Below are 139,736 nucleotides of genomic sequence, written 5' to 3'. Positions count from 1 at the left end.
CCACCCCCCATGTCTATTGCAGACTGGCTTCCAGTGAAGCTTGGCTGATGTGTCAGAATGATAGTTCCTGACAAAAATTTTGCTCCATGGCTTTGGTGAATTTCTATATATAATTGATCATCAGGCATAACGATAGGATAAGGTAAGGTAAGGTAAAGTAAGATAGATAAAATGATAAAAGGAGAGGAGAGGAGAGGAGAGACGAGAGGAGAGGAGAGGAGAGAATAAAATAGGGAAGAGAGGAGAGGAGGAGAAGGAGAGGAGAGGAGAGGAGAAAGAATAGAATAGAATAGAATAGAATAGAATAGAATAGAATAGAATAGAATAGAATAGAATAGAATAGAATAGAGAAGAGAAGAAGAGAAGAGAAAAGAAGAGAAAAAAGATGAGAGGAGGAGGGAAGGAGAGGAGACTAGAGGAGAGGAAAGGAGAGAGAATAGAATAGGGAAGAGAGGAGAGGAGGAGAAGGAGAGGAGAGGAGAAAATTAGAATAGAATAGAATAGAGAAGAGAAGAGAAGAGAGAAGAGAAAAAAGGTGAGAGGAGGAGGGAAGGAGAGGAGAGTGTAGAGGAGAGGAAAGGAGAGAGAATAGAATAGGGAAGAGAGGAGAGGAGGAGAAGGAGAGGAGAGGAGAAAATTAGAATAGAATAGAATAGAATAGAGAAGAGAAGAGAAGAGAAGAGAGAAGAGAAAAAAGGTGAGAGGAGGAGGGAAGGAGAGGAGAGTGTAGAGGAGAGGAAAGGAGAGAGAATAGATTAGGGAAGAGAGGAGAGGAGAGGGGAGAGAGGAGGGGAGAAGGGAGGGGAGGGAGAGAATAGAATAGAATAGAACAGGGAAGAGAAGAGAAGAAAGGTGAGAGGAGAGGAAAGGAAAGGAGAGAGAATAGAATAGGGAAGAGAGGAGAGGAGAGTGGAGTGGAGAGTGGATTGTCATTTTTTACAGTGAAGACACCAGCCCACATTAAAAATGAAATTATGTTGCCTGCTCTCAAAAGAAAGTATATATCTATCCATAGCCATACATAACACACTATATATTGTACATACAGTGGTGGGTTTCAATATTTTTTACTACCGGTTCTGTGAGTGTGGCTTGGTGGACATGGCATGGCTCGGTGGGTGTGGCAGGAGAAGGTTACTGCAAAATCCCCATTTCCTCCTGATTAGCTGGGAATTGGGAGGCAGAGAATAGATGGGGGCAGATGGGGGCCAGTCAGAATTTTTACTACTAGTTCTCCGAATTACTCAAACTTTCTGCTACCAGTTCTCCAGAACTGGTCAGAACCATACACACACATATACATATACATATACACATACATACATACATCACTGTCCATTTTGAATACATAGTGGAAAGAGGAAACGAGAGTTCACAAGATTCATGCTATAAGAAAACTGTGACTGAATCTAGTTGTTCTGCTTTGGATACCACGAATCTTCCTCCCAGAAGATAACAAGAAAAACAGGTCGTGAAGAGGATGAGTAGCCTCTGAGACAATCCTGCGGACCCTGCTCAAGCAAGCATCACTTATATGCCATGTCCTGGATAGAAGGGAGTGAACTTCCAATAATCTTTTCTGCCATCCTCACCACTCTCTACTCAGCCTTCCTGTCTGAAACAGTAAAGCTCTTCGGGGCATAGGGCCAACGAATAGGAGGGCCACCGACCCCCATTATCTGTACTCACCCCACTAGATTTCACAGGGATGGCCTGCTCTGGGTCTCTTCCATCTAACAATGTCATCAAGGGCCTCCTCAACGGATGATGGAAGTTTAATAATAAATAAATAAAATCTTCTTGGGTCCAGAAGTGGTGATTACACAGGAGCAGCTGGAGATCCAGAAGTGGTGATTACACTCCAGCCCCTGGAGATCCAGATGGCCCTGACTCTCTTAGTCTTGTAAGATGTTTGGGCCAGGAAGTCAGGCAGCTGGTTAATATTATTTATTTTATACGGAGAGATTGTTGTTTCCACTACGGATGTTGTGGTTTGGATTGTGAAATGCTTGTTTTAATCTTGTGTACCATCCAGAGTTCACAATATCAATTTAATTTTGGGTCAACCTTTGGGTCAACCTTCAACAAACTTGCCTTCCATAGAAATGAGGGATCACAATTCTCAACTGGTAGTCCAGCTGAACACCATGGGAGTTGTAGTACATCAAGCCCCGCTAGAGGCAGGTTGGGGGATGCTGTTTTAAATGCAAATGGTGAGCCCCATGTTGTAGTTTAGAAGAGGTTAAGAAAAGAAGAGCTGGGTAAATAAAAAATTGTGATCTTGTCGAGATGATTGTATTTTACTTCATTAAGCCAAGAGGGCTGTTTGCATCTTTTCTGTGCTAGCCTTTATTAAACCAGAGATTTGGCTTTGATGGGAATTGATTGCATTTCTTTATTTTAAATCACAGTTTAGATGCCACTGACTTTTTAAAAATGCAATATATCACCTCCCTCCCAAACTTGATTAACATGAAATTCTCTTAGAGGTTTGTTCCACAAGTTTTTCACTTGAATGAAACAATGTTTTTGGCTTAAGGCTCTGTGAAAAAACTAAAAAACAAACAAACATGGAAAAGTAAGAAGAGAGGAGGGGAAAAAGAGGGATATAGTGCAATGGGGGAAAAAAAGAAAAAAGGCACCAACTTTCGATTCTTTTTGGCACAGTCAAAGGTAACAACATTACAACTACAACTTTTTGCTTTTACACAACAATATGTATAAGCCATTTCTATAATAATAAGCCTGTCTAGTTTACAAAAGCAGAATCAAAGTTTCATATATTTTTTTCTCATTGCAAACACAAAATCCGGGAGCAATTTCAAGCTAGAGACAAAATTAAATATAATCTCTTATTTGGACCAAAGAAACATTTTAACCATCTCAACTTCTCCTTGCTGTGGGGTATAATACATCATTCATTGTCATATTTTCAAATCTAGTCCATAACATTTCACCAACTTTAAGATATTGTTCAGCATTACTTAAAAAAAATGGCATACCTGCATATACATACATACTCATTTTATACCTACAAAACTAACTTAAAGTTTTCTAACACTACATATATCATTTTTTTAAAAAAAATCCATCCTAATTAATTAAACCATATTTAAGTCTCTCTCCACCTTATCTTCATGGAATAGAGTTTTTCTTCTGAGGAGAATCAATAAAATCTCATTTCCTAAAGACGTTCTCTTCAAAAAAAAAATTTTTTAAATGTAAACCTATCCATTGTGTGTCCATGGCACTAGACTTAATGATCATCTAAGAATAAACTTATGATCATCTAAGAATAAATCCTAAAAATGGATGCGGTGGCTCAGTGACACTGAGCTTGTCGATTGAAAGATTGGCAGTTCAGCGGTTAGAATCTCTAGTGCCACGTAAAGGGGTGAGCTCCCGTTACTTGTCCCAGCTTCTGCCAACCTAGCAGTTCGAAAGCATGTAAAAAATGCAAGTAGAAAAATAGGGACCACCTTTGGTGGGAAGGTCACAGCATTCCATGTGCTTTTGGCATTGAGTCATGTCGGCCGGATGACCACGGAGTCGTCTTCGGACAGCGCTGGCTCTTTGGTTTTGAAACGGAGATGAGCACCGCCCCTTAGAGTTAGGAAGGACTAGCATGTATGTGCGAGGGGAACCTTTACCTTAAGAATAAACTGAACTATTAATAGAAGCAGCTAGAAGCCATTGAGAGGGTTCCCCATCTCTGAATGTCTAATTTCCTTCTGCACCTCCACCCCCAATGACCCATTTGCGTTCGCTAACATTGAGGGTTAGAGGGTTTCAAGAAAATTGCAAAATTTGTCCAGGGTGGTATAAAAACTCCTGTTTTGGACAGGAGGTTGGACTAGAAGACTTCTGAGGTCCCTTCCAGAGCTATGGTTCTGTGATGAAGACATTTGGAAAAATATGAAAACTTACATAATTTTAGCAATCTTTGGTTTTTTTTAAAAAAAAACCCTTAGTCTAACACAACTGTCTGGCTAAAGAAGCAGGGAAAGGAAAGGAAAGAGAAGTTAATAGAGCAGGAAAACCCTGGCATTAAAAACAAAACATAGCCATTCATTGTAGAAAAATCCACCCTTTGCTTTTCTTGAATGCTGGTCTTTTCTCAATATATCCAACAATGTCTTAGGAAACTTCGACCCCATTCTGTTTAGCCATTTAGATTCATTTGAATGTTCCTTCTACCTTTATTACATTTCTTTGTAGGATTAAACAGTGAAGTGGTTTACCTTTAGAAGTTGTGGGTGCTCCATCATTGGAGGTTTTCAAAACCAGACTGGACAGCCATTTGTTCAGATTGGTACAAGGCAGGGGTATCCAACCTGGTAATTTTAAAACCTGTGGACTTCAACTCCCAGAATTCCCTAGCCAGTACTGGCTGAGGAATTCTGGGAGTTGAAGTCCACAAGTCATAAAGTTGTCAACGTTGGAGACCCCTGCTCTAGAGCAGACCAAGGCTCTCTAAGGAGAAGAAATGAGAAGAGATCGTTTCTTAGTTGCTGCAAGGAACTGTAAATAGAGCTTTGCAATGTTTTATGAATATCCATTTTGTCTTGATTCATCCGCAGAGAATTAGGCATCAGGAAACTAAATTACTGATGAATTCTGAACTCTTCCTCTTTTAAAAATAGGATTCTTACCAAGTCAGGCAGAAGAAGTGTGTATTTATTTCAGAGGGATGTTTCTTAATGTGAAATACAATGCAGATTAGAGCGATGTGAAAGGGAGAAATTGATATATAAAACATTTATGCTCTTTTAATAGTGACCTAACTTAACAGCTGGCTTGGTTTGGATTGGTTTGCAGAATATCTTACGGTAATTTGGTCACTAAAGCAAACATTTGGGGGTTTGCATGATAACAAGTAAGGCCTCCATCAAATCAAGCTTGGTTCCTAGTGTTTTCATGGACATGTTTGTGGAGTTTTTCCTGGCAACTGGGTGGAAGACATTGGTCAATGCCACCTCCTAGGATGCCTTTGGACTTTCTAGTTTGGCCTATAGCTCTGGAGTGTCCGGTAGTCTCCCATCGGTGTGCAAACAAAAAATTCAATCCTGCCTAGTATCTGAATTCAGCCAAGGTCAACTAGATGCCACCACAAGATACAGAACCACAAACTAGCCCAAAGTGCTGCATTTATATTACACACAAGCCATCCAAAACTAATCAAGATTAAAGGAACCATCCTTGGCATGGTGAATGCAGCCATGGGGTCTTAAATTAACTTGCTAACAATATTTTGTGAAAAGCGGCTAGAAGCCTCCCATGCCTCTACTAAATACTCCTATAGTCCCATCTGGCTATTTCTCCACCAGCTTCTATTCTGAGCTTTGCTAGCTCCCAAACTATTTTCTTCTCTTCTTCATTTGGTTTTCTATTAATCAGTGGTGCTAGAAAGACTGAGGGTTAGGGTCAGGGTTATGCAGCAAAAGGCTACCTGGTTGTTATTTCATAAGAAATAAATGGATCTCCTTTTCCTCTTTTCCAACACTGGTTTCTCCTGGATGAGCAGGCAGAATCAGTTACACCTTTCCTTTCTTTCCCTTTCCCCTTCCCCTTCCCCTTCCAACAAGGAGTAACGGATGGAGACTGAACAAGGAGGGATTCAACCTGGAGATAAGGAGGAACTTTCTGACAGTGAGAACCAACAACCCATGGAACAGAAGTTGCCTTCAGAAGTTGTGGGAGCTTCATCACTGAAGGTTTTCAAGAAGAGACTGCACTGCCATCTGTCAGAAATGGTTTGGGGTCTCCTGCTTGGATGGGGGGTTGGACTAGATGACCTACAAGGTCCCTTCCAACTCTGTTAATCTGTCTGTCATATTTTAGTATCAGTCTTACCTGGGAAAAGAATATTGCCTTTTGGTTTCACAGTCTAGGGGAAAAAATACAAGCCATTATAATGAATTCACTAATAAACAAACACTGGAATTTTGGTTTGGGTGGCTTCTAAGCTTCTGCATATTATTAGCCCTAAATATTGCCAATTTCACTCACAATAGCTCGTGTAATGATCTATGTGGGGAAGCTGTGGATGTCCCGTCTTTGAAAGCTTTCTGAAAAGGCTGGACAGAAACCTCCCAGGGATGATTTTACTCTAATTGCAAATGGTTAGATGTGATGATCCTTGGGGTGCCCTCCAATTCCACGATTCTTTCATTTTGGTCAGGCTCCAAACCGGGTGATTCTTCCAAGCTTTATTATTTTCACACCTGTGGACAAAATGCATTCTGTGAACTATTAGGGGTTTTCCTCATCTTGTTATTCTCACATACGGACCGAGTGGCCTTTTACTTTTCTGGAATGTTCCTCTCCTTCTGGCGAATGAACCTTCTCGCTTTCCATTGCAATTTTAATGCTGTTTCAGCCCCCTTTCCATAACATTGTTTTATCTGCATTTTCACTTCCTTTCTTCAATTTGCTTCACTTCTTTTATTAGACAAGAAACTTAAAAAACAAATCTGGAGCATTGTAGTTACATATGCTGACGACAGGAAGAATGCTTTATACATAAAAATGGAAAACTATTCTAACCTCCACCTCCACAAAGGAAAAACAAATGGAAATACTGATGGAGCTGACAGAGATGCCCAAATTAACTGCTTGAATCAAAGACAATAATACATCTAGTTTTATTTCTACTTAGAAACCACTTGAGACTTTGTGTTCAGAAAAAAATAACAGAATATCAGAGTTGGAAGGGACTTTGTAGGTCATCTAGTCTAACCCCCCTCCCAAGCTGGAGACCTACATCAGTGATGGCTAACCTTTGTGCCGTCGCGTGCCAAAAGCGGGGGGAGCACGCGGGGGGTTGTGCGCGCATTTGCCCACACCCATAATTCAGTGTGCCCCACCCCCCAAGCATGCATGTGCAACCCCATGTATGACCCCTGCTTTTGGCATGTGATGGCCCGGTGGGCCCGGTAGGCCTGTTTTTTGCCTTCTCCAGGCTCCAGAGGCTTTTTTGGAGATTGGGGAGGGCAAAAACAGCCTTCCTCCCCTCAAGGTCCTCTAGAGGCCACACACGCCCTCTTTCCTGACTTCCGGTGGGACCAGAAGGTTTGTTTTTTGCCTACCCCAGGCTCCAGAGGCTTCCGGTCCCACCAGAAGTTGGGAAACTGGCCATTTATTGCCTCCAGAGGGCCTCTGGCGGATGAGGAAGGCTGTTTTCACCCTCCCCAGGCTCCTAGAAAGCCTCAGGAGCCTGGGGAGGGTGAAAACAGCCTTCCACACCAACCCAGAGGCCCTCCAGAGGCTGGAAATGACCCATTTCCTTACTTCCAGTGAGACTGGAAGGCTCATTTTTCACTCTCCCCGGGCTCCTGAGGCTTTCTAGGAGCCTGGGGAAGGCAAAAACGCCCTTCCCTACCCCACAGAGGCCCTCTGGAAGCCAGAAACAGCTCATTTCCTGACTTCTAGTGGGCCCAGAAGGCCCCAAAATAAGGCAGCTGGCATGCACATGCGCACTGGAGCTGAGCTAGGGCAATGCTCGCATGCCCACAGATATGGCTCCGCATGCCACCTGTGGCACATGTGCCATAGGTTTGCTATCACAGCCCTACACCATTTCTCACAAATGGCAGTCCAGTCTCTTCTTGAAAGCTTCCAGTGATGAAGCTCCCACAACTTATGAAGGCAACTTCTGTTCCACTGGTTGATAGTTCTCACTGTCAGGAAATTTCTCCTTATTTCTAGGTTGAATCCCTCCTTGATCAGTTTCCATCCATTATTCATCCAGTTCTTTTGTCAACAATATGGAAGTCCACGTTTGGTCTTCCTCTTGGACATGTTTGGTACGGAGGGGAGCAGGCTTCTTAGTCTAGGTCAGTGTTTCTCAACCTTGGCAATTTGAAGATGTCTGGACTTCAACTCCCAGAATTCCCCAGCAAGCCACCATGTTGGCTAGGGAATTCTGGGAGTTGAAGTTCACCACATCTTCAAACAGGACTAAGCTACAACATTGTGATTTCCTAGTGACCTCCATCCAACCAGGCAACCAGGCTCTATGGCATTTGACATTTGATTGGACATCCATTTCTCTGGAATGATATGAGGGGTCCTGCCTTGGGCAGGGGGTTGGACTAGAAAACCTCCAAGATCCCATCCAGCCCTAGGAGTCTATGCTCCTATCCCTCAAATCAACTTCGTGGAAGAGATCGTTCCTTTTGTGTAGGAAGATGCTGACTTGGTTTCATAAAGCAGCCTTCCCCTCTCTGGTTTTTTTCCCCTCCAATAATCCTACTTTGACTTACAAGATTTTACATTCTTCAGAGAGATGCTCTTGGCAACCAGAGTAAATACAGTTTATGAGTTTATCTCAGAGAAATATCCCTTTTTTGCTTTTAACTTGGCAGAAGACAAATTGCAGCATAATTATTTAATAGAGCCAAGCCAGAAGCTTCCTGGAGTGCTCAGGCTGAGTCTTTCTTGCAAATAAAGAGATTTATTTGTTAGGCTGTAATTCGGCCGGTGCTTCTGGAGCAAAATGAAGGGAACTTAATGTTTCTACCTTCCTTTTTTAAAAATACTCTCATAATCACATGGTTTATTTCTGAAAGTTGTTCATTCATTTATTAGCATTTCATCTTAGCTTTCCCCAAGAGAACACAGAACACAAAATAATAAAGTTGGAGGGAAACTTTGGAGGTCTTCTAGTCCAACCACCTGCTTGACCAGGAGTCCTTGTTCTATTCTGGGCAAATGCCTCTCCAATCTCTTTTTGAAAGCCTCCAATGTTGGAATGCCCACAACTTCTGGAGGCCAGCTGTTCCACTGGTTAATTGTCCTCACTGTCAGGAAATTCCTCCTTAGTTCTAAGTTGCTTCTCTCCTTGATTAGTTTCCACCCATTGCTTCTTGTCCTGCCTTCAGGTACTTTGGAGAATAGTTTGACTCCCTCTTCTTTGGGGCAGCCCCTCAGATATTGGAAGATTGCTATCCTGTCTCCGCTGGTCCTTCTCTTCACTAGACAAGCCAGGCCCAGTTCCTGCAACCATTCTTCATATGTTATGTAATGCTAGGTCCGTCATGAATAAGGCCCCCCTCATATTCGATCTTATTCAAGAGGGGGGAGCGGACCTAATGGGCATCACGGAGACCTGGCTGGGCACGGAGGGGGGGGTTCCCCTCACTGAGATGTGCCCACCGGGTTTCCGTGCGTTTCATCAGCCGAGGGCCCAGGGTAGGGGTGGGGGGGTAGCGGTTGTCATTAACGAGAGTCTCGATCCGAGGGAGGTTGCTGTCCCGCAGATAGCCGGTTGTGAAACCCTCTTCGTGAGGTGGGGCCGGGGGGTGCAGGTGGGCTTGCTGATCACGTACTTGGCTCCTTGCTACGTGACGGCAGCCCTGCCCGAGCTGCTGGAGATGATAGCCGGGACGGCGGTTGAGACCCCCAGACTTATGGTCATGGGGGATTTCAACCTGCCGTCAGCGGGCGATTCGTCAATGGTAGCCCGGGAGTTCATGGCTTCCATGACGGCCTTGGACCTGACCCAGGTAGTTGCGGTCCCCACCCACGTCGGGGGTAACACACTGGACCTGATTTTCATCTCGGGACAGTGGCTAAATGATCTGGAGATAGGGGAATTAATATCTCAACCCTTGTCATGGTCAGATCATTTACTCCTTCAGCTTGACTTTCGGACCGCTACACCTCACTGCAGGGAGACGGAACCGGTTCGATGGTTCCGTCCCAGGCGCCTGATGGACCCCGAGAGGTTTCTGACGGAGCTTGGGCCATTTCCGAGGGAGTTAGCCCACGGCTCGGCTGAGGAACTGGCGGCCGCCTGGGATGAGGCGGCTGCTGGCGCCTTAGACCGCGTCGTGCCTTTGCGGCTTCTGACCCGGCGACGAACTCGACCAGCTCCTTGGTACAACGAGGAGCTGAGAGAGATGAAGCGCCGGAAAAGAAGCCTAGAGAGCGCCTGGAGGTCCAGCCGCTCCGAACCTGACCGAACACTAGTAAGGTCATATATTCAGACCTACCTAGTGGCGATCAGGGTGGCGAAACATAACTATTTCTCCACACTCATCACATCGGCAGATAATCGCCCAGCCACCCTGTTTAGGGTGACCCGCTCCCTGCTCACACAGGGGGCTCGGGAGGACCCCTTACAGGGTCGCGCTGAGGATTTTGTTCAATATCTGTCTGATAAAATCACTCAGATTCGGGACGGCTTGGACATTGATTGGATAGATTCAGGTGGGATGACGGGGACAGGTCTTGAGAATGTTATCTGGGCTGAGTTCGATCCTGTGACTCCTGAGGACATGGACAGGTTGTTGGGCAGGTTGAACTCCACCACATGTTTATTGGACCCGTGTCCCTCCTGGATGGTGCTGGCCACCCGGGAGGTTACACGAGGCTGGCTCCAGGAAGTTACCAACGCTTCTTTGTTGGAGGGTGTCTTCCCCGCTGCTTTGAAAGAGGCGGTGGTGAGGCCCCTCCTCAAGAAGCCCTCCCTGGACCCGGCTGTTTTAGCGAACTATCGTCCAGTCTCCAACCTTCGCTTTTTAGCGAAGGTTGTTGAGAGTGTGGTGGCAAATCAGCTTCCTCAACACCTGGAGGAAACTGTCTATCTGGACCCGTTCCAGTCCGGCTTCAGACCCGGTTATAGCACCGAGACGGCTTTGGTCGCATTGGTGGATGACCTCTGGAGAGCCCGGGACAGGGGTTGTTCCTCTGTCCTGGTTCTATTAGATCTCTCGGCGGCTTTTGATACCATCGACCATGGTATCCTGCTGCGACGGTTGGGGGGATTGGGAGTGGGAGGCACCGTGTATCGGTGGTTCTCCTCCTATCTCTCTGACCGGTCGCAGACGGTGTTGGCAGGGGGGCAGAGGTCGACCCCAAGGCGCCTCACTTGTGGGGTGCCTCAGGGGTCTGTCCTCTCGTCTCTCCTGTTCAACATCTATATGAAGCCGCTGGGTGAGGTTATCCGTGGTTTCGGGGTGGACTATCATCTGTACGCTGATGACACCCAGCTGTACATTTCCACCCCGAACCACCCAATGAAGCCGTTGAGGTGATGGGCCGGTGTCTTGAGGCCGTACGGGTCTGGATGGGGAGGAACAGACTCAACCCATCCAAGACAGAGTGGCTGTGGGTGCCGGCTTCCCGGTACAGTCAGCTTACACCATCGCTGACTGTGGGGGAGGAAGTACTGACCCCCAGGGAGGGAGTGCGCAACTTAGGCGTTCTCCTGGACGACCGGCTGTCCTTAGAGGATCATTTGACAGCCGTCGCCAGGGGAGCTTTTTATCAGGTCCATCTGATTCGCCAGTTGCGCCCCTTCCTTGACCGGGACGCCTTACGCACGGTCACTCACGCCCTCGTCACTTCCCGCCTGGACTATTGCAATGCTCTCTACATGGGGCTCCCCTTGAAGAGCACCCGGAGGCTCCAGTTAGTCCAGAATGCGGCCGCGCGGGTGATAGAGGGAGCACCGCGTTGCTCCCATATAACACCTATCCTGCGCGGCCTGCACTGGCTACCGGTAGTCTTCCGGGTGCAATTCAAGGTTTTGGTTACCATCTTTAAAGCGCTCCATGGCTTAGGACCGGGATACCTTCGAGACCGCCTTCTGCCACCGATTACCTCCCAATGACCTGTGCGCTCCCACAGAGTGGCCCTCCTCAGGGTGCCGTCGACCAAACAATGCAGGTTGGCGACCCCCAGGGGGAGGGCCTTCTCTGTGGCGGCACCAGCCCTGTGGAATGAGCTTCCTCCTGGATTACGACAACTCCCTGACCTCCGGACCTTCAGACGTGAACTGAAGACTCTATTATTTCAGCGTGCGGGACTAGCCTAAGAACAAAATGTTTTAACCAAATTTTAATGGGTGTTTTATTGGTTCTTATTGTTTTAGTGATCAGGCTTTGATAATATTTAGTTTTAACCTGGGTTTTAAATGTTTATTTATTATATTGTTTTATATTGTTTTAATATGCCTGTGAACTGCCCTGAGTCCTATGGGAGATGGTGCGGTATATAAGTTTAATAAATAAATAAATAAATAAATATGTTTTAGTCTCCTGACCCCTAATCATCTTTCTTGCTCTTCTCTGCACTCTTTCCAGAGTCTCAACATCTTTTTTCTATTGTGGTGACCAGAATTGGATTGCATTGCTTTGTTGATTCATTCAGTTTAGATAGCTGCCCCTATCACATATTAGACTCACAAATTTAAAACACAAACAATTCAAAGATGACCAAAATCATATAACAAAACCCATTAAAAACTACAAAAGTTATGAAAACCATCAAAACAACATGTGAGACTGCAGTCTCATAGTCATTTAGCTGGCTCTATCCCACCACTATCAGATGTCCAGACAAGATAGCAGCGTCAAATCTTCAGGCCTTTCCTAAAAATTGAAAGTGTCAATCTAATGATGCTGAGAGGGGCATATGCGATGCTCCATACTCTCATTGTTCTCCTCAACAATAACCCTACGAAGAAACTGGGTTAAGAAAAAATCCTGTAGGGAATTTCCATAGTTGACATGAAACTCAAAACTGGATAATCTCCAGGGAGTTTCTGTGCTTTTAGACTTTTTGCTCTTTACCACCACTACTCTAGCCTGTCTCTTGGGTTGAGAGGGGAGGACTGGCCTCCAAGGAGCTTCTGAGGCGGAAGGGTAGGGGACCTAGAACCTGAGTTTCCTTGCTCCTTAATTCAGGACCTCTGCTACTGCACTTTACAGGTTCTAGGTTCAGAGAGTGGATACTGCATCCAGTTTTGGTCACCACACTATAAAAAAAAAATGTTGAGACTCTAATAAAGTGCAGAGAAGAGCAACCAAGGTGATTAGGGGACTGGAAACTAAAACATATGATGAATGGTTGCAGGAACTGGGTATGTCTAGTCTAGTGAAGAGAAGGACCAGAAGAGACATGACAGCAGTCTTCCAATATTTGAAGGGCTGCCACAGAGAGGAGGGGGTCAAGCTATTTTCCAAAGCACCTGAAGGCCAGACAAGGAATAATGGATGGAAACTGATCAAGGAAAGATTCAACCTAGCAATAAGGAGAAATTTTCTGACAGTGAGAGCAATCAACCAATGGAACAGTTTGTCTTCAGAAATTGTGGGAGCTTCATTGCTAGAAGCTTTCAAGAAGAGACTGGTCTACCATCTGTCATAAATGGTGTAGGGTCTCCTGCTTAGGCGGTGGGTTGGACTAGATGACCTGCAAGGTGCCTTCCAACTCTGTTAATCTGAGTGGAATTATAGGAGAAGGAGTGGCAGAACTTGGAAGTGGACTCAAAAGAGGGATAAGACTCGAATCGCTACGTAGCCACAAACCATATCCAACCTCCCTTGAATTCCATTGACCCTTATCTAACCCCAAGAAGTTCGAGCCATTAGTTGAGAAAATTCCTGTACATAGGCACGAGTAGCAATAAATCAATTAAATTGGACCTTCATGTGTGGACCTGATATTTTGTGCCTGATAGGGACTGGCCCAAAGACATTCTGAGAGCTTCCATGAACAAATATGGACAAAAAGATAGACCTTCCTTCTCCTAGTTCACCATCTTCATCTACTATATCACTCTCCTTCTCATTCTGTGGATTGTTTTCACCTGACACCCATTCTCTTACTTGCTTACATGTAAAACATAGGCAATGTAGACCATGTAGACCATGGACAATGTAGATCAGGGGTGTCCAATAATGTAGATCAGGGGTGTAGACAATGCAGACCAGGGGTGTCTAACCTTGGCAACTTTAAGACCTTTGGACCTCAACTCCCAGAATTCTGGGAGTTGAAATCCACAGGTCTTAAATTTGCCAAGGTTGGATACCCATGATGTAGACCTTAAACACTCAAACTAGTTATTATGATAACATTTTTCCTGAAGCATAACCCAGATGCATCAGTGCTAAACTTCAAGATTGATGGCCTTAAATCAGTTGATTTATTCTATCCCAGTAGTAATATCCCAAGTTGGCTCTTAAGATAGCCTTTCTTGTAAAGAAGGACTACAAAGACGGTTTCAACCAGAAACTCCAGAACTACAATCCATCAAGAGTTTTAACATTATAGTTTTGTCTTCAACAGTGACATAACTATACCTTAACACAGGAATATCAGTAAAATTGTTGTATGAATGGACATGGTTGTTAAGATAAGTATCAACTGCTGCATCTTCTCAATCTTCTTCTCCTCCCTTCCGGCCCCATCTAACAAATGTAGGAAGAGATGCAAAGATAAACAGTCACTTCTAGCCCAAGTCACCCTGTCTCTGGGTTTTGCAGGAGGGACTGGACCAATGTCCTCCAGAGAGCCCCCATGACTGAGAGAGAACTTGAATCTGAATCTCTCTGGTGTCAGAGTAGCTTTGTAACCAACACACAGGGATAACTCTGTGATATTAGCAACACGTCCCCATTGTCCTGTGAAATGCTAAATGGCCTATCTCACTCAGTGTAATTCCATTCTTTCATCCCAGTGGCTGACTCTAACAAAGATTTAACTGAACTTCCACACACTTTCTCTCCTGCTGCTCTTCAAGGACCCCATCTGAAATCTTCTCTAAGAGCTCCAGCAGATACAAATGTCAGGGTTCTGAGTAATGCACCCATTGAAAGCACAACTTTGAGGCAGGTAGATTCCTCAAAGGATATGTTTATTGGATACATCATATCGGCACAGCCAGTGGAAACCAACTCTGACATTTTCCATGGTTTTCACCTAATTAAAAGAATCAAACTCCCCTCTCCCAGGTGTCACAGGTCACATTCTCCAGTGAAGATGGAAGGCAGGTGCTTCTCCTCTTTCAATGGCCACCTGTTTCAATGACCTTGGTTCCCACACAGTGGTGGGATTCAGCCGGTTCAGGCCAGTTCGGGCAAACCAGTAGTTAAATAGCTGCCTGGCCCTACCCCTTCCTGCCCCGCCCCTTGCAGGAATCCCCACATGCCCCATTTTCGCTCCCAGGAGGCTTCAGAGGTCTCCTAGGCCCAAAACAGGGCACAGGGGGGCACATCCTTCCTGTGGCCCATTTTTGCTGCTAGGGGGTTACAGGAGGTCAAGTGCTGTCTGTTACACCACCTGGCCACGCCCACCAAGCCACGCCCACAGAACCAGTAGTAAAAAAATATGAATCCCACCACTTTTCCCACAGGAAAGCATTTTGTTTTGAATGGAACCAGGCTACCTATTCCCCCCTTCCCTTCCCCAATCTCAGGCTCAGTGGCAACTATGAGGCAGCACAAGATGGCTTCAGCCAGGTTTGCTATTATAGAATCATAGGGCTGGAAGGAACTTTGAAGATCTTCTAGTCCAACCCTCTGCCCAAGGCTGGAAAACCAGGTATAGGGTCAGAGGCAGCTCTCTGAACCGGCGGTGGGGGTAGCGGCCATTAAAATAACCGCTCTGAAGCTAGGGTAACCGGACTAAGATTTATGCAGGAGCAATGTTTGAATGGAGTATTGTTACCGGGTGAATGATTGGCCAACTCACAGGTAAAAATGTTTAAAAAAAAAAAAGCTTAAAAGAAGGTCCTGGCATGAAACTAAGCAGCTAATTTGGGACTTGGGAATTTTAATTGGAGGAAGAAGAACAAAGAAGAAGTTAAAGGACTAAAGCCCAAAAAAGAAAAAAAAAACCTTTCTACCTGGATTTAAAATTGGAATTGGAGAAATTAAATGGAATTTGGAGAAATTAAAAACAATAAAAGGAAAAGAAATTGAAGAGAAAGTATTTTCTATGTGGATTTAAACATGCTACTTTGTTATCTTGGGATTTGTGGATTGGAGAGAGACAGCTGCTGGTGGAAAGAAAGCACTACAAGGATTGCTTTGAAAATTGAAGGATTAGCAAGGACTTCAACTACCATGAGAAATTTTAAGGAGCATTTGTTAATTTTTAAACAGTTGGGTCTTTGAAAGGAGGTGAAAAAGAACAAAGCCTAAATTGGAATGGACTAGATAAATATTTGAAATGGATATTATTCGGAAATAATAAAAAGAGAGACTACATGGACTTGGATCTTAATTAAACATAAAGTAATAATAATTTTATTTTGAATTGACAATATGGAGCACTGGGAGCATGAGGAACTAATGTGGGGGAAAATGTGGATGAAGCATTTAAGGGTAATAAAGAAGCAGAAGCCTGATTATAATACACAAAAAAGGAAAAAGAGAATAAAAATGAGAAGCAAGAATACAATGTTGAAGGGAAAATAAATGAAGATAAAAAGATAGATAATTACACTGGGATTGACAGTAACAAAAAAAAATGAATATGGGAGAATATCCCTAAAAAAAGAAGGGAAGAGAAGGAAATGGGAGAATTATGAGGGTAACAGTCTTACAAGCTAGAGAAAGGATCCAGGGGAAAAGATACAATAAATACAAAAGGAGAAGAAAAAGATAAGAGAATGGGATAAAAATATTAAGTAGTGGAATTTTGGAGAGGCCAAAAGAAAATGGTTAAAAGGGGAAGAATAATGGAGAGAAGGAAGGGAAATAAAGCATTTATTAGTTGATTTAAGGGAATCATGTTAATAGTAGAAATGATATGTAAGAAGCAAACAAGATGAAGTATATTGCTAATTGTAAAATGGATCAGCAGATGTAATATGAAATGTAATTTGGCTTAACTATGGAAATAACTGAAATTAAGATACAAAATTGAAATGTTAATAAATGATGAAATAAAATAATTAATTGATATTAGAATAAGAAATTTGTCAGCCTCCACTCGCTACAAGTTTATTTGTTACATCTTTATTGCTTTATACAGTCTGCTGATTTAGGCTTTTCTTACCTAGCTTGCTATGGCTGTCATGGTAACAGGGGGAGGGGGGAAAACAGTGCTGGAAGAGAAATGAAACTTTAAAATGAAGAGGCTTCTTTGGATGTGCTCAGCAGTTGGAAGGTGGGCTGGTAACAGTCAAGGTTAATGGGCCGAGCATGCCAGAGGGATGAAACCATCTGAAGATCACCCCACGTGCCACCTACGGGGACATCGATTGGACAAGACTGACTGGACTAAAGGGAGGAGGGCTTGAGGCATATTTCTTATATGTGTATTCCACGCCAAATACCTCAGAGCTTGCTTTCATTTTGTTTGTTTTCAGTTCATACTCAGTAAAAGTACCTCTCTCTAACAACAATGGAGTTGGGGTTTTCCTTTCTTGAGTATAGAAAGGAGGCATGCCTGACATTAAGCAAGCTCTGAGTCTTCAGCCATCCCGGAAACACACCGTGGGGGCTGAGAAAAGAATGTCTGACCAAGGCAGTGACCAGGAAGATATGGGAGCTGCTGGATCCTCTCTCCCTCAGACACAACCCAGCTGGTCTGTGAGGTTGCCCTGAAAGGAGTGGAAGTCATCGAGTTTGCTCTCCCAAAACAAGGGGAGCTGGGAACTCCGACCGGCACCAATGACAGCGAATCTGAAACTGATTCTGACGAGGACCTCCTGATAAGTCCGAGAGGGAGACCCCTGACCATCCTAGTGGAATTACAAGTCCCTTCTACCGGGGCCCATGGGAAGATGCTAGCCCTTCTGGATTCGGGGTGCACAAGGTGTGTCATCAGCCCCGTGATCGTGGAAAAGATGGGCCTAAGACTAAGATCATTGAACAGACCCATCGCATTCTGCCAGTTAGATGGGTTGGTAGTGGGGGTGGGGTCCCACCCATTTCGTAACCGAACCAATAGAGATGAGCATGGGCAATCACCAAGAGACCATGAGCTTTGTTGTGGCCCAGACATGGAACAACTCCTCCTGTTTGGTCCGCCATGGCTCTGGAAATGGAACCCGCTAATAAATAGGAGGACGGGCGTCCTGTGCATTCGCCCTAAACAGCGCAGGATAGAGAGGGAGACCCCTGACTGTGTGGCCAAACCGCTGAGCGAAGTGGCTGCAGCTGTGATGGAGCACCTGGCAGGAGAGGAAAGAATTCCTAAAGAATACTGGGACCTTCAGGAAGTGTTTAGTGAAAAGGCTTCTGACATGCTGCCTCCCCATAGGCCTACAGACTGTAGCATAGAAATCCTTCCAGGGATAAAGCTTCCAAAGCCAAAAATCTACCCATGACCCCCAGGGAGCTGGAGGAGCTATGGAACTTTATTGACAAAAACCTAAAATACAACCAGCTAGACCACGAGTAGCCACCCCTGTGATGTTTAGAGAGAAGGATGGGTCGTTTCACCTGGTGGTGGACTATAAAAATCTGAATGCCATATGTGTGGAGAATGTTTACCCGTTACCACTCATGAAAGACATGTTAGCACATCTGTCCAAAGGGAAGATTTTTACAAAATTGGACTTGCAGGATGCTTACTGTAGAGCACGTATTAAGGAAGGGGACGAATGGAAAACTGCTTTCAACTGTCCCCTGGGTTGTTTCCAGTTCTGAGTGCTCCCTTTCGAATTGCAAGGGCCCCCCCACAGTTTTCATGCAGCTGATCAATGAAGTACTCCATGAGCACCTGTTCAAAGGGGTGTCTACCTTGATGACATTCTCATTTACACGGAGACCGTGAAACTAGTGACAGTGGTCCTCAAAAAACTTAAGGCCGCTGAACTGTATGCTAAGTTGTCCAAATGTGATTTCCACCAGACCAAGATTGACTATTTGTGGTATCGCATATCGCCAGAAAGATTAGAAATGGATCGAGAGAAAGTACAGGCGGTACTGGAATGGGCACCTCCGCGTACCAGCAAACAGCTACAGAGTTTCCTGGGTTTTGCTAATTTCTACTGACAATTCATCCCATCGTTCGCAAAAATTGCCTTGCCAATTACAAACCTCCTGAAAACAAAGGGGGAGATGAAGCCAAAGCCATCCCCGCCTCTCGAATGGACTATGGAATGTCAGGCCACTTTTGAAAAGCTGAAACATTTCTTTGCTGCTGAACCGGTTTTTAAACACCCGGACATGGAGGCCCCAGTTGTTGTTCCAGCAGATGCCAATGTGTTGCCATCTGAGCAGTCCTGCTTCAAGCAAACGCCGAAGGGAAGCTGCAACCCTGTGCATATATCTCCCAGAAATTGTCAGACACCAAAAGATCATGGGCCATCTGGGAGAAGGAGGCATTTGCTGTTCCCTGGGCACTCTTAATGTGGAAACAGTTTCTGGAAGGGGCCAAGCACCTGTTTGAGGTGTGGACTGATTACAAAAATTTAGAAGCTTTAAAAACATCTAGAAAACTGTCACCAAAGCAAAACCCGCTGTGCCCAATACTTTAACCATTTTAATTTCTCGTTATGCTACCTCCTGGGAGGAAAGAATTTTTTGGTGGATGCTCTTTCAAGATTACCTCAATACAATAGTGCTCGGATGGAGGTGATTCGTCCCATTGTTCCTGCGAATCAGCTGGCGGCCCCAGCGGTCACCCGAAGCCAAGAAAAAACAAACGCGCCCACACCTGGCGATTTGACTGAACTATTAAAAGAAGCACTAAAAACTGAAAATAAGGAAAATAAGAGGTGGAAGGTTAACTAAGTTAAAAGGTTTCAATGTAAAAATGGAATAAGATGAAATATATTGTTAATGATCAAAAAATGTGATGGGGATATCGAGAAACATATTTAATAAATGGAGAAAAATCGGGGTTGCTCGGATACCATTTTGGAAAATATTGAACTGAAAATGAATACAAGAATGGAGAGAGAATAGAAGAAGGGAGGGAAGGGAAAGAGAGGAGAGGAAGAAGGATTGTTGTAAAATAAGGGAGATGGAATGGTAGAAGAGCAACCCCGAGTATACTCAAATTTATTAGGTTGAAGAACAAACTAATATATAAATTAAAAGAGAATATATCTGATTAACAATGGCTAAGATAAGATAATTAACTGAAATAATGTTAAGAAATTAGGATTCGAGGGTGGATGGTGATGCTGTTTATATAATAAGTATACAGTAGAAATATTAAGACAAGATAGAAAAGTAGGGAAAAAGAATATTTTGGCAGAAATTGAAACTATGTAAAGTGTATTTGGATATGATAAGTTGTATAAAATATGATTTGGTCAATACTCTGTTCATAGAATACGTCTGTGAAAGAAAAAAATCAATAAAACTTGATTCAAAAAAGAAGAAGAAGAAAAGAAAACCAGATATACCATCTTTCTGGTGCCTTGGAAAATAGGATGATCTCTGTTCTTCGTTGTAGCCCACCAAACAGCAGTGTTACAATATTTGAGGGGCTACAAATAAGAGGGTTTTCCAAAGCAAGACAAGAAGCCATGGATGGAAACTAATCAAGGAGGGAAGAGAACTTAGAACCAAGGAGAAATCTCTTAACAGTGAGAACAATTAACGAGTGGAACAACTTGCCTCCAGAAGTTACGGGTGCTCCATCACTGGAGGCTTTTCAGAGACTCAACACCCTGGAATGATATAGGGTCTCCTGCCTGAACAGGAGGTTGGACCAGAAGACTTCCAAGGTCCCTTCCAACTCCGTTATTTTGTTATCCAACTGATGAAATGGTTGTCCAGTCTATTCTTGAAATCCTTCAGCGATGAAGCGCCCACAACTTCAGGAGGCAATCTATTCCATTGATCAATTGTTCTCACTCTCAGGAAATTTCTCCTTAGTTCCAAATTGGGTCTGTTTCCATCTATTGCTCAGCAAAATTATCTGAGAGGTCCCAGTTTGGTTTCACTTCTTCAAAGTGGTGAAATGCCATCCATAGGTAAGGCGAATGTCCTTCTTTGGAAAGAGGAAGTATGCTTTTTGTGAGTTTTCTGTGAAATGATGGCAGGAATATTAGAGTGTTCTTGGGAATCTGGGGAGAGGCGAGGCTGTCTTTGGAGGTATATATTAACCTTGCAACTCCATTTCTCTAGTCATTCTACCCTAGAAGGGAGAAAAACAGCTACCGAAGATCTTCTCCAGATATATTTGCTTTTCACCCATCATGGCTAATCTGAAGCTTGCTCTTCTGGTCATCCTGATCTTGGCTTTCTATTATCAACCTATAGCAGGTAAGTAATGTATCTGTTTATAAGTTTGTTGCAAAATATGTACTTTTTGTAGAATTTTTTGCTTACCTATTGAATTGCAGGGATGGCACCAGGGAATCACAAGGAATCAAAGCCGCTCTTTGAGGTTTATAAACTCCTAAAGGATCCCTGTTTGCGAAAGCAGGATAGTTACTTTTATGCTGGCCTTTGACTATAATGATGGTTTGATTTGAGGGTGTTTTACATGGGTGCAGAAAACCAATTAAAAGCAGAATAAACCCTAGCTTTTCTTTGTTTTTTTCCTCCATTTTTGTCAGTAACGTGGCAAGTGACACTTTTCAATTGTTGAATGGCACATTAAAGCATTTTTTTTTGTTTTTGTTTTGCTTGAAGATATTCCACTTCTTATCCAAGGAGCTTCTTCAGTTCTGAAGAACTAGACTACCTGCAATGAATTAAGCTATTCCTTAGATGTGAATTGTCTTTGATTCCTGATGTCTTGATAAATTCTACCAGTTCTATGGCAGTGATTTTTCAATCTCTTCCCTTGATCTTTAGGGAGATGTCTCAGCTGTCCAGAAGAATGCTGCTACACTTTTAGAAAAGGAAGACCTCTGTCTTTAAGCAAAATATCATTTTACAGAAGAACAACTAACGGTTGCAGATTGAATGCTGTGGTGTGAGTAACCCCAAATTTCCCCCCCCTTTTTTTTTATTAAAGTTCAGCTGAGTAGCATTCATGTTGAGGACCAGGATTCTGACTCTCATTTAAGTGAATCAAATGTTGCAAATATTCTGATGTGAAGGCTGAGCAGAGCAAAACATTAATTGAACACTGCACGAACAGCGTAATGTCAATTTGACAGGTGGGTTAGGAATTAAATAGTGCTGGATTACAACTTGGGAAAACATGAATTCCAGGTCTCCTTCAGGCACAGAAACTGGCTGGGTGATTTCCTCTTAGGCCTGGACTGGAAATGAGAAAACATCCATTCACCAACCTATTTTGTGTCAGGGTGAGAGATTTCAGTCCATAACTTTCAAAGAACAGGTCTTCATCCCCTGGTATATTGATTAGTGAAAAGGAAGAGAAGGAGAAGGAGAAGAGAAGGAGGAGAAGAGAAGGAGAAGGAGAGGAAAGGAGAGAAGGAGAGGTAGAAGGAAGAGAAAGTGGTCATGGTTTCACCAGGATCCTTCTGAGAATCACGAGGGGAGTGGAAACGGCACAAACCTATATTTTATTTTATTTATTTATTGTAATTTATTAAACAGAAACGAAAACAGGAATAAAATAAAAATACAATGACAGGGACGATAGGCACATTATAGGCACATATGCACGCCCTCTCTATGGACTTCTTAAGTTGGAAGTAAGGTTCATGGAAGTCAATTTATGACTAAAACTGTGAAAATTTGTAGCTGAAACAACTGAATCAGGGAGGGCACTCCAGATTTTGGCAACTCTATTACAAAACCATATTTTTTACAGTCAAGTTTAGAACAATTTACATTGAGTTTAAAGCGGTTGCGCGCAGACGTATTATTGCGATTAAAACAGAAAAAGTCATTTACAGGTAAAACATTACTATATATAATGTTGTATGCAATACCTAGGCCTGACCGCAAGTGACGCAGTTCCAAGTTATCCAGACCAAGAATTTCGAGCCTAGTAGCATAGGGAATGCTATTGTGTACAGAAGAGCTTCTGAACCCGCTCAATTGTACTGATATGTACACCCAACAGGTCACAAGTTGTCCAGTGGCTGATTAAAAGCAATCAGGCATCAGCAGGGTGAACTGAGAAAAAAATATATTGTATAATTATGACACGCCTCGGCCTATTTTGTATCCACATTGTGATGTCACATCTGTGCCAGAAAAGAGCCAGCGCTTGGGTTGCAATCAGTTTTGATGGAGATGTCCGATCTTGTCCAATGTCCTGCCCCTTCATTTATTTAGTGGGGGGCAGAGATGTGCTCTCTCCAAACAGCCTTTGGGACTTCTGAGTTCTCACTGAAACCCATCACTGGAATGTTCAGGGTTGAAATCATTTTCTCTTCTCTCTTTTTCCTCTAGGCTTGGGATGAAGAACGGCAAAAAATTATGCGTTAAAGCTGATGATCGTTGGGTGAAAAATGTGATTGCTAAGCTCCCCAAGAATTGACTGACTGGGAGGGTATGAAACCTCCTGCCTTGGACTAGAACAGAGGTCTCCAACCTTGGCAACTTTAAGCCTGGGGGGACTTCAATTTCTAGAATTCCCCAGCCAGCAAAACTGGCTGGGGAATTCTGGGAGTTAAAGTCCTCCAGGCTTAAAGTTGTCAAGGTTGGAGACCCCTGGACTAGAAGATCTCTGAGGTCCCTTCCAGCCCTATGATTCTATGTTCTATGGAATGGAAAACTTATCTCGTATGAAGGAAAAGGCCATCTCTTCTCTACTTCACTGTTTTTTATCTATTGGACTGGTTCTTTGGGCATGCCAAAGTTAAGCTAGGCTGAAAAGAGGTTTGCTTTGCGGCGTCCATCCAAAGGTCTCCGGGAACCATGGTTCGCTGAACTGCTAAAAAACAGTTTCATCCTTGCTTGCCCCTAAGCCTTGCAAAATGCCCAGGCAGACTACAGCAGGAGTTGTGCAGGATTAGCCAACTTCATCTAGAGTCTGGGATTTTGCAAAAGTGGGATCCCCAAGAATGAGTGAAGGTGCAAAAATGAATGAAAGAATGAATGAATGAAATTCATAGACAAAATGCTCCAACTGTAACTATTAAGAGTGCAACTCCTATTAGAATCCCTCTTTATCACTCTTGCTGGCTTCACTGAAGGAACTGTTCCTCCCAAAGTTGTCCTTGTTTAGCAATTGCCATATTTAGTGACCATTCACTGTTACGACGGTGATGAAAATCCTCACAATTATGATCTTTACAGGTCTGTAAATTAAAACTGATCTCTCCTTGATCAATTTCCATCCATTATTCCTTGTCTGGCCTTCAATTTTCCTGTTGCATTTTGGTTTTGAACTTCCTCATATGTATTGCTTGTGTAATCTTCAGAACAATGTAATTTACTTTTTGTTCTTTATTTTAAGGGAGAACAATGAAATATAAGCTATTTGAAAATAAAAGTTTGGCAGCTCTTTCATTTCTCTGTGGTTCAACTCCTTTGAATGCAGGAAGTCCTCCCCGCTCCCACTCACTCAATGGGGAATCACTTGCAGAATTCACAGGTCAGTTAAGAAAGAAAAGGAAATCTGGAGTCAAAATCTTACTTCTGTCCCTCAAAAACAAACTACGTTTGCAAACATTATTTGTCATAATAAACCATAAGCGCAAAGCTTCCTGTATTTTGTGAAGCCAGTGCTTTCTAGGAAAATCTTGCCCTCTTCTGGGTTCACACCGATCTAAGCCATGATTTGCTTAATAGTGGCTTCTTGAGTAAACTAGTTGGCTGTGTTCATGCAACAAGAAGACAAACCCCATCAACTCACAGGACAGAAAGTGGAACACCATCAGTTTATCATTACATGAAAATAGGATTCAAACAAAATGCTAAGCCTTCATATGGTTTCCTTGGATTGGTTTAGTCTGTTACCTGAACCCAATTGCTGTGTTTTATGAGCCATGATTTAATGGGCCACGTGAATCCAGATATTATCATGGCAGTGGTGCCTTTCAAAAGAACCATCCAGAACTCTGCTCAACAGTGAGCAGCTATACAAATCTTTTAACTAAATAAATAAACTGAACAAAGAAAGACCTTGAAACTGTCAAGTGGAGGCTTGGCGGGAGGGGTGGGCATTCTTCACTCAGCAGTTGGTTAACCTCCCAGCACTGATGGTGTTACCTAGTTTGGGTAATGACATGTCTGCAAGAAAACAAGCAAGCTCAGAGAGCACCAAGGTCCCTCCTCCCATTTCAACTCTGAGCTACAAATATGCTCCTTTATTTGAAAAAATTACTGTATACAGAATGACCCACCTAACTTTCTATTGTTTTCCGTGGTCTGTTCAATACCTTTCAATGGGGCAAGAAAGATTTTGAAAAAGCATTCCATTGCTTCCAGTGGAGTCCAAATGTGTCAGGAGCGGATGGGGTGGAAATGATTATAACAAGAAGATTGCTTTGACGGCAGAGGCAGAACAGCCCTTCTCTACTTGCAGTGATGCCCCCACCCACGTGGGTCAAAAAAAAACACCACTACATGACAGCCCCAAATAATAGCAGTAACGGAGTTGGAAGGGACATTATATGACTATGACTGAAGCTCTCCCCACAACCCTCTTTTGTGTTCATCCTAAATTATATTTTGGAAAGGGAGGCTTTCATGGCATGGCTGATCTTGACTTTTTTTGACCCTGCCTCTCTGTAGACACTCAAACCATCATCCATAGAACTGTTAGTTGGGCTATTAGGGCTAATATTATTAGGGCCAATATTCCTCTTGTGAACTTTATGCCCAACCTCTTAGTTCACTCACACATCACTGAGGCCTGAAATGAAAGGCTGAGACTCCAGCAGGACTTTAAAAGAGCTGTGACCCATGCAGACCTCACAGCTGCCTTGGCCCAACATGCTGGGGTAGTTTTGTTTTTAGCTAGGCTTGACATTTGGGGCAAAGAAAGAGGAACCATGCTGAGGAAGAGGAAGGAAGACATCTTCCTTATTCAGCATCTGCCCTACTTCCATCAGGCAAAGTCAAGAACTATGACTTCGTTGAACTTCTTCTACTCCAGCCCCCTGCTCAAGGCAGGAGTCCTTATACCATCCTGGACAAATGATTGTCCGATCTCTTCTTATTTATTTATTTATTTATTTATTAAATTTGTATACCGCCCTTCTCCCGAAGGACTCAGGGCGGTTCACAGCCAAGTAAAATAGACAATACAATATAAATACAATTAAAATACAATTAGAAAACTTATTAAAATTGGCCACAATTAAAATTTGAGACTAAAACCCATTAAAATACCTATAAACTTAAAAACTAACCCAGGCCAGCGCAGATAAATAAGTAAGTTTTAAGCTCGCGGCGAAAGGTTCGGAGGTCCGGAAGTTGACGAAGTCCTGGGGGGAGTTCGTTCCAGAGGGCGGGAGCCCCCACAGAGAAGGCCCTTCCCCTGGGTGTCGCCAGACGACACTGTCGCTACCGACGGCACCCTGAGGAGTCCCTCTGTGAGAGCGCACGGTCGGTGAGAGGTATTCGGTAGCAGCAGGCGGTCCCGTAAGTAACCCGGCCCTATGCCATGGAGCGCTTTAAAGACGTTCACCAACACCTTGAAGCGCACCCGGAAGGCCACAGGCAGCCAGTGCAGCCTGCGCAGGATAGGTGTCACTCGGGAGCCACGAGGGCTCCTCTATCACCCGCGCAGCTGCATTCTGACTAACTGTAGCCTCCGGATGCCCCTCAAGGGAGCCCCATGTAGAGAGCATTGCAGTAATCCAGACGAGACGTCACAAGGGCGTGAGTGACTGTGCACAAGGCATCCCGGTCTAGAAAGGGGCGCAACTGGCGCACCAGGCGAACCTGGTGGAAAGCTCTCCTGGAGACGGCCGTCAGGTGATCTTCAAAAGACAGCCGTTCATCCAGGAGAACGCCCAAATTGCGCACCCTCTCCATCGGGGCCAATGACTCGCTCCCGACAGTCAGCCGCGGACTCAGCTGACTGTACCGGGATGCCGGCATCCACAGCCACTCCGTCTTGGAGGGATTGAGCTTGAGCCTGTTTCTCCCCATCCAGACCCGTCGGCTTCCAAACACCGGGACAGCACTTGATAGCTTCATTGGGGTGGCCCGGTGTGAAAAGTACAGCTGGGTGTCATCAGCGTACAGCTGGTACCTCACACCGTAACCACTGATGATCTCACCCAGCGGCTTCATATAGATGTTGAACAGAAGGCGAGAGAATCGACCCTCGGCACCCCACAAGTGAGGCGCGGGGGGGTCGACCTCTGCCCCCCCGTCAACACCGTCTGCGACCGGTCGGAGAGATAGGAGGAGAACCACCGATAAACGGTGCCTCCCACTCCCAATCCCCAACCGGCGCAGCAAGATACCATGGTCGATGGTATCAAAAGCCGCTGAGAGGTCTAATAGGACCAGGGCAGAGGAATAACCCTGTCCCTGGCCCTCCAGAGATCATCCACCTGCGACCAAAGCCGTCTCAGTGCTGTAACCGGGCCGGAAGCCGGACTGGAACAGGTCCAGATAGACAGTTTCCTCCAGGTGCAGGGGAACTGATATGCCACCATACTCTCTACAACCTTCGCCGGCGGGTTGGAGACCGACGATAATTACCTAAAACAGCGGGTCAGGAAGGCTTCTTGAGGAGGGCCTCACCACCGCCTCTTTCAAGGCGGCCGGAAAGACTCCTCCAACAAGGAAGCACTTGTAATCCCTGGAGCCAGCCTCGTGTCACCTCCTGAGTGGCCAGCACCAGCCAGGAGGGGCACGGGTCCAATAAACACGTGGTGGCATTCAATCTACCCAGCAACCTGTCCATGTCCTCGGAGTCACAGGGTCAAACTCATCCCACACAACATCACCAAGACCGCCTCAGATACCCCGTCTGAACCGCCACAATTTTGGTCCACACCGTCCCTAAGCTGAACGATTTTATCGTATAGATAACCGTTAAACTCCTCAGCACGTCCCCGCAACGGGTCATCCCGCTCCCCCTGGTGAAGGAGGGAGCGGGTCACCCGAAACAGGGCAGCTGGGCGGGTATCTGCCGGCGCAATGGGGGGGGGGGGGGAGGAACGCCTCGCTTCCCTCCGTGCCCCTAGGGAGGGCCTCGTGTAGGATCCAACTAGTGTCCGATCAACCTCTGAGCGGCTGGACCTCCAGGAACTCTCTAGGCGTCTTCTCCGGCGTTTCATCCCCTCAGCTCCTCGGAGAACCAAGGAGCCGGTTGGGATCTGCGCCGGGTCAGAGGCGCAAAGGCACGACACGGTCTAAAGCCCCAGCCGCAGCCCGTTCCCAGGCTGCAGCTAGTTCCTCTGCCGTGCCGTGAGCCAGACCCTCAGGAAGTGGCCCAAGCTCCGTCCGAAACCTCTCTGGGTCCATCAGGCGCCTGGGACGGTACCACCGTAATGGTTCCGTCTCCCTGCGGTGTTGGGTAGCGGTCAGAAAGTCCAGGCGAAGGAGAGAGTGATCTGACCATGACAAAGGTTCAATGACTATTTCCTTTAAGTCCAGATCTCTCAACCACTGACCAGAGACAAAAATCAGGTCCAGTGTGCCTCCCCCGATGTGAGTGGGGCCATCCACTACTTGAGTCAGGTCCAAGGCCGTCATGGAGGCCAGGAACTCCCGAGCTACCGTCGATGACGAGCCGGCAGATGGCAAGTTAAAGTCCCCCATGACTAAAAGTCTGGGGGTCTCCACTGCCACCCCGGCTAGCACCTCCAGGAGCTCGGACAGGGCAGCTGTCACGCAGCAAGGAGCCAGGTACGCGACCAGCAAGCCCATCTGACATCTATGACCCCACCTCTTGAAAACCTCCAATGATAGAGCATTCACAACTTCTAAAGGCAACCCATTCCACTGATTAATTTTTCCATCAGGAATTTTTTTCACAATTCTAGATTTATTTATTCATTTATTTTATTTATTTGTCACAACAGTATATATAAGTATAAGCATGAAATATCTATACTATATAAATCATATATATAATCATAAGTATGTAATAACTATATAAAATTGGATACTATCGAAGGGAACATTAGGACAGGAACGGTAGGCACACTTGTGCTCTTATGCACGCCCCTTACAGACCTCTTAGGAATGGGGGGAGGTCAATAGTAGACAGTTTTTGGTTAAAGCTTTGGGGATTTTGGGAAGAGACCACAGAGTCAGGTAGTGCATTCCAGGCATTAACAACTCTGTTGCTGAAGTTATATTTTCTGCAATCAAGATTGGAGTGGTTCACATTAAGCTTAAATCTATTGTGTGCTCGTGTATTGTTGTGATTGAAGCTGAAGTAGTCTTCAACTGGAAGGACGTTGTAACAGCTTGTGATCAGTTTCGGCTGTGATTGTATCCCGGCCATAAAGATAATGATGGAAACGCTGGCAGGCAAATACAATACTTAAGCATTCCTTTTCAATTTGAGCATAATTCAACTCGGCAGAAGAGAGCGTTCTGGATGCATATGCGATCGGCTGATCTTCTTGCAATAGGCAACATCCTAGGCCATTTTTGCTCAAATCACTTTGGACGGTAACAGTCTTTGTAATATTGTAATATTTTAACACTGGAGCAATAGTGGCCAAGCGTTTTATCTCCTCTCCTGCCTGCTCATGCTTGGGGAGCCAATGCCAAACTGCATCTTTGTCCAGAAGATGGCTGACACACCTCCAATAACTGCGGCAGAAGTTTTGCTAAATAGGTAACAAAGTTTTGCTAAATAGGTAACAAATCCGATAAATCTCTGCACTGATTTAACATCAGCGGGTGGTGGCATCTCCACAATGGCTCTAACCTTATCTGGATCAGGTTTTAAACTTCGTGAGGACAAAATATGCCCATGGAAGCGGACTTCGTGCATCTTAAATTGCAGCTTCTTTGCACTGAGCCTTAACCTCACCCGCCTACACCGATCTAATAGTGCTATTAGCTTCTCATCATAATCATGCTCAGCTTCTTTGTCTGTTTCACCACAGCCAACTATAAGAATGTCATCAGCTAGTCTCCAAACTCTACCCTGAACTTATTCCAATTGCTGCCGCAGTCTCCACTCACCCTCATGGCCTCTGGCAGAGGTATACTGTTAGCAGCCGCCATGCTTCCACTGCTTAGCTTCTGGGAGTATGCTTCAAATGTATCAGGAAGACATGAATTCAGACTTCTGACACCATGTTTCAAGTAGTTTAGTCATAAGCAAGACGCACAATAAACCATCAATACAGGTATATATCTACATATGACAGGAACCGAAAATACTTCACAGGAGCAGCTGAAGGAAACTCCTTGAGAGGTAGGGATTACATCTAAAACTAATCCTGCCAAGACTGCAGACATAACCACTGCTTCCTTCCAGATTGGGGTTAAACAACTAGTGGATGGAAGGAGTGATGTGAAGAAGAAATTCTCTGCAATTTCTTCTTCACATCAGTCCTTAATAGCTAATCAAGGTATATGGGAAAGACCTTGGGAAATCAAGGCTAAAAGACCTTGGCTTTGTGTCGGAATGGTCAAAAATTTGGCAACTCCAAATCTCAACCAACAAATGCTCTATCTTACACATTGGAAAAAAGAATCAGAACACTAAATACAAGCTTGATGGACATGACCTTGTAGATGGCCCTCACTCCGTCAAAGACCTTGGAGTTTTCATATCAAACGATCTAAGTGCCAAAGCCCACTGCAACTACATCACCAAAAAGGCTTTAAGAGTTGTAAACCTAATCTTGCGTAGCTTCTTCTCCAGAAAGATTACACTACTAACCAGAGCATACAAAACATTTGCTAAACCAATTCTCAATTACAATTCGCCCGTCTAGAACCCACACCTCATTTCAGACATTAATACAATTGAGCGTGTCTAGAAATATTTTACAAGAAAAGGGAGACGGAACCAATGCGCTGGTTCCGTCCCAGGCGCCTGAGAGGTTCCTGACGGAGCTTGGGCCGTTTCCCGAGCACCTGGCCCACGACATGACTGAAGAACTAGTTGCGGCCTGGGAACAGGCCGCGGCTGGAGCTTTGGACCGTGTCATGCCTTTGAGGCCTCTGACCCGGCGTCGGTCTCAACCAGCTCCTTGGTTCTCCGAGGAGCTGAGGGAGATGAAACGCCGGAGAAGACGCCTAGAGAGTGTCTGGAGATCCAGCCATTCTGAGGCTGACCGGACACTAGTTAGGTCCTATAGCAGGACCTACCTAGTGGCACTGAGGGATGCGAAACGTTCCTACGTTTCCTCCCTCATTGCGTCAGCAGATAACCGCCTGGCTGCCCTGTTTCGGGTGACCCGCTCTCTCCTCCAACAGGAGGGGCGGGAGGACCCCCTACAAGGGCATGCCGAGGAGTTTAACGGTTATCTATACGATAAAATCGTTCAGCTTCGGGACGGATTGGATCAAAATTGGGTAGATCCAGGCGAGGGTTCCGAGACCCGTCTTGTTGAGGTGGTTTGGGATGATTTTGATCCTGTGACTCCCGAGGACATGGACAGGTTGCTGGGTAGGCTGAACGCCACCACATGTTTACTGGATTCGTGCCCCTCCTGGTTAGTACTGGCTACTCAGGAGGTGACATGAGGCTGGCTCCAGGGGATTGCAAATGCTTCTTTGTGGGAGGGGGTCTTTCCCGCTGCCTTGAAAGAGGCGGTGGTGAGACCCCTCCTCAAGAAGCCTTCCCTGGACCCAGCTGTTTTAGGGAATTACCGGCCAGTCTCCAATCTTCGCTTCACGGCGAAGGTTGTAGAGAGTGTGGTGGCATGTCAGCTACCCCAGTACCTGGATGAAGCTGTCTATCTAGACCCGTTCTAGTCCGGCTTCTGGCCCGAATACAGTACGGAGACAGCTTTGGTCGCACTGGTGGATGATCTCTGGAGGGCCAGGGATAAGGGTTACTCCTCTGCCCTGGTCCTATTAGACCTCTCAGCGGCTTTTGATACCATCGACCATGGTATCCTGCTGCGCCGGTTGGAGGGGTTAGGAGTGGGAGGCACCGTTTATTGGTAGTTCTCCTCCTACCTCTCTGACCGGACGCAGACGGTGTTGACAGTGGGGCAGAGATCGACTCCAAGGTGCCTCATGTGTGGGGTGCCGCAGGGGTCGATTCTCTCACCCCTCCTGTTCAACATCTATATGAAGCCGCTGGGTGAGATCATCAGTGGCTTTGGGGTGAGATACCAACTGTACGCTGGCGACACTCAGCTGTACTTTTCCACCCCGGGCCACCCCAGTGAAGCTGTCGAAGTGCTGTCCCGGTGTTTGGAAGCCGTACGGGTCTGGATGGGGAGGAACAGGCTCAAACTTAAACATTTTAAGAAAATGTTGGATAACCATCTGACTGAGATGCTGTAGGGTTTCCTGCCTGGGCAGGGGGTTGGACTAGAAGGCCTCCAAGGTCCCTTCCAACTCTGATGTTATGTTATGTTATGTTAAACTTAATCCCTCCAAGACGGAGTGGCTGTGGATGCCGGCACCTCGGTACAGTCAGCTGCAGATGCAGCTATTCTATTCTATTCTATTCTATTCTATTCTATTCTATTCTATTCTATTCTATTCTATTCTATTACCAGAGATATGGGGCACGTCTGAAGAAGAGCACCACATGACACCTTGGGGAGATGTGGATTGGACACTCAACCTGGTTCCTTGGGGGGAGGGATTTGGGATTGCTTTCAATATCTAATTTTGCACCTATTGCCTCAGACCTTGCTTTTCTTTTGTTGCATTCAATTCGTACTCAGTAAAAGTACCTTTCTCTATAAACATGGAGTTAGGGTCAGGCATGCCTGACAAGTATCCAGCCAGTAGATGGCAGTATTTACAAGTTTGTAATATACAGTGGTGGGATTCAAGTAATTTAACAACCGGTTCTCTATCCTAATGATTTCTTCCAACAACCAGTTTGCCAAACTGCTCACAAAGTTAACAACCGGTTCTCCCGAAGTGGTGCGAACTGGCTGAATCCCACCACTGGATCTATGGCATAAAATATATGTTCTTTTGTACTAAGTAGAGTTTCCTGTTTCTTGTAACAGTTTCATAGTTAAGCAGTAAAGCACATGGTGACTGTACTCTTTGTTTGCTCAGTGGTACTATATATAAACACAATCTCTAACAGAAAGAATAGCACTAGCACTTAGTCTTATATACCACTTCATAGTGCTTTACAGCCACCTCTAAGCAGTGTACGGAGTCAGCCTATCACACCCAACAATCTGGGTCCTCATTTTACCCACTTCGGAGGATGGAAGGCTGAGTCAACATTGAGCCAGTCAGGATTGAACTGCTGGCAGTGGAAATACTACATTCTAACCACTGCGCCACCACAATCTTTAACAAAACTTCATTTAAAAATTCACACCTTCCTTCCCTTTTCATACCCAATCCACACTCTGGATTTTTTTTAGAGCATAGCACAGCATATCTTCTCCAAAATATCTATTTCTCCCTTGCTTGCTTGTGGCCTACCAGTGGATCTGGCAGCAGATTCGGACAGTGAGGAGGTTGGGGAGGAACATGGGCAAGTCCTGGAGTCTGGGGAAAGCTCAGAGGCAGAGAGGGGGCCAGAGCCATATGCCAGTTATCAGCTACCTTTGGAGTCAGACGTCAGTGAGGAAGACAAACAGCTGGAGCCTGTTCCCAGTATGCGCATGAGCAGAATTGCCAGATGAAGGGAACAGCTAAGGAACAAGGGTCAATTTGGGAGTAAGGCCAGAGGTGGACGACGACTGGCCACTCCCAGAAGGAATAAAAGAGGAGTGAGTGGATTTTGCAAGAGACAATTAGTTCATTACTGCATTCTTGCCAAGTATGGTGGTGTCTGAAAGATATCGGCCTGGCCACTCTCCAAGCCTGATAAAGGTCGGTAATTGTGAACTACCATTTTTTAAACAAGTTTTTATTGATTTTTTAGTTCCCCCACAACACACACATACTGTAAATGATTTATGAACAGAATATTGGCCATATCATATCTTATACAATTCAGTATATTCAAATATAATTTATTTAATTACAGTTTTTGCCAAAATGTTCTTTTTTCATAGTTTTTATTCATTTCCTAATATTTCCTTGCTCATTTTATTAAGTCACATCTTCTTTTGCCCTCAAGTTCTAATTTCTCCATTTTTATTCGTGTTCATTCTCTTTCATTCTTTTTTTTTAATTATTTCAATTTTTATCCTAATATATTCAAATATATTTGGGGTTGCCTTTCTTCCATTTCATCTCTTCCTTTTCACAGCAATCCTTTCTTCTCCTCTCCCTCCTTTCTTCCTCCCTCCTTTCTTCTCTCCTCTCCTACTCCTTCTCTACTTCCCATTCCTTTCTCCCCCTTCTCCCTACTTCCTCCCTATCTAACTTTCTCTCCTACTCTTATTTCCCCTAACTTTCCTCCTCTCCTCTTCCCTTTCTTCTTTCTCTCTCCCTCCTTCTCCTTTTCCATCTCTCTTCTTCTTCTTATCTCTCTTCATTGCTGTATTTATTTTCATATCAATATTTCTGGTGTCCAGACAACCCCGGTTTTCTCATTTATTATGCATTTTTCTCAAACCTCCCCTCCTATATTTTAATTATTAACATTGTCTTCATCTTATTCCATTTATATCATACAATCAATTAATGCAACTTTCCACCTCTTATTTTCTTAAAAGTTTTTGTTCACAATTCAATACTTATTATTTTCTTTCAATAGTGTACATCATTTACTAACATTTCAGTTTTATTCCCTTTTACATCTAAATTTCAATCATTTTCATTTATAAACCATACTATCTTTCACATTTCATCTGCTGGATTTTCCATTCTGTTATATATTTAAAATTTTCCTTACCATCCACTTTAAATCTCTCTCATTCCATGTATTCTCAGACACAAACAGAAAAAGAAAACATATATCTCATTATATCTGCCACATTTAATTTACTTCTCCTTCTCTCTTTTTTTATTTTCCTTCATTCATTTTTTACTACCTTTTTACAATAATCCATATATTTCTTCTAATTTCCATTATTCCAGAAAAAAGGAAAAGAAAGAAAGTTTCTACCACTACTTCAGTTTCTTTTCTACTATTCATTTTTTCCTTCTTTTAACCATTTTCTTTTATTCTCTCCCAGATCTCATCTCTTAATATTTTTCTCCCTTTCTCCCATTCTTTTATCTTCTTCTTTCTCCCTTTTTTGCATCCTCTTTTCCACCTCTCTCTAACTTTTACTCTTTTAATTTTCTCCCTCAATTTTTCTCTATTTCCTCCTCTTTTCTTTGTTCTGTCACTGGTAATCCCAGTGTAATCATCTATTTTTTTTATTCTTTTAATTTCCCTCCTCATTCTTTTCTTCTTTTCTTTTTTCCCTTTCTTTTTTAAAATATCTTTCCTCCTCTCCATTTTTATTCTTTCCTTATCAATCTCAATATGATCATCTGTATTATCCGCACTCATTTCTTTTTCAACATTATAGTTTTGTTGTTCTTGTTCTCTCATAATTTCATCAGAGAGGTGGCATGCATTGAAGAAGAATCTTTGGGTTTTTTTTAATAGGTTTTTAAACAGGGGTTTTTTAAAGAGGGGGAGGGAAGAGACGGGTAGGGGGAGAAACCCATCTGGGAGGGTATGTCCAGTCCCAGCGTCTGCTCACGGCATTATTCTACCTGGTCCGAAGGGGGTGGGGGAGGGGGTGTTCATAGCGTAGAGTGTCGTTCCATCTGTACGGTAAGTGGGAGAGGCAGATATGGTGGAGGCGAGGGGCCGCATCGTTCTCCGGGAGCACGTGTTCGCTATTTAAAAGCGATCACGTGCTCCGGCCCCTCAGTCCTTACTCGTTCCCCGGATGGCCAAGACCCTCAGAGCTTGGGTCTTCAGTTGATGCTATGCAATGCCCGGTCCGTGGTTAATAAAGCTCCCCTGATCTGTGATCTTATTCAGAGGGAGGTCACGGACTTTACGGGCATTACGGAGACCTGGTTGGGCACAGAAGGGGGTGTACCCCTGGTTGAACTGTGCCCTCCAGGTTTCCGAGCATTCCATCAACCGAGGGCCCAAGGTAGGGGTGGAGGGGTGGTGGTTGTGATTAGAGAAAGTCTAGAGCCGAGGGAGTCCACTGTGCCTCAGATAGCCGGTTGTGAATCCCTCCTTGTGAAGTGGGGCCATAGGAATCAGATGGGTTTGTTGATCACGTACCTGGATCCTTGTGTTGTGTCTCGTCCGCTTTCACCGCAGCTGGGGCCTTCTTATCTGCTTCCGAACGCTGAGGAATGTCCTAGTATGCTTCCCGGCCCCAGCCCTGGCTCCATGCCCAGACAGGCTGAGGAGGAAGAAGTACCTCCAGCCCCCAGCTCTGGCTCCATGCCCAGGCAAACGGAGCAACTAGACCCCGACCCCTCCCCCACAGCATGTGAGCCTGAGGAAGGTCAATTACCAACAGCTGCAGACTGGAGTGACCCTCGCTTCAGAAGAATTGATAGGCGGCGGCGACAGAAGGAAGGGAGGGGCAGGCCTGGATAAGTGCTGAGTCATGGAGCCACACCCCATGGCCTATATAAAGGATCTGCTTTCTGGCATTCTCTGAGTCAGGCAAAGTCTAAACATATCTTGCTGAAGTCACTTTCTGATCTCCTGCCTGCCTTGAGAACTTTGCTAGGACTTTGGCAGAGCTGCAGAGGCACGCCTGATTCGGATTTCCTTGACCCGGCCGTCAGCGGAGGAGTGGGACACGACACCTTGCTGCGTGACTACAGCCCTACCTGAGCTGCTGGAGATGCTTGCCAGAGTGGCGGTTGAGATTCCCAGACTTTTGGTCATGGGGGATTTCAACTTGCCATCAGCCGGCTTGTTGTCAATGGCGGTCCAGGAGTTCCAGGCTTCCATGACGGCCTTGGACCTGATTCAAGTAACTGATGGCCCTACACACATTGGGGGAAGCACACTGGACTTGATTTATATCTCTTGACAGTGATTTAATGATCTGGAATTAGGAGATTTAGTGACGGAACCTGTGTCATGGTCAGATCATTTTCTCATTCGCCTGGACTTTCGGACCGCCGCTCACCACCGCAGGGAGATGGAACCAATGCGTTGGTTCCGTCCCAGGTGCCTGATGGACCCTGAGAGATTCCTGACAGAGCTTGGGCCGTTCCCTGAGGATCGGCACGGCTGAAGAACTAGTTGCGGCCTGGGAACAGGCCGTGGCTGGGGCTTTGGACCGTGTCGTGCCTTTGCGGCCTCTGACCCGGCGTAGATCTCAATTGGCTCCTTGGTTTTCTGAGGAGCTGAGAGAGATGAAACGCCGGAGAAGACACCTAGAGAGTACCTGGAGGTCTAGCCGTTCCGAGGCTGATCGGACACTAGTTAGGTCTTTTTCTAAGACCTACCTAGTGGCACTGAGGGAGGTGAAACGTTCTTACATTTCCACCCTCATTGCGTCGGCACCCTGTTTCGGGTGACCCGCTCTCTCCTTCATCAGGAGGGGCGGGATGACCCCTTGCAGGGACGTGCTGAGGAGTTTAACGGTTATCTATACGATAAAATCGTTCAGCTTCGGGATAGTTTAGACCAAAATTGCGATGATCCAAGTGAGATGACGGAGACGCGTCTTGTTGAGGTTGTTTGGGATGAGTTTGATTCTGTGGCTCTCGAGGACGTGGACAGGTTACTGGGGAGGTTACATGCAACTACATGTTTACTGGACTCGTGTCCCTCCTGGTTGGTGCTGGCGACACAGGAGGTGACACGAGGCTGGCTCCAGGGAATTATAAATGCTTCATTGTTGGAAGGGGTTTTCCCCACCGCCTTGCAAGAGGCGGTGGTGAGACCCCTCCTCAAGAAGCCTTCCCTGGACCCAGCTATTTTAGGAAATTATCGTCCAGTCTCCAACCTTCGCTTTGTGGCGAAGGTTGTAGAGAGTGTGATGGCATGGCAGTTTCCCCGGTACCTGGATGAAGCCGTCTATCTAGACCTGTTCCAGTCCGGCTTCCGGTCTGGACATAGTACGGAGACAGCTTTGGTCGCGTTGGTGGATGACCTCTGGAGGGCCAGGGATAGGGGTTGTTCCTCTGCCCTGGTCCTATTAGATCTCTCAGCGGCTTTTGATACCATCGACCATGGTATCTTGCTGCACCGGTTGGAGAGTTTGGGAGTGGGAGGCACCGTTTATTGGTGGTTCTCCTCCTGTCTCTCTGACCGGTCGCAGACGGTGTTGACAGGGGAGCAGAGATCGACTGCGAGGCGCCTTACTTGTGGGGTGCCTCAGGGGTCGATTCTCTCGCCTCTCCTGTTCAACATCTATATGAAGCCACTGGGCGAGGTCATCAGTGGTTTCAGGGTGAGTTATCATCTGTACGCTGATGACACTCAGCTGTACTTTTCCACCCCGGACCACCCCAACGAAGTTGTCGAAGTGCTGTCCCGGTGCCTGGAAGCCGTACGGGTCTGGATGGGGAGAAACAGGCTCAAGCTCAATCCCTCCAAGACGGCTGTAGATGCCGGCACCCCGGTACAGTCAGCTGCAACCGCAGCTGTCTGTTGGGGGTGAGTCATTGGCCCCAATGGAAAGGGTGCGCAACTTGGGTGTTCTCCTGGATAGACGGCTGTCGTTTGAAGATCATTTGGCGGCCGTCTCCAGGAGAGCTTTTTACCAGGTGCGCTTGGTCCACCAGTTGCGCCCCTTCCTTGACCGGGATGCCTTATGCACGGTCACTCATGCTCTTGTCACCTCTCGTTTGGATTATTGCAATGCTCTCTACATGGGGCTCCCCGTGAAGTGCACCGGGAGGCTTCACTAGTTCAGAATGCAGCTGCGCGAGTGATTGAGGGAGTCACACGTTGCTCCCATGTAACACCGCTCCTGCGCAGTCTGCACTGGCTCCCTGTGGTCTTTCGGGTGCGCTTTAAGGTTTTGGTCACCACCTTTAAAGCGCTCCATGGCTTAGGGCCCGGGTACTTACGGGACTGCCTGCTGTTACCTTATGCCTCCCACCGACCCGTACGCTCACACAGAGAGGGTCTTCTCAGGGTGCCGTCCACCAAGCAATGTCGGCTGGCAGCCCCCAGGAGAAGGGCCTTCTCTGTCGGAGCTCCTACTCTTTGGAACGAACTTCCCCCTGATTTGCGCCAATTACCTGACCTTCGGACCTTTCGCCGTGAGCTGAAAACACATTTATTTATTCAAGCGGGACTGGCTTAAATTTTTAATCTTAAATAATTTTAATTGGGGTTACTATTTATAAATTTTAAGGGTTTTAAATTTGATTGTTTTAAATTTTGGCCATTTATGGAATATGCTTGTTTTAAGTCTTTGTTTTAATTGTATATTGTTTTATAATTTGGCTGTACACCGCCCTGAGTCCTTCGGGAGAAGGGCGGTATAAAAATCTAAATAAATAAATAAATAAATAAATAAATAAATAAATAAATAAATAAATAAATAAATAAATAAATAAATAAATAAATAAATAAATAAATTTCATTTTTTATTTTTAAGCCACAGTTCTGCTTGTTTGTTCCCATTAAAGAACTCTCACACCATTTGAAGCATCTCCCATAATTCCTTCCAATTCTCCATGTTTTCGATGTGAGGAGAAAAACTTTTTAGATTTATTTATCTTAATTTATATATAGCCCAAATTCAAGTCCAAAATATTGTCTCTTCCCACCCCCCTTTTTTTTTCTGTTTCCAAATGCAAGCCAATTCAAATGTTTTTTTTATTATTATTATTATTTATTAGATTTTTATACCGCCCTTCTCCCGAAGGACTCAGGGCGGTTCACAGCCATAATAAAACAATGACAATATACAGATAAAAACAAAAATTAAAAAACTCATTATATAATTGGCTGAAATTTAAAACAATATACCGTTAAAACCCCTAAAATTTTATATCAAAATATGAATATTAAAATTAAACTTTAAAATTATAAACATATAAAATTTAAAATTACGAAGCCAGTCCAGCGCGAGTAAACAAATACGTCTTCAGCTCACGGCGGAAGGTCCGAAGGTCAGGCAGTTGACGCAATCCAGGGGGAAGTTCGTTCCAGAGGGTAGGAGCCTGTCGTCCAAATTCCTGTCATCCAAATTTTTCCTGTCGTCCAAATTCTAATCTTGATTTTTCCAGTTCCAGTTTTCCAGATTTTCCAGTTCTTACCACAGCTGTTCAAACAAGACTCCTTTGATGTCCTTTTCCTCTTAGACTAAACAATGCAATGCTGGTTTTTTTTTCTCTTCTTCTCCAGCAATGATTCTCTCCAGTCCACGACTACTGGCAACAAAATGTCACTCGTTAATCACAAAAGCAGTTTCTTTTTCTTCCTCTATTAAATCCTTTTGTTAGTAGAAGATGCTTTCTCTCAACCTTCTTCTCCCTTTAATATTTATATTTTCTTCCAAAACCAAATTTAAATCCAGATGGAACGTTGTTTCTTTTAGGGCTTTTGTCTTGTAAATCCACTTTACTGTTTACTTCCTCTCACTTTAAGTTTCCGCATGCCAATTAGCCGCTAACTTCAAGCCCGAAAATTTTTGAGCTTTAAAAGTTTTTTTTTCTTATTACCTGTGAGTTGGCCAGTCGCTCTCCCGATAACAATACTCTGTTCTGATCTCATCTCCTGCTCAATCTTCTTGTGTGGCTGTCCTGACTTTGGCAGCTTCTGATGGCTGCCTTTCCTGTCGTTGGGTCGAAGGCTGGATGCCAGTGCTGCAGGGAATTTGCAACTTCCCTGTTCACGCTGGCCGGTGCCTTCTTTCTTCGCTGTCCCTCCAGGACAGCTATGGTTCATTGAAAACCCCCAGAATGGCAGGAATTTCGGCATTCACCCCAGACCCCTGGGGCACACCATCCTGTTGTGATGCTGGCCACTCCCACTCCCTGGTAATTGTCAACTATCTTGAAAGACTATGGGAGAGGAAATATTTTGCTGGAGAGGAATTCACTGTAAATTAAATAAAAGGGGTTTATCAGGATGAGGACTCGGCTTCATGCTGCTGGGGAAGCCTAGGTCAGAACATTGCTACAACATTTCCAGGAGAGGGCAGTGCATCCCCAGAAAACAATGGGAGGTGGGTTGATAAACTAGCCCACATCTGCCCAACATTGCCCCCCCTCCCTCAACTAATGCTGATTTTATTCTTCAGAAAGCCCTGATTTGTACCTTATAATGTCTTAACAATTTGGCAAGTTCCTTCTGCAAGAAACCTCTGCTTTTCTACTTTAATGTCAAGGTACTTGACTTCAAATTTCTCTTGGGCTGCTCTAACACAGAAGTCTGTGGTTCTAACCACACAGAACAGCAGCAAACCTGGCTCTTCTATTTCAATCGAGGTGGGAGTGGGGAATCTGCACCCAGCCCCTGAAACCCCCCACCCCCAAAATTATGTTACCCAGCAGTGAAATGCTGGTTTTGGACAGTATAATATTTGAGATGCTCTCTGCCACAGAGAGGAGGATGTCAAGATATTTTCTAAGGCAGCGGTTCTCAACCTGTGGGTCGGGACCCCGTTGCGGGTCGAATGATGATTTGCCAGGGGTCGCCTAAGACCATCGGAAATATGAGAAGTATACTTGCGAGTCGAAGAATCGCGCTCCAATGATTGACTCCACAAGCCAGCTGCAGGCTCTTCAAATCGCTAGCCGAATTCGGCTTCAGGCGCAATGAATTAAAAAAGAGAAATCTTTGCTCTGATGTCTCCCTCTCAAGCCAGCTGCAGTCAGTCCCAATCACTAGCCTAATCTGGGTTCAGGCGCGATAAACTTAATAGGGGAGGAGTCTCTGCTTTAATGCCTCCGTCCTCAAGGCAATCGCAAGCAGTTCAGATCGCTAGCCAATACGGCTTCAGGTGCGATAAATTCAAAACGAAAATAATTTTATGGTTGGGGTCGCCACATTGTGGGGAATTGTATTAAAGGGGTCGCCACATCGTGGGGAATTGTATTAAAGGGGTCGCAGCACTATAAAGGTTGAGAACCACTGTTCTAAGGCACCTGACGGCCAGACAAGGAATAATGGATGGAAACTGATCAAGGAGAGAAGCGACCTAGAAATAAGGAGAAATGTTCTGAAAGTGAGACCCATCAACCAATGGAACAGAAGTTGTCTTCAGAAGTTGTGGAAACTTCATCACTGGAAGAATTGGACATTTCTGTCAGAAATGGTATAGGATCTCCTGCTTGGGTGGGGGATTGGACTAGATTTATTTATTTATTTATTTATTAAATTTTTATACCGCCCTTCTCCCGAAGGACTCAGGGCGGTGTACAGCCAAAAATAAAAAGTTGATATACATACAATTTAAAACCAAAATTTAAAACTAAGCAAATTGCAAAAGACCAATATTAAAATTTTAAAAAAGTTAAAAACCCTAAGGCAATAAAAACCCAATTTAAAATTAATAACAATATTAACAATATTATGCCAGTCCCGCTTGAATAAATAGATGTGTTTTCAGCTCACGGCGAAAGGTCCGAAGATCAGGTACTTGGCGTAAGCCAGGGGGAAGTTCATTCCAGAGCGTCAGGGCTCCAACAGAGAAGGCCCTACTCCTGGGGGCCGCCAGCCGGCATTGTTTGGCGGACAGCACCCTGAGAAGACCCTCTCTGTGAGAGCATACGGGTCAGTGGGAGGCATAAGGTAACAGCAGGCGGTCTCGTAAGTACCCGGGTCCCAAGCCATGGAGCGCTTTAAAGGTGGTAACCAAAATCTTGAAGCGCACCCGAAAGACCACAGGAAGACAGTGAAAACTGCGTAGTAGCGGTGTTACATGGGAGCCACGAGTGGCTCCCATTACTACTCGCGCAGCCGCGTTCTGGACTAACTGCAGTCTCCGGGTGCACCTCAATGGCAGCCCCACGTAGAGAGCATTGCAATAATCCAACCGAGACGTAACCAGAGCGTGAGTGACCGTGCATAAGGCATCTCGGTCAAGGAAGGGCCGCAACTGGCGAACCAAGCGAACTTGGTAAAAGGCCCTCCTGGAGACAGCCGCCAGGTGTTCATCAAAGGACAGCCGTCCATCCAGGAGGACGCCCAGGTTGCTTACCACCTCCTTTGGGGCCAGTAACTCGCCCCCTACAGTCAGCTGTAGGTGCAGCTGACTGTACCGGGGTGCCGGCATCCACAGCCACTCCGTCTTGGCGGGATTGAGCTTGAGCCTGTTTCTCCCCATCCAGACCCGTACGGCTTCCAAACACCGGGACAGCACTTCGACAGCTTCGTTGGGGTGGTCCGGGGTAGAAAAGTACAGCTGAGTGTCATCAGCGTACAGATGATAACTCACCCCGAAACCACTGATGACCTCCCCCAGCGGCTTCATATAGATGTTGAACAGGAGAGGCGAGAGAATCGACCCCTGAGGCACCCCACAAGTAAGGCGCCTCGCGGTCGACCTCTGCCCCCCTGTCAACACCGTCTGCGACCGGTCAGAGAGATAGGAGGAGAACCACCGATATACGGTGCCCCCCACTCCCAATCCCTCCAACCGGCGCAGCAGGATACCATGGTCGATGGTATCAAAAGCCGCCGAGAGATCTAACAGGACCAAGGCAGAGGAACAACCCCTATCCCTGGCCCTCCAGAGGTCATCAACCAACGCGACCAAAGCCATCGCTGTGCTATAACCAGGTCGGAAGCCAGACTGGAATGGGTCTAGATAGACAGCTTCATCCAGGTACCGGGGAAGCTGCCATGCAACCACACTCTCTACAACCTTCACTACAAAGCGAAGGTTGGAGACTGGACGATAATTCCCTAAAACAGCTGGGTCCAGGTAAGGCTTCTTGAGGAGGGGTCTCACCACCGCCTCTTTCAAGGCGGCGGGGAAAACCCCTTCCAACAAAGAAGCATTTATAATCCCCTGGAGCCAGCCTCGTGTCACTTCCTGGGTAGCCAGCACTAACCAGGAAGGACACGGGTCCAGTAAACATGTGGTTGCATGCAACCTCCCCAGCAACCTGTCCACGTCCTCAAGAGCCACAGAATCAAACTCATCCCAAATAACCTCTACAAGACGCGTCTCTGTCATCTCGGTTGGATCATCGCAATTTTGGTCCAAACTATCCCGAAGCTGAACGATTTTATCGTATAGATAACCGTTAAACTCCTCGGCTCGTCCTTGTAAAGGGTCATCCCATCCCCCCTGATGAAGGAGGGAACGGGTCACCCGAAACAAGGCGGCCGGGCGGTTATCTGCCGATGCAATGAGAGTGGAAACGTACGAACGTTTCGCCTCCCCCATTGCCACTAGGTAGGTCTTAATAAAAGACCTCACTAGTGTCCAATCAGCCTCGGAACGGCTAGACCTCCAAATGCTCTCTAGGCGTCTTCTCCGGCGTTTCATCTCTCTCAGCTCCTCGGAAAACCAGGGAGCCAATTGAGATCTACGCCGGGTCAGAGGCCGCAAAGGCACGACACGGTCCAAAGCCCCAGCCGCGGCCCGTTCCCAGGCCGCAACTAGTTCTTCAGTCGTGCCATGGGCAAGATCCTCAGGGAACGGCCCAAGCTCCGTCCGGAACCTCTCCGGGTTCATCAGGCGCCTGGGACGGAACCAACGCATCGGCTCCATCTCCCTGCGGTGGTGGGCGGCGGTCCGAAAGTCTAGGCGAAGAAGAAAATGATCTGACCATGACACCGGTTCCATCACTATATCACTAATTCCAGATCATTAACCCACTGACCAGAGATAAAAATCAGGTCTAGTGCGCCTTCCCCCGTGTGTGTAGGGCCATCAATTAATTGAATCAAGTCCAAGGCCGTCATGGAGGCCTGGAACTCCTGAACCACCGTCGACGACAAGCCGGCTGATGGCAAGTTGAAATCCCCCAGAACCAAAAGTCTGGGAATCTCAATTGCCACCACAGCAAGCATCTCTAGTAGCTCAGGTAGGGCTGTAGTCACGTAGCAAGGAGCCAGGTACGTGATCAACAGCCCCATCTGATTCCGGTGGCCCCACTTCACAAGGAGGGATTCACAACCAGCTATCTGAGGCACAGTGGACTCCTCGGCTCCAGACTCTCTTTAATCACAACCGCCACCCCCCCACCCCTACCTTGGGCCCTCGGCTGATGGCATGCATGGAAACCCGGAGGGCACAGTTCGACCAGGGGTACACCCCCCTCTGTGCCCAACCAGGTCTCCGTAATGCCCATAAAGTCCGCAGACTCCCTCTGAATCAGATCACAAATCAGCGGAGCCTTATTCACCACAGACCGGGCATTGCACAACATCAGCCGAAGACCCAAGCTCTGAGGGTCCTGACCATCCGGGGAACGAGTAAGGACTGAGGGGCCGGAGCACATGATCGCATTTAGACATCGAACACGTGCTCCCAAAGGACGATATGGCCCCTTGCCTCTGCCATATCTGCCTCTCCCACTTACCGTACAGATGGAGTAACAATCTCTGCTCTGCCCATTCCCCTCCCCCCTGTCTTCGGACCCGCTAAAGTAATGCTGTGAGCGCACGCTGGGACTGGACATACCCCCCCGGACGGGTTCCCCCCAACACCCGTCACTACCCTCCCCCCCTTAAAAAACCTCTTTAAAAAACCCCAAAGATTCTTCTTTGACGCACTCTTTGATGACCTACAAGGTCCCTTCCAACTCTGTTAATCTGTTAATCCATCTGGTGGGAATGCTGTCTATCCCGTATGGAAATGTGCTGTGATATATTCGGATAGCCAGTTTGCCCAGAAGATGCCTTTAGCTACTGGAATCACCAGAAGAGGCTTCCAAAATGACAGGAAATATCTCAGCAGGCTAATGGGGTTATTGTTTCTCCTTAAAGAGGCCAACAGTGATCAGTGATGTAAATAACACAAGCAGAAAAGGTACAGTTAAGTTAGAAGTGTGTCAAAGGAAGCTGGAAAGAACTGATGGGCGACTTGGTTAACCTACTTCTGACTAACTTTAAAAAAATAACAAATAACATTGTGCAAAAAAACCAATCTGCAGATTGCTATATGCATTACAATAATATTTTGTTCCACCTTTTTAGATATGTACCGTAACTCAAGGTGATAAACCTACCTAATAACTTGTAGGGAAGGATTTTTCAAGGTTATTCTTTGGAACCTGACCAAACCAATCAGTGGTTTGGCATTTATCATTTAAAAAATAATAAGTGTCTTGAAAAGGTTTAAACAAATAGATCATGAAAAATTAGACTCTTCTCTGATTTACAAATTGCTCTGCAAAATTCAAGAGAATTGGGGATTTGGTTGCAAGGATGTGTTCTGATTCTCCTTTAAGATGAAAATACGGGTTCATTTCTATTAAAAATGATATTTTTGGACAGAATCAATTTCTGCCCTTGTTTTATCTACTTACGGATGCCTTCCTGAAAAATTGCATTAATTAATTATAACAACTCCAGAACACAATGCTAGCAATGAAATAAAATCAAAGTGAAAACCACAGAATGTAAAATAAGGTAAGAGGAAATGAGAGGAAAGATAAATAATCATGCAGGAAATTGGGCCAATAAACTAGGTTTTTTTTGCATTTTCTCTTTAGAGAAGAGCTCTGAAGTGGTAAAATCAAATTACAATAAATGTATCCTGGTGTGCATATTAGTTCAGGAAGTACATTAACACATGTGGAGGCAGGAAACTTTTAGAGAAATATTTACAGCCAAAAACAAAGAAAAACTTAGATTAGATTAAAATTTAGATTAACAAACGGATATTTAATCAAAAGTACGCATCCTTTCATTTCTCTTTTGTCTTTTTTTTCTATTTTTGTCAATCGGACAAGTTCACGTTGTTGAACTTGAAAATATATTTAATTAAAAGTTGGCAGGAAAGTTTATCTATATTTCAGGGCATATGTCCCCAAGCAGATTCTTTGTGGATTCAAAAGTAGCCCAATGTGCCATGTTTGCAATCTGACTTCTCCACTCCACTCCACCCCAACCCCAATATTTATTTATTTTATTTATTTATTTTGTTGAGTACATATTAGATAATATATACAAGTATAAGCATAAATTGAATATTTAAAGTGAATACAATTAAAGGGAAAATGATGACAGGGACAGTAGGCATGCTAGTGCTCTTATGCATGCCCCTTACAGACCTCTTAGGAATGGGGTGAGGAGGTCAACAGTAGACAGTCTTAGGTTAACATTTTGGGGGTTTTCAGATGAGACCACGGAGCCTGGTAGTGCATTCCAAGCATTAACAACTCTGTTCCTGAAGTCATATTTTCTGCAATTGAGTTTGAGTTCACTGTAAGTTTGTATCTATTGTGTGCTCATGTATTGTGTGCTCATGTGCTTGAAGCTGAAGTAATCATTTACAGGAAGGATATTGTAGCAGATGATTTTATTAGTTATGCTCAGGTCATACTGAAGGCAGCGTAGTTCTAAATTATCTAAACCCAGAATTTCAAGTCTGGTGGCATAAGGTATTTTTTTGTGAGCAGAGGAGTGGAGGTCTCTTCTTGTAAAATATTTCTGGATGTGCTCAATTGTATTAATGTCCGATAAGCAGTGTGGGTTCCAGACAGATGAGCTGTATTCGAGAATTGGTCTAGCAAATGTTTTGTATGTTCTGGTTAGTAGTGTAATATTACCGGAGAAGAAGCTACACAAGATTAGGTTTACAACCCTCAATGTCTTTTTGGCAATGTTGTTACAGTGGGCTTTGGCAATTAGATCATTTGATATGAGTGTTCCAAGGTGCTTGACAGAGTGAGGGTCATCTACAAGGTCATGTCCACTCAATTTGTGTTTTGTGTTCTGATTCCTTTTGCCAATGTGTAAGATGAAGCATTTGTTGGTTTGGAGTTGGAGTTGGATTTGGAGTTGCCATTTCTTTGACCATTCTTACACAACGTCAAGGTCTTTTTGAAGGGTAGCAGCATTGTTGGTAGTATTAAATAGTTTAACTTCATCGATTTTAATTAAACTTTTAATTAACCTTGGGTAAGAACCTTGGGTAAAAACATGGGGTTTTTTTTGTTGTTCATTTCGTTAATTTATTTTATGGTTGTATTTTCACAACTGTGAATTTTTAGACAGACTTTCCTGTAATGTATGTATTTTACACTGTTTAAATATGTTTGAAAATTCAGGAAAAAGCAAATTTTGGAAAAAGAGTTAGGTATTGATTTCATGCATGGGTTGAACAATGAAAAAAAGATCTTTTGTACTGAAACACAATAAAAAATAATGCCTTTTCCCTCTTTTATCTAAATAATAAGGAAACACTGTGGATAGGAGAAGAGTGGATATTTGGCTCATTTTGATAGTTGCTAGAAAATAATACAGAGCATATAGAATAACAAGATTGGAAGGGACCTTGGAGGTCTTCTAGTCCAACCCCCTGCTCAGGCAGGAGATGCTATACCATTCCAGACAAATGGTTGCCCAGTCTCTTCTTAAAAGCCTTCAGTGATGGAGCATCCATGACTTCTTAAGGGAAGTTGTTCCACTGGTTGATTGTTCTCACTATTGGAAAATTTCTCCTCAGTTCTAGATTCCTTCTCTCCTTGATTCGTTTCTACCCATTGGTTCTTGTTTTGCCTTCAGGTGCTTTGGGAGAATAAGTTGGCCCCCTCTTCGTTGTGACAAGATTATTTGTGGTCAGGATCTATGAAGCCTATATTTTGCAGGAGGACCAATTTAGGAGAAAATTTAATGAGAAATTTTCTGACAGTGAGAACAATCAACCAATGGAACAGAAGCTGCCTTCAGAAGTTGTGGGAGCTTCATCACTGGAAGCTTTCAAGAAGAGACTGGACTGCCATCTGTCAGAAATGGTGTAAGGTCTCCTGCTGGGGGGGGGGGTTGGACTAGATGACCTATAAGATCCTTTCCAACTCTATTAATCTGTATAATCTGTATAACCCCCTTTTCTGGAGAAGAAGTAGGTTCTTACCACCTTGGCTAATTCTGTCTCGTTCAGATGCAGCTACTCTAACCCAGTTTATGCAGAACAGTCCCCAACGTATTCCCCCCCCATTTTTTTGTTTCTACCTATAACCTTTTCTTCCAGCCTTCTAAATTGGGTGCCCAAATGGAAGGCGCAGCACATTTTTGTCAAAAAGGAAATAGAGAATAGTCAGAAAAGGGAACAGCAAACAGGAAAAGATAAAAGTGAAAAGAAAAAGAAAAAAAGGAACTAGAGGCAGAAATGGGGAGTGGCAAGACAGATCGTGAAAGGGAGGGATTGCTCATTCACAGCTGGCTGTACTTCTCGAAGCAGCCCCTCCTGACCTTAGGAGAGTTTTGGCCAGGTTCTTCCCACAACTGGACTTGATGGTGCAGCTGAAGTCCACAGCAGGCAGAAAATCTCCACCGCATGAGACAACATGAGCCCCCAGCTAGTCAGAATTCTTCTCTTCTTGCCTTTCCTCTTCATAGGTAAGTTTTCTTCTACTTCAGAAAGACGCTGCTTAAGATACAACATGGGTCGAGGGAGATTTTCATTTATTTTATTTATTTATTTATTTAATTTATTTATTTAATCACATTTTTATACCGCCCTATCTCCCGAGGGATTCAGGATTTATTTTGTGGAGTACATATTAGATAATATAAACAAGTATAAGCATGAATTGAATATATAAAATGATTACAATCAAAGGGAACATTAGGACAGGGACGGTAGGCACGCTGGTGCTCTTATGCACGCCCCTTACAGACCTCTTAGAAATGGGGTGAGGTCAACAGTAGACAGACTTTTTGGGGTTTGGGGGTTTTGGGGATGAGACCACAGTGTCTGGTAGTGCATTCGAGGCATTAACAACTCTGTTACTGATGTCATATTTTCTGCAATTGAGTTTGCAGCAGTTCATTTTAAGTTGGTATCTGTTGTGTGCTCGTGTATTGTTGTGGTTGAAGCTGAAGTGGTCATTGACAGGTAGGACATTGTAGCAAATGATTTTATGAGTTATACTCAGGTCATGCCGAAGGCGGCGGAGTTCTAAATTTTCTAAACCCAGAATTTCGAGTCTGGTGGCATATTTTGTTGTGAGCAGAGGAGTGGAGGACTCTTCTTGTGAAATATTTCTGGACGTGCTCAATTGTATTAATGTCCGATATGCAGTATGAGTTCCAGACAGATGAGCTGTATTCGAGAATTGGTCTAGCAAATGTTTCGTATGCTCTCGTTAGTAGTGTAATATTACTGGAGAAGTAGCTACACAAGATTAGATTTACAACCCTGAATGTCTTTTTGGCAATGTTGTTACAGTGGGCTTTGGCACTTAGATCATTTGATATGAGTACTCCAAGGTCCTTGACAGAGTAAGGCTCATCTACAAGGTCATGTCCACTTAGCTTGTATTTTATGTTCTGATTCTTTTTGCCAATGTGTAAGACAGCATTTGTTGGTTGAGATTTGGAGTTGCAATTTTTTGACCATTCCGACACAAAGTCAAGGTCTTTTTGAAGGGTAGCCGCATTGTTGGTAGTGTTAAATAGTTTAACATCATCGGCGAAGAGAACGCAGTTACTTAAAATATGATCACAAAGGTCATTTAATGTATAGTATGAAGAGTGTTGGTCCTAGAGCGCTGCCTTGTGGGACACTGCTATTAACAGGTGTAGGATTTGATAGGGCACTCCCTATTTTGACCACTTGTTGCCTGTTTGACATAGTTATCCAATTATGGATGGGTCTGGCGATGCCGTAGGATTTTAGTTTTAGGAGTCATGTACTACTGAATCAAAGGCTTTACAGACGTCTATATAAATTGCATTGCCCTGATCAAGATTTGTAATCCATATGTTTTTGCAGTGTAGAAGTTGTAGATTACAGGATAATTTTTTTCTGAAACCAAATTGTTTATTAAAGAGTAGGTTGCTTTTTTCTAGGTGGAGAGTAATGGATTGGTTGATAATAGATTCCACTACTTTGCAGGTGATGCAGCATAAAGAGATTGGTCTGTAATTTTCAACTAGGCTGGGGTCTCCCTTTTTGAAGCTACAGATGACCATGGCTAGTGACCATAGGTTGGATAGGGAGCTGGTCCTCAAATATTTTTCAAAGATTATGCTTAGGGGTTCTGCTATAACAGTGGAAAGCATGCACATAGTCCATCAGGTCCAATAGATGGTTTCAGTCCACATAGTGCCTTTTCAACATTATCTTCTGTGAAATCTATTTGTGTTAGATCATTGTAGTCATTTGTGATATGAATAGGGAATGTTTGGCATGAACCATTGCTGTTTACAAAGACTGAGCCGAAGAATGTGTTAAAGAATATTCCCCAAATTTCCAGCACACTTCCCCTCCCAAATGCCCTCTTCCCCCGGGTTATGGCAGTTGCTAGCGAGCTTCAAAGAAAATGAAGATAGGCAGCTGACAGTTTGGGCAATTGGCAAAAGTAAGACAGGGAGACATATTGGTGCAGCGGTAAGGGCACCAGGCTGAAAACCAGCACACCCTGAATTCTAGTTCTGCTTTGGGGAGAAAGCAGCTGCATGACCTTGGGCCGGTCATTCTCTCTCAGCCTTTGGAAGGAGGCAATGGAAAACCACTTCAGAAATCTTGCCAAGAAAACTGCAGGAACTAGTCCAGGTAGTCTCCAGGAATCAAGACTGACTCAAAGGCACCCCTCTCCCCAAAAGAGTAGTAGGCCATTCTTCCTGGTGGAGATAGAATATCCAGAAGTTCACTAGACTAGGCTAGGCTAGGCTAGGCTAGGCTGGCTAGACTAGACTAGACTAGACTAGGAGAAGAACACCCTCAGGTTCTTCAGCTTGCCCTCATTGGATCAGGTCTCTGTATTGGCTTTGTTGCATCCATTGAACCCCAACCTTTCTAGAAATATGGTACTAATGCTGTCATTCTTCTCCCTGGACCAGGTCATGAGCCAACTGTTGGTTTGATATAATTGGGGTGCAGGCTTTGCCGCTCCTAGATGGCACAGTCAAGTAAATTGCCAAGGATCACAGTTTTGGTAGGTCTTGCAAGAAGGAGGAGCAGTTATAAGGACTGCTTTTATCTCCTTTATGACCATTGTTTTTGTTATGTATTTGAACTTTAAGAGGGAAGTTTGGGTAGGAACTAGCACGTTGCTGATTGGCTGATGCCTCAGCCAAAATAGTATTTAAAGAGGGGTTTTTGCTGTTGGTCTTTTGCTGGGTCACAATAAACTAAAGAGCTGTTGTCACTTGTGTGGTCTCCTGCCTCGTCATTGCCCAAACTTAACATTGGCGACGAGGATGGGATACTGAGGCAGCGAGACCAGGAAAAGAGCTGAAGGAGTACGGATTCGCAAAACCCAGCCAGTATCGGAAGCGGTTACATAGCCATGTCCAGATATACACCACCAGTGCCATTTGACCCTGCCAAGGAGAAATGGGGGTCGTACATGGCTTGCTTCGAGTGTTTCCTCGAAGCAAACGAACTACAGGGAGTCTCGGACAATCGGAAGTGTGCTTACTTCCTGAGCCACTGCGGACCAGAGGTTTTTGATACCGCCGAGTCGCTGTTGGAACCAACGCCGGTACAGTCGGTACCATGGCAAACGCTGCAAACGACACTGAAGGCACACTACGCTCCGGTGCCGTCGAAGTTTGTTCAGCGTTTCAAGCTAAGACAGAGAGTTCAGCGTGAGGGCGAATCGATAAGCGTGTACATGGCCGCATTGAGGAAAGCCGCGAACCACTGTGAGTACCGGGATTTGGATGACTCTTTACTGGAACAACTCATTTGTGGGGTCCGGGACATTCGTTTACAGAGGCGGTTGCTGTCCAAAAGCAACCTGACCCTAGACCTGGCCCTGGACGAGGCCAGGGCACACGAGATATCCACCAAAGCGGCGGAGACTCTACAGAAACCGAACACACCGAACACTGGCACGAAAGCAGCGCCAGTCCACAGCGAGGTTGTCGAGGCCGAATCCGGGGGTGAGGAAGAAGAGGTCTTCTATACCGGGAGGTCGGAGAGAGGCGACTGGGACAAGTGCGTGAGCTGCGGAGGCCAACACCAACGACAAAATTGCAGATTCAAGGACGCAATTTGCCGGCGGTGTGAAAAGAAGGGGCACATCGCACAAGCCTGTCGAGCCCCACAACCGTCCCGCCCAAAATTCAAACCGGCCAATCAGCAGAGTGCTGGACCGATGAAACGGCCAGGGATTGGCTCATCCAAAAGAGGCGCGAAATTGAACCAAACAACTGTACGAGTGGGCCACGCATCAACGTGAATAGAAAAGAAGATATTCACACAGATGCACATCGAAGGAGTGCCGTATAAGATGGAGGTGGACACCAGATCGTCGATCATGATCATGTCCTGGGACACCGTCGCAAGGAACCTGCCAGAGGTCGCGAAACGCCAACTGCAAACCTAAAAGCTGAGAGTGCAAGACTACCAGGGAAACCGGATCCCTGTTCGAGGAGTCACGTCCGTCAAAGTGAAATATGGAAACCTAAAGAAAACTCTACTGGTCACCATCATAGATGGAAACCTTCCAAGTTTGCTGGGCCTGGACTGGTTCAGAGCCCTGGGGATGGAAGTGACCGGGGTCCACAAAAACGGAGTCAACCTAAAGGATGAACTGCTGAAAGAGTTCGAGGACGTCTTCCAGGACTGCCTGGGCAAGTACGTGGGGACCCCTATTTCGTTTAATTTAGATCCCCAGGTAGCTCCCATTAGGTTAAAGGCTAGGCGGGTACCCTTCGCCCTTAAGCCCAAGATAGACCGGGAGTTAGACAAACTAGTAAGCCAGGGCATACTAGTCCCCGTCGACCATGCCAAATGGGAGACACTGATTGTGACCCCAGTCAAACCGGAGGGATCAGTCCGGATTTGCGCTGACTACAAAGCAACGCTTAACAAAGCATTGCAAAAGAGCGCATACCCCGCTCCCGTAGTACAACATCTGTTGCACTCATTGGGACAAGGGCAGGTCTTCGCCAAACTTGATTTGGCCCAAGCCTACCAAAAATTACCCGTAGACAATGACACAGCCGAGGTGCAGACGATTGTAACGCATTGAGGCGCATTCAAATGCACTCGACTCCAGTTTGGAGTCAGTGTAGCCCCAGGGTTGTTCCAAAATCTAATGGAACATCTGCTACAAGGAATACCAGGGGTCGTGCCATATTTTGACGACGTACTAGTTTCAGCAGAGAACCTAGATGAGTTAGGGGTCAAACTACAGAAGGTCTTGGGCATTTTCAGGTCTGCTGGACTTAAGGTCAAGCTCAACAAATGCCAGATAGGAGTCGAATCCGTAGAATTCTTGGGTTACCAAATAGATAGAGAAGGCATCCACCCCACGGAGAGCAAAGTGCGAGCCATCAAAAAGGCTCCGGCTCCCAAAAATAAGGCTGAATTACAGGCATTTTTAGGGCTTGTGAACTTCTACGCGGTTTTCTTGCGAAATAAAGCAACAGTAGCAGAGCTGCTGCACAAGCTATTAGCAAAAAAGGCTGCTTGGACGTGGGGCAAGGTTGAGGCTAGGGCATTCGAGGATGTTAAGAACCTTTTGTCCAGTGATAGCCTGCTAATCCAATATAACGGGACATTACCACTAGTGCTAGTCTGCGATGCGTCACCCTACGGGGTAGGGGCTGTCCTCAGCCATAGGCTGCCGAACAGATCGGAAGCCCCCATAGCATATTTTTCCCGCACGATGTCAACAGCAGAAAGAAACTATAGCCAGTTAGACAGAGAGGCCCTGTCAAAAAATTCCACGAATACCTATTTGGGCACCATTTCGAAATAGTAACAGACCACAGACCACTGTTAGGACTCCTGGCAGGGGACCGTCCAACTCCGGTTGCCCTATCACCCAGGATGAGCCGTTGGACTATTTTCCTGGCGGCATACTCGTACAAATTGTCCCACCGTCCAGGGAAGGACCTAGGACACGTGGACGCTTTGAGTAGATGCCCGCTACCAGAGACAATCGAAGACACGACCCCGGGAACACCCATCCTACTAATTGACTCTCTAGACTCCGGGCCGGTCACTTCTAAGGAGGTGACTAGGGCATCGTACAGAGACGTTATTATAAGGACTGTAATCGGTTGGGTACAGAGGGGATGGCCCAATGCACCAGGGGATCGTTTCAAAGACTTTACCAAAAAACGCTCGGAATTGTCGGTTCAAGGGGGTTGTCTGTTATGGGGGGATAGAGTGGTTATCCCGGAGAAACTGTGAGAAAACGTGTTGGAACTGTTACATGTGGGTCACCCAGGGATTGTGAGAATGAAAAGCCTTGCGAGGAGTTATGTATGGTGGCCACAAATGGATAAAGACATTAGCGACAGGGTAGGAAGGTGCCAGGCCTGCCAAGAGTCAAGGCCACTACCCCCGACAGCCCCCATAAGGGAATGGGAGAAACCCCAGGGTCCTTGGTCCAGGATCCACATAGACTTTGCCGGACCATTCCATGGGCAAACATTTTTAATCGTGGTAGACGCATTTTCAAAGTGGTTAGAAATCGTGCTTATGAAATCCACAACAGCCAAAGCTGTAATTACAACATTGCGGCACCTTTTTGTAACACACGGATTGCCAGACACCCTAGTGTCCGACAACGGCCTGCAATTCACGGCTACTCAATTCGAGGGGTACTTAGCAGAAGAGGGCATCCAACATGTCCTCTCGGCGCCTTTCCACCCGGCGACGAACGGACTTGCAGAACGATTCGTTCGCAGTGCCAAGGAAGCGCTATCCAGAATAACCCCCGGTGATTGGCAAGCCAAAATCGATATCTTCCTAGCGGTACAACACAGAACCCCCTGTGTAGCCACAGGGCACAGCCCATCCGAACTATTGATGGGTAGGAAACTCAGGTGTCCATTAGATAGATTAAACCCAACATATTCCCCTGACAGGTACCAAGGCATCAAGGAAAAAACCAGGGAAATGGCAATGGGTGATGCAGTGTGGGCACATAACTATGGTGAAGGCCCAGCATGGCTTAAAGGAACGATCACTGGAGTAACAGGTCCAAAATCATATATAGTGGACATGGGGGATGGCCGAGTATGGAGGCGCCACATAGATCAATTATGAAGAAGGGTACAAAATAAATCAGAAACTGCGCAACCAGACCCTGACTACCAAATATTTGAACCAACAGCTAACTCAGACCCGCGGCGATCGGAGGACTTATCTGAACTTGAAGAAGTCCAGTGACGCCAATTGGCTCCTCCAGAAGACTGCAGGGACAACTCTGCAAGTAGTCCAGGGCCGGAGGGCCCGGAGGAGGAGCTGGGAGGAACAAACAGTCCCTCCGACCAGCTCGACTCACTCCCAGGGAATGAATTGCGCAGGTCAGAAAGAGTTAGGAGATGCCCTGTCTACCTGCGTGACTACGTGGAGAAATAACATGCAAATTCCATGCAAAAAAGGGGCTCAATGCATTCTGGGAGGGGAGGAGTGTTATGTATTTGAACTTTAAGAGGGAAGTTTGGGCGGGAACTAGCACGTTGCTGATTGGCTGATGCCTCAGCCAAAATAGTATTTAAAGAGGGATTTTTGCTGTTGGTCTTTTGCTGGGTCACAATAAACTAAAGAGCTGTTGTCACTTGTGTGGTCTCCTGCCTCGTCATTGCCCAAACTTAACAGTTTTCCTTTCCTGAAATGCATCAAAGCAACCTGAAGTTGGTTGCAGAAGGATGGTGGCAATTGAAAGTCATATCCTATGACTAGCAGGAAAAGCAGGAAAAGACAGAATGGGTAAGGGGAGACAAGACCCGGAGGAAGAAGGAGTTATGGGCATCCAGTACAATCTCCCAGGATGTCACATGCATCTTGATATCATCTTGGAAACCTCACCGATTGTGTCATGTTCATCATTTGTGCAACATTGTCGTAATGCATGCGAGTTCCATCGCTGGCTGCAGTTGCCACATGGAACTTGTACTTGAGATGGGAAACCAGAGCAGAGTTGAAAAGTCCCAAATGATATGGGGAAGTAGCATCAACCCACAAAGGAAAGGGAAGTTGCGAGAGAGCAAAATGAAGCAAAAATGTGTGTGTGTGTGTATATATATATATATATTTGTTTTCTGATATATATGTATATGTATATGTATGTATGTATGTGTATATATATATATATATATATATATATATATATATACATATACATATACATATACATATACATATACATATACATATACATACATATACATACATACACGCATACATACATATATATATATATATATATATATATATATATATATATGTATATATATGTGTTTTCTGAGGTTTATATATTCATTTATATATATAAATGAAATAACCAAAATCCTAAAACTGAGATTGAAAGTGTGATGAAAGGGCAAGGCAGTTGAGACTGAGTTGGAAAGACCAGAAATCAGCTGTATTGAGCTCAGGTAGAATGAATTCTGCTGCTGAGTGTGATTTTGTTTTTATATTGATGATAGAAGTTTTTATATGTTTGCATATTGGTTTTTAACTTTGTTTATTGTTGTTACCAGTTGTAAGCCACAGAATCACTTAGCTGTGTCACAAATCAAATTCATAATAATAACAATAAAACCTCCCATAAGAAAATAGAGAGGAAGTTATACAGTACATAGCCTGATAGACCGGGCTGACAGATGATGTTGGTGGTTGGGCCTCTCTCTCTCCCCCCCCCACACCTCCCAACAAAGATCAGAGAACACCAAGGACTCCACAATTCAACCCTGATCTACAAAAGTTATCTTCCAATAAAGGAGAATTTGTTTAGCTCAGGATTGAAATGAGGGGTTCTCTGAGCTTGCTGGTTTTCTTGCAGACGTTTCATGACTTAGCTAAGTAACATCATCAGTGCTAGAAGGGAGTGGGGTTTTGGAGAGGAGGAGGAGGAGGAGGAAGGGGAAGAAGAGGGAGGAAGAGGAAGAAAAGGGAGGAGGTAGAGGAAGAGGAAGAGGAGAACTGTGGGGTCCTTGGTGCTCTCTGAGCTTGGTTTTTTTCTGGCAGATGTTTCATGACCCACCTAGGTAACATCATCAGTGCTAGAAGGGAATGGGGTTTGTGGAGAGGAGGAGGAGGAGGAGGAGGAGGAGGAGGAGGAGGAGGAGGAGGAGGAGGAGGAGGAGGAGGAGGAGGAGGAGGAGGAGGAGGAGGAGGAAACAGCTAAAGTCAGAGAGCGCCAAGGACTCCACAGTTATAAACATACTGGTTAAACAGTTTCATATAGCTCTCTCTCTCCTGCCTCCTAAGATCATTCCCACATACCACGATTTCAGTGAAAATGAGTTGAAATTTAGACGTAGCTTCCCTGTCCTTGAGTACAGCGTTTTCATTTTAAACTTTCAACATGCTGTTGTGTTTCTGCTTCTCATCCAGGTTCCACAGGGAATCCAGAACTGCCAAAGTCTCGGTCCTTTTCTGTCATTCAGATGCCTCCTTTTTTGAACGTATCAGAAGGGTCAGACGTGAGGTTGAATTGCAAAGTGGAAGGCAACGTTTCAAAGTGGTTTGTAAACTGGAAGAAGATGGAGAAAAAGATCAATAATTCATCCCGGATTTTTGTCATTAAAAATGAAATGAAAAAATCCAGCATTTTAATTCTTAAGTCAACTGTTGTTGCTGATTCTGGAATCTATTGCTGTGAAATTGGCGATTTAAGAGATTCGCAAAAGGGGAGCACAAATGTAATAATCTGGGGTAAATATGCCTATTCATTCATTCATCCATCCATTCTAGGGAACCTTAATTCTTTTTGCTGTTATCCATTCTATGAAAATGTAGCAGTTCAGCCAGATTTGGGAGAGGGTCTAATTAGTTTAGCAAAAAGTGGCTTGATTGATTTGCGCCTTGTATGGACTCAGAGAAATTATATAAAAGTAAGAAATCTGGCAAGACATTTCAAGGCTATAGATTAACACTCCAGAAACAGACACTCACCAACCATTCCCGTGGTTTGTGTCGTGGTGGTCAAGTGGTTAGAGTGCAGTACTGCAGGCTACTTCTGCTGACGGCCGGCTGGCTGCAATTTGGCAGTTCGATTCTCACCAGGCTCAAGGTTAATTCAGCCTTCCAACTTTCTGAGGTGGGTAAAATGAGGACCCAGATTGTTGGGGGCAAGAGGCTGACTCTGTAAACTGCTTAGAGAGGACTGGAAAGCACTGTGAAGCGCTATGTAAATCCAGGTTCTATTGCTATTTTCCTTCCTTCCTTCCTTCCTTCCTTCCTTCCTTCCTTCCGCCCTCCCTCCCTCCCTCCCTCCCTCCCTCCCTCCCTCCATGCATCCATGAATGATGCGCAGTGGTTAGAATGCAGGCTGACTCTGCCCACTGCCAGGAGTTCAATCCTGACCAACTCAAAGTTGACTCTTCTGAGGTCAGTAAAATGAGGACCCAGATTGTTGGGGGGCAATATGCTGACTCTGTAAACCGCTTAGAGACACCTGTAAGGTATATAAGTCTAAGTGCTATTACTATTGCTATTCCTGTTCAGTTGCCAACAGGGCTTCCTCATAAATTCAAGATGGTGGCCATGATAGTATGACACACATAAAAAGTATGTAGTTTAGAACAGATCCTACCATAACTTGTAGATCAAGAAAACTACCCAGGTGTATCCATTTGTATCATTGGAAGTTGTAGTAGCCTCCAAGATGTCTTGATCTCTTTTACTTGTGTGTGTGCGTGTGTGTGCGCATGTGTGTGTGTGTGTGCATTTAACAACTGCACTGATTTAGTTAACAAATGTGTCAAGAAAAGTCATAAAATGGGACACAACCTGCTGAACAAATAGCTTATTAATGTTGGTAAATTTGGGGTCAATTGTGGTTATAAGTCAAGGACTACCTGTGGTCATTCACAGACTCCTTGCACATAAAACATACATTCTGGGAACTGTTAGAGAGGACCTGTCTTTGCCCTCTTTCTCTCACACAATCCATCTAAACTGCACTGTTTCTCTTGCTTTAACCACTGCACCAAACTGGTTTTCTAATAAAAAATTGTTAAGTAAATTTTGCCCCATTTTACGACTTATCTGGCCACATTTGTTAAGTGAATCTTGTTAATTTAGTAACACCGTTGTTAAGTGAATCTGGCTTAACCATCGACTTTGCTTGTCAGAAGCACAAAAGGGGATCATGTGACCCCGGGACTCTGCAACCATCATAAATGTGAGTCAGTTGTCAAGCATCTAAATAGAGATCACATGACTATTGCCTTATACACTGGAAGCCGCCCTGAGTCTTCGGAGAAGGGCGGGATATAAATGTAAACAAAAAACAAAACAAAACAAAATGACTGTGGGGATGCTGCAATGGTCATATGTGTTAAAAATGCTCATAAGTCACTTTTTTTAGTGCTGTTGTAACTTTGAACAGTTCCTAAGCGAACTGTTGTAAGACGAGGACCGCTCTACTCTGAAATCTGCTACCAAATTTAGCAGACCGATTTTTCCAGCAATAAAATGTTCTTAAGGAATTCATCAATTATCTGTTGCAGCAGTGTGTGTGTGTGTGTATATACACATGTGTTTGGGGTTGTAATTGTAAAGCATAAGACTCTTCTCTTAATATTTTAACCAATTCTATTTCCTTTGCTCCAACACAAAGCAAGTCTAAAATACAGATGCAAATTATGATTGTGATTAATTTTTTTTGCAGAAAAGCCCTATGTGGCTGTGAACCAGACTCCACAAAACGTCAGCAGAAGAGTTGGGTTCAATGTCTCAATTGCGTGCAGTTTTAGCAGAGTTGCCAATGTCAGTTTGATGAAAGTGACATGGTACAAAGACAAGCAGGAGCTCAGTAACCCAAACTCTGAGAAATTAAGGCAGAAAGTGATTCTTAGACTACTGAATGTAGCTGTGGAGGATTCGGGAAACTATGTATGTATGATCAGGATCGGAAATCGAACAGGATCAGGAAACGGAACTTGTGTTCACATCACTGGTAAGTGACAGGAATTTTCTTTCCTTTTTAAATTTTTTTAAAAACATTTTATTAGGTTATAAGATAAGATTCAAAATGCAAGAGTAAATTAGAATAGAATAGAGTAGAGTAGAATAGAATAGAATAGAATAGAATAGAGCATTAACATCAAACCATCACTTTTTGCCTTTTCATAGTAATATAAACTAGCCATTTCTATAAACATCTACCAATCTAATCAGTAAAACCCAAAATCAAAGTTTCATTTTTCCTGAAGCACAAAGTCCTGAAGAGGTCTCCATGTAGCAACAAAAGCAGCAGTGAAATCCAATTTTTTTTACTACCAGTTCTGTGGGCGTGGCTTGGTGGGCATGACGTGACGTGGCTGGCGTGGCTTGGTGGGCGTGGCCGGGGAAGGATACTGCAAAATCCCCATTCCCTCCCCACTTCTGGGGGAAGGATATTGCAAAATTTCCATTCCCACTCCACTCTGGGGTCAGCCAGAGGTGGTATTTGCCGGTTTCTCCAGAACCTATCGGATTTCACCCCAGAACAAAAGTACATATATTCTTTTCTTTACTCAGAATGGTCAATTTACCATTTCTGCCAACTCCATCAGCTTCTGCAGCCATTTGTCCATGGTAGGAATCGAAGTGTCCTTTCATTTTTGGGTGTACAGCAGTCTTGCTGCTGTCAACATATATAAGATCAAAGTTCCAATTTTTTTCTCCAGGTCTTTTTCCATTAAACCCAAAAGAAAAGTTTCTGGTTTCATCTTTATTTTCATTTTAAGAATTTTCTATATTAAATTATGAATCTTACTACTACAAAATGTCTTTGTTTTATCACATGTCCATTATAAATGATAAAAAGTTCCTTCTTTACAAGTCCAACATTCATTTGTAATACCTTTATACATTTTAGATGACTTATCTAAATATCAGCGATACATCATCTTATAAAAATTCTTTTAAATTATAGTTTAGTGTAAAATATTAAACCCTTCGTCCACATATTTTCCCATTCTTCAAGCATCACATTATATCCAAGATTCCTTGCCCACTGAATCATACAATGTTTTACATATTCACTTTCCAAATTAAGTTTCAATAACTTTTTATAAATCTTAGCAATAATATGTTCATCACTTCCACAAAGTAAGATTTTCAATTCATGGCAGGAATTTTCTCTGTGGTTTTACCTTGCTGGTCCATAGTTTAATGTCAGGTCCAAACAACCAAATCCACACATGAGAAGGTTCCAAATTCTTGATATATTGCTCAAGCCTATGCACAGAAATCTTTTCAGACCAACAGTTTGCAGGATCAACAGCATTCTAGTGGAGTTAGACTTTGTCCTCTTGTGGCTATGTAGGGATTCTAAATTGATTCCTCAACTGACTCCTTCCTCTGACTCTACCAGTCTACATTTAGTTAATTAACCCAGTTGCCTGTGATCCCACAATATAAACTATATATAAGCAATACAAATTAAGTAAATTAAACTACCTACCACAAACTAACTTTGTAGACCGAGTTCAACTCAGCTGATACCCTGAGCCACCAAAGTGCCAATCACATGTGTTTGGTAGAGTAGACCACTGTGTGGCCTACTCTACTGTGTTGTAGAGATTCTCAGTCATCCAGGTAATGGTTGTCCCAGGAGGCAACTGGGCTTTCTTGTTTTTTCTTTTGAAGATGTTTCACTTCTCATCCAAGAAGCTTCTTCAGCTAGGACAGGGTAGTGGGGAATGGAAGGATTTATATTCCTTGCAGACAGCTGGTCATTTGCATCCTTTTAGAGGATTTTTACAGGAACCAGGAGCACCACTCAGGTGACCCTGAGGACACAGATAAACCTCCAAGTGGCCTCAAGGACTCTCTAAAAGGATGCAAATGACCAGCTGTCTGCAAGGAATACAAATCCTTCCATTCCCCACCATCCAGTCAGAGGTGAAGAAGCTTCTTGGATGAGAAGCGAAAGGTCTTCAAAGAATAACAAGAAACTCCAGTTGCCTCTTCAAAAAAACACTTTTGGGAATAGACTTGATTGGAAAGTCCCAAGAAATAATGGAGCAGTCAATATATACACTTTTAACCTGCTGCCAAGTAAACAGCATGGATGTTCTTGAGAAGTTATCAGAAACAATAATAAAGACATGACTTTCATGCCATCAACACTATAAAAGCAGAGCTATGTTAATCCATGATAGTACAAAATCAGGAATCTGGTAGCACTTTTTCCAACCGGCAAATTTTATTAAAAGGTATCAGCTTTTGTGAGATATAGATCTGAGTTAGAGAAGGTGCTACCAGATTTCTTCTGACTATTCCATAGGACAGCAAATTTGCATTCAAGAACAAGGCCCATTTTTGAGGCTGCTACCTGGGATCAGATTGCTAAAAATTTGGCACCAAAAAGACTGTCTTCTTGTGCTTGTCTTGCCTTATCTTATATTTGACCTTTCCTCTTAACTCTCGTCATATCACATCATACTCTTCTAGTGAGCCAAAACTTCCCAGGAAGTGAGTTATGGTTGAGTTATGACATTGGTGAGAGTAGACTGTGGTTTGCGCCTTTCTCCAAAAGATCATTATTAAATCACACAATTCAAGGACATTTTTCATCTTTGCCTTCTTAGCGAAGGTTATCAACAAAGCGATTGAGCATCAAGTTCAGAGAAGCATGCAAGAAGCAAATTATCAGATCCCTTCCAGTTGGGTTTCAGGCCCAGGCTCAAAACAGCCCGAGTCATCTTGCAGATGATCTCTAGTGGGGGTGGGTGGAGTTAGTGCATTCATCCTTGCTCTTTGTGATCTTTCAGCAGCTTCCAATTCCATTTGTGGACAGACTCTGGCAGTTGGGAGTGGGAGACACAGTCTTGCTCTGGTTACCCTCCTTCCTCTGGACTGGTTCCAGTTGGCATTGATGGAATAACAGAATAACACACTTGGAAGGGATCTTGAAGATCTTCTAGTCCAACCCTTTGCTTAAGCAAGAGACCCTATACCTTTTCAGACAAGTGGCTGTCCAGTGTTTTCTTAAAAACCTCCAGTGATGAAGCACCCACAACTTCTGAAGGCCAGCTGTTCCACTGGTTAATTGTCCTCACTGTTAGGAAGTTTCTCCTTAATTCTAGGCTGCTTCTCTCCTTGATTTGTTTCCAGTCATTGTTTCTTGTCCTTCCTTCTGGTGCTTTGGAAAATAGGATGACCGCCCTCTTCTTGGTGGCAGCCCCTCAAATATTGGTAGACTGCTATCATGTCATCCCTAGTCCTTCTTTTCACTAGACTAGAGATACCCAGTTCCCCCAACCGTTCTTCATATATTTTAGGAGAGGTGAGTCCCACAGCTCCTTTTTGGGTGTGTCCCAGGGCTTAACTCTCAGCCTGTTCCTCTTAAACATGAAGACATGTTAATTAATTAATTAATTTATTTATTTATTATTTAAATTTTTATACCGCCCTTCTCCCGAAGGACTCAGGGCGGTTCACAGCCAGATAAAAATACAATAATAAATACAATTAAAATACAATAAAAAAACTTATTCAATTGGCCGGAATTAAAATTTAGAATAAATAATAAAAACTCGTTAAAAACCCATTAATTAAAAAACTAACCCAGTCCTGCGCAGATGAATAAGTGAGTTTTAAGCTCGCGACGAAAGGTTCGGAGGTCCGGAAGTTGACGGAGTCCTGGGGGGAGTTCATTCCAGAGGGCGGGAGCCCCCACAGAGAAGGCTCTTCCCCTGGGCGTCGCCAGACGACACTGTTGCGCCGACGGCACCCTGAGGAGTCCCTCTCTGTGAGAGCGCACGGGTCGGTGAGAGGTATTCGGTAGCAGTAGGCGGTCCCGTAGATAACCCGGCCCTATGCCATGGAGCGCTTTAAAGACGTTCACCAAAACCTTGAAGCGCACCTGGAAGGCCACAGGTAGTCAGTGCAGTCTGCGCAGGATAGGTGTCACGCGGGAGCCACGAGGGGCTCCCTCTATCACCCGCTGGACTAACTGAAGCCTCCGGATGCCCCTCAAGGGGAGCCCCATGTAGAGAGCATTGCAGTAATCCAGACGAGACGTCACGAGGGCGTGAGTGACTGTGCACAAGGCGCAACTAGAAAGGGGCGCAACTGGCGCACCAGGCGAACCTGGTGGAAAGCTCTCCTGGAGACGGCCATCAAGTGGTCTTCAAGAGACAGCCGTTCATCCAGGAGAACACCCAAGTTGCGCACCCTCTCCATTGGGGCCAATGACTCGCTCCCAACAGTCAGCCGTGGACTCAGCTGACTGTACCGGGATGCCGGCATCCACAGCCACTCCGTCTTGGAGGGATTGAGCTTGAGCCTGTTTCTCCCCATCCAGACCCGTACGGCTTCCAAGCACCGGGACAGCACTTCGATAGCTTCATTGGGGTGGCCCGGTGTGGAAAAGTACAGCTGGGTGTCATCAGTGTACAGCTGGTACCTCACACCAAAGCCACTGATGATCTCACCCAGCGGCTTCATATAGATGTTGAACAGAAGGCGAGAGATCGACCCCGCGGCACCCCACAGGTGAGGCCCCGCGGGCCCCACCTCTGCCCCCCCGTCAACACCGTCTGCGACCGGTCGGAGAGATAGGAGGAGAACCACCGATAAACGGTGCCTCTCACTCCCAATTCCCCCAACCGGCGCAGCAGGATACCATGGTCGATGGTATCAAAAGCCGCTGAGAGGTCTAATAGGACCAGGGCAGAGGAACAACCTCATCCCTGGCCCTCCAGAGATCATCCACCAACGCGACCAAAGCCGCCTCAGTGCTGTAACCGGCCGAAGCCGGACTGGAACGGGTCTAGATAGACAGTTTCCTCCAGGTGCAGGGGAAACTGATATGCCACCATACTCTACAACCTTCGCCGCCAAGCGGAGGTTGGAGACCGACGATAATTACCTAAAACAGCCGGGTCCAGGAAGGCTTCTTGAGGAGGGCCTCACCACTGCCTCTTTCAAGGCGGCCGGAAAGACCCCTCCAACAAGGAAGCGTCAGAATCGCCTGGAGCCAGCCTCGTGTCACCTCCTGAGTGGCCAGCACCAGCCAGGAGGGCACGGGTCCAGTAAACACGTGGTGGCATTCAATCTACCCAGCAACCTGTCCATGTCCTCGGAGCCACAGGGTCAAACTCATCCCAGACAATATCATCAAGACCGCCTCAGACGCCCGTCCGACCGCCACAATTTTGGTCCAGACCATCCCGAAGCTGAACGATTTTATCGATAGATAACCGTTAAACTCTCAGCACGTCCCTGCAACGGGTCATCCCGCTCCCCCTGGTGAAGGAGGGAGCGGGTCACCCGAAACAGGGCAGCTGGGCGGTTATCTGCCGACGCAATGAGGGAGGAGGCGTAGCAACGCCTCGCTTCCCTCAGTGCCACTAGGTAGGTCCTAGTATAGGACCTAACTAGTGTCCGATCAGCCTCTGAATGGCTGGACCTCCAAGAGCTCTCTAGGCGTCTTCTCTGGCGTTTCATCCCCCTCAGCTCCTCGGAGAACCAAGGAGCCGGTTGGGATCTGCGCCGGGTCAGCCGTGCCGTGAGCCAGACCCTCAGGAAATGGCCCAAGCTCCGTCCGGAACCTCTCCGGGTCCATCCAATGAAAAAATAAAATAAATAAATAGGTAAATAAATTTGCTACTCTGCCTGGAATGTGAACATGGGGTTATCTGTGGATAGTCAATCAGATCAATGTTGCCATCAATATATATGGCCACCCTCTTGCCAGAATGACCTTGAGTGGCTAACAGAACATTAAAAATAATTGCCAACAAATGCAATTATATCTGTGCATATTTAAAAAGCAGGCATACAATCTGGTTGACTCATAGCTACCTGTAGAAATGTCAAATTTGAAACCAGAAGCAGGAAGCACAGAGAGAGCAATTTACTGAACATGATGGGGGAAGAGTTTTTGCTGAATGATTATATTCTCTCATGAAGACCTGGAAACATGTAAAAAAAAAAATTACAGGAAACCATGAGCTCTGCAAGAAAGACTTGCAGTCTAATTTCACTTCTCTGTTTTCATGATTCAATTAGCCTACCATGGGTCCTTCTGGAGAAGCTGGTAGAGTTGAGATTAGTTTCTTAAAAGACTTAGGGAGAGAGAAAAATGGCAGACGTAGTAGATCAAAGAATGAATTTTTCTGTGAACAATCTGGAGCAATCCAGAAATGTAGGGATTATAACCAGGGCTGGGATTCAGCCAGCTTGGACTGGTTCAGGTGAACGGGATGCTAATTTTACAGCTGGTTCACTGAACCAGTAGTTGCAAGGACTGGTTGGCCCCTCCCACCCCTCCCCTCTCGTCCTCTCCCAGGAGTCTCCACACAGCCCGTTTTGGATGCCAGGTAAGTGCAGGGCTGGCATGGATGCTCTGGGAGGGCGAAAAATGGGCCTTCCGGAAGTTCCAGAAGTCCAGAAACAGGCCCATTTTCACCCTCCCAGAAGCTCAAGGAAAGCCTCTGAAGCTTGTGGACCTCGCTGTGGTGCAGGTGGCAAAGTAGGCCACACCCACCATGGCCACGGCTAACCAGCAACCAGGCAGAGAACCAGTTGCTAAAATTTTTGAATCCCACCCCTGATTATAACTCACAGCTTCACAGTCATATATGAGGTGGTGTCCCACCTCCTTGGAAGCTTCATCACAGCTCTCATAGAAAACCCAAATGCTATAATAGTGAAGTGCTGGAAGGTGACTAAGCTTGGCCATGGATTTCAGTGGGTAGTTTTGACCAAATCACTTCTTGTAGGCCAGGAGTGTCAAACTTGATTTCATTGAGGGCCGCATCAGGATTGTGTTTAACCTCGGGGTGGTGGTAGCGAGGGTCACTTCGCCACTTGTGTTGGGGGCGCCTTGGTGGCCCAGTGCGCTGCCAGAGAAAACAAGTTCCCAAGCTCCGTTTTCGGCTGCAACAGTTTCTTGAATCATCTGCCAGTGAAAATGGAGCTCAGGAGGGCTGCTTCCTGAGCTCCATTTTTGCTGGCAGAGGCACTGTGGGCCAGTCCTTCGCTGTTTCCAGGATGGCCCCATGGGCCAGATTTGACACCCCTGATGTAGGCCATCTTGTGACCCAGCAGGTCCAATTCAAATCTGCAGATGGAGGTCTCTCACGAATACAGCCTGTATCAACTGAACCTTCTCCTTTAGGCTTTCTTTGGTCCTTGACTGAGTTGCACATGAAAATTGCTGAAATTATTGTCCTTTTTCCCCCCCCCCCCACACAGCTGCAAATTTATTGGTGATCCAGTCACCACCTTCCATCCAGACAACAGAAGGGGAAAACCTCACCATGGACTGTAGAGTCCAGGGGAAGAAAACCAAATACCTCCATCGTGTTTCATGGTATAAGATTGCCTCTGATGGACAGAAGAACTTAATGACCCATGGAACCAGTGTTCTGAAAGATGGAAGTTCTCTGTTTTTGAGGAACATCAAACAGGAGGACTCTGGAAACTATACCTGTGAAGTTGATAAATATGGCCAGGGGAATGGAACTAGGGTGACAATCCTTGGTAAATAGAACAATTTTCTCCCCTTCCTATGGGAATGATCCAGTTTGTGGCTTAGCGTGTCTGGTGAACCCAAGTCATTGTAGGTTCTCCTAGAAATTGTTGACTATGCCAGAACTTCAACCAGGAGATGTTTAGGTAGCCTAAACCAATCAGACTGAAGCTTAATGAACCTGATTGCATAGATTTCTCTCCAGATTTCATTGATTTCTCCCTAAATAGATCTGATATATCTGATATTGCTAAGTTAAAAATTTGCCTCTCACAGAGAACGTTGGCATGGAAACCAGAGCATGTTGTGATATTGTTGTGCAAACAACTTAAGCAATAGTATTAGCCTATGTCTAAGATGTGGGATGGGTGTGGAAGATCAGAGATCTCCACTGAGAGTTTCATATTTTTTCTCCCTCCTCCCTCCCCTCCCAGGATGTTGAGTTTGCAATTCTAAGAGTATCTCTGGAGCAAGGCGTAAAGGTAGTCCTCGACTTACAACAGTTCATTTAGTGACCGCTCAAAGTTACAACGGTGCTGAAAAAAGCAACTGATGACCATTTTCACACTTACAACCATTGCAGCACTGCCGTGGTCATGTGATCAAAATTCAGATGTTTGGCCACTGACTCGTATTTATGATGCTTGCAGTGTCTCAGGGTCATGAAGGTCCCTTTTGTGACCTTCAACAAACGAAATCAATGAGGAATCCAGATTCACTTAACAACCGTATTCCTAACAACTGCAGTGATTAACAACTGTGACAAGAAAATTCATAAAATGGGGCAAAATTTGCTGCTGTTGGTTAGCAACAGAAACGTTGGGCTCGATTGTGCCCATAAGTCGAGGACTACCTGTAGATAAGAGCTTCTCTTCGGAGGCCATCCATTATTACCAGCTGACTTCGTGTCGCTTATTTAAGCAGGACGTGAGAAGCCGTCGCAGAATGCCAATGTTGATGGTGATGGCAGGCAACCAGGCCCACTCCCCGAAAAAACCGAAAGTGGAATTGGAATCCCTGTGGGGACTGGAGTAGCCGTGGGCACCCTCATCTTCTTGCTGCTTCTGGGAGTCCTGGTGTGGAGATCCAAGAGGAAAAGGAAAGGTGAGACCTTCTGCCACAGCTGTCCTTTCAGACTCCTCATTCTGAGAAGGAAGGGAAGAAGCCACAGGGCTCTTTCCACGGTTTTGAGTCAAGCAGAAGAATCTTTTTTAAAAAAAATAATTTTTATTCATAAGCATTTTTGAAAAGTCTTGTCAGGATAACATTTACAAATTAGGGCAAAACCAAAGAAAAATTGATAGTAAATCTTAACACGCAAACTAATAATGATAAGAATAATATAATAACAGTAATTGTAATAATATAACCCAAAAAAGGTAAACTAAATTCTTCTTACATTATCTTATTTACATTTTTATCCCTTACTATAGTTACAGTTTTATACATCTTTATTTTCCATACTAACAATTATTAACATTCATACTCTTACTTTCTCTCATTTCTACCTCTTGTCTTTATCCATTCATAAAATTTATTCCATGTCTGATAGTATTTTGAGTCTTCTTTATCTTTAATCTTTAAAGTTAGTCTATCCATTTCAGCACAATCCCAATTTTTCCTAATTATATCCTCGTCTGCTGGGGTGTTCACATTTTTCCAATATTTAGCATATATAATTCTTGCTGCCGTCAATATATGTAGCAATATATGTAAAAGAATCTTGAAAGACCTTGGTGTCAACCATCCCATTGGCATATGCAGCAAAAGAAACTCCTAGGACATCATTTTACCAAGAGTCTAACTTTACTGAGAGATCCACCGGGCCACCCACTGACCAGAGTCCACCAATCCAGTGCAATCTCTTTGCTTTGGGAAAGAGTCTGCTTGGCTCAGAAGGCTCTTATCCTTCGACCTTGAGGTGTCGCCGCAGACAGTGCACATGAATTCCTCAATTCCCTCCCAGCCACGCATACCTTCCATTCATTCCTTCCTCCCATCCTGGTTTTGGTTATCTGACTGCAGGTGAAAGTGCTCCCATGTAACTCCACTCCTGCGCAGTTTGCACTGGCTCCCTGTGGTCTTTCGGGTGCGCTTTAAGGTTTTGGTTACCACCTTTAAAGCGCTCCATGGCTTAGGGCCCGGGTACTTACGGGATCGCCTGCTGTTACCTTATGCCTCCCACCGACCCATACGCTCACACAGAGAGGGCCTTCTCAGGGTGCCGTCCGCCAAACAATGTCGGCTGGCGGCCCCCAGGGGCAGGGCCTTCTCTGTCGGAGCTCCTACGCTCTGGAACGAACTTCCCCCTGGTTTACGCCAAGTGCCTGATCTTCGGACTTTTCGCCGTGAGCTGAAAACGCACCTATTTATTCAAGCGGGACTGGCTTAAAAGTTTTATTAAATTTTAATTGGGGTTATTTATATTTTAAGGTTTGTTAAATTGTTTTAAATTTCGGCCACCCTGTAATATGTTTTGTTTTAATCTTGTTTTAATGTATATATTGTGGATTTTTATTTGGCTGTACACCGCCCTGAGTCCTTCGGGAGAAGGGCAGTATAAAAAAATCGAATAAAAATAAATGAAAAAAATAAATAAAGAGATTAGACTGCCATCTGTCAGAAATGGTGTAGGGTCTCCTGCTTGGGTGGTGGGTGGTTGAACTAGATGACCTATAAGGTCCCTTCCAACTCTGTTAATCTGACTCCTTCATGACAATTCTTGAATGTTGTTGAGGAATAATGTTCTGTGTGCCTCTGTGTTTCACTCTCATAGGAGCTTCAGAAAACCCTTTGGAAGTTGAGCCAACGGTAGCCGAAGAAGCCAAAAAGGTAAATCAAATGACTACTATATCATGAAGTCACACCGGGGTCTCTCCGTCCCTGTACTTGGCATTTACTGAATGTTTAAATACTTTTAGGGTTTTTTAAAAATATTTTTTCTTGAATGTTTTAATAGCAATATAGGTAGTCCTTGACCTACAACCATTGATTGAGTGACTATTTGAAGTTATGATGGCAGGGACAAAAGTGATTTCTGAGTTGTAGCAACCTGAGGTCACGTGATCAAAATCCAGACTCTTGGCATCTGATTCATTTTTATGACGGTCGCAGTGTCTCGCAGTCATGTGATCGCCTTTTGTGACCTTCTCACAAGTTTGATCTTGTTGAGATGGATAAACTAACTTCTTTGATTAGAGAAAAGAAAATATCAACCTTTATTGCTGTCTGAAAACCTCTGATGGACTTTTTGTGCAAAATGAAAATAATGAATTTGTGATTTATGGTTTTGAGGATTCGACAGGATAAATTATAGAAAGAAGAGAGTCATATTGTTGCTTCATAGAGAGAAATGTTAAAATATAATTGTAATGACTATAGGAAACCAATTCTTTATAGCTTTTTTCTTTTTTTCTCTTTTTTCTTTTTAGCTTTTTCTATTATTTCTCTCCTTTTTTGTTTTCACTGCTCTATTTCAATTTCCATTAGTTCTTCTTATGGTTAATCCTCCACTGATGACCACAACCGAGCCCAAAACTTCTGCTGCTAAGTTAAACGGTTGTTACGTGAACCTCTGCTGTTAAGTTAGTAACATGGTTGTTAAGTGAATCTGGCTTTGTCATCGATTTTGCTTGTCAGAAGGTTGCAAAAGGGGATCACATGACCCCCCAGGACACTGCGACGGTCATAAATGTGAGTCAGTTGCCAAGCAGCTGAATTTTGATCATGTGATCCTGGAGATGCTGCAATGGTTGTAAGTATGAAAAACGGTCATAAGTCACTTTTTTCAGTGGTGGTATAACTTCAAATGTTCAGTAAACAAACTGTTAGAAGTCGAGTTGTAAACTTGTAAAGATATTGGCTGATGATTTTTTGTTAAAGTCAGATCTGCAGTTTCTTTAACTATTAGCACTATATTAGCCTCTTTCTAGCTATCCAGAATCTTTCCATTGTGTAAAATATTTAAAAGGTAAAGGTTCCCCTTGCACATATGTGCTACTCGTTCCCGACTCTAGGGGGTGGTGCTCATCTCCATTTCAAAGCCGAAGAGCCAGCGCTGTCCGAAGACATCTCCGTGGTCATATGGCTGGCATGAGTAAATGCCAAAAGCACACAGAACGCTGTTAACTTCCAACCACAGGTGGTTCCTATTTTTCTACTTGCATTTTTTACATGCTTTCGAACTGCTAGGTTGGCAGAAGCTGGGACAAGTAATGGGAGCTCACCCCATTACGTGGCACTAGGGATTTGAACCGCTGAACTGCCGACCCTTCTATCGACAAGCTCGGCATCTTAGCCACTGAGCCACCGTGTCCCTTTTGTGTAAAATATTACTCATTGGTTATTTTAAAGGTTGTAAAAGTTTATTCTCAAGGCATTTACAGCAAGGCTGTCCAACCTTCTGGAGCAGATGCTGTTCCTGTTTTAGTCTTTTGAATAGCTTCTTATTTTTACAGGTCCATTCAACGTTTGCTTGGTTCTCCGTGATTGTCAGGAAATTCTGTTTACGTAAATATTCATCTAGAAATATTTCTTGACCTGTATATAAGTATCAATGAAACTCTTTTTGCACATTTGCATTATCTATCATTACAGTATTTTCTTCTTGTCAGTTAGTATTGCTTGATTTTTGTTCTCTTTTCATAAACCATGTGCCCATCATTTCCCCGATTTATTTGCAAATTCAGAATGTTCTTATTTTGCATATTTCAGCTTTATTTCCATCTCTGTCAGGGTCAATATAGTTAGTTGCTGCTATAGAAGTCTGATTTAGTGACTAATAGTTGTCCTTTCTGGACAGTTTCAAATAATTCTTTTTTCCCCCAACCTATCCAAAATCGCTTGTATTTTCTCTTGACTCTACATGGGGCTCCCCTTGAAGAGCACCCGGAGACTTCAGCTAGTCCAGAATGCGGCTGCGCGGGTTATTGAGGGAGCGGTTCGAAGCTCCCACGTAACACCTATCCTGCGCAGACTGCACTGGCTACCTGTTGTTTTCCGGTGCGCCAAGGTATTGGTTACCATCTTTAAAGCGCCCATGGCTTAGGACCGGCTACTTACGGGACCGCCTACTGCCGGCCTCATCTCCCAGCGTCCGTGCTCCCACAGAGAGGACTCTCAGGTGCCGTCAGCCAAACAATATCGACTGGCGGCCCCCAGGGGGAGGGCCTTCTCTGTAGGGGCTCCTACCCTGTGGAACGAGCTTCCCCCCGGGCTTCAACAACTTCCTGACCTCGGGACCTTTCGCCGCGAACTTAAAACTTATTTATTCCGTTTGGCTGGACTGGCTTGATTTTAAATTTTAAATTTTAAATTTTTAATTGTGGGTTTTAAATTCTGTAATTTTTATGGGGTATAAGGTTATTTTAAATTTTTTGGCTAATTTTGAATCAGTTTTTTAAGGGTTGTTTTAATTAAGGTGTATGTTTTTGTTTGTATTTTATTTGCCTGTTCACCGCCCTGAGTCCTTCGGGAGAAGGGCGGTATACAAATTAAAATATTATTATTATTATTATTATTATTAAGCCCATTATTACATTGTATAACATATCCTCTTGCAAACTCTTGTCTTGCACCCTAAACAGTGCTTACCTCTGTGTCTTTATTAAGAACAGAACAGAATAACAGAGGTGGAAGGGACCTTCAAGGTCTTCTAGTCGAACCCTTTGCTCAGGCAGGAGACCCTATACCATTTGAGACAACTGGCTGTCCAGTCTCTTCTTAAAAGCCTCCAGTGATGGAGCACCCACAACCTCTGGAGGCCAGTTGTTCCATTGGTTAATTGTCCTCATTATTTGGAAGTTTCTCCTTAATTCCAGGTTGCTTCTTTCCCTGATTAGTTTCTAACAGTTGTTTCTTGTCCTCTAGTGCTTTGGAAAATAATTTGAGCGCCTCTTCTTTGTGGAAGCCCCTCAAATACTAGAATATTGCTATCATGTCACCCCTTGTCCTTCTTTTTTCAAGACTAGACCTATCCAATTGAGGTTATTCTCAAAAAATTCTTTTAACTTCCTTTTGCAATTTTCTATTGTTTCATTTCATACGTAGCAACATCTCTTTCCATCCATACCTAAAAGAGATATTTTTTCCTTTTAAAAATTAAAATCCCTGAATTGTAGTCTAAAAAAGTCTTTGGTGAGGACTCCGCTATGTGAACATTAGTAGCCAAAGTCTTAAACATCCAAATCATGCTTGGAAAAAAAGTTATATCTTTCAGCAACATTAGTATTTTCTTTTCAGTCACTATTTTTATATTTCCATCGAACTCCAAATTGCCCATTGAATCAAAAAGAATCTCTGGTACTTTGCATTTTGTATTTTTAATATTTTAATTCCCTCCCCCAGAGCTTCTATCTTTCTGCTGGGAAATCCCCCCATTCCAGAAAGCACTAATTTTCATACAGTATTTGCATACTTTTGCAACTCTAAAAGAACATTGACCTCTTGTAACATGGTGGGGCAGCAGGAGCAGCCTTAATAGTATGCAACTAATGAATGTTTGTCAGTCCTGTGAGGTAGTCCAGACAAGAAGCAATCCAGCAGTAATAGCTCTATCCTTGTAGTAATGTTACATTGACAGAATCTTGCAAGTACATTTCTTCCAGGCTGGGTAGCACAATGGCTCAGCGGTTAAAGACACTGAGTTTGTAAATTAGAAAGCCAACAGTCCAGGGTTCGAGACCCAAGTGTTGTGTGGCGGAGTGAGTGCCCATCTTTGCCTGGGTCCTGCCCACCTAACAATAACAATAGCACTTAGACTTATATACCGCTTCACAGTGCTTTACAGCTCTCTCTAAGTGCTTTACAGAGTCAGCCTCTTGCCCCAATAATCTGGGTCCTCATTTTACCCACCTTGGAAGGATGGAAGGCTGAGTCAACCTTGAGCCAGTCAGGATCAAACTCCTGGCAGTGGGCAGAGTCAGCCTGCAATATTGCCTTCTAACCACTGCTCATCATGGATGGATGGATGGATGGATGGATGGATGGGCAATAGCAATAGCACTTATATACCACTTTACAGTGCTTTACAGCCCTCTCTAAGCAGTTTACAGAGTCATCATCTTCCCGCCAACAATCTGGGGCCTCATTTTACTGACCTTGAAAGGACAGAAGGCTGAGTCAGATTTTGGCTGGTGAGAATTGAACTGCTGAACTGCAGCCAGCGGTCAGCAGAAGTAGCTTGCAGTACTATATTCTAACCATTGCACCACCATGGCTCCTAGTAGTTCGAAAGCATGCAAATACAAGTAGATAAATAGGTACCATTTCAATGGGCCGGAAACACCCATGATGTCAAGTTGACCACATGACTGCGGACATGTCTTCGGACAGTATTAGCTTAATGGCCTTGAAATGGAGATGAGCCCCTTGAGTCAGCATCAATTCTATGAACTTTTTTGCCACAGTTTGTAAGTGGTTGCCAGTTGTTAAATTAATCCCTGCGGTTGTTAAGCAAATCATGTGGTCATTAAGTGAATCTGGCTTCTCTAATTGACTTTGCTTGTTGGAAGCTGAGTAGGAAGCTACAGATGATGATCACATGATCCCAGGACAGTACAATTGTTCTAAATGTACGCCAAGCACCTGAATTTTGAGCACATGACCCTGGGGATGCTGCAACGGTTGTAAGTATGAAAAAGGGACATCAGTCACTTTTTTTTAGTGCTGTTGTCATTTTGAGCGGTCACTAAACAAATGGTTGAAAGTCAAAGACTACCTGTATATGCTTGGAAGTCTCTCTCTCTCTATGTTCATAGTATTGGCTGCCTTCATACAATATGTGAAGCTTAATTCATTTTAATTTTCTGTAGGATTTTGAAGGGAACAAAGGGAGAAGGGTGATTCCTTGCTTCAATTCTGGGTATTTGGGTGGTTTATCATTCATTGCATAAACCCCAAAAGGGGATGAATTTAAAAGAGGTTGAGACTCTAGAAAAAGTGCAGAGAAGAGCAACCAGGATGATGAGGGGACTGGAAGCTAAAACATACGATGAACGCTTGCAGGAACTGGGCATGGCTAGTCTAGTGAAGAGAAGGACCAGGGGAGACAGGATAGCAGCCTTCCAATATTTGAGGGGATGCCACAGAGAGGAGGGGGTCAAGCTATTCTCCAAGGCACCTGAAGGCCAGACAAGGAATCTGGATGGAAACTGATCAAGGAGAGATTCAACCTGGAAATAAGGAGGAATTTTCTGACAGTGAGAGCAATCAACCAATGGAACAGAAGTTGCCTTCGGAAGTTGTGGGAGCTTCATCACTGGAGGCTTTCAAGAAGAGACTGGACTGCCATCTGTCAGAAATCATGTAGGGTCTCCTGCTTGGGTGAGGGTTGGACTAGATGACCTAAGGTCCCTTCCAACTCTGTTGTTCTATGTATATACAAGTCATGTGACCCATTCTTGTAATGTCTGTTTCTGACAAATGGTCTGCGAGAATCAGTTTCTTTGTGGAGTCTCAGAACACATGATGGTTTTTGTTCCTGTTTAGAGATCCTGCTGCTTTTAAGATTACAGTTAAAAATCACCTTTCTTCTTCTGTCCCTGTCTTCCTAACAGAACACTTTGACCAAGCAAATGAATGATGTGACATATGCTGACATCAGATTCCACAAAAGGGAAGCTCAACTAGATACTGAAGTTGTGTATGCAGAAGTGAGATTGGGCACAAAACGGCCTGAGCACAGAGACAGAGGCACCCAGCCTACAGGCCTTCACTGAGAGAAGAGGACAGAAGTATTTAGAGACAAGTTGTGTTCGGAAGTTCCTGAGATATGTCCTACCATGAAACTGATGGTTCCTTTCAAAGCCTGTTGCCTTGACAAGTCTTCACCTGTTTATCCACGAATGGAAGAATTGCAGTCTGCCTCCCCTTTTCCATTTTGATAGAGATATACAACCCTGTACTCTAAACTGAAGCCATTATCTAGACATAATGTCTTCCAGAGGAGAACCTTCTCTTGAAAGGATCATTTTTGCTTGAAGCACCTGGAAGGCAGACACACTCTTCTCCACTGGAGTGAAAGGATCTCTTTTTTATATTCTTATTGCTTCTGATGTTGACAATTGAAAATCCTCACAAGCCTTGAATGAAACTTTCAGGTGTGCAAAAATACAGAAGAACACAAGGTGGCAGAAAAGACCAGGGAAAAGAAAAAGCCAAGAAATTCTGTCTCCATCTAGTGGTCATCTGAATTTCTGCAGCCAACCTCTCAGAGACCAACACAAAATCAATATAGCAACTGAACATTTCCCAGACCTGATCATTTCTGCTAGAAATTCTCTCAAGGGATGCATGCATCCCTTTGGAAGTGATCTGTTTGCAGATCTACATGCCAGTCATGGTTGAAGGGAACAGGAAGTGAGGCTTAGAGCAACTGTTGGCAAGGAACCCAACCTTCTTTTCCAACACGGGTCCTTCTCTTTTTCTTTTCAATGCCCTCTTCTCTTTCTTCTCACCTCTGCAAGAGAACTGAGTACAACATATACTGAAAAGAAAGTCACATTTTCCAATGGGTGGGGAGGGGGGGATTTGCATTAATAGCAGTTTTGGAGTTGGAGATGGGAAGGGGACAATTGGAGATGCCCAATTGGATTGTCCATCTTGCTGTGTTAGTGGTAGCATGGCAAAAATGTGGATCCCAATGCTGTTTACATTGTAGTAGTTGGCTGGAGCAGAGAGGCCTTGCCTTTTGGGCTATCTGTGGTTACGTCTGCTTTTAAGTAACATTTACTCAACCTCAACTCACCCTTTTGCAATAACCATATCCTTGTAACCTTCCAGGTAAATTACTGCAATAGACTCTACATGGGCTGCCCTTGAAGAGCATTCAGAAACTTCAACTGATGCAAAATGTGGCTGCACCAGTAATAAATGGTACTGGCTACATGGCACATGTAACACATTTGTTCTGTGATCTGCCTGACTGTCAGTATGTTTCTGGGTGCAATTTAAAGTGCTGGTTGTCACCCTTAAAGCCCTTAAAACACTTAAAGTCATGTATGACTTGGGACTGGGCTATCTGGGGAGGCTGTCTTTCTCCAAGAGTCTCTACACATCCAGATCGATGGAGAGACTGGGCACACTGTGGATCCTTTCAGCCAAAGAATGTCAGCTGGCCATTAGACTAGAAAATGGGCATTTTTTGCAGTGCCCCCCCCCCCCCTTGGTGGAATATCCCACCCACCCCTGGAGATTAGATTTACTGTTTGAAAGGCTCTAAAAACCCTGCTATACTGTATATCCAGCCTGGGGCCCTGACTATGTTAATGAACCTGTGACTTTACTTTACTATTAGTTAATTATCTCAGCTGCTGTTTGTATTTATTTTCTGGATGTTTTTATTGTCTTAGTGTTTTGAATTAATTATTATACAGTTTTAGAAATATTTAGAAATATAAACCACTCAGAGTCACTTAATCAAGTGACTAAACGGATGTTGGGTGACTAAATGAATGAATGGATGGATGAATAAATGAATGGATGAAGAAATGAATAATTTGATAATAATGATTAGGAGGAAACTTACAAGGTACGTTTAGAGAGATAAAGACTACAATACACTTTGAAACATCCTCAAAATATCTATATATATTTTGTATGACTATGAACCAGTTACCAGGAAAAAAAATGGGTTAATAAAGCAATATTAATAACTTGTGTGTTGCATAAATCCTTAATCTGCACATTTAGCTAGAAACATAGCTGAGCAATACTGAAATCCATCTATTGGAAATACACCCCTAACTTCTCCATTTGACCAGGAAGCCCACAAAAGGTTATCAGAAGGCAGACTCTTGTTGAAGTCAACTCATGGGATGGGTGTGACACTCAGTTTGTAACGTTTTCACTTACGCTCTGATTTCAGCAAATGGCACTGGACTCCCAGAAGCAATGGGCACAGTCTCAGAAACTGGGTTGGTTTTCTTTTCAGAATCCCCCTCTCTACCCCTAGATTAGCTATACATAGTCCTCGATTTATCATTATAATTGAGATCTGAATTTCCATGGATAAGCAAGGCAGTTGTTTGCCGAGTCATGGGCAATTTTATGGCAAGTCACTGACAGTTGAAAAGAGAATCACAATAGTTTTTAAGTGATGCTTGCGTTACCCATCAACTTTGCTTGTTGAAAGCTGGCTGGGAAAGCCGTAACTGGCATTCACATGGTGTAAGCATTGAAATCTATGCCAGTTGCCAAATGCCTGAATTTTGATTGTGTGACCGTGAGGATGTCATTACAGTCATAAGTGCAAGGACTGGCTGTAAGTCAGTTTTTGCAATACTTTTAAAGGAAAGGGATTTAAATTTGATATTCAATTTATTGTTGTACAATCATGTGAAATCATTTAAAATGGCATCGACTCATAAAAATTTGAAAGCTTTAATGATGAAATTAGAGAAGGGAAGAATTAAGACATCTTGTAGGCCAAAGTACTCTCTGATCCCATTGAATACACATACATGGCTTCCTATCACTGGGAGTAGGAAGCACAATAATTTAGAACAGATTGTGAAAGAGAAGTAGAACATGCAAAAAAATATGGAGGAGGAGGAGGAGGGGGAAGAAGAAGAAGAAGAAGAAGAAGAAGAAGAAGAAGAAGAAGAAGAAGAAGAAGAAGAAGAAGAAGAAGAAGAAGAAGAAGAAGAAGAAGAAGAAGGGGGGAGGAGGAGGAGGAGGAGGAAGAAGAAGAAGAATCTGAGAGTTTTACTATCTTTCACTCATATATCTCTCTCTCAAAACCCAGATGTTTTAAATTGTTGCTCCAATAAGAGATTCAAAGAATTAAAGCTCTTTCTCCTTGATGCTTTCTTACCAGAAAGTTGCAAAAGTTTGTGGAGAGGAAGAAAGTGGCCTGAGAAAAATAAAATGTTCTTCAAAGCTATTCGGAAGTTTCATTAACTTCATCTGGCTTTTTGGAGGAGTGCTTCCCAGCAATGACTCACAGAAGAATTAAACGTAAAATTTGAGATGTTCAGAAAGACGAGGATCTTTGGAAAGCTTCTCTTCCAATGCTATGTATTTCAGCGGTGCTCTCTCTTTATGCCTGGAGAAGAAAGACAAGCAATTACTGTTCCAATTCCACGAACTGTGAGTTACCAGCAGAGGTGGGATTCAGCCGGTTCTGTCCGGTTCAGGCAAACTGGTAGTGGCGACTGTGGGAGGCTCCACCCACCCACTTGCATGTAATGTGCGAGCAAAGAGCATGAATGGAAGGCTGGGCACATGAGCAGAGGAGGCACGTGCAAATGTAGAGAGCCCACGCACACTTGCACTCTCATTTGCAAACCTGTAGGAAAGGTAAGTGAATCCCACCTCTGGTTACCAGTGATCCTCCAGAATACATTTTTATTAGGTTATAGAGTATTATAAAATACAAAATACAAAATCAAATAACAATTTTCATTGTTGAAGAGACTCTTTCTAAAATAGTCCCCCAAGGAACAAATCAAATAATTGATTATGTTTATTCTAGATAAGAAAAGATTAGACATACAGTAGATGTGATAATCAAATATCTCGATAGCTAACCAAAAAAACCAGACTAATTCATTTATTGATAAATGCAGATTTGGGGTAAAAGATCAGTGCAATACAATTAAGAATCAAACCAAATTATGGTTGGTGGTTTATGATTTTTTATTGGTGTTGTGAACCACCCAAAGTTGCGTTTTAAGATGAGCAACCACACACATCTAAAATATAAAATAAAATAAAATAAAATTTATTATACTTAATAAGGTGGCTTGACTCATATAATCTGAAACCATCCATAGGCTGTTACCAGCTACCCAATGCTACTTTAGTCTAGTCTAGCAGGTAGTGTGAACACAGCCTGGGATTTAAGTGAACGGACAAAGGGAAATGTTTTATACGTCCCAGATGTTCCTAACCCACTTCTATGTGTGACCATGCTCGGTCCTGGGAGTTGAAGTCCATACATCTTCAAGGTTGAGAAACACTGATTTAGACTTCCCTTTGATCTAGATGACCTTCAACAATCCTTCTTGCTGTATTATTCTGTGAAACTAGATCAGTGTTTCTCAACCTTGACGTCTTGAAAATATGTGGACTTCAACTCCCAGAATTCCCCAGCCAGCTAGCCATGCTGGCTGGGGAATTCTGGTAGTTGAAGTCCAAATATCTTCAAGTTGCCTTGATTAAGAAACACTAAACTAGATGAATGTCCTTAATGAGGATTTCTTTTTAGTGAAAATGTGCTGCTATTCTTTGCATTAACTGTGCTAGAGTTTGCAAAGGTTTAAACCAGGGGTGAAATGCTACCGGATCGGACCGGATCGGGCAAGTAGGTAGCGGAGTTTGGTTCTGGTTCGCCGATCCGGTAGCAATCACTGGCTGGCCATGCCCCCGAACCAGTCCACGGCCTGCTTGCTGCCCGGTCACTGCCTGTTCCCCCTTCGCCTTTGGTCAGGGCCCAGGGATACCTCATTCCCTTGAGACCCCGGAACCACCCCCTGCTCGCCGCCTGCCTCAACCGGGTCGGGGAATGCACCATTCCCCGACACCAGCCTTATCCCGGAGCTGCCGCCCGCTCTTCCTTCGCCACGCAGCGTATACTTACTTTCTTCCAGCGGCTGGCTGCCAGGAAAGGCAAGCGTCCAAAAGTTACTGGAATCCCTCACCTTGAATCTGCCGCTGCCATTGCTGCTTGTTCCATGCACCGGCTGCGCAAGCACACACCGTTTATTTCATTTATTTATCAGCGGCAGGTTGGGTGTGCGCTTGCGCAGCCGGCGCATAGAACAAGGCGGCATATTCAAGGGGAGCAACTCTGGGAACTTTTGACGCTGTTTTCCTGGCAGCCAGCCGCTGGAGGAAAGTAAGTATATGCCGCGTGGCGAAGAAAGAGCGGGCGGCGGCTCCGGGACAAGGCTGGTGTCGGGGAATGGTGCATTCCCTGACGCGGTTGAGGAAGCGGCAAGCAGGGAGCGACTCCGGGGCCTCAGGGAATGGTGCATTCCCTGACCCCGTTGAGGCAGGTGGCGGCTCCGGGGCCTAGGTGAAGGGAGAACAGGTGGCGAGGGAAAGGGAAAAGGCAGAATAGAAATTAATTTTTTTTCCCTACTGGGTTCTGTGGGCGTGGCTTGGTGGGGGGGTTGTGACTGAGTGGGCATGGCTGTGAGTGACATTGAGTTGGCCACACCCACTCAGTCACAGGACACACCCACCCACCAAGCCACACCCACAGAGTAGGTAGCAAAAAATTTTAGATTTCACCCCTGGTTTAAACTACTTAAGTTTAGTCTACTTTAGCTAGTCTGGTCTGGTCTAGTCTCGCCTCTCTAAAAAAGTTCAACAATTTGAATTTAATAGGGTAGAGAGGGACTGCATGTTTCAAGGACCCAGAATTTTACTTATGTCCCTACGTTGTCTCGGCTTAAGTTCCATTCACACAATACCTGCTGAGTCGGAGCTCCAAAATGCGGATGCGAAACATGGCCTCTGAGCAGTAGTTCAGGTAGGCATCTTCATCCTCCAAGGTCATGTTGAGTTGGTTCTGCTGGTACCACTGCTGCTTCTTCTGCAGTTCTTGAGTTTCCTATGGAAAGTGTGAGAGAATGGCTGGATTCACACTGCAGGTAAATCTTCTCCATGAACAAAAGACAAAAGATGTGAGCATGCAACAGGCAAAGCCTTGCAAATAAACCATATTGCAGTTTAATGGACTGCTCGGATTCAGATAGTATGCAGACAATGACTGGGTTCCACAGTAGGCCAATATAGAACAGGCCAGCCCCACTGTGGCCTGGGCTAATAATACATGAGTGAACACCGTGTGTGTGAGAGTGGAGGTTTCTCCTCCGAGCTTGTGTATTGGTTTCTGGCTAGGTAACATCTTCAGTGGAATTTAGGAAATGTCAGTGGTGTTCTGCTTATAAGGGCATCATGTGGTCAGTAGATTTTGTGATGGGAGGGTCATGTCAGGTGAGGATCTTCTGATGGATCAGCTGTGGGTCACATCAGGTGAGGGTTTTGTGGTGGGTTTTATGATGGGGAGGTCATGTCAGGCGAGGGTCACTGGAAGGTGCTTATTTGGAGAAGATTGTTCTATAGTTCTACAGTTTTACAGTGGAATGATTGAGTCTGTCATCTGCACCTCTATAACTGTCTGGTTTGGTTCTGCAATCTAACAAGACAGACAGAGACTTCAGAGGATCATTAGAACTGCAGAAAAAACAATGGCTACCAACCTGCCTTCCACTGAGGACCTGTATACTGCACAAGTTAAAAAGAGAGCTGTGAAAATATTTACAGACCCCTCACATCCTGGACATAAACCGTTTCAACTCCTACCCTCAAAACGACACTATAGAGCACTGCACACCATAACAACAAGAAACAAGGACAGTTTTTCCCTAAATGTCATCACTCTGCTAAACAAATAATTCCCTCAACACTGTCAAACTATTTACTAAGTCTGCACTACTATTAATCTTCTCATCATTCTTATCTCCTCCCAGTTATGACTGTAACTTTGTTGCTGGTATCCTTACGATTTATCTTGATTGTTTCCTAGTATGATTTGATTGCTTATTTGTATTCTATGACTATCATTAAGTGTTGTACCTTATGATTCTTGATGAATGTATCTTGTCTTTTTATGTACACTGAGAGCATATGCACCAAAGACAAATTCCTTGTGTGTCCAATCAACTTTGCCAATAAAGAATTCTGTCTATCTATCTATTGTGTGAGTTGGTTGAGGGTCAGTACCATCACTAGTTGTTTGTGCAGTTGATTTGAATTCTGAGGGGTTCATAGGCTGGTTGTAGGTCGATGTGTCTGTTGATAGAATTGCTTGTGGAGCGTCAGGCTTCAATAAACTTGCATGTGAGCCATCTGGTAGGTTGGCCAGTGATTCAGGGATATGTCAGAACTCAGCTGGGAAAGAAGAGTTGTGGTCTCAAAATACCTGAAGCTGAAATCTAACTGGGTAGCTCAGACTGGACAGAGTTTGAATCTGAAAATGCCAACAGAGGAGGCCAGGAAAAAGAGGAACAAGGGTCAGGACAATCTAGTGGCCATCAAGAAGGAAGAACCAGATGCATAAGCTTGGGCCTAATTCATGTCAGTAAGAAGGATTTAATCTAAGAAGAAAGTTTAATAGTGTCCCATAGAATCACAATCTCAATCATCAGCTTTCTAGATAAAACTGATGAGCATTCAGAATAGCCTGAATCAAAATATCTGGAGAGTTTGGACACACACACACACACACACACACACACACACACACACACAAACACAAACACAAAAGTAGAGATGCACTTCTCATTGTCACTACCACTATCTTGACATTTTTGACCATTTCCTGCAGACATCCTTGTTTGGAATCAGTATGATAGCAGTTGAGGAGATAAAGAAATGGAACCAGACTTATGGAACCTGAATGGCAGCATGAAGTTTTGGGGATCCCCTTGCCTTGGCCATACTCCCATAGCCCATCCTTCCCCTTCTACAGAGAAAATCAGGGGAGACTTCTAACTCTAGTCTTAATGGTTCCAGTGAGCCATTGCTTTACAGAGCCAGTGCTTTACAGAGACATCAACAAGAGCGCCCGTGCGCTCTCACAGGGAGGGACTCCTCAGGGTGCCGTCAGCTAGGCAGTGCCGACTGGCGACGCCCAGGGGAAGGGCCTTTTCTGTGGGGGCTCCCACCCTCTGGAACGAGCTTCCCCCAGGACTTCGCCAACTTCCTGACCTTCGGACCTTCCGCCGCGAGCTTAAGACACATCTATTTATCTGCGCAGGACTGGACTAGATTTTTAAATTTTAATTGTTTAAATTTTAGATTTGGTTTTAAATTGGGTTTTATTATTTATATGTCTATTTTAAATATTTGGCCTATTTAATAGGTTTTTTAGATTAATGTTTTACTTTGTATATTTATGTTGTTTTTATATGGCTGTGAGTCCCTAGGGAGATAGGGTGGTATAAAAGTATGAATAAATAAATAAATAAATAAATAAATAAATAAATAAATAAATAAATAAATAAGAACCCCTGGAGAGCAGTTGGGTCCATAGAAGTAGAAAGACCTATCTAGGACAAGCCAGCTCTTGGTTTGGGCCATGGAAAGTCAGAGGTCCAACAACCACCTAGGTACCTTCTAGGGGAGAGGCGTGACCAGCATCGCGATGAGATGATGCGAACCCCGGGAACTCTGGGAAGAGCACCGAAATTCCTGTCAATTTGGGGGTCCTTAATGGGCCATAGCTGTCCTGGAGGGCCAGCGCGAACAGGGAAGTTGCAAATTCGCTGCACTCAGCCTTCGACCCGGCGATGAGAAAGGCAGCCGTTAGAAGCTGCCAATGTTGGGACGACCACACAAGAAGATTGAGCAGGAGTGAAGATTAGAGCAGAGTATTGTTACCGGACGAGCGATTGGTCAACTCGCAGATAAGAAGAAATTATTTTTTTTTAAACTCAAGGGATTTTTCCAACTTGAATTAACGGCTAATTGGCACACGGAAATTTAAAGTGAGAGGAAACAAACAGCAAAGAGGATTTTTAAGACAAAAGCCCTAAAAGAACTAAGGTTCCATCTGGACTTAAATTGGTTTTGGAAGAAAAAATAAATATTAAAAGGAGAAAGAAATTGAGAAAAAGCATCTTTTGCTAACAAAAGGATTAAATTGAGGAAGACAAAGGAATCGGCTTTGTGGATTAACAAGTGATATTTTGTTGCTAGCAGTTGTGGATTGGAAAGGCACACCGCTGGAGAGGGAAAAAGACAACATTATACTGTTTAGACTGTTAAGAGAAAAAGAAACACCGAAGGAGTACTTGTTTAAACAGCTGTGGCATAGCTTCAAAAGATTGACTAAGATTGGAATTAGGACGACCCAGAAAAAAAGAAAAGAAAAGAAAAACAAACATTTGAACTGGCTTGCATTTGGAACTAGAAAAAAGGAGGGGGGGGGAAGAGACAATATTTTGGACTTGAATGTGGACTATACATGTTAAAATAAATAAATTTAAAAAGTTTTTCTCCCTATATTGAAAATATGGAGAAATGGGAGGAATTATGAGAGATGCTTCAAATGGTGTTAGAACCCTTTAAAGGGAATAAACAAGCTGTGGATTAAAAATAAAAAAAGAAATTATGAAGAAATTATGAGAAAACAAGAGCAACAAAAATACAATGCTGAAAAAGAAATGAGTGAGGATAAAAATATAGATGATCATATTGGGATTGATACGGAAAGAATAGAAATGGAGAGGGGAAAGGATACCTTGAAAAAGAAAGGGGAAAAAGAAAAAAAGAAAAGACTGAAGGGGAAAACCAAAAGAGTGAAAAAATAGATGATTACACTGGGATTAGCAGTGACAGAATAAAGAGAAGAGGAGGAAATGGAGAAAAATTGAGGGGGAAAATTAAAAGAGTAAAAGCTAAAGAAAGGAGGTGGAAAAGAAGATATAAGAAAGAGAGAAAGAAGAAGATAAAAGAATGGGAGAAAAGAAGAAAAATATTAAGAGGGGGTTGTGGAGAGACTGAAAGAAAATGGTTAAAAGGAGGAGAAAAATGAATAGTAGAAAAGAAATTAAAATAGTGGTAGAAACTTTTAGGAATGATGGAAATTAAAAGAAATATATAGATTATTGTAAAAGGGGAGTTAAAAAGGATTGAAATTAAGAGAATGAAGGGAATAGAAAAGAAGGAATATATGGTTTAATGTAAAATGGAGAAGTAAATGAAATGTGGAACATATAATGGGTTATATGTTTTCTTTTTCTTTTTGTGTCTGAGAATGCATGGAATGAGTGAGAATTATAGTTGATGGTAAGGTAATAAATTTTAAATATATAAAAGAATGGAAAAAATTAATTGAAGTTAAGATATAAAATTGTACAGAAGGTAAAAAAGAAGAAATACATTGTTTTAAAATCTTCATCATCATCATCATCATCATCCAGCAGATGGAATGTGAAAGATAGTACGGTTTATAAACGAAAATGATTGTTATTGAGATGTAAAAGGAAACAAAATTAAAATCTTAGTAAATGATGTATAATATTGGAAGAGAATAATAACTATTGATTTGAGAATAAAAAACTCTAAGAAAATAAGTGGTGGAAAGTTGTAATAATTGATTGTAAGATACAAATGGAATAAGATGAAGACAATGTTAATAACTAAAATATATGAGGGGAGGTCTGAGAAATATACTTAATAAATGAGAAAATTGGGGTTGCCTGGACACCAGAAATATTGAAATGAAAACAAATACAGCAATGGAGAGAAATAAGAAGGAGAGAGATGGAAAGGTAGAAGGAGGGAGAAAGAAAGAAGAAAGGGAAGAGGAGAGGAGAGGAGGAAAGGTAGGGGAAATAAGAGTAGGAGAGAAGGTTAGATAGGGAGGAAGTAGGTAGAACGGGGAGAAAGGAAGGGGAAGTAGAGAAAGAGTAGGAGAGGAAAGAAGAAAGTAGGTAGGATGAAAGGAGGGAGGAAGAGAAATGAAAAGATTGCTGTGAAAAGGAAAAGATGAAATGGAAGAAAGGCAACCCCGAATATATTTGAATATATTAGGATAAAAATTGAAACAGTTAAAAAAAAGAATGAAAGAGAATGCATACCAATAAAAATGGAGAAATTAGAATTTGAGGGCGAAAGATGTGACTTAGTGAACTGAGCAAGGAAATATTAGGATATGAATAAAAATTATGAAAAAAGAATATTTTGGCAAAAATTGTAACTAAGTAAAACATATTTGAATATATTGAATTGTATAAGACATGATATGGCCAATACTCTGTTCATAAACCATATATGTGTGTAGGGGGGGAAATTAAAAAATCAATAAAAACTTGTTCAAAAAAACCCAACCAAAACCACCTAGGTACCTTCTCAAATCGTGCTTGGATGAGATTGGCTTTGTCCACAAGACGATGCTTAAAATCATTCAGGCAGTCTTCTTTCAGGCGCAAAGCGAGCCACTTGGTCATCTTCTCAATGCCTCCCACCTGAATCAGGAAAGGCGCCAGGTAGTCCAGCTCCTGCTCCACTTGGCGCTGGCGCTCCTCTTGCTGTAAGCGCTCCTGGAGAGAAAGGGACAGACTGATAAGATTGATGAGGAGCTTGATGGCAGCCCACTGAGTGGACCAATCAATTCCACAGAAAGGCTAAAATTTCTTTTATTGAGACTGGCTATAATCACAGAATCTGGCAAGGGTGATTATGGTACACCTTCTCTTCCTTCTTATAGAATCATTGATCATAGAATCCTTAGGCTGGAAGGCAACTTGGAGGTCTTCTAGTCCAATGGTTCTTAACCTATGGTCCACGAACCCCTATGCGGGGGGGGGGGAGGATGATGTTATCACAGGGGGTACACGAAGGCTTGAAGAAATGTTTTGATTTAAAATCTGGGAGTCTGTGGCCATAGTCCATGGCCACAAAAGGTATTCAAAGGGAATCCATGGCAAAGAAAACGTTGAGAACCACTGTTCTAGTCCAGCCTTCTGCCCAAGGCAAGAGACTTTATACTAGTGGTGAAATCCGAACCGGTTCGCTGGCCGTGCATGCATGCTAAATGCATGCTGCATGCGCACATGTACAATGCATGCCAGAAGGAGGCTTGGGAAAGTAAGTAGAAGCGAGAGGGGATCAGCTGTGGTGCACGATTTAGCTTTGCTAAAAAGCAGGATTTCCTGCTTTCTAGCCAAGCTAAACACAGCTGCACAGCTGATTCCCCGTGTTCTACTTACCTTTCCAAGCCTCCTTTTGGTATGCATTGCACATCTGTGCGCACGCAGCATGCATTTGGTGCGCACTGCACACGCAGTGCACATTTAGCACGCAAGGGGCTGGGGGTAAAAATAATTCTGGTGGGTTAATGAGGGAAGCAGGTTTGCCTTCCAAATGACTTTCTTCTCATTTTCCTCTTAAAATCACTAGAAAAAATGGGAAATTCAGGTTTTTCACTCCAATTCCTCCTGGGTTATCATTGCGATTTTGTGCTACACCTACAACTTTGGGAGGTATTTATTGTTCTTGGACACACAAATATTGCCTGTCCTTATGCCATAGTTCTCCTGACCTTCTCAAGAACCTTGGGGTGACAATTAACATGCCAAGAATTCCCATATTTCAATCCCCAATTCCGTCTATAGTTTTGATAATTTCCAAGGATAATAAATACTGTGTAGGTTTGATGCAAAAGAACCTCCAGCTTACTATAGTTTCACGATGTTCTTTACTCTTCTCGTTCCTTTCGGTATCATAAATAGAGACACTCAACTTGCTAGCAGTTTCTTCCTCTCCTCGAATCCTCAGAAGGTCCAGGACCTTTGGTGGGATGGAGATATCAGAGATAGATGCTTGACCATGGAAAGCACCCCACAGACCATTTCATTCAACTTCTGCAGGTGCAGGAAAACCAGTTTGTCAAGATGGCCAGGCTAGGGACTTAGGAAAGAGACACCCTCAACTCTGATTGAAGTAAAAAGTTAACTTTTACTAAGTTCAAGTGGTTAGAGCAAAAGTAAAGCTGGATCTGAATATTCTTGCACAAAGCCTACAGTTTTCCCTTCTTGCTTGGCTTCCTCTGTCTGAACAAGCTATCAATGTCCAATTCTGTTCCTTTCTGATGTTCTGCAAACAGCTCCAAGGTTTGGCACCTTTTGGTACTTTCTCATTCCCTTCTCACGGCTTGTGCATGGTCGGCTGGTTTGTTCTGGTTGGACACCTCTGCTTCCAATCTCCCTGCCATTCCCCCCTTTGCTTCCTCATCGTCATCCATCCCACTCAGTTCTTAAAGAAACTGCTGTAAGGATAAGGATCCCCTGTAAAAATCTCCACCCAGGCATCTTGTGATTTTGATAAACACTATACTAGAACCCAGACTATCTCTTTTCAATGAACAAAGGCATAATGCAGGATCCAATCTGGAACAGTCACCGGGACCCGAGGTTTAGTCTTTCGAGCTTTCAGACACATGCTGAGCCCATCCTCAGGGAATTTCTCTCTAGCAGAGAGTATTAGAAAGCACACATTATGATGATTGAAAATAATTCCTAACATTTACATATATGGAATGCAAATGGTTAGGAAAGTTTAATCTACTTTTCTTGTTTTATGTACCCCTGGGGTCCCTGGTGCTCTCTGAGCTTGGTGGTTACCTTGTGGACGTTTCATTATCAAAGCAGTTTACCTCGTTTGGTAATGAAACATCTGTAAGAAAACACCAAGCTCAGAGAGCACCAAGGACCCCACAGTTCAACCCTGAGCTACAAATATTCTCTTTTATTTCACTCTTTCAGAAAATGGGATTTGGAACTGCACAAATGTATTATGCTAAACAGGGGTCTCCAAAATTGGCAACTTTAAGACTTGTGGACTTCAGCTCCCAGAATTCTTTAGCCAGCATAGATATTTAAGACTTGTGGACGTAAAGTTGCCATGTTTGTAGAGCCCTGTGCTAAAATATTACATATTAGAGGCTCCACACCCGTTTGCACCTCTCAGGTGAGCCTGAGGACAAAGATAAACCTCCAAGTGGCCTCAAGGACTCTCTAAAAGGATGCAAATGACCAGCTGTCTGCAAGGAGTATCAATCCTTCTGTTCGCCACCATCCAGTCAGAGCTGAAGAAGCTTCTGGGATGAGAAGCAAAATGTCTTCAAGGAAAAAACAGAAAGTCCAGTTTCCTCCTGAAAAAAGCACCTTTGGGACAACTATGACCTGGATGACTGAGAATCTCTACAAACTTTTAGCTATACAATTTGGGATGAACACCCTTTGAATGGTGTGGGAGTATGAACAGATTTCCAAAGAAAAAAACTGCAGATTATAGGAACCATTTGCAATATTCAGGTGACCCTGAGGACGCGGATAAACCTCCAAGTGGCCTCAATGACCCTCTAAAAGGATGCAAATAACCAGCTGTCTGCAAAGAATATATCATATTTTTCGGAGTATAAGACGCACCTTAGTTTTTGCGGAGGGAAATAAGAAAAAAGCTGATTGGCAGGTGGATTGGCCTCCCAAAATACCCCCAATCAGCTGTTCCCAGAGGTGAATTTTAGCAACAGGTTCCTTGGTTGTGAGCTCTGTGCCTTGCTTTTTTTGGCTCCCCCCCCCCCCCGCCTCTGAAACTCTTGTTTCAGAAAAAACTTTTCTGCCTCTGAAAGCCTCCAAAACAGAACTTCAGAAAAAAAGCTTCTGAAGCTCTGTTTGGGGCTTTTTTTCTAAGTTCCTTGAAGCTCCATTTGGGGCTTTTTTTCTGAAGCTATGTTTGGAGCTTTTTTTCTAAGCTCCTTAGAGCTCCATTTGGGGCATTTTTCCTAAGCTTCTTGGAGCTCCATTTGGGGCTTTTTTTCTAAGCTCCGTGAAGCTCTGTTTGGGGCTTTTTTTCTGAAGCTCCATTTCTGATGCTTTTTTCAGCCTCTGAAACCTCAGTTTGAGAAGCTGGGCAGGGCTACATTTGGAGTATAAGACACACCCAGATTGTTACCTTCTTTTTTGGGGAAAAAGGTGTGTCTTATACTCCGAAAAATATGGTAAATCCTTCCATTCCCCACCATCTAGTCAGAGCTGTAGAAGCTTCTTGGATGAGAGAAGCAAAACATCTTCAAAAGAAAAAAACAGAAAGTCCAGTTGCCTCCTGAAAAAGCATCTTTGGGACAACCCTGACCTGCATGACTGAGAATCTGCAGAGACATTTGAGATTAGAGGTTAAAGGGAGGTGGGATGGGGAAGGCATGTGATTGGAAAGAATGAATGATCAAAAGAAATTCAGGATTACAGACTCCTTCTTGGGGAAACAGGAACTAATATCAAGGGATAATTACATCTCTATTTATGCATGCAAACACAGGGTAGCCAAGGAAAATGGGTGAGGTTACATTCAACCAGAGAAGCTTACCAGAAGGCAGGGCTCTGTACACCACCACTACCCACCTACCACCAATACAAAATTTCTCCCCCACCAATACCTCTATCTCAGATTCCCACACTAGATGCCGGGAACGTTTTTCATCTTCAATGAGCTGCATCAGCATTTCATAGAGATGGAACAATTTCTTTTCTCTTTCCACAGGCCCCGCCTGAGAACAAATGGACCCAAAAGTAGATTTATGAATGAACTTAGGTTGAGCAAAGTAGATTCAAAGCAGATTCAGAAACGAGTCAGCCATTTGCTGGTGGGGAGAACAATCTCAGTGCTCCTGAGATCACTGGGCTGTTTTCTCCTATCTGAGTGCCTGGGATTTTTAAAAAACAAAAAATTTCCAGAAATGATCCCCACCTTTATATTCCATTTGATCATAAAATGTATATTCTATTTTTTCTTCTTCCATTCAGTTAGGTCTAGAATTCACGGTCTGCAGGATTTTAACTTGATGCCTTAAGATTACACCACAATGGCCCTTCTATAGAAATAGCCCTTAGACTTATATACCGCTTCGTTTGTTAAAGAATAGCAATAGCCCTTACATATTGCATCACAGTGTTACAGCCCTCTCTAAGCGGTTCACAGAGTCAGCCTCTTGCCCCCAACAATCTGGGTCCTCATTTTACCAACCTCGGAAGGATGGAAGGCTGAGTCAACCTTGAACCGGTCAGAATCGAACTGCTGAACTGCCAGCAGCTGGCAGTCAGCAGAAGTAGCCTGCAGTACTGCATTCTGACCATTGTGCCACCACGGCTCTTCTATTCTACATTCATGGTGGTTATTCATATCTTATTTTACGGGACTTACAGGCCACTGCAAATAAAGCCAATTCTTTTGAGGCAGGTGATAAAATTTCAAAGCCTTGGATCCAATGGGCACTTTTTCTATTGCAAAGCAGCAGAAAATGTTACCAACTGCAGTCATGTGACCGTGGGACAATGCAACTGGTCGTAAGTTGCAAGTTGGGTTGAAAGTGCCTGAAATGCGATTGCGTGACCACGCGTGACTAATAGTGGTGGCGGCAGTCATAATCCTGAGGACAGGTTGTAAGTATCTTTTTTGAAATGCATCAGAACTTTGGACAGCATTAAATGGCCAGTTATAAGTTGAGGACTACATGAATGTATTACAGTAACTAGGTTGAATCATCATGTTTGCACATGGCTAACAGGTTCCCTTTTGACAATCTACTTTGCTCTTAGCAAAAATTATTTTCCTCAGGATTATTTTATTTGGGGATAATTTTTAACTAATCCTTTCTCAGTCAAATGCCAAGGTGGTATTTCAAAAAACAGTACAGTGTTGCTTCGGTGCTTCACTGCTTCAAAACTCGTCAAATTTGGTACTCAGCAGATTTTGATGTGAAAATATTGTCCCAGTACTCAGCGTTTGTTTAGTAAATGACGCGCTGCGATAGGAAGAGAGGGATGGCTGAAGAGAATAGACAGGAAGTTGGCCATGCTAAGAAGGTCACTGACATAGGAAAAGGGTCAGATAAAAAGTTCTTCCCGGTCGAAATAACGGGTCATGTGGTAAGTCACATGGTTTGTTTGGAACTCATTCTTTTTAGTACTCATAACACCTCCTGCAGCCAATTACAGATAATCCTCAACATACAAGCACGATTGAGCCTCAGTTTGTTGTTGCTAAGCGAAACATTTGTTAAGTGAATTTTGCCCCATTTTATGACCCTTTCTGGCCACAGTTGTTAAGTGAATTACCCCAGTTGTTAAATTAGGAACACGATTGTTAAGTGAATCTGGCTTCCTCATTGACCTTGCTTGTCAGAAGGTTGCAAAAGGGGATCACATGACCCCGGGACATTGCAACCATCGTAAATATGAGTCAGTTGCCAAGCATCTGAATTTTGATCATGTGACTATAACAGAACAACAGAGTTGGAAAGGACCTTGTAGGTCATACTGCAGGTTGGATACCATGCTGGCTGGCTGAGGAATTCTGGGAGTTGAAGTCCATGAGTCTTAATGTTGCCAAGGTTGGGGACCTCTGATTTAGTCCAACCCCCACCCAAGCAAACCTTACACCATTTCTAACAGATGGCAGTCCAGTCTCTTCTTGAAAGCCTCCAGCTCCCACAACTTCTGAAGGCAGCTTCTGTTCCACTGGTTGATTGTTCTCACTGTCAGAAAATTTCTCCTTATTTCTAGGTTGAATCTCTCCTTGATCAGTTTCCATCCATGATTCCTTGTCTGGCCTTCAGGTGCATTGGAAAATAACCTGACCCCCTCCTCTCTGTGGCAGCCCCTCAAATATTGGAAGATTGCTATTGTGTCTCCCCTGGCCCTTCTCTTCACCAGACTAGCCATCCCCAGCTCCTGTAACCATTCGTCACCATGGAGATGCTGTAATGGTTGTAAGTGTGAAGAATAGTCATAAGTTACTTTTTTCAGTGCCGTTGTAACTTTGAACAATCACTAAGTGAACTGTTGTAAGTCGAGGTCTACCTGGAATGCCAAGTACGAGGTACTGTACAGGGGAAAACCCAGGTTTTGCTTGTCCTTTCTATACTTCCTCAGCCATGGCAAAACTGAGTGGTTAACCACTAGATACACAAAGCCCAACATCTGCTTTACTCTGTTTCCTTAAACAGGAAACATCTAGCTTGGCAGTACTCAAGGGAAGAAACGTTTTATGAATTGTAAATTGTGGTCTATCTATACTTATCTGCTCCAGAACCTCAAAACAGGTGATTGATTAAATTCACTTAACAAATGTCTCACTTAACAATATAAATTTTGGGGTCAATTGTGGTCATACGTCGGGACTACCTGTATTTACATTATTCATTTAAATCCTGCCCATCATGCCAGCTTCCATTCACCATGAGCTGCGCATATCATATGCTTCATTCCAGTGATGGAATTCAACATTTTTTACTACTGGTTCTGTGGCCGTGGCTTGGGCGTGGCAGGGGAAGGATACTGTAAAATCCCAATTTCCTCCCAATCAGCTGGGACTCAGAAAGCAGAGAATAGGTGGGGGTGGGCCCAGTCAGAGGTGATATTTACTGGTTCTCTGAACTCAATTTTTTTGCTACCGGTTCACCAGAACTGGTCAGAACCTGCTGAATACCACCTCTGCTTCATTCACCTGATAACTGATGCACATATCTCGGCTCATGATAATCTTATTTCCCTTGCTGTCCACCTCGGTATGCTTATTGAACTCCCTCTTGGAAGGGGTGATGTAATTCTCCTTGCAATGGTAGGTAAGGAGAATCTTATCTTCTGAGATCAAAAAAATGCGTTCGGCCACGTCTTCGTCTGCTGGTTTGCTTGGGTTCCTGTGGAACCTCTCGGTGATTTTCTGGAAAGTATGCAAATGGAAGAGGATAAGGTAGTATTAAGCCACCAATAATTACAATGCGTTGGTTGGGTTGTAGAGAGTTAGATAGCTATGCTGGTATTTGGGCACATCAATAATTCAACTTTATTGTCAGTATATGAGTCTTCATGAAAATAGGAGATAGCAATAGCAATAGCACTTAGACTTATATACCGCTTCACAGTTCTTTTACAGCCTTCTCTAAGCACTTTACAGAGTCGGCATTTCACCCCCAACAATCTGGGTCCTCATTTTACCCACCTTGGAAGGATGGAAGGCTGAGTCAACCTTGAGCTGCTCAGAATCAACCTCCTGGCAGTGGGCAGAATCAGCCTGCAATGCTGCATTCTAATCATTGCACATCATGGATGGATAGATGGATGGGCAATAGCGCTTAGACTTACATACCACTTCATGGTCCTTTATAGCCCTCTCTAAGCATTTTACAGAGTCAGCCTAAAGCCCCCAACAATCTGGGTCCTCATTTTACCCACCTTGGAAGGATGGAAGGCTGAATCAACCTTGAGCCAGAGAGAACTGAACTGCCAAATTGCAGGCAGATCTTTGTTTTGTCAGTGATTAATTTCTGTGCAATCATAAAGTCATTGAATCATAGTGCTGGAAGGGACCTTGGAGGTCTTCTAATCTAGTCCAACCCCCTGCCCAAGGCAGGAGTCCTCATACCATCTTGGACAAATGTTTGCCCAATCTTTTCTTGAAGACCTCCAGCATCCACAATTCCAGCAGGCCACGCTGCAATAGTTCTCACTGCTAGGGAATTTGTTCTTATTTCTAGGTTGGATATCTCTTTGATGAGCTCCCAACTTGTCCTACCCTCAGCTGCTACGGAGAATAAATAGAAGGAAAGGAGCACTTGCAAGGGGTCAGAAATGCCTTCTGCATATGAAAGGAAAGAAGATTGACTAGACCAGTGATGGCAAACCTTTTCAGCACCGAGTGCCAAAAAGGGAGTAAGCATGCACCCCAGAGGCCACAATTAAGCACCTCGCAGGCCAGATCCGGCCCACGGGCCTTGAGTTTGACACCCCTGGCTTAGAAGAAACTTGCATATATGCAGCAATCCACTTGGATGGAACTGGACATCTATGACAACACCCCTCCTCAAAAGACCCCTTCTCAAAAGGTTCCTATTGGGGGCTTCCCACTTTCCAAGTCTTGTCTCTGAAAGACTACGGGACATCAACCAAATGAGCTGATACCGCCAATGAGCTGTTCTTACCAAAATTGGCCGGGCGTTGCTTTCAGTGGTAGCCATCTTTTTGGTAGGTTTCTTGATTCTTTTGCCAAATTCAGTGTGACGGTAGCTGAGGAAATCTAAGCGGCCTTCAAAATATTCTGCCATCTCTTGGGAAGTTTCAGTCCGTTTCTGAAGGCCGTCCACTCGTGTCTCATTGTAGAACTCCATCGTGCGCTCCGTCTCTGGTTCCATGGTCTTGTACATATGTGCTGGGAAAGCAAAAAGAAATCCAGGATGGAATCTCCAGACAGAGGGTGTACAGAAGAGCTGGTGAGATGGATCTCCATCCTTTTTCCTTTCTTTTCCTGCTCGAAACTAGCAATGCCTAAATAATACAGTCAGTGGTGGATTGCTGCCTTTTTAACAACCGGTTTGGTGAGCGCTTGCACACAGTGCTGAAAATGGAGCATTTGGAAGCTCAGCTGCTTACCTTCCAAGTCAACAACAGTAAGTAGAACAGTAGGGGGGAATCAACTGTACCGTGCAATTGAGATGAGCTACAAAGCAGGAAATAAAGGATAGGATAGAGCAGGGCCGAGTGGGCAGGGCCAAATGATCATCAGAGCTACCGGTTCACCTGAACTGGTCCGAACCAGCTGAATACCTCCTCTTAATACAGTAGAACTTCTAGAGAGAGAACGATGCTTGCCAGGATGTTCTTCTGGTGGCTCAAGGATTGGCACATTGCACACTGTACATAATGTGTGCACATTGTACATGTTACTGTTTGGAGTACAGATAGTCCACAACTTACATCCATAATTGAGCCCAACATTTCTGTTGCTAAGCAAGACAGTTGTTAAGTGAGTTTTGCCCCATTTTACCACCTATCTTGCCACAGTGGCTAAGGTAACCCTTGGAGTTGTTAAGGAGATCTGGCTTCCCCTTTGCTTGTCTTTGACTTTGCTTGTCAGAAAGTCACAAAATGAGATCCCATGACCCCGGGACATTGCAACCGTCAAAAGTATGAGTCCGTTGCCAAGTGTCTGAATTTTGATCACATGATCATGGGGATGCTGCAAAGGTTGTAAGTGTGGAAAATGGTCATAAGTTACTTTCTTTGGTACTGTTGTAACTTCCAACATTGTTCCAAACAAACTGTTGTAAGTCAAAGACTACCTGTGTATTTCTTTTTAATCTGACTTTTTACAAAACACTGAAGGGAGTAGGCAGTGAAGGAGTAGAGTAGAGTGTGGAATAGAATAAGAATAGAGTAGAGTAGAGTAACGTAGAGTAGAGTAGAGTAGAGTAGAGTGTGGAGTAGAATATAGACTAGACTAGACTAGACTAGACTAGACTAGACTAGACTAGACTAGACTAGACTAGACTAGACTAGACTAGAATAGAATAGAATAGAATAGAATTCTTTATTGGCCAAGTGTGATTGGACACACAAGCAGTGGGGATCCTCGCTTCCACTTGGATTTTTATAACAAGGAGCACAGATCTTTTTACCCATTTAAAACAAACCCTATAACTCTACATGCATTTAACTGAAGTGGGTGGGGTGGGGGATGATTTTTATAGGGGCAGAAGAGGGACTTGGCATCAAAGGCTCCACCACCGAGATGCCCCCGTCTTCCTACCTATAGCCGTAGGCTTTGAAAATCTGGCTTTATCACAGCAAAGCCTGATAGAGATGCAGCACTTCAATAGGAAGGAAGGAAGGAAGGAAGGAAGGAAGGGAGGAAGGAAGGAAGGAAGGAAGGAAGGAAGGAAGGAAGGAAGGAAGGAAGGAAGGCAGGCCCAGGTTAGAGGCAGAAGATCTTTCTTCCCTTCCTTGCCCAGAATCAAGGCCCTTCGTTGTTATACCAGATACCTTTCAGGCCCAGGGCATGTCCAGGTAGGAATTGCTCTGCTATGATGTTGGTTTGCTTATTCAATTCTCGAATGTCCAACTTGTCTTCGCGGTTCTTGAACCACTCTTTCACTTCAAGCACCTTGGTACCTGATGGAGGAAAGAGAAAAATAAACTAGGTGAAACCAGGATTAATAGCAGTAACTGTGAGAGGGATCTTGGAGTCATAGAATAGAATAGAATAGAATAGAATAGAATAGAATAGAATAGAATAGAATAGAATAGAATAGAATAGAATAGAATAGAATTTATTGGCCAAGTGTGATTGGACACACCAGGAATTTGTTTTGGTGCATATGCTCTCAGTGTACATAAAAGAAAAAGAAAAAAAATACCTTCATCAAGGTACAACATTTACAACACAAACGATGGTCATAGGGTACAATTTAACCCTTAATGATAGCAACAAAAAGTTACAGTCATACAGTCATAAGTAGAAAGAGATTGGTGATGGGAACGATGAGAAGATTAATAGTAGTGCAGATTTAGTAAATAGTTCGACATTGTTGAGGGAATTATTTGTTTAGCAGAGTGATGGCCTTTTGGAAAAAACTGTTCTTGTGTCTAGTTGTTCTGGTGTGCAGTGCTCTATAGCATCGTTTTGAGGGTAGGAGTTGAAACAGTGTATGTCCAGGAGGTGAGGGATCTGTAAATATTTTCACAGCCTTCTTCTTGATTCGTGCAGTATACAGGTCCTCAATGGAAGGCAGGTTGGTAGCAATTATTTTTTCTGCAGTTCTAATTATCCTCTGAAGTCTGTTTCTGTCTTGTTGGGTTGCAGAACCAAACCAGACAGTTATAGAGGTGCAGATGACAGACTCAATAATTCCTCTGTAGAACTGAATCAGCAGCTCCTTGGGCAGTTTGAGCTTTCTGAGTTAGCGCAGAAAGAACAGTCTTTGTTGTCCTTTTTTGATGATGTTTTTGATGTTAACTGTCCATTTTAGATCTTGCGATATGATAGAACCTAGAAATTTGGAGGTTTCTACTGTTGATACTGTGTCAGCCTCCACTCCAAGCTTCACTCTATTTGTGATATATGTGTGCAATTTGTATTCAGTAGTTAGATTGCAGTGTCAGTATGTTAATGTAAAATAGCCATGAACCTAAGATGTATACTATCCTATTCAGATTAACAGAAGAGGGCCCTTTAAGAGTGTCGTCTGACATAAAAGGAGGGGAGGGGGCAACAAATGTTTGAATCAGCATAAACGCCAGATGCGTGGGCTTTCCAATGAACCTTGCATTCCTGAGATAATAAACTGCCGGAGACCTTCGGAAGAAGATTACCATGGAGGGGCGAGAAGGAGCTGGCATTGGACCAGGCCTGCCTGGCCTTTTGTGGGAAGAAGGGACTAACGAGGGGATATGGGATGTTAGCTATATTCTGTCTCAGATCCAACTTTACACTGCTGTTGTCCGGATGTATTTAGTAAAAGTACTTTTCTTTATTTTCAAATGAAGTCAAGGTGTATTCTTTCCTAAATATAATCAGAGGCAGCCTGACATACTGTGTTGTCAAGTATTGTGAGAGGTGGAAGTATGGAAGGGTTTTTCCTAAAGTCTACCACCATTTCTACAGTTTTGAGTATGTTCAGTTTCAGATTGTTTCGGTCGCACCACGAGGCTAGTCGTTCGACCTCTCATCTATATGCGGATTCATCATTGTCTCGAATTAGACCAATCACTGTTGTGTCATCTGCGAACTTCAGTAGTTTAACAGATGGATCGTTGGAGATGCAGTCACTGGTATACAGAGAGAAGAGAAGTGGGGAGAGCACACAGCCTTGGGGGGCCCTGTGCTAATTGTACAGGTATCTGATGTGATCTTGCTTAGCTTCACCTGCTGCTTCCTGTTTGTTAGGAAGCTTGTGATCCACTTACAAGTCTGTTCAGACTGTTCAGACAACCAATTAAATATGAGCCAACGGTGTGCGGTGGCAGCCAAAAAAGCCAATGCAATCATAAACTGCATTAACAGAGGGATACATTCAAGATCAAGGGAGGTACTAATACCACTTTATAAAGCCTTAGTAAGACCGCACCTAGGGTACTGCATCCAGTTTTGGTCACCACACTATAAAAAAGATGCTGAGACTCTAGAAAAAGTGCAGAGAACAGCAACCAGGATGATTAGGGGACTGTAGGCTAAAACATATGATGAACAGTTGCAGTAACTGGTCATGGCTAGTCTAGTGAAGAGAAGGACCAGGAGAGACATGATAGAAATCTTCCAATATTTGAAGGGTTCCCATAGAGAGGAGGGAGTCATGCTATTCTCCAAAGCACCCGAAGGCCAGACAAGGAATAATGGATGGAAACTGATCAAGGAGAGATTCAACTTGGAAATAAGCAGGAATTTTCTGACAGTGAGAACAATCAACCCATGGAACACAACTTGTCTTCAGAAGTTGTGGGAGCTTCATCACTGGAAGCTTTCAGGAAGAGACTGGACTGCCATCTGTCAAAAATGGTGTAGGGTCTGCTTGGGCAGGGGGTTGGACTAAATGACCTACAAGGTCCCTTCCAACTCTCTTAATCTGTAATCAGCTTGTGGTGGGCACAAGAGGGATCAGGCCCTCCAGAAATGAAAGAAATAATTCCTCTTGAGTGAGAATATTGGTTGGTTGCTATTATTTATTCCTATGTGGTCCCTTTGCTTCTTATGCTGCTACAACCATATATAAGCCTGGTGGTCATGTAGATCAGCAGAAGTCCAATTAAATGACAGCCAGGCTGGGGTCCCAGTGTACACACTGGTGGCTGCATGTCTTTGACAAAGGAAAAGCTATCAGTTGCTGAAACAATTAAAAATTATAAGGATTAATAATAGAAAAATGAAAAATGAATAAAATAAAATAAAATAAAAAACGTATGAATTAACACATGAATGACTTTGTATTTCTCTGCTCTGAAAGTTTAAGGAAAAGTGGAGTATACATATCATTCTGACAGATTTTGCATATGCCACGGATGTCCAACCCTGGCAAGTTTAATACCTGTGGACATCAACTCCCAGAATTCCCCAGCCCACTGGGGAATTCTGGGGGCTGAAGTCTACAAGTCTTATAAAGTCATCTCAATTTAATTCCTGGTAGGAACTGAACCCCATCTTTATTCTCCTTCCTTCCTTCCTTCCTTCCTTCCTTCCTTCCTTCCTTCCTTCCTTCCTTCCTTCTCTCGTTCTCTTTCTTTTTCTTTCTTTCTTTCTTTCTTTTCATTTTCTTTGTACTTTCTATTCTTTTTCTTTCTTTTCCTTTTCTCCTTTTCTTCTAAATTTGGTTTGTATTATCCTTTATTATTTTTAAAACGTTTAATAAAAATTACAAAAGGCAAACAGAGAATTATCCCCATACACTACATCAAACTCTTCTCCCAAAGGATCTTCAATTTTCAATCTACTTACAATCTGGATCTTCATACAGTGTCAGTCGGGTGACTAGGCCATTGACATTAAGATACGGGGCCCATTTTTCCAACTTGGCATTCTTATATTGAATCAATTTCTTGCCTTTAGGACAGCGAGCCTCAAATTCTAGAGATAAGAACAGAGAAGACATTGATATCTATACAGCCCAAAAGAGTGACGGACTGAGTATCTACTTACCAGGTTGACTGCATGCATGGTGTCAACTCTCAAGCACACCTGGCTGGGGCCATCTTTGAGGCTTCAGGGTTGCCAATAGGTGGGAGGGGGAGGGAAATAGTTAGCTGGAGTTTTGTAGTCAAAATAAAAAGTTTTCCTGTGGGGACCAAGGTCATTTCAACAGGTGGCTGGGAGAGAAGGAGCGAAGTAACCAAGCAACTGATCAGCACCTCGATTGGATCATGTGACTAATGACTTGGGGAAGGGGAAAAACTTTCTCTTTTAATTAGATGAAAACCAGGGGTGAAATGCTCCCGGTTGCCCAATCCGGTAGTGATGGTGGTGGGTGGTTCGGAGAACCGGTGGCAAAAATCCTTGCCCACCCCCCCGGCCATGCCCAGCTGAACCGTGCGATCATCAGAGTTTTTTTTAAAAACCGAAAAAATGCTTTTAAAAGTAAAAAAAAGCCTCTGATGATTGCATGGCTCAGCTGGGATCATAAGAACCCTTTAAAAGCATTTTTTCTACAACCTCTTTGGCTGAAGAGGTTGTAGAAAAAATGCTTGTAAAAGTTAAAAAAAAAGTCAGTCACATTACCACCACCCCCCAACAAGCCACACCCACAGAACCGATAGTAACAAATTTTACATTTCACCCCTGGTTAAAACCATGGGAACTTTCAGAGTCAGTTTTCACCACTTGTGCCAATCCGATATATCCAATAAAATTGTTCTTTGAGAAATCTACCTGCCTTGGAGTTCTGTGGGTGCATTAGTTGGAACGTTGACACATGGACTTCATATTTTGTTGGTCTGAGAAACCATATTGAACTTTTCTACCTTACTATAACTATGCTTAGCTCTTCCATAATCCAACCCCTCTTTTGCATCCCAAATATTGAACCTACCCCAGCCCTAATCCTAACCCTAGTCCTGATCCTTCCCTTCATGAAACCATGAATGCCAAAGATCACCTTCCATTGGAATCTAACAGGTGAACTCAACATGATGACTTTCTTTTAAGTTTCATCCCAGATTTCTTTTCTAAGGTCCTTGTTAAGTTGCAGAGAAGCTACTTTAGAGAGGAGGAGGAGGAGGAGGGGGGGGGAGGAGGAGGAGGAGGAGGAGGGGGAGGAGGAGGAGGGGGAGTAGTAGTAGTAGTTATGTGCTTGCTGCAATTACAGGCAATTTGTTACAAACTGATGCTTCTAAGATGGTCAGATCATATTGCTGTCACTTCCTCGCCAAGCTTGTCTGCTGAAGACAGATCAAGATGGGAAAAAAACAAGAATACCTTTGGGAGATACATGGATCTGTTCCACCCAAGATGCAGGCATGTCAAAACTCTTTGATTCTTCTTCCTTCATCTACCAGGATGCAAGAAACAAGACTGTGAGAATGTTCACCTACCAAAGTCCATGTTATCTAACTCCTGCTCTGCATTTGACAGCCTGAATTACCTTTCTGAGCAGAAATTCTTGCTTTATTTTTAGACACTTTCTACTGATCATTGGTGGGCTACCTTTACGGCAATAAGGCATGATAGAAGAAAGAGAAATGGCCCATGCATTTTGCCCTTGACTTTTGACATTGATGAAGATATCGGTGCAAAATACAATCAATCAATCAGAATAGAGCTGGAAGGGACATTGGAGGTCTTCTAGTCCAACCCCTGCATTGCTCAAGCAGGAGACTACCAATTCAGATAGTGGAACCAGTGGAACAGCTTGCCTTCAGAAATTGTGGGTGTTTCATCACTGGAGGTTTTTAAGAAGCGACTGGACAGCCACTTGTCTCAAATTGTATAGGGTCCAGCTCTGTTCTAATTAAGTGATTTGGAAAGCTGGATAGCATAAACTCAGCAGCCAAACCGTTAGTATTGGGAGTCACACTTGGTCATCCCAGACCTTACCAAATCTTCCATGTCATCTTCACCCAGATCTTCCTCCTCCTCCATTTCTGGCAGGGACAAGAAAGGTTTGTCGGTGCTGGGAAGCATGAATTCCCATCGCACAGGGTCCCCGAGATCAAACTGAAGATCCTAGAAGGGCAACAGATTCCAGTGAATTCTCTACAAGAATTAGATCTGTTCAGACCACATCAGCTGGGTCAAAAGGGTTCTTGATGTTAAATTGGGGTCTGCAGGGGTCTGTTAACTCCCTTGGGCTCTGTTGTTTTCAACAGAACATATGGAGTAGTTTTTCAGTAGAATTAGAACAAGAAGTTGAAAGTAGTAACTTCTGGAACTTTGCTGACGTGGTAGACGTGGTCTGAACAATTTAGCAGAAATTTCTAGAGTGGGAGGCTTCTGTGAAAATGGAAACCTGAACTTGTGTGAGCTCCAGTGATGAAGCACCCACAAGTTGTGGGTGCTTCATCACTGGAGGCTTTTAAGAAGAGACTAGACAGCCACTTGTCTGAAATGGTACAGAGTAGCTATCTTCTACAAAAAGTCACTAAACCTAAAAAATATTCAAGTTGCACATAAACTCGCTCTTCCAGAAACGATTGTCTATTAACTGTCCTTTAACATCACGCTTTGCTTCTTACTATGTTATAGAGCTCCCAACTACAACATCGCATAGGCAGGGGCCGCGGTGTGGCTCAGGCTGTAAGAAGCCTGTTATTAAAACACAGCTGCCTGCATTTACTGCAGGTTCTAGTCCCACCAGGTTCAAGGTTGACTCAGCCTTCCATCCTTTATAAGGTAGGTAAAATGAGGACCCAGATTGTTGGGGGGGCAATAAGTTGACTTTGTAAATATACAAATAGAATGAGACTATTGCCTTACACACTGTAAGCCGCCCTGAGTCTTCGGAGAAGGGCGGGATATAAATGTAAATTAAAAAAAAATATGCAAACAAGTTAACCACCCTATTAATATGGGTAGCCTCTTGCCCTTACCCTCTCATCTTTCTGGGTGACCTCAACCTACTTCTTATTAATTGGAAAATAAACAAATGTACAACTGAACCCATCTGTACAACCCTATACAATGCTGTTACAAATCTAGATCTAGATCAACTAGTAACTAACAATACAAGACTCAACAACTGCCTCGACCTCATCTTCTGCAACAACGTAAACTCGATTTATGGACTACAAATAAAAGAACCCTTTTTCAACAGTGACTACAGCATGATAGACTTTTCTCTCAATATACGCCCTTACAAAAATCACCATAATAATGGAATACCCAACTGCAACTTCAAAAAAGCCAATTATGATCTCATAGACACCGATCTCTCATCTCTTGATTGGCAACTTCTATTCTCTAACTGTATCACTGCCGAAGACCATTATAATATTTTCTTGCTCGAAGTCAATAGAGTTATCAAACTATATGTACCACTAATCACCACCAAAACCAGGAAAAACAAATTACCCATATAAATAAGAAAGCTCCCTCTGGCGAAAAAACAAAACTGGCTATGTAGTTAACTTTAAAAGCTGCTACAAAAATATATGCCACCAAATAAAGATTGAATGTACCAATTACTACATCAAACAAGAAGAAAACCTTCTGTGCACAAAATCCAATCGTGCCTTCTATAATTTTGTAAACAGCAAACTTAAAGACTTGAGATCCATCCCACCCCTAAAAGGACCTAATGGTAAAGAATGCAATGATGAAAGAGTTAAAGCAAACCTCTTTAACACATTCTTCGGCTCAGTCTTTGTTAACAGTAATGGCTCATGCCCAAGATTCCCTAGTCGTACCAATAATGACTACAATGATCTAACACAAATAGATTTCACAGAAGATAATGTTGAAAAGGCACTACATAGACTGAAACCATCTCTATCTATTGGATCTGATGGACCATGTGCATACTTCTTAAAAAAACTTTCCACTGTTATAGCAGAACCCCTAAGCATAATCTTTGAAAAATCTTTTAGGACCAGCTCCCTACCCAATCTATGGTCACTAGCCATGGTCATCCCTATCTTCAAAAAGGGAGAACTCAGCCTAGTTGAAAATTACAGATCAATCTCTTTATGCTGCATCACCTGCAAAGTAATGGAATCAATCATCAACCAATCCATTACGCTCCACCTAGAAACAAACAACCTACTCTCTAATAAACACTTTGGTTTCAGAAAAAAAAATCCTGTAATCTTCTACACTGCAAAAACATATGGACTACAGATCTTGATCAGGGCAAAGAAATAGATGCAGTTTACATAGACTTCTGTAAAGCCTTTGATTCAGTAGTACATGACAAACTAAACTAAAACTAAAATCCTACGGCTTCTCCGGACCCCTCCATAATTGGATAACTGCGTTCCTGTCAAACAGACAACAAGTGGTCAAAATAGGGAGTGCCCTATCAATAGGGTTAATAGCGGTGTCCCCCAAGGCAGCATTCTAGGACTAACACTCTTCATACTATACATAAATGACCTTTGTGATCATATTATAAGTAAATGCGTTCTCTTTGCCAATAATGTTAAACTATTTAACACTACCAACAATGCTTCTACCCTTCAAAAAGATCTTGACTTTGTGTCAGAATGGTCAAAAAGTTGGCAACTCCAAATCTCAACCAACAAATATTCTTTCTTACACATTGGCAAAAAGAATCAGAACACAAAGTACAAATTGAGTGGACATGACCTTGTAGATGACCCTCATTCTGTCAAGGACCTTGGAGTACTATTATTATTATTATTATTATTATTATTATTATTATTATTATTATTATTATTATTATTATTATTATTATTATTATTTATTAGATTTTTATACCGCCCTTCTCCCGAAGGACTCAGGGCGGTGTACAGCCGAAACAAAAACAGTAACAAAATATAATTAAAATAAACAATTAAAAAACTTATTATAAAATTGGCCGAAATTTAAAACATATTAAAATCTAAAACCCAATTAAAATACATCCAAAAATTTAAAATTTAAAATTTAAGCCAATCCCACGCGAGTAAATAAATACGTCTTCAGCTCGCAGCGAAAGGTCCGAAGATCAGGCAATTGGCGCAAGCCAAGGGGAAGTTCGTTCCAGAGAGTAGGAGCCCCCACAGAGAAGGCTCTTCCCCTGGGGGCACGCCAGCCGGCATTGCCTGGCGGACGGCACCCTGAGAAGTCCCTCTCTGTGGGAGCTTACGGGTCGGTGGAAGGCATGAGGTAACACCAGGCGGTCCCGTAAGTACCCAGGCCCTAAGCCATGGAGCGCTTTAAAGGTAGTAACCAACACCTTAAAGTGCACCCGAAAGGCCACAGGCAGCCAGTGCAGTCTGCGCAGGAGTGGTGTTACACGGGCACCGCGTGCGGCTCCTTCTATAACCCGCGCAGCTGCATTCTGGACTAACTGAAGCCTCCAAGTGCACTTCAAGGGGAGCCCCATGTGGAGAGCTTTGCAATAATCCAAGCGAGAGGTAACGAGAGCATGAGTGACCATGCATAAGGCATCCCGGTCGAGGAAGGGGCGCAACTGGCGAACCAGGCGAACCTGGTAAAAAGCTCTCCTGGAGACAGCCGCCAAATGATCTTCAAACGACAGCCGTCCATCCAGGAGAACACCCAAGTTGCGCACCCTTTCCACTGGGGCCAATGACTCGCCCCCAACAGTCAGCCACAACTGCAGCTGACTGTACCGGGGTGCCGGCATCCACAGTCACTCCGTCTTGGAGGGATTGAGCTTGAGCCTGTTTCTCCCCATCCAGACCTGTACAGCTTCCAAGCACCGGGACAGCACTTCAACAGCTTCACTGGGGTGGCCTGGGGTGGAAAAGTACAGCTGCGTATCATCAGCGTACAGATGGTATCTCACCCCAAAGCCACTGATGATCTCACCCAGCGGCTTCATATAGATGTTGAACAGGAGAGGCGAGAGAATCGACCCCTGTGGCACCCCACAAGTGAGGCGCCTCGCGGTCGATCTCTGCCCCCCTGTCAACACCGTCTGCGACCGGTCAGAGAGATAGGAGGAGAACCACCGATAAACGGTGCCTTCCACTCCCAACCCCTCCAACCAGTGGTCGATGGTATCAAAAGCTGCTGAGAGATCTAATAGGACCAGGGCAGAGGAACAACCCCTGTCTCTGGCCCTCCAGAGATCATCCACCAATGCGACCAAAGCTGTCTCCGTACTATATCCAGGCCAGAAGCCGGACTGGAACGGGTCTAGATAGACAGCTTCATCCAGGTATTGGGGTAGCTGCCGTGCCACCACACACTCTACAACCTTCGCAACAAAGCGAAGGTTGGAGACTGGACGATAATTTCCCAAAATAGCTGGGTCCAGGGAAGGCTTCTTGAGGAAGGGTCTCACCACCACCTCTTTCAAGGTGGCAGGAAAGACCTCCTCCTGCAAAGAAGCATTAATAATCCCCCGGAGCCAGCCTCGTGTCACCTCCTGTGTGGCCAGCACCAACCAGGAAGGGCACGGGTCCAATAAACACGTGGTGGCATGCAGCCTTCCCAACAACCTGTCCATGTCCTCGAGAGCCACAGGGTCAAACTCATCCCAAACAATCTCGACAAGACGCGTCTCCGCCCTCTCACCTGGATCATCCCAATTTTGGTCCAAACCATCCCGGAGCTGAATGATTTTATCGTATAGATAACCACTAAACTCCTCGGCACGTCCCTGTAAGGGGTCATCCCGTACCTCCTGATGAAGGAGAGAGTGGGTCACCCGAAACAGGGCGGCCGGGCGGTTATCTGCCAACGCAATGAGGGTGGAAACATAAGAACGCCTCGCCTCCCTCATTGCCACTAGGTAGGTCTTAGAATAAGACCTAACTAGTGTCCGGTCAGCTTCGGAATGACTGGACCTCCAGGCACACTCTAGGCATCTTTGCCGGCGTTTCATCTCCCTCAGCTCCTCGGAAAACCAAGGGGCCGGTTGAGACCTACGCCGGGTCAGAGGCCACAAAGGCGCGACACGGTCCAAAGCCCCAGCCGCGGCCTGCTCCCAGGCCGCGACTAGTTCTTCAGCTGTGCCATGGGCCAGATCCTCAGGGAACAGCCCAAGCTCCTTCAGGAACCACTCAGGGTCCATCAGGCGCCTGGGACGGAACCAACATATTGGTTCTGTCTCCCTGCGGTGGTGGGTGGCGGTCCGAAAGTCTAAGCGAAGGAGAAAATGATCTGACCATGACACAGGTTCTGTTACTAAATCTCCTAATTCCAGATCATATCAAATGATCTAAGCGCCAAAGCCCACTGTAACAACATCACCAAAAAGGCATTAAGAGTTGTAAACCTAATCTTGCGGAGCTTCTTCTCCGGTAACATTACACTACTAACTAGAGCATACAAAATATTTGCTAGACCAATTCTCTCTCTCTCTTTTTTTTTTATTGAAAAAGTTTAAAAAAAACCAAAGACATTTTCCCCCCCTTTTTCCCCCCTCCCTCCCAGAAAACCCCCTTCCCCCCTCCCTTCCCCCCCCCCGGCTTCCCGGGTCAATCACAAGGTATTGTTATACATAAACCAAACATAGAATAAAATTTTCCCTTCCAATCCAATTAACCTCATCCAAAGCTTTTCATCTCCAAACCCCCTCCCATTAGATAAAATAACTTTCTAATTATTCAAAGGCAATCTGATATTTCTTAATCTGATATCTGTTTTGTAGATAATCAATCCATTTTTTCCATTCAATTAAATATCTTTCCTGCGTATTGTCTTTTAAAAAAGCTGAGATTTTAGCCATCTCAGCCAAATTAATGACTTTCAGTATCCATTCTTCTATTGTAGGTACCTCTTCTTTCCTCCAATATTGTCCAATCAACAGTCTTGCTGCTGTTATTAAATTCAGAATCAGTTTAGTCTCAATCCCTGTACAATCCGTTATAATTCCCAAAAGGAAAAATTGTGGCAGGAACTTTATCTTCTTCTTCAGTACATTTTGAATAATCCACCAAATTCTTATCCAAAAGGCCTTAATTTTCTTGCAAGTCCACCAAATATGAAAATATGTAGCATCATCACAATCACACCTCCAACATTTCGCTTGGATATTAGGATACATACATGATAATTTTTTGGGATCTAAGTGCCATCTATAAAACATCTTATAAAAATTTTCCCTTAAATTCTGTGCTTGTGTAAACTTAACATTTCTAACCCAGATTTTCTCCCATGTTTCCAACATTATTGGTTCCTGAATATTCTGTGCCCATTTTATCATACAGTCCTTTACCAAATCCTTTTCCGAATCTATTTCAAGCAACACATTATACAATCTCTTTATATGCTCCTGGGTCTGATTTCTAATTTGCTTTATTAAATTTTCCTCTCTTTGCATTATACCAATTTTTTGATCTTCTTTCCATCTAGCACTTATTTGCCCATATTGAAACCAAGTATAATTCCTCCCTTCTTCATTTAATACCTGTAATGATTTTAATTGCAATCTACCTCCTTCAGCATACAAAAGTTCTTTATAAGTAATCATTTCCTGTTTCTGTTCTATATTTATATTCTCTATTGCATGTCTAGGGCTCACCCATATAGGAATCTTGTAATCTAATTTATAAGAATATTTTTTCCAGACCCGCAAAAGAGCACTTCTCAACACATGATTCTTAAAAGCCCTATCCACTTTTTTTTCATAAAATAAATACGCATGCCATCCATATAACAAGTCATAACCTTCTATATTCAAAATTCTTTCCTCCGTTAAATTAAACCAGTCACTTATTACTGAAAGGGCTACTGCTTCATAATATAGCTTAAAGTTAGGCATTTTTAAGCCACCTCTTTCCCGTGAGTCCTGTATTATTTTCATTTTAACCCTCGCCTTTTTACCCTGCCATATAAATTTATTAATCCCAATCTGCCAATCTTCCAAATTTTTATCCTTTTTAATTATTGGTATCATCTGGAACAGAAACAAAAATCTAGGTAACACATTCATTTTAATAGCCGCAATCCTTCCCAATAGCGACAACTGCAATTTTTTCCAGACACTCATATCATTCTGAACTTTTTGCCATAGCAAGTCATAATTATTCTTATAAAGTTTCTTGTTCGATGAGCTAATATAAACCCCTAAGTATTTAACCTTTTTTACCACCTCAAATCCTGTCATTTCCTCTAGTTTTTGTTTCTGTTGTATAGACATATTTTTAATTATCACTTTTGTTTTATTCTGATTTATTTTAAATCCTGATACCTTTCCATATTTATCAATTACTTCCAACAAAAATCTACTTGAATTTATAGGATTTGTTAAGGTAACCACTACATCATCTGCAAAAGCTCTAACTTTGTACTCATATTGTCTAATCTTAATTCCCTCTATTTTCGTTAATTCTCGTATTTTATCTAATAATGGTTCCAGAGTCAAAACAAACAATAGTGGTGATAAGGGACATCCCTGTCTCGTTCCTTTCGCAATCTTAATAACTTCTGTCAAACTACCATTTATTATAATCTGAGCTGTTTGCTCTCCATAAATCGCTTTAATTACTCTAACAAAACAATCTCCAAATTGCATTTTCTCTATTAATTTAAATAAAAAATCCCAATGCAATCGATCAAAAGCTTTCTCTGCATCCAAAAAAATAAGTGCTGCTGAAGTATTCTTCTTTTCCAAATATTCCAATATATTAATAATCTGTCTAACATTATTCCTCATCTGCCTCCCTTTTATAAAACCAGATTGATCAGTATGAATTCTTTGTTGTAAAACTAACATTAATCTATTTGCTATTATTTTTACAAAAATCTTATAATCATTATTTAAAAGTGAAATCGGCCTGTAGTTACCGGGTTTAGAGCAATCTTGCTCCTCTTTTGGTATCAGTGAAATAAAAGATGTTTTCCATGACGGGGGTATTCCCACTCCTAGTTGTATCTGATTAAATAGTTCTTTAAGTGGGCCTAATATTTCATCCTGTATTTTTTTATAATAACTTGCTGTAAGACCATCTGTACCAGGGGTTTTCCCCATTTTTAATTGTTTAATTGCCTCCACTATTTCTCCAGTAGCTATCGGCCGATTCAGCTCCTCCCTCTGTTCTAATGTTAGAATATTAACCTTATAATCTTTCAAATAATCATAAATGTCCCTATTCAATATTTTGTCTTTTGCATATAAAGCAGTATAAAATTCTGAGAATGCCTTTTTAATTTTATCCTGTTGATATATCTCTTTGCCTTTATATTCTTTCAACTGTTTCCATCCATACTGGGCTATGGTCAGTTAAACACCTCGGAAATATCTTCATTTTCTTCACCCTAGAAAGCAAGTCATTAGAAATTAAAATAAAATCAATACGTGAGAAAGATTGGTGCCTATCGAAAAAAAAAGTAAAATCTCTCTCCTCTGGATTCCGTAACCTCCATATATCTCTAAACTCAAAGTCTTCCATCATTTCAAAAAAGGATTTTGGTAGTTTTGCATGTATAGGTATCTTCTTGGAAGAGGTTCTCTTATCCCTTCTTGTATCAATTACTCCATTCCAGTCTCCTAATAAAATAAACAAACTATAATCCCAGAGGATCACCAGAGGATCAACCTCTCGTGTAACATTTTATAAAACTTTTCTTGTTGCTGATTAGGTGCATAAATACCTATCAGCAAAGTCTTTTTTGCATCTATCACCAGTTCAATAGCAATAAATCTTCCTTGAGTATCTGCCTCAATTAACTTAGCTGGTATATCCTTCCTGATATATACAACAATTCCATGCTTCTTTTCCAAAGCTGATGCAACAAAATGTTTACCTAATTTTGAGTTAATTAAGTATTTTTGGTCTGATAATTTTATATGTGTCTCTTGCAGGCAAATCACATCATTTTTAAATTGTTTCAAGTAGTGAAATATTTTCCTTCTTTTCTGAGCTGAATTCAAGCCATTAACATTCCATGACAAAATTATATTTGCCATTACTGGCCTCCTGAAGCTTTGAAGCAAACAACGGAAGATCCTCCTCCGGTATCTTCCATCTGGCTCCTCCCACAGCTTCCATACTGGGGTCCTGACTTTTACTTTGAGACTGTTGCTCTTCTTTACGCTTAAGAGCTCCTCTTGTCACCCTTTGCTCTTGTGGTTCCTCTAATGCTGGCAGCAATAAAGGCTCTTGGATCACCATGCCTTCTTGAATCTCTTGAAGTTTTTCTATCACTTCTGTTTCAACTTTCAAAACTGTAGAAAGAAAATCCTTTGCCTTTAAAACAGTGTCAATTCTATATCTCCTTCCTTGATAAAATACTGTCAGTCCAACTGGCACCTCCCATCTGAATTGAATCTGATGTTTTTTAAGTTCTTGTGTAAAAAAAACAAATTCCTTCCTATCTCTTAACATCTTGGAAGGAATCTCTTTCAACACCTTCAGCTCCTGTTCTCCAATTTTTAAAGTTGTCTGATATGAAACTTGCAGAATCTGATTTCTCATAGTCCTTTTCACAAAATAAACCACAATGTCCCGAGGAAGCTTTCTCTGTCTTGCGATCCAGGAGTTAACTCTATATATTTTATCAATTTGGTAAGCTACCTCTTGGGGTTCCACTTCAATAAATTCAGCCAATGCTTCTGATATAATTTTTCTTAGGTCTTCTCCTCGCTGTTCTTGCATACCATGAATTCTAAGAGCTCCTTCCATAAGTTTATATTGTAATATCACAACCTGATCTTCATTTTGATCCACTTTTTTCTGAACACCTTGCATGGTTGCTGGGGAGGTTGCATGCGACCACGTGTTTACTGGACCCGTGTCCTTCCTGGTTAGTACTGGCTGCTCAGGAAGTGACACGAGGCTGGTTCCAGGGGATTATAAATGCTTCTTTAGCTGAAGGGGTTTTCCCCGCCGCCTTGAAGGAGGCGGTGGTGAGACCTCTCCTGAAGAAGCCTTCCCTGGACCCAGCTATTTTGGGAAATTATCGTCCAGTCTCCAACCTTCGCTTTTTAGCGAAGGTTGTAGAGAGTGTGGTTGCATGGCAGCTTCCCCAGCACCTGGAGGAAGCTGTCTATCTAGACCCGTTCCAGTCCGGCTTCCGGCCCGGTTATAGCACGGAGACGGCTTTGGTCGCGTTGGTGGATGACCTCTGGAGGGCCAGGGACAGGGGCTGTTCCTCTGCCTTGGTCCTATTAGATCTTTCAGCGGCTTTTGATACCATCGACCATGGTATCCTGCTGCGCCGGTTGGAGGGATTGGGAGTGGGAGGCACCGTTTATCGGTGGTTCTCCTCCTATCTCTCTGACCGGTCGCAGTCGGTGTTGACAGGGGGGCAGAGGTCGTCCTCGAGGGGCCTCACTTGTGGGGTACCCCAGGGGTCGATTCTCTCGCCTACCCTGTTCAACATCTACATGAAGCCGCTGGGCGAGGTCATCAGTGGGTTCGGGGTGAGTTATCATCTGTACGCTGATGATACTCAGCTGTACTTTTCCACCCCGGACCACCCCAACGAAGCGGTCGAAGTGCTGTCCCGGTGCCTGGAAGCCGTACGGGTCTGGATGGGGAGAAACAGACTCAAGCTCAATCCCTCCAAGACGGAGTGGCTGTGGATTCCGGCACTGGTACAGTCAGCTGCATCTGCAGCTGACTGTTGAAGCAGTTAGTGGCCCCAAAGGAGGTGGTTCGCAACTTGGGCGTCCTCCTGGATGGCCGGCTGTCCTTGAGGAACATCTGGCAGCCGCCACCAGGAGGGCTTTTACCAAGTTCGCTTGGTTCGCCAGTTGCGTCCTTCCTTGACCGGGATGCCTTATGCACGGTCACTCACGCCTGGTTACGTCTCGGCTGGATTATTGCAATGCTCTCTACATGGGCTGCCTTGAGGTGCACCTGGAGGCTGCAGTTAGTCCAGAATGCAGCTGCGCGAGTGGTAATGGGAGCCGCTCGAGGCTCCCACGTAACACCTCTGCTCCGTAGCTTGCACTGGCTTCCTGTGGTCTTTCGGGTGCGCTTCAAGATCCTGGTTACCACCTTTAAAGCGCTCCATGGCTTAGGACCCGGGTACTTACGAGACCGCCTGCTGTTACCATATGCCTCCCATCGACCAGACGCCTCACAGAGAGGGCCTTCTCAGGGTGCCGTCCGCCAAACAATGTCGGCTGGCGGCTCCCAGGGGTAGGGCCTTCTCTGTGGGAGCACCGACGCTCTGGAACGAACTCCCCCCTGGCTTACGTCAAGTTCCTGATCTTCGGACCTTCCGTCGTGAGCTAAAAACATACTTATTTATTCAAGCAGGACTGGCATAAATAGTGATTTTAAATTGGGGTTTTAGAGATTTTAAACATTTGTAAATTTTTAAAATTTTTAAATTATCGGCCATTTATTAATAGTTTCTTTTAATTTCTTTTAATTGTTTATACTCTGTATTTTATTTTGGCTGTACACCGCCCTGAGTCCTTCGGGAGAAGGGCGGTATAAAAATTTAATAAAACTAAAAACTAAACTAATTTTATCTTCTAAATGCTTATTTGACTGAGAGATCTGTTGCATTTCCTCTTCCAATCCCTCAATTTTTTTACTCAGTCCTTGAACTGCCATGAGAATATCTTCTCTTATTTTTGCATTAAAATTCTCCATCATCTCTTTTTGCCTATCTTCAGAAAGTTTTAATTGTACTTTCAATATATCCTCAAGACTTGGTTCAGATCCCCTTCCTCCAGAAGGCTTTAAAGGTTTAGCTGCCATTCTGTCTTCAAAAGAATCAGGAATTTAAACTTAACAACTTTCCTTTACTCCATTCAGTATAAGAGAACTCCGTTTGTAACAATCCACAAATAACGCTACTTTGTTGTACTAAAAAATTTTACTTTCACTTTCAGACGCCATTTTAAAAGTCAATTAATCAGAGACAAAGAAAGGTTTCAGGTTTCAAAAAGGGAGTCGATATACTTGCCGTGTTGATTCTACATCAAAGATCGAACGCTTGTGAAATTCCTGTCTGCTTATAAAATCAATCAATTTAATAAGTCCTTTTGAGCAGAAGTGACTCTCCTACTCCTTTTTCCTGAAAAAAAACAGGAGCGCGTTTGAAGTTGGAGATAGTGGAATTTGGTGGGATCATAAATCCAGGAAAATTCGCTCTTAAGAGCAAACCCCCTGTCTAGATCTACCACTTTTCCACAACTCTGCATAACCCTCTTATGCCCAAAGGGTATGCTAAGCTCAGTGAACAGTGATTTATACTGTTTCACTGACTTTTACGATCTTCTAACGCGGAGTGCCCTGTTAGAGCACCCGGCAGGAGCGGTGACGTCACTGGAGCCTCTTGCTAGACCAATTCTCGAATACAACTCATCTGTCTGGAACCCACACTGCATATCAGACGTTAATACAATTGAGCACATCCAGAAATATTTCACAAGAAGAGTCTCTTCTATTCACAACAAAATACCTTATGCCACCAGACTTGAAATTCTGGGTTTAGATAATTTAGAACTACGCTGCCTTCAGTATGACCTGAGCATAACTAATAAAATCATCTGCTACAATGTCCTACCTGTCAATGACTACTTCAGCTTCAACCACAACAATACACGAGCACACAATAGGTACAAACCTAAACTGAACTGCTCCAAACTTGATTGCAAAAAATATGACTTCAGTAACAGAATTGTTAATGCCTGGAATGCACTACCTGATTCTGTGGTCTCATCTCAAAATCCCCAAAACTTTAACCTAAGACTGTCTACTGTTGACCTCACCCCATTCCTAAGGGGCGTGCATAAGAGCACCAGCGTGCCTACTGTTTCTGTGCTAATGTGGTCTCCAGCTTGAGCAGGGGGTTGGGCTAGAAGACCTCCAAGGTCCCTTCCAGCTCTATTATTCTGTAATTCTGTAATTTAGCTTGAAACCACAAGGTTTGGCATCAATGAATCAATCAATGAATTAATCAGAATAGAGCTGGAAGGGACCTTGGAGGCCAGCTAGTCCAACCTCCTGCTCAAGCAGAAGATGGTATATTTCAGACAAGTGACTGTCCAGTCTCTTCTTAAAAATCTCCAGTGATGAAGCACCCACAACCTCTGAAGGCAAGCTGTTCCATTGGTTGATTGTCCTCACTGTTAGGAAGTTTCCCCTCAATTCCAGGTTGCTTCTCTCCTTGGTTTAGTTTCCATCCATTGTTTCTTCTCTTGCCTTCTGGTGCTTTGGAAAATAGGTTGACCACCTCTTCTTTGTGGAAGCCCCTCAAATACTGGAATCCTGCTATCATGTCCCCACCCCCACTCCTTTTTTTCTCTAGACTAGCCAAACCCAAATCCTGCAACTATTCATAAGTTTTAGTCTCCAGGCCTTTACTCATCTTAGTTGCTCTTCTTTGCACTTTTTCTAGAGTCTCAGCATCTTTTTTGTAATATGGTGACCAAAACTGGTTGCAATATTCAAAGTGTGATTTTGATTTTGATTCTATACCTCTGTTAGAAGAAGAATCGAATCGAACTGGATAGGACCTTGGAGGTCTTCTAGTCCAACCCCTGCTCAAGCAGGTGATCCTATACAATTTCAGACAAATGACTGTCCAGTCTCTTCTTAAAAACCTCCAGTGATGAAGCACCCATGGCTTCTAAAGGCAAAGCTGTTCCACTGGTTGATTGTTCTCACTGTTAGGAAGTGTCTCCTAATCACCCCTAGTCACCCCTAGTCGTTCTTTTCACTAAACTAAACATACCCAATTCCTATAAGCATTCTTTGTATTCTTTTAGCCTCCAGCCCTTTAATCATCTTGGTTCTCTTCTCTGCACTCTTTCCAGAGCCTCAACATCTTTTTAATATTGTGGCAACTAAAACTAAATGCAAGTGTGGAGGCTTGAGATTTCTAATTTATGAAGAAAAAATGACAAACTGAAGAGACCACCATGAAAAAAGCAAAACCAATTTTGGCAGAATGAGAAGCTGGTGAGTAGACCAGATCTTTGGGATTGCTCTCCAGACAAGGACAGGATTTGAGATGGCCCACAAGTACGCCAGACAGTTGCTCTTCATGAAGACACTTGTAACACAGTGGTCTCTGGAGTGGGGTGGGTGGGTGGGTATTTGGTGTTCTCCAAGCTCAGTGAGCACCTCATTTGAACCCTGAGCCACAATTATTCTCCTTTATCGATCTCTTGGGGGTTTAATGCTTTGGGAGATGAGTGAAAATGCAGCTTCTTCAAACCAAGGTTGGTGCTGTTAAAAGGAAAATATGTCTGCTTACTTCTTTTTCCATTCACTTTTGGAATTAGCTTATTAAGTGCTAATTTAGCTATTAGGAATCTCTGGATCAAAATATTTTACAGCACTGGATGAGTTTCCTTTAATCCTTAGCAAAAGAAAGTTTTAACTGCAAGCTTAAGAACTTAATAAAATAATTTTGCAATAAATGGCAAAAAGGTGATTAAAATTTTGATTTTAGAAAATTACAAATGGACTAAGGATCCAGGTAAATATAAAATAAGATTTTGAATATATTTAGGAAGAATCTTTCCTTCCAAGTTGCTTTCCTTCAGAATATTTTTAAAAAAGAATAGTAGAATAAGACTTTCAAAATTGGACACTAGAGGGAACTAAAGGAACTAAAGATTATAATTTCAAAGGACTGCTCAAACTCAATTTACAGTTACAGAATGAAGCAAAATATTTTAACATTGGACATATTAAATGGCATTGTTGAACAATGGACCCAGGAGTTAATTTTAATAGTGTCTGTTTCGATAGATGTACTATGTTTAAAAAATATTATGGAAGAGGAACAAGTTATATCTGACAAGATCAAGACTGACTTGAAAGTAGAATTTAAAATGACATACTACATACACTTATATAGAAAAAGATTTACTGTAAAATAGACATATAAAATAAATTGTCTGCTATCTCAATAATTGATATGCAAATAAGAAGTCAAGAGAGTGACCCAGAAGTAATCAAGCAACGAATCACCAAACACCTAGAAGCAAACAAAGTAATAACCAAAAGCCAACATGGGTTTGTCAAAAACAGATCATGCCAGACTAATCTTATCGCATTCTTTGACAAAATGACAAAATTAGTAGACCAGAGGAATGCTGTCGATATAATTTACTTGTACTTCAGTAAAGCATTTGATAAAGTAGACCATAACCTACTACTAGATAAAGTAGAAAAATGTGGGTTAGACAGCACCACCACCAGATGGATTCGTAACTGGCTGACCAACCGCACTCAACGTGTAGTCCTCAACGGAACTACATCCAGATGGAGGGAAGTATGCAGTGGAGTACCCCAAGGCTCTGTTTTAGGCCCAGTACTCTTCAACATCTTCATCAATGACTTGGACGAGGGGATAGATGGGGAACTCATCAAATTTGCAGATGACACCAAGCTGGCAGGAATAGCCAACACTCCAGAAGATAGGCTCAAGATACAGAAGGATCTTGACAGACTTGAACATTGGGCGCTATCTAACAAAATGAAATTCAACAGTGAAAAAAGTAAGATTCTACATTTAGGCAAAAAAAACAAAATGCACCGGTACCGTATATGTGGTACCTTGCTCAATAGTAGTACCTGTGAGAGGGATCTTGGAGTCCTAGTGGATAACCATTTAGATATGAGCCAGCAGTGTGCAGCAGCTGCTAAAAAAGCCAACACAGTTCTGGGCTGCATAAACAGAGGGATAAAATCAAGATCACGAGAAGTGTTAGTGCCACTTTATAATGCCTTGGTAAGGCCACACTTGGAATATTGCATCCAGTTTTGGTCTCCACGATGTAAAAAAGATGTTGAGACTCTAGAAAGAGTGCAGAGAAGAGCAACAAAGATGATTAGAGGACTGGAGGCTAAAACATATGAAGAACGGTTGCAGGAACTGGGTATGTCTAGTTTAATAAGAAGAAGGACTAGGGGAGACATGATAGCTGTGTTCCAATATCTCAGGGGTTGCCACAAAGAAGAGGGAGTCGGGCTGTTCTCCAAAGCACCTGAGGGTAGAACAAGAAGCAATGGGTGGAAGCTGATCAAAGAAAGAAGCAACTTAGAACTAAGGAGAAATTTCCTGACAGTTAGAACAATTAATAAGTGGAACGACTTGCCTGCAGAAGTTGTGAATGCTCCAACACTGGAAATTTTTAAGAAAATGTTGGATAACCATCTGACTGAGATGGTGTAGGGTTCCTGCCTAGGCAGGGGGTTGGAGTAGAAGGCCTCCAAGGTCCCTTCCAACTCTGTTGTTATGTTATGTTAAGTGGCATTCAGCAGGTTCTGACCAGTTCTGGAGAACCAGTAGCGGAAATTTTGAGTAGTTCAGGGAACCGGAAAATACCGCCTTTGACTAGCCATACCTCCCGAGTCCCAGCTGATCGGAAGAAAATGGGTGTTTTGCAGTAACCTTCCCCTGGAGTGGGGTGGGAATGGAGATTTTACAGTATCCTTCCCCTGTCCCTCCCACCAAGCCATGTCCACAGAACCGGTAGTAAAAAAATTTGGATCCGACCACTGGAGTGACCTGGATAAAATATATTTTTATCCTTGGTAATCCTTTATGGACTTTGGCTGTTTATAGATAAGAGATGAGATATGGGAAGGACAGATCATATGTTTCTATTTTAAGAAAATGTGACAAGTTACAAAAATTATTTATGCTCATTGGGATGAAGGAGAAGTTATTATTTCTTTTCTTTATTATAGTCTTAGTTTTCCTTTCTTTTCTCTTTCTCTATTTTCTTTCTGTTCTGTACTTTCTATCTTTATTTAATCTTTTAATTTTTCAATTCACATTAGTTTTTATTGCTGCAATTGTAATGTTCAATAATATCCCTATATTAATACGCCATCGAATTATGAAATTGTTAATCTAATTATTAAATTACTAATAAAATTAATATTTGATTGTTAAAGGGCAGGACAAGAAGAAACTGTGTGGAAGCTCATCAAAGAGAGATCCTTCCTGGAAGTAAGAAGACATTTCCTGAAAGAACAATTGAATAGCTAGCCCCTAGACGTTGTAGTTGCTCCATGACTAGAGGTCTTCAAGAAGAGACTGGACAGCTGTTTGCCCAGAATAATATAGGGTCTTATGGGAAGAATTTATAAATTTTATAAATTGTGATAGAAATATTCTATAGGGAATCTTACGTTAACTGACTGAGCTCTCCACAAAGTTACTCATTTACAGCCTCCAAAATCCTTTAAAATTATGCAAAGATTAGAATTAATTCAACACTTATTTTAATTGCAAACACACAAAATTCAATTAACACCAATGTAAACGTAATGATAATGCTCATAGTTCAAACGAAGAGACCTGACCCACATCACTTGATTTAATCAGCCTCCTTCTCTGGGGTCTGCATGTACCCATGTCCCTCAAATGTCATCCAAGAATCAGCAACTCACACATTTATTTATTTATTTATTTATTTATTTATTTATTTATTTATTTATTTATTTATTTATTTATTTATTTATTTTATTTTATTTATTTATTAAATTTTTATACTGCCCTTCTCCCGAAGGACTCAGGGCGGTGTACAGCCAAAAGATAAAAAAATTAAAACGACAATTTAAAACCGAGCATATTAGAAAAAATGGCCAACATTTAAAAATTTAAAATTTAAAATTATAAACCATAAAATAATAAAACCCCAGTTAAAATTTAAAATATTAAAAAATATTAAAAATATTATGCCAGGGCATATTTCCACAACCAGGGCAAGCTACACTATAAAGCAATATCTCTGCAAAGCAAACCTCTTTGCTTTGGGGAATAAATATTCCTCTTTTCCTCACGGCTGTCTGGATGTCGTCTTTATTTATGGCTCAAGTTGGAACGCCGAATTATTCTTCGGACAGTCTCCTGCCTTGAGCAGGGTGTTGGACTAGAAGACCTCCAAGGCCCCTCCCAGCCTTAGGATTCTGTGTTCTAGGTTCTAATCTATGGCTTGCAATTAAAAAAGAAACTTGAGATTCCTCCGAGAATCTAAGAAGGCCCAGCCAGGCTCTTACCTTGCAACCATTCCAGCAATCCTGCATGTTGATCCAATAATTCCGATGGTTCCACAGACTCTCAATACCCAAGAAATGATCGTCAACAGTGCTATAGCTTTTTCCAGTAAAAGGGTCAATAAAAAAACTTTCAGGCACTTCCCGCTTGCCGGAGAGAACAAGCACCCAGGCGTGGACACGGAGACCCTGAAGACGGTCCGGTATTGGCTTCTCTTCCAGCTGCAGCGGAGAGAGAGAACAGAACAGAATAACAGAGTTGGAAGGGACCTTAGAGGTCATCTAGTCCAACCCCTATTCATCGTATGTTTTAGACTCCAGTCCCCTAATCATCCTGTTTGCATTTTTTTACATTGTGGAGAGAGAGGGAGGAGGGAGGGAGGGAGAAGAAGGAAGGAAGGGAGGAGGGAGGGAGGGAGGGAGAGAGAAGGGGAGGGAGGCAGAGAAGGAGGGAGAGTGAGTAAGTGAGAGAAAGAGAGAGGTGGGAGGGAGGGAGGGGAGGGAGGGAGGGAGGGAAGGAAGAAAGGAAGGGAGGGAGGGAGGGAGGGAAGGAGAGAGAGAGAGAGAGAGAGAGAGAGGGAGGAATGGAGGGGCAGGTCTCCTAGCAAGTTCCAAGCAGTGAGTTTATCCTTTCTTTAATGATTCTATCCCACCATTTCTTTGATATTAGTGAAACTCTTGTCCTGCAGCGAGTTGATTGCAGCAAGTTGGGTGTAGCAGTTTGGCCATGGTGAGTTGGCTGCGGTCAATTGTCATAGACCTGCATGATTCATGTCATCTTTAGTGGCCTGGACCAGTATTTTAAAATTAAGTGGTTAAACTCTCATGGATTCCAGCAAAATCCCATGGAAATCCTGATATTTCACATGTTCTTGCAAAGTTATAAATTTCTCCGGTGAGAGATAGCACAAAACCTTAAAAAACACTCAAAAGGAGCATCACACATCTTTGGGCAAACTCCTCGAAGCTGGTCCAAGATCAAGCTAACAGGTCTTCATGAAGGTTTTATTAGTGCTAATATGGGCTAAACACAGAACCAAAGAAACTGAAATGGGAATTTCCCAGCCTTGTGAACAGTGACTTCATCCAGGTGTATCTCTGACTGACCTGCAAGGCTTCTAACCACGTTTCTCCAGGGCTGAGCTGTCTCTTGATTTCTTGATGCCTTCCCACAAACCTTCAAATCAGCCACCCCAGACCCACAAATCTCTTCTAAACTACGTACGGCTTTCTTCTCTTCTTCCTCCTTCTGCTTCTTCTCTTCTGCAGCCTGCTCTTTAGCCTGTTGCTTTTCTTCCTGGCGTAACTCATACTTGCTCCGCAGGTCACGTGGGGGCTTGATGGCGTATTTCTTAGCCTTCTCCTTCTTCTCTTCAACTTGGACCTGTGGCCAAAAACAATCCCCCTTTTTCATCCAACCTTTGGAAATTAGTCACCTCCCCTCCCCCCCAAAAAGTCTGCTTATGGTCAGGAGACCGCGGGTGAAGCCCAAATGCTTTTAATTGTGCAAAAGGAAGGATGTGGCATATTATGCTCTTGGCCATCATCTCAGAGACAGCAGAGGGATTGGCCAGACCTCTTGGACTTGGTCACTGAGTTGATTAATTTTTTTCTACATTTGTACAAGTAGTCCTCACTTAACAATCAGACATTTTCACAATTACGACGGACAGGGAATGGGTGCTTTATGACCCATAATGCATGCCCAGCTGTTGTAAATGGTTGGGCCGGCCCCCACAGGCACGTGACCATATGTTAGGCAAGCCAGCTTCATGATTCATGATGGTGTTCTGTGGTCATGTGACCACAATTCACTAAATGTTTTGCTGGTTTGCAGTAATAATTAATTCCTTCCTTCCTTCCTTCCTTCCTTCCTTCCTTCCTTCCTTCCTTCCTCCCTTCCTTCCTTCCTTCCCTCCCTCCCTCCCTCCCTCCCTCCCTCCCTCCCTCCTTTCTCCCACTTTCTTCTTTCTTTCTCTCTCTCTCTTTCTTTTCTTTCTTTCTCTTTCTTTCTCTCTCTCGCTCACTCGCACTTTTTTTCTTTCCTTCTCTCTTCCTTCCTTTCTCAGTCTAAGTCACTGTTTCTCAAACTTGACAAATTGAAGATGCATGGACTTCAAGTCCCAAGAAGTCTACACATCTTCACCTTGCCAAAGTTGAGAAACACTGATATATATTATCTAAAATTAAAGTGCTAATAACCTTTAATTAACTGATTATATTAATTAATCGCACTACGTTGCATCAAAACAATACAAAGCATTATCTAAATTATAGAGCAATAAAAATTACTATAAACTATCCTCATTGATACTTTTCAATCACAATGTGCACTTTGAAAAGAAAAATGACATATTTCTTTTACACTCTGAAAATCAAAATGATGCTGCCCTCTTGAGGGCTTTGCAGGCAGTGGGTGCAAACATCACAAATTGACTTATGAGGACAATTTTGGGGTGGGGAGGGGCTGGGAATTAACTTTTGAAGAAAGGAAGTGTGTGGCCATGGGCTGGAGAATAATGCAGAGCTCACACGCAGGGCTGGGAGTTCCTGTTTCTTCTTGGGTTCTTTTGGGAAGGGGGGAATTCTGTGGGTTTTTCTGTGATTTCCAAATGATGTTGAACCCGGTTCAGAATTGCACTGCTGTTTTGCTGCACTTCCAATATTGAAAACAGGCTAGAGAGGGGGCAGTAATAATTTTGCCCACTTTATGACCTTTCTTGCCACAGTTATTAAGCGAATCAGTGCAGTTGGTAAGTTATCAACACGGTTGTTAAGTGAATCGGCCTTCCCCATGGACTTTGCTTGTCAGAAGATCACAAAAGTGGATCACATGACCCTGAGATCAGGGGTGAAATCCAGCAGGTTCTGACAGGTTCTGGAGAACTGGCAGCGGAAATTTTGAGTAGTTTGGAGAACCAGTAAATACCACCAGTGCCTGGCCCCAGAGTGGGGTGGGAATGGAGATTTTGCAATATCCTTCCCCTGCCATGCCACCAAGCCACGTCCACACCCACCAAGCCATGTCCACAACCAGTAGTAAAAAAAATTTGAATTTCACTCCTGCCTGGGATGTGCAACCATCATAAATATGAACCAATTGCCAAGCATCCAAATTTTAATCACATGATCATGGGGATGTTGCAACCATTGCGAGAAAAATGGTCTTTTTTCAATGCTATTGTAACTTTAAATGGCTGTAAGTTGAGAACTACCTGTATTTAGCTTGGTGTTTCTCAGTCTTGGGAACCATGCTGGCTGGAGAATTCTGGAGCTGAATTCCACATATCTTAATATTCCCAGGTTTGAGAAACACTGTTTTAGCACTTCAGCATCAGACAAAAGTTTTTGCCTTTTAATAAAACTTGTTAATCTGAAAAGAGGCTACTGGACTACTGATTTTGGGGAGATTTAAAACTAAAGTACAAAGTCAGTCTTAACTGTCCACTCATTATTCTCTCTTTTTCTATCTTTTTAGCAACCGCAAATTATTTATTTTTTATTTGTTAATTGTATTAATCCCACTGTTCTTTCTTATAAGTAGGTCAAGGCAGCGAAGATACCTAATATTCCTCCTTCCTCTTATATTTCCTAACAACAAGTTGGGCTGAGAGAGAGGAACTGGCCCAGCCAGAGCCCATGCCTAAAGTAGGACTAGAACTCACTAGCTCCTAGTAATCAGCCCAAAGTCACCCAGCCGGCTTTCATGCCTAAAGTGGGACTAAAACTCACCATCTCCTGGTGATTGGCTCAAAGATAACCAGCTTGTCTAAGGCAGGACTGGAACTTACCATCACCTGATTTCTATCTTGGCGCATTAACCAATTGGCCAAACTGCCTCTGGATCCCACTCAAGTCCCATTCTTACCTCTTCTGGCTTCTGTAAGAGCGGGCACTCTTCCTTGGACTCATCCATCATGCAGATGTCCTTGGTGGCATAGCCATTCACGCAGTAGGCATCATAGCCTGCCCCAATTAGCAGAGAGCATAAAAGCACGCTAAAATCGAAGCAGTTTCCTCGCTGGTACCTCAGGATGGTTGTTGGTGAACATAAGTAGCAGGGCTGGAGACAGAAGACACACATCCTGCAACCTGCTGTGATTTTTAATTCTTTTACTGCAACTTTAGTTCTTTGCATTGTCAATTTTTATTATTGATTACTATTGATTTCACTGTGAACGTTTTACACCTTTATGCTTCAGTAAATATTTTGATATACTGTTTTTACTCGCAGATTTAGTTCAATAAATATGCAGCTTTAGTTCATGAAATATGGAACAAAAATTAAATACACACATCTACAAAATATATCAGTCAATAAATGTAACTGATTGACTGATTGATTATATGCCATGAATTCAGTGTCTACGGAGATTCTCAGTCATCGAGGTCATGGTTGTCTCAAAAGTGCTTTTTCAAGAGGCAACTGGACGTTCTTGGTTTCTTCTGGAGATGTTTCATTTCTCATCCAAGAAACTGAAGAAGCTTCTTGGATGAGAAGTGAACCGTCTTCAAGGAAAAACCAAGAAAGTTCAGTTGTCTCTTGAAAAAGTACCTTTTGGACATGAATTCAATGTCAACTTGTAGCAATCAAATAGATGGACCTTCTCCAAGACAATGTGCTTAACCTGGTCTTTCAGATCTTCCAGTGATGTAGCCATTGGCACTGTATTTGTGCTAGTATGTGTGAAGGGCCTTGGACCAGGTGGTTAGGATACACTGAAGAGGGAGCCTGCCTTAGGCCATCTTTAGCACCATATCTACATGGCTTTGAGGTCTTCTTTGCATCAGCTCCCCCATGGGACCTTCAGATCACCCATGCAGGTCCTATTTCTTACCGGTGCTAGTGGAGAAGGAAGAGGCTCCATGTTGAGATAATCAGAAACAAAACGGGCAGCACTATCCCAGTTATATAACTCTGAGTAAGGGAGCAGAGTTGGCCGGACCGTTGTGCTTACAAATTTCTGCAACAAAAAAAGCCCTTGGATTACTTTTACAAAGAAAGCAAAAATATAAATCAACCAGTCTAAACTCATCAGAAATATAATCCCATGTCAACAGAGTTGAGATTTGAATTTAGAAAACCAATTTGATCTAGAGGTGAAGGGTAGAAATCAGGAAATTGTGAGTTCTAGAGCTGCCTTAGGCATGAAAGCCAGCTTGGGGATTTTGACTCAATCACCAGGAGATGATGAGTTCTAGTCTGTCTTAGCCATGAAAGCTGGCTGGGTGACTATGAACCAATCACCAGATTGTGAGTTCTAGTCCCACCTTAAGCATGAAATCCAGATGGGTGACTTTGAGCCAAATCCTTCTCCCTCAGCCCAACCCACCTTACAGGATTGTGATTGTGGGGAAAATAGGAGGAAGAAGGAGTATTGTGTGTGTTTGCGCCTAGAGTTATTTATAAAAATAATAAAGATTTGATAGAGAATTTTTTTAAATGTTGTAAAAGCTCTAGCATTTCCATATTATGCATCAAAACTTTATCAGACATGACACAAACTCTTCATGGTTAAAAAAATAAATGCTTCCAAAATACCAACCTAAACCCTGAAAAAAAGGTTTGGTAAAATTAATGGGTTTTTTTTTTATCTTTAGTTTTTCAAAATGGATTGTATTAACCATTATCATCTCACAATCTGATCACATGCTCTGTCATTTAAAAAAATTAAAAAAAAAAGTCTGTTTCAGCTTGTTAATTTCCTGTGAGTTTCTAGATAAGCCAGTTCAGGGAAAATCTCCTGTTTTTATAGGTCAGTATAACATTCTAGATACTTTGCAAAAATAATTGAACTTATTTTTTAAAAAAAACAACTCACGGCACATAAAAGTTATATTTTTAAAAAGAGGTTGGCCAGCTGTTCTTTGCTCTTTGCTCGCTCCACGCAAAAGGAGGAGCAGATTTTGCAAATGACATGCGAAGTTCATCCCAGGAAGGAATGTACAGATTGTCTGCTTATCCTGATCAGATAATGCCAAGAAAAAAACTTTGTGGGCAACTTTTACATCATTAAAATTTTGCAGCTGGGAGGTCACCCACTTTGCCGACAGATAAGCAAATATAAAAGTTGTCCTTTCAGAGATTCAACAACATTCCACTTAAAAAAAAAAAAACAACTTCGAAAAGAACTTTACAAATTAGGATGTGGAGGACAAGCAGTGAAAGATTGTGGTATTTATTATGAGCACATTATTCCCCCACCCCACCCCCACCCCTCCCCCTGCAATTTCCTGGGAAAACCACCTTAGAGAATTCCAGAAAATTCAGTTCTTGGATTTGCTTCATTAAAAATCCTCTGCATTTTTAACAAGCTGGCCATAAAAAGATTTTTCTCCTTTTTTTAAAAGCTGATCAAGAAGTCCCCCCCAAAAAAGGGAGGAGGGGTCACAGAGAGATGGGGAAGTAACAGCTTTGAAAATAGCTAATTTGTGGGTACTGAATAGTGGTTTCCCTCAAAATGGGCGTGCCTCCCATACTTCCCAAGTATAATTCTGGTGACATCACTAATTGATCTCTAAGAAAATGAGTGAAAAGGACAAATTATGGACAGAAAAGATAGATGCGGCTTGTGCTTTAATCAAGGGGGGAAATTGGCCATCATCGACCGGTTGAATAGCCATTTCTTCTCCTTGGAAATTACTCTGAGATTTCACACAAGTGTAACACTAGGATAACATGATAGCAGTCTTCCAATATTTGAGGGGCTGCCACAGAGAAGAGGGGCTCAACTTATTCTCCAAAGCACCTGAAGGCAGGACAAGAAATAACAGATGGAAACATCAAGAAGAAACTCAAATGTGCTTTTTCTTTCTTCAGAAGGCAACTGGACAGTTTTTTCTTGAGCTTTTTAAGTTTTTAAGAAGAGATTAGACAACCATTTGCCTGAAATTGTACAGGTTTTGCTGCCTGAGCAGGGGGCTGGACTAGAAGACCTCCAAGGTCTCTTCCAACTCTGCTGTTCTATTCTATTCTATTCTATTCTATTCTATTCAAAACATTTTGCTTCTCATCCAAGAAGCTTCATCAGTTCTGATAGAAGGGCGATGGAATAATAGGTTAGAAGAGGTTAGAAGAAGAAGCAGTTTCAAGAAGATTCCACAAGCAATTGCACCCTGATTCAGGTAACCCTAAGGGCACAGATAAACCCCCCAAGTGACCTCAAGAGCTCTCAGGGAGAGTGCTAACGACCAGATGACTGCAAAGAAATACAATCCTTCCATTTCTCCCACCCACACATACACCCCTCCCATCCTATCAGAACCTTTCCTTCCATCCCCCCACTATCCGAAGCTTCTTGGATGAGAAGCAAAATGTTTCCTTCTTCTTTCTCAGAAAAAAACAACAACAGTCCAGATGCCTTTGAAGAAGAAAAAACACCTTCGAAGCAATGATAACCTGGATGATTGAGACACCCAACCTAGAACTAAGGAGAAATTTTATAACAGTGAGAAAAAATATTCAGTGGATGAGAAGTTCAGAAATTGTGGGTTCTCCATCACTGGAGGTTTTTAAGAAGAGATTGGACAACCATTTGTCCAGAATGGTATATGGTCTGTGTTATCCTATTATAACCATTTCTAGCAGACCATTCTCAGCCTGTTCATCAAACTGCAATTTCATGATTTAACAGAATAATAGAGTTGGAAGGGACCTTGTAGGGTATCTAGTCCAACCCCCCTGCCCAAACAGGAGACCCTACACCATTTCTGACAAATGGCTGTCCAAGTCGCTTCTTGAAAGCTTCCAGTGATGAAGCTCCCACAACTTCTGAAGGCAGCTTCTGTTCCATTGGTTGATTGTTCTCACGGTCAGAAAAATCCCTCCTTATTTCCAGGTTGAATTTCTCCTTGATCAGTTTCCTTTTTTTTTTTTTAATTTTTTTTTTAATTTTTTTATTACTTTTTTCCAACAAACAAAATACATTATTACACCCTTGTGCTATACATAAAAAAAAGGAAGATTTGGGTCTTCGGATATATCCTCATAATTGCCAAAATCCACGTTCTCGAGGTACAGGTACCGAAGCGTCCAATTTTCCAAGCACATAGTCCACGAATGGTTTCCAAGTCTTCCAGAAAATATCTTCTTTATACACACCACTTCTAATTTTAATATCACATGTCATTTTATCATTTATGGCTAATTTCCACATTTCAGAATTCCACTCTTCTATTCTAAAAATCACATCTAATTTCCAATATCTAGCTATTATAATTCTACCTATTATAATCATAATTTTAATCAATTCTTTTTCATATTTTGTTAATTCTATTTCCTTAATTACCAACAATAATATAGTTTCCACTCTCAATATTATTACTTTCCCCATCATTTCAAATATCATTTTCTCCAATTGTTGCCAAAACTTTTAACCTTATCACAATTATACCACATATGTTCATAAGTCCCCAATTCCATCTCACATCTCCAACATTTTTTACTAATTTTTTTATCCATTTGTGACAATCTTACTGGAGTCAAATACCATTTCCAAACAACTTTATAATTATGCTCTTTAATCCTTATAGATAAAGTTCTCATAATTCTACTATTCCAATTCACATTCCAATCTGACTCTGGTATTTCAATATTAAGATCTTTTTCCCAATTTGTCCTCATCACTCTTTGTAATTTTTCATCAGAATTTATAATCTTATAAACCCTATCCTTGATCAGTTTCCATCCATTGTTCCTTGTCTGGCCTTCAGGTGCTTTGGAAAACAGGCTCACCCCCTCCTCTCTGTGGCAGCCCCTCAAATATTGGAATACTGCTCTCCTGTCTCCCCTGGTCCTTCTCTTCACTTAGAGTAGCCATGCGCAGTTCCTGCAACCGTTCATCTTATGTTTTACCCTCCAATCCCCTCATCATCCTGGTTGCTCTTCTCTGCACTTTTTCTAGACTCTCAACATCATTTTCATAGTGTGGTAACTAAAAATGGATGCAGTATTCCAGGTGTGGTTTTACTAAGGTTTTATAGATTCTTGGGGCAACTTGGAAGTTCCTTTCTAGAGCTCTTTGCCCAACTTACTTCCATGCTACATTCGTTGATTGGGTGAAGGAAGAGGGGTACACGGTCTGGGCAAAGGTGTGCGTATTGCCGATGAAAATTGTCAGCTACTTGCAGAAGCAACTGCTCCTTGGGTGTATTGGTTTTGTAGGACTCCGGCAAGTGGGCTGTGTCAATCTTGCTCCAATCAAATTCACTATGCAGGAAAGACAAAGAAGGAAATAACGGTTAGTTCTCCACTTATAAAAGTTCATTTAGTGACCATTCAAAGTTACAATGGCATTGAAAAAAAGAGACATGGCCATTTTTCACACTTATGACCCTTTTATCATCCTCATGATCATGTGATCAAAATTTGGACGCTTGGCAACTGACTCATATTTATGAGAGTTGCAATATCCCGGGGTCACGTGATTCCTTTTTGTGACCTTCTGACAAGCAAAGTCCATGGAGAAGCCAGGTTCACTTAACAACCGTGCTACTCACTTAACAACTACAACAATTCACTTATCAACTGTGACTAAGAAAGGTCATAAAATGGGCAAAATGCACTTAACGAATGTATTGCTTAACAACATAAATTTTGGGCTCAATTGTGGTCATAAGTCGAGGATTACCTGTACCGATACCTAGCAATTTGCTGAGATTTCAGGGAATAATTTCCTGATAGGAGACTAAAAGTGACATCTGATTTATTTTGTTTAAAACTAGAAACAGAACTTTCTCTGAGCATCTACAGTTCAAGGTACTGTGTTAATGTGCTGTTCCATCATGGTTCAATTCTACTGAAGTTTAAAACAGTTAAAAAAAAAAAGTTCCTACAGCATAAGAACGGAGAACTTCAGCCAAGGGCTTTTCTGTGCTATCACATTAAAACAACCTTCACCCATCCTTGAGTCAGCAGAAAACAGCTGGCATGAGATAGGCCTCCGCTTGGCCCATCGCTTTCCTGCCTCACTTGCTTCTGTTCCCATGTAGCCCTGGCTTTCAAAATAAACTGGTGATAACACTTCAGAGATTTCACACATCTCGAGGCTGCCAGGGGATGATTTCAGAAGAAAGGGAAAAGCAATTTAGCACAATTCCCAGGCTGTCTCACTTTGGAAAAAAAAAAAGATGTTACCAGGCCATACTTCTGCCATGGGTTCAGTGCACATGAGCAAGACCACTGAATCTATGTGCAAGTTTAAATTCCTAATTTTGGGAAGAATGGTATCATTTTGCACATCCCAAAAATTTGGAGAGATGCATCGTTTGTCTATGCTACTCCAAATTTGGTAAAATTGAAACTCATATCTACTTTGATGCTAGCCTCGGATGTTTTAGAATAAGGCAGATAGTGTTATTTTAACACCAATGTAATTAAAGCTGCCTTGTGGATGGGTTGGGGATGAAAGAAATCTCATGAAGATTTGGCAGGAAAAAATGTCTCCAATGGTGTGTTTGTGCCATGGGGAGCTTTAGGTGACAAAGAACTAAATATATAAGTAATTTTAGTTACAAGATCAGTCCAGAAAACTAGGTATTTAGAGTGGTACCTTGTACTCATTGTTAATAGGTTCTGGGAAGAGTGTTGAGTACCAAAAATGATGAGTACCAAACACATTTTTCCCCAAAGGAATAATATAGTGAGTCACAAGGCAGCCTACACTGACCTCACCCCATTCCTAAGAGGTCTGTAAGGGGCGTGCATAAGAGCACCAGCGTGCCTACCGTTCCTGTCCTAATGTTCCCTTTGGTTGTATTCAATTTGTGTGGTTATTTCATCCTTATACATATTGTTGTGTTTGACAAAATAAATAAATAAATAAATAAATAAATAAATAAATAAATAAATAAATAAATAAATAAATAAAATAAAGTTTTAGCTTGTGCACAGAGTACCAAACAAATGATAAATATCGGGACAAAATTTTCATGTCAAAATGTGCTGAGTACCAAATTCAATGAGTTTCAAAGCAGTTGAGTACCAAGGTACCACTGTAACAACTTTGACTTTTGGGTACTGCATTATGTAGAAATTTGCATGGATATGGCTTCATTCTTGTCTGCAGTAAAGCATCTTATCTAGCCGTGTCATATCTGCGAATAAGTTCTGAACTCAGAATTAAATGTCTAGGAAGTTTTATTTATTGCTATGTTGTGTTTGAAGCCGGAAAAATTCATAGGATTTGATCCTAGAGAAAATATTGTAATCAGAGCTAATGTTCATAGTACATTTTTTGATGGTTAATTGAACTAAAATTCCTGAGACAGTGGGCACTTCAGACCATAAACTAACTTCCGGATTGGTTTTTTTGGCCAATGGTTAATTGCAGATGATCCCTGACTTACAAAGTTACAACAGCACTGGAAAAAGCAACTCATGAACATTTTTCACAATGACGAATATTGCAGCATCCCCATGGTCATGTGATCACGGGGATTCATAGTTACGATAGATGCTGGGGTCACGAGAGCCTCTTTTGCGACCTTCTTAAAAGCAAAGTCAAAGGGGGAAGCCAGATTCACTTAACAACTGTGTTGTTAACAAATGTAGTGAATCACTTAACAACTGTTGCAAGAAAAGTCATAAAAAGGGGCTAATTCACTTAAGAAATGTTTGCTTAGCAACAGAAATGTTGAGCTCAGTAAATCAACTGTTTAGCATATAGAATAGAATAGATCAGAATTTTTTATTGGCCAAGTGTTATTGGACATACAAAGAATTTGTTTTGGTGCAGATGCTCTCAGTGTACATAAAAGAAAAGATACATTCGTCAAGAATCATGACACTTAATGATAGTCATAGGGTATAAATAAGCAATCAGGAGGCAATCAATATCAATATAAATCGTAAGGATACAAGCAACAGAGTTACAGTCATACAGTCATAAGTGGAAGGAGACGGGTGATGGGAACGATGAGAAGATTAATAGTAGTGCAGATTTAGTAAATAGTCTGACAGTGTTGAGGGAATTATTATTGAAAATTATATATTTTCAATGTGTTAATAAATTTCAGTGTGGATTTTCACAACGGGCTAATAAATGTAGATTTTCAGAATATGTTATAAATTTCAGTGTGGATTTTAATCTGGTTTAATACATTTTAACATAGATTTTCATCCTGTGCTAATAAATTTCAATGTGCATTTTCACAATGGGCTAATCAATTTCACATTGTGAAATTTCAGGCCATTTAGTAAGCTTATGGTTCAAGCTATTGTGAGAACCCAGAAAGAATAGAATAGAATAGAATTTTTTATTGGCCAAGTGTGATTGGACACACAAGGAATTTGTCTTGGTGCATATGCTCTCAGTGTACATAAAAGAAAAGATACCTTCATCAAGGTACAACATTTACAACACAAATGATGGTCAATATATCAATATAAATCATAAGGATTGCCAGCAACAAAGTTGCAGTCATACAGTCATAAGTGGAAACAGATTGGTGATGGGAACAATGAGAAGATTAATAGTAGTGCAGATTTAGTAAATAGTTTGACAGTGTAGGGAATTATTTGTTTAGCAGAGTGATGGCCTTCGGGAAAAAACTGTTCTTGTGTCTAGTTGTTCTGGTGTGTAGTGCTCTATAGCGTCGTTTTGAGGGTAGGAGTTGAAACAGTTTATGTCCTGGATGTGAGGGATCTGTAAAGTGGGTCAATACAGTAACTAACTTCCATGCCCCAAAGTAAGTTAGATGTTGCTTACCATACAGTTTTAGGAACATGGACTTTGATCCGTGACAGCTGCTTCTCCAGGTCTTGGACTTCATCAGTGAGCTTGGATGAGCTTCGCAATTCTTTCTCACCTCCCGTTGGGGAATATCCAGATTTTTCCTCTTGGCCCTGCATCTTGCTGCTCACAACAGCACAGGTTGCCTGAAAAAACCTGGGTGAAAAAGTCATAGAAAACAAAATGATACATACAGGACAAAAGATGTTGCCCGCTCTCTGTATATATTGTTCATCTATGTCAGGTGGGGAACAATGGCCCTTTTATGACTTGTGGACTTCAACTCCCAGAATTCCTGAGCCAGTATAGTATTTGATGGCATGGCATCAGTATTTGAGGGGCTGCCACAAAGAAGAGGGGATCAAATTATTCTCCAAAGCACCAGAGGGCAGGACAAGAAACAATGGTTGGAAACTAATCAAAGAGAGAAGTAACCTGCAATTAAGGAGAAACTTCCTAGCAGTGAGAACAATTAACCAGTGGAACAGCTGGCCTCTGGAAATCATGGGCGCTCTATCACTGAAGTTTTTTAAGAAGAGACTGGACAGCCACTTGTCTGAAATAGTATAGGTTATTCTGCTTGAGCAAAAGGTTGGACTACATGACCTCCAAGGTCCCTACCTGTTCTGTTCTGTTCTACTCTACTCTTATTGCTATTCTATTCTATTCTATTCTATTCTATTCTATTCTATTCTATTCTATTCTATTCTATTCTATTGTTCTGTTCTGTTCTGTTCTGTTCTGTTCTGTTCTGTTCTGTTCTGTTCTGTTCCGTATGTGATTGGCGTTATCTTTAAAGGCCCAGTTATTTTTGGAACCAGGTTTTCAAGGCAGCAGTCAATATTTGAGAAACCTGGGCTTAACTGGCAAATCTTCAAAAGTCTTCAAAAGTTTTATCTTGAAACACAGAGATATTTCAGAAGACTATATGGTCAGAGAAGCGTTGTTGTCAAATTGGGAGAAGATAAAAAAAAGTCACTTCCAATTTGGGTATCATCTATTGAGGCATTCTCATATTCAATAATGTTTAAAAAGGAACATATTGTTAGATATAATGAATTGTTGAATGGAAAGGGTGAGTTAAAATCTAAATTAGAATTAGAGGCAGATGGTATAGTAATGAACTGGTTTTCATATTTGCAAATACAATCCAGATATAATAAAGATGTTAAAACAGAATGCTTTTATAATAATATAACCAGTTTTGATGAGATCTTAACAGGTTCAGATGACAATTTGATTAAGAAATTGTATGGATATTTATTAGAGGTTAAATTGGAGGAAGAACAAGTAAAAGAGACAATGATTGCTTGGGGGAAGAATTTTGGCCATGGGATAGATTTAGAGGCTTGGCAGAAATTGTGGATGTGTAATTATAAAATGGCAATGTCTACAGCATATAAAGAGAATTTGTATAAGATGTTTTACAGGTGGCATTTACCCCCGGCAAGAATTGCTAGAATGTTCAAGGACAAATCTGAAAAATGCTGGAAGTGTCATCAGACACCTGTATCATATTACCACAGGTGGTGGACATGCGTTGAAACGAAAAGATACTGGACTAAAATACACATGTGGCTGGAAAAAATGATCAAAAAAGATATTGACTTTAAGCCAGAAATCTTTCTGCTGGGAATTATACCCGAGATATATACTAGAGATGTAAAATATTTGATTGTGAATATTATTACAGCAGCTAGGATTGTGTTTGCTAAAAACTGGAAAAATGAGAAGTTACCCTCACAAGATGAAATAATTAGAAAAATGATGGAATGTGCAGAGATGAGTAAATTAACATTTGAAATTAGAGAGCAAGAAGACAAGCAATATTATAAAATATGGGATTTATTTTATCATTGGTTAGATGGAAAGATATGTTAGAAAAGATAATATAAGATATATGTAGGAAAGAGATGTTTATTCTGTGAATGCACAAGAAGATATGTTAACACCCATGCAGCACGTTGTAAATTGTTCTGATTGATTTGATGAGGGGTTTTTTTGTGTTAAAAATAAATAAAAAAATTTCTCAAAAAAAAAAGTTTTATCTTGCAGATGAATTATTTGAAGTTATTTTGATCCATTCTACTCAACCAATCCTAGAAACAAAAGGACGTAATGTTGGGATGTGATTCCTAAGTTTTTTAGGATCAAATGGGATAAATAGTAAAAAATCTACAGAAAATTGTTGTACTAGTAATCCTCAATTTACAACGGTTCATTTAGTGACGGTTTGAACTTACAACAGCACTGAGAAAAGTGACTTATGATTGCTTTTCACCCTTATAACCTTTGGAGCATCCCCAGGGTCATATGATCATAATTTGGATGCTTGGCAACTGACTCATATTTATGACGGTTGCAGTGTCCAGGGTCACGTGATCCACCTTTGTGATCATCTGACAACGAAAGTCAACATGGAAGCCAGATTCATTTAACAACCACGTTCCTAACAGCAGTCACTTAACAACTGTGGCAAGTAAGGTTGTAAAATGGGACAAAGCTCATTTAACAACCATCTCACTTATCAACAGAAATTTGGGGCTCAGTTGAGGTCATAAGTCAAGGACAACCTGTACCATTTCAGACAAATGACTGTCCAACCTCTTCTTAAAAAGTTACAGGGTTGGAACATTCACAACTTCTGGAGGCAAGTTGTTCCACCCACAAATTGTTTTATTCTATACACTGAGGCATAGGACATATTGCACCATAAGCTAACTCCCAGACCGTTTTTTGGCCAATACACCAGACTAAAATGTAGTTAACTACAGGTGGTCCTTGACTTACAACAGTTCATTTAGTGACTGTTCAAAGTTACAACTGCACTGAAAAAAGCAACTAATGAGCATTTTTCACAGTTATGATTATTGCAGCATCCCCATGGCCACGTGATCAAAATTCAGACACTTGGCAACTGGTTCATAGTTACTGCAGTGTCCCAGGGTCACATGACCACCTTTTGTGACCTTCTGACAAGCAAAACCCAGATTCACTTAGCAACTGTGTGACTAAGGACTGCAGTGATTCATTTTACAGCAGTGGCATGAAAGGTCCTAAAATGGGATAAAATCAGTGGTGGGATTCAAGTAATTTAACAACCGGTTCTCTGCTCTAATGATTTATTCCAACAACCAGTTTGCCAAACTGTTCAGAAAGTTAACAACCGGTTCTCCCAAAATGGTGCAAACTGGCTGAATCCCACCACTGGATAAAATTCACTCAACAACTGTCTCACTTAGCAACAGAAATTTTGTGCTCGGTTGTGATGGTCACTTGAGGACAACCCTGGATCAAGATAATCCACTTGTTCACATGTTGTGCGAATGAACATCTTTCAGGAATTTAGCTCTATGGGATGAAAGTTGACTCTCCAAAAACCTCTGAGAAGCAGTCATGGAGGCATATGCTCCACCATTTCTCTCTCAATAATGGTTGTGGACAAACCTTGAAACTATAGTTTTCTTTCCTAAGTACAAATCAGGATGAATAACTGAGCATGTGTTTGCCTTATCTCTATCGCCACGCATCCCCCATCTTCCGCAGTGTCCTTCTTAAACAAGGAATTCCAAGGAGGGTTGTAAACAGCAAAGCAGAAAGATATTTAAAAAGGTCAAGCTGTTCCCCCCAATCCCCCCTCCCTCCTGATTTTGTCCCTTTCCTTCTGAGAAGATAGAAAGAAAGAGACCAGCCTTCAAGTACATCCTTGATTTAGCATTATTTGTGTCGAAAATATGGACCGTTATTCCGGAAGATTATTTAAGATTAGATATCCCTAATCACCATTGTGGTTATGTTTCTCAATTAAGCCCTGCTAAGGAAATAACATGACAGGCTAAAGAGAGAGAAAAAAATTGGTTTTTTAAAAAATTTCCCCTTTCAGAGATTTAAAACTTCTGAGATCGCAGGCATTTTCAGTTTGATAAATTATAATTTCCACTGCCCATTTTTTCAGTTTGTTTGTTTTCTGTTCTTTTGGTTGAGAAATGTATTTCATTCAACTGAAATACAAAGTTTTCTTCCAGCTATCCAGCACTTTTGGCTAACAAATAGAACAGATTCTAAGCTAAATGACAGAGAGAGAGAAAATACTACTAGGAGAAAATGATGAAAAGTGGGAGTAAAGTTATTTTCAAAGCAAAACTGAAGTCTGGACTTAAGAAACAGCAAGTAGCAAAAAGCATCCCCTTAAAAATAAATTAGCGCAAAGAGAAGATTGCAATATTTCTAGCAGGGTTTTTCCCCCAAGCTTCTAAACTTTGGAAAAGTTGAAAGTATGTCAGTGCTTCCATGCCTGCATCTAACAAAGCAATGATGGTTAAAGGTGTGTGAATTGCACTAGCAGTTTTGCCCTCCACTCCTCATTTATTTGACCTTAAAAGTGCTTGTCCCTTTTCTAAATTCACACTACGGATAGGTCACCCTTCCCTCTTACTGACCTCCAAGTCTCTGCTCTTTCCTGCAAGATCTGTTGATCTCCGTCTCCATGACAACCAGCTTCTGGAAACAGAGGCTTCTGGGAGTTGTAGTTTGCTCCTTTGCTTCAACCAGCTTAAAGTTGCTCCAGCTGGGGAAACGGATATTAAGAAGCAAAAATAGGCAAACAGAATGAAATTTCTGGCAGATTTCTAAGAGAATGGTCCAGTACTTCCTCTGCAATAACGATCAATAACACTCACCTGTTTGTTTGCTTTTAGTTTTGGATTTTTCCCCTCACCCTTTTTATATCATCAATAGAAAAATAATTGTTATGGCAAACAAGCTTTAATAATAAGTCAATATAGATGGCCTTACAACTGCGGCAAGAAATTCTATTGCTAAACAGTAGAGCTGTTAAGTGAATCCCACCTGATTCTACAAGCTTTTTTTGCCTCAGTCATTAAGCGAACCACTGCTGGTGTTAAGCAAACCTTCCCTCATTAATTTTGCTTATCAGAAACCCACAGGAAGGCCGCAAATGGTCATCACATTACAGATAGTTCTTCACTTACAACCGTTCATTTAGTGACTGTTTGAGGTTACAACGATGCTGAAAAAGAGGAACTTATGACCATTTTTCACACTTATGACCGTTGTAGCATGCTCATGGTCACGTGATCAAAATTCAGGCGCTTGGTAACTGTCTCACATTTATGACAGTTGAAGTGTCCCAGGGTCACATGATCCTCTTTTGCGACCTTCTGACTAGCAAAGTCAATGAGGAAAGCCAGATTCACTTA

General features: G+C 42.9%; 2 protein-coding genes across 6 annotated transcripts; one reads left to right on the top strand and one right to left on the bottom strand.

The window, feature by feature from the left end:
* The first annotated feature begins 48,775 nt into the window (after positions 1-48,775).
* LOC131184349 (vascular endothelial growth factor receptor 3-like) lies at positions 48,776-78,620 on the top strand. 4 transcript variants are annotated; one of them, XM_058155515.1, is made up of 7 exons: positions 48,776-48,960; positions 57,875-58,195; positions 60,156-60,443; positions 67,679-67,966; positions 68,880-69,059; positions 70,732-70,787; positions 76,511-78,619. In XM_058155515.1, exons 1-7 carry the CDS (start codon positions 48,909-48,911, stop codon positions 76,670-76,672), a joined length of 1,347 nt encoding a protein of 448 aa, XP_058011498.1. In that variant the 5' UTR covers positions 48,776-48,908; the 3' UTR covers positions 76,673-78,619. The 4 variants fall into 4 exon arrangements, with proteins under 4 accessions (XP_058011498.1, XP_058011497.1, XP_058011500.1 ...); XM_058155514.1 differs by having other exon boundaries at positions 68,877-69,059; XM_058155517.1 differs by lacking the exon at positions 67,679-67,966 and having other exon boundaries at positions 76,511-78,620.
* Positions 78,621-79,271: 651 nt separating this feature from the next.
* On the bottom strand, positions 79,272-138,963 carry DRC7 (dynein regulatory complex subunit 7). 2 transcript variants are annotated; one of them, XM_058155509.1, is made up of 18 exons: positions 138,957-138,963; positions 134,494-134,673; positions 130,820-130,994; positions 126,625-126,750; positions 125,655-125,849; positions 123,012-123,170; positions 121,790-122,008; positions 103,824-103,952; positions 103,206-103,278; positions 101,733-101,861; positions 98,288-98,416; positions 96,451-96,677; positions 94,977-95,192; positions 91,909-92,019; positions 89,151-89,261; positions 87,818-88,012; positions 82,373-82,512; positions 79,272-79,998 (listed from the first exon to the last, which is right to left on the bottom strand). In XM_058155509.1, the coding sequence occupies exons 2-18, from the start codon at positions 134,634-134,636 to the stop codon at positions 79,905-79,907; spliced, it is 2,571 nt and encodes an 856-aa protein (XP_058011492.1). In that variant the 5' UTR covers positions 134,637-134,673; positions 138,957-138,963; the 3' UTR covers positions 79,272-79,904. The 2 variants fall into 2 exon arrangements, with proteins under 2 accessions (XP_058011492.1, XP_058011493.1); XM_058155510.1 differs by lacking the exon at positions 89,151-89,261.
* Positions 138,964-139,736: the final 773 nt, after the last annotated feature.

Source organism: Ahaetulla prasina, chromosome 12 (assembly GCF_028640845.1).
Source record: "Ahaetulla prasina isolate Xishuangbanna chromosome 12, ASM2864084v1, whole genome shotgun sequence".
Classification (NCBI taxonomy): domain Eukaryota; kingdom Metazoa; phylum Chordata; class Lepidosauria; order Squamata; family Colubridae; genus Ahaetulla; species Ahaetulla prasina.
The sequence above is the reverse complement of the archived record's forward strand: the minus strand, read 5'-3'. Positions and strand labels throughout refer to the sequence as shown.

What these genes read in the sequence shown, in the direction of transcription:
- LOC131184349 (XM_058155514.1), top strand. Translation starts at nt 48,909, where the DNA reads ATGAGCCCCCAGCTAGTCAGAATTCTTCTCTTCTTGCCTTTCCTCTTC. An exon ending in CTTGCCTTTCCTCTTCATAG is followed by an intron (nt 48,961 to 57,874) that starts GTAAGTTTTCTT and finishes CTTCTCATCCAG; the next exon opens with GTTCCACAGGGAATCCAGAA. An exon ending in ATCCAAGAGGAAAAGGAAAG is followed by an intron (nt 69,060 to 70,731) that starts GTGAGACCTTCT and finishes TCACTCTCATAG; the next exon opens with GAGCTTCAGAAAACCCTTTG.
- DRC7 (XM_058155509.1), bottom strand. Translation starts at nt 134,636, where the DNA reads ATGCAGGGCCAAGAGGAAAAATCTGGATATTCCCCAACGGGAGGTGAG. An exon ending in AAGATGACATGGAAGATTTG is followed by an intron (nt 103,279 to 103,823) that starts GTAAGGTCTGGG and finishes GCATCCTGGTAG; the next exon opens with ATGAAGGAAGAAGAATCAAA. An exon ending in TGTGGGAATCTGAGATAGAG is followed by an intron (nt 89,262 to 91,908) that starts GTATTGGTGGGG and finishes ATCCCACCAAAG; the next exon opens with GTCCTGGACCTTCTGAGGAT.